The sequence below is a fragment of the Punica granatum genome, chromosome 5 (assembly GCF_007655135.1).
Source record: "Punica granatum isolate Tunisia-2019 chromosome 5, ASM765513v2, whole genome shotgun sequence".
In the NCBI taxonomy this organism is placed as follows: Eukaryota; Viridiplantae; Streptophyta; class Magnoliopsida; order Myrtales; family Lythraceae; genus Punica; species Punica granatum.
Genome location: NC_045131.1, coordinates 8138473 through 8277359, shown reverse-complemented (window position 1 = coordinate 8277359; position 138887 = coordinate 8138473). Strand labels below are relative to the sequence as shown.

Here is a 138887-nt window from a genome sequence, read left to right as displayed (position 1 = left end):
CAATAGCGTTCTATTGAAAAAAACACTTCCTCTAATTATTTACTTTGTGTTGAATTCTTGTTTTTGCTATTTGTGTAAGTAATTAGTCAGAATTCGGTTATTCAAAGTAATATTTAATGTAAAAAAATACATATTAAGATCAGAAAATAATGCAGGTAAAAAATAGTGACTACATCTAAATAAATTAACCAAGATAGGATGAAAAAATATATGAAAATATCGAAACAAAATTTATTAATTAGATTCTTGCATTTTCTGCTTTATGCCTACTATGATAGAAAATGATATTGAGAATTGAATAAGATGTATAGTAATACACAAATTATTAACAAATAAAATATATTTTAATCTGTGCATAATAAGACCAAAGACAATAATTAAAAAAATCATTTGTATTTATTAAAATTTTAATAAGATATATTATAACAAAATAAATCTTAAAATAAAATGAAATAACAAAAAATTTACGAGAGTATCAAAATATTACCTTCTCCCTCTAGATGCTCAAAACTCAACAGTTTTATGGTACGGATATGGATTGAGAGAGAGATTCTATAATATTCCTTACGGCGTTTGGATGATTAATTCTAATTAATTAATATTAATATTCTATAGCTAAGTTCAGTAGGTGAATAGTTAGTCTTTCCTAATTGTTCCATTCCACATCTCTCTTTCAATTCCCATATATATGTATGTGTGTGTGTTTGTGTGTTTTGCGCATGTCTATATATTAAAATTCATATCCATATTACGAATAGTCAATGATTTATGCCACTGATTAGTAAGACATTATAGTATATATTTCTCTTTAAGCACTCTTTATGTATGGATCGATCAATAAGTCAGAGTTGGACATTTGGGTCAGTTAAATCTGTGTCACACAATAACAACGTACATCCATGGAATAAGTTAGCTCTATGCACCACACTCACTTAAAATGTTAAGTGAATTTCGTATGAAAAATGAAACTGACGACATAAACTGATTGATGGAATCAAATTCGTCTATTGCTATGTATAAGTGGTTGTATATATTTCGATCAAGATGTATAATTGCATGCACGCAGAGTCGACTATTTCAGCTATCTTATGAATTAAAGGCTGATAATTGTGTAGTAGCTTTTGCCACATGTGAAAATTGTAGACTGTCTATATCTAATATAATCTATCTATCTAATATCTAATCTGATCTAATATTTTTGAAGTTACGGAATTCTGGAGTAGAAGGGAGAGAGTATGCGTCCTTTTCATATTATTGCAAATTATTTTTCTCTTCGATAATTTACCTTATTTTATATTATACTCAATTACACAAGGCAAAAAAAAAAAACCATTGATTATTTTGTCTTATTCGACGAAACATATACTCATATTATTTTCTCTTATTTGATAAGATCAAAATTATTGAAAAAAACTAACAAATGAAAAATACTTTCTCCCATTTTATGATTCAATAAATCTATAAGTAAGTAAATTTAAATAAATAAAGAAATAGGAAATGATGTAAAGGCATTGGTCATAACAGAAAAAGGAGTCAGCTTAGTGCGCAGAAAAGGCACTAATTATTCATATTTCCTTTTTTGCATTTTTTGTAGAATTTTTCCATACCATTTTTTGAATATTATTTTTTGATAAATTATTTTACTCTATATACATAAAGTTGAGGAGAAAGGGGAGACATAGAGTAGACTGTGAAATTATTTTCCGATTGCGTGGGCATTTTTGTTATTTAGTTATATTATATTAAAAATAATAGAAAAATAACAAATAAATAAATGAAATGGGTAAAAAGCAAATTTTTACCTTTTCTCCTCCCGAAACTGCCATTCACTTCCTATATTCAAAATTTTCTTATGACTATGGGCAAATTAAAAGTGAACATGCGATAGTTTTTGTCAAATTATTTGAGTTACTTCAATAATATAGATGAGTCAAGTTCTAATAGGTTACTTAATATCAAAGTTATTGAATATAAGTATCTTAATAAGTTTGACAAATTCTATGTATTGTAAATTCAAAAAAATATTTCATTTATATATTGAGCAATTGATAAATCTGTTGTCGGTACATATTCGCGCATAGCGTGGTTGTTGCACTGGTTATTCTATATATATATATATATATATATATATATATAGACACAAAACCCCCTGCTTCCTCTTCAACGGTCCACCCAGACACTGACCTCCCCTGCATTCTCGCGAGAGGCCCTCCCCAACCGACTTCAGATTAACATCCTTTTCGTAATAGATATTTGTATGTATTCAAAGGCATAGACTTTCAGTTGAATTCACACATGAGTTCATTATACATACACAAATCAAGATGCATAGTATATTATTTTTTTGTTCGGAATTTGACTAAGAGGACACTTTGCTCATTTTTCGGTAAGGTCGGGGAGTACTCTATAGAAATTTGAAGGTCATGGGGCAAAATCCAACTCACCTCGTAAGCCTGGGATTAACTACATTTAACTCAATTAATAATATAAATTTTCTTTCCTCGTTTACCGAAAAAAGTTGCTTTCCTCTGGAGGGGGTTAATATCTGATCTTAGATTGTTGTGCGTAATGAGTGAAGAATTATATATATATATATGAGAAGGTCAATTCAAACTTTTTTTTTGACAAATTAATTACCATTTATGTCATCTACAAAAAAAAAATCTAAATCTATATATCCATATGTATTAATTCGAACTATTCCAATAGAAGCCTTCTATTCAGCTCGCGGTGGATCACCATTTCGTGTTCCCTTGTTTATTAACAGATAATAAATTGTATAATTAATGATTTTACATTTTTTCCTAAATCTCTTCTAACCAATTAACATTCCTTGAAATCCAAATAGTTTTTTTTTGTTGATCAATGGAATGAACTTACCACAAGCCATCAATTTATTATATTTCTGAAACATATTGCACGAAATATTAATAAAAATATATAAATATAAAGTCCACACATAATGCAGGCAAGCGAACTAGTTTAATCGTATTTTAATCAACTCACAACTGGTCTACGAAATATTTAATAAATGCAGATGATTTTTTTTTGTTAGAAAATTTATGCAGATGAACTAGAAGATTGTAAATAATCATATATGCATATGTATATCTCTTAATATTTCATGACATCGAACACTACTAAAGTAATAAACACATTTAATTATCCTAAACATTTAGATCAAGAATCTGACATAGATCGCGAGCACAGTTAGAACAACCGGCATCCCCTGCTAGGAGAGGCAAAACGTGTCGAATTTGAATCTTAGTCTCTTACAGGCAAAGCTGCCAAGGAGTATTCTTGCAATATTATGCCACATGACATGGAGAAAGGCTTTGCATACTGAAGAGGTGAATTTGGTAAATAAATATTTCTTTTTTTTCATTATAAAAGAGGTGTATGCATATGTATATATGTAATTATCTTACTAGGCACAACCTTTTGTAATCTGTCCCAATAAACCTTGAAAAAGCTGTCTCGGAAATTATTTTTTTTAATAGATTTCTCGCAAAACATATCTCAGTGGCCATCATCAAATATAATTGATAAAATCCTGGTATTATTATCATCTTTTTAATATATTTTTGCTGACCATAATATTGGCTCAATTAGGGGTGTGCACGGGTACCGGATATATCCGGAACCGGTTGGAAACTACCTGTTAGGGTAGGGTCCGGGTAGCTCGTATTGAAAATAGGGTAGGGTCCGGGTATTAAAATAAAGAACCGGTGACATTCGGTTTCGGTTCCGGTTCCACCTTATAGGATATCCAGAACCGGAACCGGAACCGGAACCGGTATACGAAACCGGATGGTAACTAGAAAAAAAAAGAAAAGAGTAAAGTTAGTCTCAAGCAGGAATCGGGAAATTGGGAATGGTCGCCTGGCCTCTGTCACTCGCCTCTCCAATCCTCTGTTCTGTCCTGCCTCGGTGCCTCCTCTCCGTCGCTCCTGTTTCCGGCTCTCCGCTCCGGCTCCTCTCCATCGCTCTCATCACCGACTCTCCCGGTGAGATTCTTCTCCAGACTCTCCATCAAATAGCCTTTGTTAGTCTGTCTGTACTGTCAATTGCGAAAGCCCTAAATCGTGGCTTAGGCTTAGAGTTGATTCGGATCTATGGGGCATTAAGGCCTGGCTTAGAGTTGGCTTGAACACTAAGGACACGGGAAGATTGTGGCTTAAGTTTATTCGGATCTGTGCTGCCGCGTCTAGATTTTGGTAACTTTTGTTCGTGACTTCGGTTCGTGGACTTTTGGCTAAAGAGTGGCAGATTCAAGTTTCCCGTATGTATCATTGGGGTCATTGGGCTGGGAATTGATCTGCAATAGAACGGTGAAATCTCCTTCCTTCTGAAGGATCTGGATGATGTCATGCTTGCGGGTCTTGGACGGGGATGGAGGCAAGGGAGGTGGCGGTGAGGGTGGAAGAGCAACCTTTGCCGATGAAGGTGCTTGAGCTGGTGCCAGAGTTGCTGCTAATGTGAGGATAGTGATGGAGAGGACGGAGAGAAGTAGGAGTGGGAAATGGAGGTGGTCCAAACTCATTGTGACTTTCCTAATATTTGGTTTACTTTGGATTCTCTTATGATGATATATCACTCTGATTTAAGAAAGTTAATGTATCCTATGGTTAGGTTTATTTGTTCTGTAATTGGTTTGCACGAGAATTAAGTGTTGGTAATGGTATATTAGGTAACATGTTAGCATATTACTTGCATTCTGTATCGATGAACCCTCAGTCTTATCAAGATAAGGTTGAGACAACAGTAGTTGAAGGAATGACAAGGTCTCCTAGTATACTAAATAATGAAATTGATTTTCTTAGATAGATCAGTTGATGAACGATGCTGAGAATCATGTGCCTATCGCAATTAGTAAGTCCTTGTCAAGGCAATCGTCGATGGTGTTTTTGTCATACCTTTGATAGTAGTTGTTAGGAATTGATCAGTTATATCACATGTGAATGGAGTAGTTCCTATTCCATTGAAACTTGCGCTGTAAAGATTCTATGTCCATATTAGGGGGCAGATATTATATTTGCCGTGATTACTGATTATGGGTGAAATTTTCGGTTTTATTTAGCGAGATAAAAAAATTTACAGGTTCCAACAGGGTACCCGGAACCTGTGGTATAATACAGGTTCCGGGTAGGTTCCGGTTCCAGGATTCAACAGGGTAGGGTCTGGTTCCAAAATCTTGGAACCGGTCCCTTACAGGGTAGGGTCCGGGTATCATGAAAAAAACAGGGTATCCGGAACCGATCACCCCTAGGCTCAATCGATATAAATATAATCAAATATAATACAATAATATATATATATATATATAATATGGTATATAGCTATATTATATATGCCACATGACATGGAGAAAGGCTTTTGCATACTGAAGAGTTGAATTTGGTAAATAATTTTTTTTCATTATAAAAGAGGTGTATGTATATGTATATATTTAATTATCTTACTAGGCACAACCTTTTGTAATCTGTCCCAATAAACCTTGAAAAAGCTGTCTCGGAATTTTATTTTATTTTTTTATATAGATGTCTCGCAAAACATATCTCAGTGGCCATCATCAAATATAATTGATAAAATCCTGGTATTATTATTACTATCGTTTCAATATATTTTCTCTGACCATATCGATTGGCTCAATCGATATAAATATAATCAAATATAATACAATAATATATATAATATGGTATATAGCTGGCTAGCTAGCTTGCTCGATGTGAGATGAGATTGGACGTTGATATGATAACGAACTAAACTTGAAGCAGTTTATAAAGACGGCCTTCAGATATATATGATAATATTCGTTGGAAAATCAAATACATCAAAGATTTATATCTAATCCCTCCCTCGATTTGTGTGCACAACAAGGAAGAGATCTTCAACCCAAAATTCCATTAAATATACAACTCTGATATCTAATAATGCAATTGACAAATTACACAATCATAAGGGTAAATTTAAGTGATTGTTGATGAATTTTAGTTGTACAGCATTAGTTTAAAATTCACTTGGAGCACCTCATAGTCATAAGAGCTAATCTAATGCATCAACCTAACATCCTATGGAATAGACGAAGAATGCCTCGTGCAATCACCATGCAAATAAAGAAATCTAATAAAAATACATAAGCAAAGTATTCTCCTGGAGCAATTATATTATTTTCGAAAGAGACTTCCCCCCTAATAAGCTACTATATATATATATATATGAGGCTGGGACATGGCACTGAGATATCAAGAAGAAATCGCATACACACACCCATTCTTTTACCCAAGGCTCTTCCCTTCATGTCCTCTTCCTTCTGGCTCGTCGTTGGTTAATCTTTGTTGGAGAGGCTCGGTACTTCTTCCACGGCAATGGCAAGGCTCGAGTTCGCGATAGCGATAGCGTTCGCTTTAACGCTTCTTGCGCTTTCATCAACGGCTTCTGCAGCTATCGTCGAACACACCTTTCACGTAAAGTGCTCACCCTCAGCTCTAGCTCCTACTATATTTCTGACAGAATGCAAAAATATGCATGAATGTATATGTATGCATATATATATATATATATATATATGAGCGAGTTCTTGTATTTCGATCACATCGTTTCTTGCCAACACAATGTATTTGTCTCAGCCCTGATGATTCGCCTCAGGCTTCATTTTGTTTTTTTAACTAACCCAGGGTATTTAGGATTCGGTCGATTAATTCCCAAAACTGCATGAATTCCCGATGACGCTAGGAGCCTCGAGCTCCATGTATATATATATATATATATATATATATATGTGTGTGTGTGCAAGACAACGTCTAATGTTCTTTCTTGGAGATGTCTGACCCGTTCTCATTTTTCTTCTTTTCTTATTTTTGTGAATATAAGAAAATAATATGAACGCTGAATACATATATATATATATATGAATATAAATATTTTTGTACGTACACAAAGTGATAAATAACTGAATATAAGGTCAAATGCACTCTCTTTTTTGACCTCTTACTTAATGGTACTTAACCCCATTATTGATAAAAATCGCCACTCCACTCATTGATCATATTGGCCTAATAAGAAAATTCTTTTTTGGTCTCTAATTTCTAAATACTTTTCATTTTCATCTTAATTCTTGTTTTTTAATTATTCTTATTCTTAATATTACACGATTTACCCATTTTGTTTAGTTTTTATTTTTTTGATTGATCTACTAAACTTTTATATTTTTTTAAATAACTTCCGGACAATCACTAATTCTCATGTCTAGGGCTGTGCAAACTAAACCCGATAACTTAACCATTATGCAGAACTGTTTCTTATCGAACCAAAAAAAAAATCGAATTGATCAGCTCCAAAAAATATACTGTTCGGGATTTAAAAAGAAAACTTAGTTACAGGACGGTTACTAATTTCAAAATTAGAAAACTACCATCCTATCCTGAATGTATATATTTATAACATTATTAAAATATATGATATATTATATGATATTTTAATAAATAAAAAGTAAAAAAAAAGGTAAAAAGACTACGTACGTCCCTAATTCCAGTCTTGGACGGAATTTTTTTAATTTCACATCTTTGGATATATGAATGAATGCTATATAACTATGATTATATGAGACTTTTTTCGTGTTTGCAATATGTGGATTAATGAAATTCATACTTTTTATTTTAAAATTTTTGTCAATGTCGATTCGGTTAACCGAATTGGAAAACGAATTATTTTTCAGGATGATTTTATTCCTCTAATTCGTTTTTTTTATTACGGTTACGATTTGTAATATTTTTGTCTCAAAAAATTTAGACGATTACGAGTCATGCTAGAAACCATATCGAACTGTCCTGTACCCATCCCTGCTACTTCTCAAACTGCTACTTATGACATCCTGATTTTGATAGAAGTTTATAATCGACAATATTTTTTTGAATAAAAACTTTTAAAATAAACAAAAATACAATAAATGCAAAGGGTTTGCCCAAAGTCAACCATACAACTATTCACTGAGACCCTTGGTGATCTAGATTAGAGGCTAGCAGCGAGCGAGTGCCCATACCCCCTTCGGACTTCCTTTCCAAGTGATCACTACCAACTAGAGTTTCCTTGCTGCTTTGTCAAGATGATAGCCCGCACCATCCCTACTTCTACAACTTATTGCCGTTCTCTTATTTCATTTATTAATTTTTAAATTTATTCATTATTCAAGAACTTCCGTATTAGCAAATTACATAGAAAACTTGTGGTTCCCGACGGCTGCCACCTTAGGGAAGTCGCAAGCAACACTTTGGCAACTAATAACCTTCACTATAGCGAAACGGGCCTAGCCCGACTTTTCCTTCTTGACGCAAAGTAAAAAGTAGGTAGAAATTGCCGAAATTGGCCATTGTCGATGTTTTTCAAAACGTCGAGATTTCGCTGGTTTTAGTTGACGTTTTGAAAAGCGTCGGCTTTTGTTAATCCAATACCGACGCTTTTGGAGATTTAGCTAACGCAAAAAAAAAATCGCCTTTTGTTTATTTTATTCTGCAGCAAAAAAAAATGTCGCCGTAGAAGGGTCAAGGTCGATGCATTTTCATCAATACCGACGCTTTTCAAACGTCGGCCTTTGTTTATTCTAAGGGGAAAATTCATGGTCATTTCAAAATTTCAAAATTTTTGTCAACAAATGGTCACTTCGCCACTGGGTGTTGTCAAAGTGCAAAGGTATGAGGAGCAACACACTGTCACCTTATGACAATCTGTTGTCATCGATTTTTGTGACTTCTAATAAAAAGAGCAACGTGTAATCTCCTTATGAAAATCTGTTATCATGGAACGCAAGATATTATCGAGGACGATGTTGATGAAGTAAATCAAGATATAATTATTATGCAAACTCGTGGTAGTTCTTTGTCAAAAGACCTATTTACTTAATCTTGCTAAGAAACAAAATGTCGTATAATATTTTAGAAGATCATTCCAAAACAATGAATTTTCTAATATTGGTGATTATTTTCCCCACTTTTCATATGAAAATTTGGTGCATGTATATTCTAACTGAGATAATTCAAGACATGACTCAATATCATTGACTCTCTTTCATGTTTGAATGAAAGAAGAAAATTATTTCACATGAATTTGGAAAATATGAAACTAATTGAAACCCAATCGAAAGGATGGAATTAAAGTGGTAAGAGATTTGTTTCTTCCAAGCTTGACTTATCACACCTGCAGTTACCTCCTGCATCGGTTGTTTGATATGTATGTGCCCCTGAATGTACTTTCAGTATACACTATTAATGATTCAATTCGTGGGTCTTTATCATAGATAGCTTCCAATGCACATTCATCCACCTTCAATGGTTAATTATACAACTCTTATAGGAACCCCACAACATAGTATTTTCAAAGTTAAAACAAACCAAGGTAATAGCCAGCATTTTGATTATAGAAGACAACTTCTGGGAACATCGGCCTTGACATGGATTTTGGCCAACGTTTTCGAAATGTCGGCATAGGGTGGTTTTCACCAACATTTTCCTAAACGCATTGGGATGCTTCTGCCAAGGGGGTCAATGGTGCCGTTTTTCAAAACATCGAAGAAAACGTTGCTGGGGTTTCGGCGGAAATTTTTTGTGTCAGCAAATGCCAAAAAAAAGTTGGCCAAAACACTTTTTTGTAGTGCTTGGTGGTTTCATGGCTGCCAACGAGACCCCTATTCTCAAGAAATATCTTAGAGGTCTTAGTTTTGGAGATCGATGTTAAGGGAGGGGTATCTTTGACTGGTGTACCCCTACTAAATAACTAAAGGACTTAATAGTCATAACCGAACTCGTCTAGAGCGCTTGACTTAGCCACCAAAAAAAAAAGTGGCCAAATGACATGAAGTAAAATCTCATGGGAGGGTAGTGCAATTTATCTTATTTTATATATATTATGAAATTAAAATTTTATAATTTTGCACAGGTGAAAAACTTAAAGGTGAGTAAGCTATGCCACCGGTCAATGATAACAGCGGTAAACGAGAGCCTGCCGGGCCCAAACATCAACATAGAGGAAGGGGACACCCTCCACGTTCACGTCATCAACCAGTCCCCTTACAACCTCACCATCCACTGGTAATTAATTAATTAGAAACTTCTTCGAAGGAAATCTACTTATTACTCTTTGCATGCCATACACATATCTGGGCTATCTGATGGACGACAACGAGAACATACATCGGCATACGCATTACTCAATTGATAAAAGTCCGTCCTGAGCAGCTTGATCATGTGGAACACGGCATCAATTTGGTCGTCTTTATAAGATAGTCCGCATAGGCCATTGGTAATTTAATAAACTCTTCTTGTTCTTTAGGCATGGAGTGCTTCAACTGATGACTGGCTGGGCGGATGGACCCTCTTACGTGACCCAGTGCCCGATCCTTCCGGGATCAAGCTACACATACAGGTTCACGATCGCGAAGCAAGAAGGAACCCTCTGGTGGCACGCCCACGTCTCGTGGCTTCGAGCAACTGTGTATGGGGCACTGATCATTCGTCCTAGATCGGGCCACAACTACCCGTTCCCCAAGCCTCAAGGAGAAGTCCCCATTCTTCTTGGTACGTATAGGATATACTTTTCGTCCAACAGGACTGTGAACGTCCTTTTTATCGCTATATGTTTCTGTAATTGAGGAGATGGTGATTACGAGTGTTTGTGTCAACAGGTGAGTGGTGGAACGCCAATGTCATTGATGTCGAGAACGAAGCTCTGGCGACTGGCGCGGCGCCAAACAATTCTGATGCTTATACAATCAACGGAAGGCCCGGTGACCTTTACCCTTGCTCTCAGACCGATACCTATAAGTTGAAGGTGCAGCAGGGAAAGACCTACTTGCTGCGCATAATCAACGCTGCACTCAATAACCAGCTTTTCTTCAAGATAGCCGATCATAAGATGACCATCGTCGCAGTGGATGCAGTTTACACTAAACCTTATGTCACTGATGTCGTGCTCGTGACGCCGGGCCAAACAACTGACGTCCTTCTAACAGCCAACCAGGCCCCAGGAGCCTACTACATGGCGGCCCGTCCGTACAACAGCGTACCCATTAATGTGCCAATCAATAACAGCACAACCAGAGGGATCATGGTGTACGAGAACGCGCCATTGGCATCTACGACTCCCAAGATGCCCTCTCTCCCCCGCTTGAACGACACAGCCACAGCCCACAGGCTCAACAGTAACCTGACCAGCCTCGTTGGCGCCCCCCATTGGGTGCCAGTGCCACGTGATGTTGACGAGCACATGTATGTGACTGTCGGACTGGGGCTCGAGCTGTGTGAAAAGAATCGGACTTGCGGGGGAGTAAACGGGCAGAAGTTCTCGGCTAGCATGAACAACCATTCCTTCCAGTTCCCTACCAAACTATCCATGCTAGAGGCATTCTTTTTCAACGTGAAAGGGATCTACACCACCGACTTCCCGAGCAAGCCACCAGTGAAGTTCGACTATACGAACATGACCAACAGCAACAACGCGGCTCTCTTGTTCGCTCCCAAGAGGACCAGCGTGAAGAAGGTGAAGTTCAATGCGACAGTAGAGATGATACTGCAAGACACATCCCTGATTACGCTTGAGAACCACCCGATGCACCTCCATGGGTTCAATTTCCACGTGCTCGCACAAGGGTTTGGCAACTTCAACCCCAGAACGGATCGTAAGAAATTTAACCTCGTTGACCCGCAAATCCGCAACACCATTGGAGTGCCGGTCGGAGGATGGGCTGCCATCAGATTCACAGCCGATAATCCAGGTACATGCCTAGCTAGAACTAATATTCTAGTACTCTCTTAGATTAATTTCACTATAGTGAAATTTCTTGGTCCGACTTTCTCCTAATCGACTAATCTGTATAATCTTCTTTGGTATAGGCGTATGGATCATGCATTGTCATCTGGATGTCCACCTGCCGTTGGGTTTTGCCACCGCCTTCGTGGTGGAGAATGGGCCGACTGCGGCGACTACGCTGCCCCCTCCACCGAAAGATCTTCCCAAGTGTTAGGAGATGTTTTGGGAGAACCGCGCGCCCCTAAAATTAAGGAGCTGGTCTATTATTGATTTCTATTTGTTCGTCTTCATAAATCCATCTTTGTTCGTAGTTTGCGATTCGGCTTTGCTCCAGTTGATTAATTCGTTGCAATAATTACGTTGATGTGATTTTGTTTTTTTTGACTTGATGTGATGTATTTTCTCCATATCAGTACAATGCCAAAATTCTTCAATTCAGCCATTGAATCCCCAAATACTTAATGTTAAAATTTTATGCCCCGTTTGGATTCCCAAACACTTAATTTTAACTTTAACTTTAACTCTATCTCAACACACTACACAACAAAAACACACATTTCTCAAGTCAAAAATTTTAACATTAACTTTAATTCAACACACTACACAACAAAAACACACATTTCCTAAGTCAAATTTATAATCACATCTCATTTGTCATTTTCCACAATCAAAGTCAAAATCAAAATCAAAGTTACTTTAACTCTGAATCCAAACGCACTCTTATAAACTCTATTTGAAAACACACCTGTTAGCTAGGAATTTTGTTTTTCTTTATTTTCTAATAAATTGAATCGATAATTGACATGATGTCTATAAAATATTTTATATGAATTATTTACTTATACACTCTTTAATTAATATTATTTAGAGTGAATAAAATTTATGTAGCATAAGAATATTTTTCTATTTTCTATGTATTAATATAAACTATAGATCAATATCAATAATTATCTTATATCTAATTATCGTAATGAATTTTCATAATAAATTTTCTTTACAAAATCCATGCAAAGCATGGGTTCAGCCTAATGTTTAATATAATTGAAATATAAATTAATTGCAGAAAATACAGTCTTATTTCTAACCAATATATTCAATTGGAATGAAAAATTATATTAAATTCATTTTTCTATCTATCTATCTATCTATAAAACAAAGTAAAACCGTTGTTTTTTGCTTTTTCATAAATTAGGGCACGTGTCCTTCATCTTTTTCCATTTTAACCTTTTATTTTCTTCTTTTTTAATTTTACCCACAAATTATTATTATTATTTAATTTTTTCACTTCTTATTTCTTCATACATCCTCCAAAAGAATTTTAAAACTGACACGCCCTAATTATCTATACATTAATTAACTAAAACAAGCCACATCCTATAAAAGTGGAATAGAATATCATTTTAAGGCTGCTTCCTTGGTAGATATTTTTTTTATTTTTAATACCATATCTAACTGATTTGGGCCCTTAAATTCCCATCATCTAATCTGGATAATCTATTTTTATAAGTTTTAAAATTAAAAAATACCCCTGAAAACTCACGATTTGATCCTTTTATTATATAAAATGTGATATGGTCTTCGATAATGGAGTGTTCTGGAATGGGCGGTACATTGGATCAGCTCGTCAAGGTCCTCCCTTTACTTTGATGTCGACAAGGAACAACTCGGGGCAATGCCAAGAATTCTCATTTCATATAAGAAAATTAAGTAAAATGGACATTCTATATTAAATGATAAGAGGATCTAAGGGCTCATATTGATTTTGCAAAGTGTGAAAAAATCAAAATTATACACAGTAGAATTTGGGATCATTTTAATATTCACATTCTTTTTTTTTTCAAAATGATATAACATTCAACTTTTGTCTCTATAAATTTGTGGAGAAATAATGATGATGTGGGTGATATTAAAGTGTTAGAATATTTCTCAATTATGATATTTGGTTAAACCGAGCCCTCAATTCTTTCGTCTATCTTCTCTTTTTTATTTAAGGAAAAATTATTATTATTAAATCATTATATATACATAAAATAACTTGATAACACCATAACTAATAAATTTATAAGATCTTAACTAATTAATCTTAGATAATTAATATATATGAGTTAATTTTTAACCAACAGTGTCGAACTAAATTTTGTTCGTAAATTAAATTTGGTACTTTTCTATAACAATATGGTTATTTGCAAAATCATTATAATACAATATTGTAATTTAAGAAGTAATGACATAAATATATAAATGTTATAGTTAATGTAAGCATATAAATATTATACTTAATTTCAACAAATATATTTGCAACTAGAAGAACTATAAGATTGTAATAGCACTACTATATAATAATAAGGTTAAAAGAAATATTGAAACATAATTTCCCTTATTCTCTTTTTTCCCCTTTTTTTAGCTTGATTTCTCATTTTAATTTTTCTAGCTTTCTATTTCACCCTTGTAAACATGCTATACAATATAAAACATAACTAATAGATAAAAACTATTTAGATAGATTTTTAACAGTTTAATGCCTAAAAAATATAGCTTATCTTTTTTTTACTATACATTAATATCGGTTCATCTTAATGTCAAAGCTACATGACTTTGTGGACTTTTCCTTCAAATGTGTGCTTTATTACAATTTTCTTTTAATTTTTTTTAACTTACTATATTCTTTCATTTGTTGCATTTTTTTCCTTCTAATTTTGCACTTTTTATTTAAATACATCCCTATTTTTTTCTCTCCCTTTCATGTAAAAATTGTTTATTCATTTTTTAAAAATTTCATATAAGCTTTACATTTTCATACTTATCTTATAATATCATTCAATGAAGTTTTTCATTTATTTTTCTTCCACGTTCATATATGTTGACAAAATTGAAATAATTTTGAAATTATATCATTCAATCAGTTTTAAAATGAGTCATGTTAAAATGACAACATGGGGAATTGGGGGGAGAAAGAAGATTTCAACAAGATTTATTTATAACCTGTATGTAAATCTCAATTAACATATGGAAATTTTTACGATACGATTTAATAATTTTCAATCAATCAAAATATCAAAATAGATGAACATCTGTGCTCTGTATATTGTTAAATTATATTATTCTCCGTTTCCTTGATAACAATAATATCCGGGTAAATAATCGGTGAAAAATGAGATCCGCCTTCTCATTACATAGGAGCAGGAGCTGGAGCAGGAGCTAATGCTGCGCCCGAGCTCGAGAGCTCGATCATGGTGCGGTGAGGATTCTCGCGGTGGGAATTGCAAAAATCCGGCAGGTATGCTCCTGCAAATCATGTCCAACAACATTTTATTAGACTCGATGCGATCCATTGAATTCCAACCATTCTTTACGATAGTATCAGCAATCCCATCCCAAAAAGAGACCGACTGTTTGAATTTAGTACTCTGTCAGTTACCTTCACCGGCAGCCAGGTTGAAGTAGAGGTCCACAATGTTGGGGCAGTTGTCATAGCAATCGGGTGAACAAAGCCTGGCGATGAATGGTGGCTCGAGCATGGCATCGGAGGAAATCCCTACAGATCTTCGGTCCACGCCACAAGCAGCCACGCAGCGATCGCTCTCCACGTAGCCCACCACCGACACATTCTCCACGACCACCTCCGACGTCATGCACTGGTACTCCACCCCGCCGCCTTCCTGACCCACTGCAGTCTCCAGTGCACATCGTTTGCCCAACGAGGCCACGGCAAAGGCGCACATGTCTGTTGGTATTTCCTCGCAGGTTATACCACCAGCTGCGACAGAGACTAAATGGATCAGCAAGAAAATACTACCAGATGTGGGTTTGACTGTGGAGAAGCTGTCTGGAGACAGTTTTCCGGGAAAAATTTCCTTCTGTCATAATTTCCATCTTCTAGAAAATGTATTTGGTCCCTCCTTTTTCATGTTTGAGAATGCTTCTATTACGTTTATCTAGAGAAATACATTACGTCAAAATAATTAGAATTCGAATTAATTACCACCGAATACGATTTCCACAAATATATAAAAAAAATATCGTCACGACCAAAGACTGCGATCAATTAGAACTAAACAAATAAAGTCATACATGCCATCATCAACTAGAGAAATTGACATACCCATGGCTGAATGGAGACAAAGGGCAGAGAAGAAGAGAAGCAGCATTGAGGATTTGCTTGAGAAAGCCATTGATTTGATGACTTCTTTCTTTGATACGCAAAAGAGGGAAACGTTTTCCTTTTCTTTTGAAAAAGGAGAAGTGTTTTATGAGGGAAGGAAATCGGAGGTGATCGTGGATAATAGAGAGGAAAAAGCGGAGTGATAGATCTTCCATCAACTTGGCCTTATTTATAGAGATGGTGGCATCGACCGGCCTATTCCATGCATTGGGTTGGTGATATCTCCTTTTGAAGGAACAACTTTGATGTTTGTAAAATTCTCACTTGAACCTACATGGATTTGAGCTCATCTGCAATCCAAAAATTTAAGCTGATAGATTGCCGGACTCAAGCCTCATATATGCTCGTGATTTCTTTCTCAATTTTTCTGTGTGTGATAACAAATCTCAACAATGTTAGATTTTGGTTGATTAGGTCTTTAACCCTTACTCGGAAGTAGTATTATCGAATCGGGAAGTTCTCTGCGATATTTATACTGGACAAGAGTTCGATTCACTTGACAGCACACTCGAGAACTAAATGCCTTCTTAACCAAGCAGAATGGAAACATCAGGGAACCATATACTTGATTAACAATTAATTTCAGTCGGCAAGCTCTGAAGAAGTCGAATCAAGGAGTTCGATAGATTGCGCTCAACTCAGGGCTATTAAACTAGCGTAATTATATTATTATGAGAGTGGTAATATGATATTATCCTTGATTACATACGTTGAATCAAAAATTAGAAATTTGTTAAGTTTTTCCTTTAATAAGTTATTATTGGACGAACTTTCGCTTAATATGCTAAATTTGTTCATCCATTTATTAATTTGGGATCTGTAGACTTATAAACGTGCTGTCTAGTTTCTTCTTCTGGGTGATGCATGAGACGTGCTTGGATGTATAGCTCTATTTTTCGAAGTTTCCTGCATGCTCCAACACTCATACAAATCTGGCTGCCACTTATTTATATATCTAAAAAATAATGAAAATCCACAACGATGATACAGTGCAATGACAACCGGAAATGTACTTAAAATTTGGACCAACAGAGAATGAGGTCCTTGGGCAATTATGACGACAATAAATTTTATCAAAAATTGAAAAATAATATGTACATTTCATAAGAGTGCAAAAATTTTAGAAGGAATGACAATTCTTTCAATCCCTCTGGATCCATTGCTGGTGGCATATGTTTTTGTTTGAATCTAAACAAGTCTCAAGGCCGATTCTCACTAATAGAACTTCTCATGTCCCCTTTTTTTTCCTCATTTTCTGTCACTTCATAAGATCAGTGCGTATCCCTTATAATAAAAAAAAAATTATATAAAAAATAAAATCCACATATTCAGGCAAGGTATTGTCTTACTAAATGGGTAAAAGCCCATTGGAACATAAAGCCCATGGGCCCAGCCCAATAACTCTGATCGAGTCCAAGTGAAAATTGCGCAAACTTTTATCCGGGAAACTGAAAAATCTGTTCCCAAGAAGAATCACCGCCTATCCACAGAGGAGGAGGAAGAAGATATGAAGCAAGGACTTCTCCTATGGAGTCCTTGCCCCCACTCACTGAACCCACTCTTGCCCTCCCTCCGCTTCCCCTTACGCATTCCTAAGCGCCCCGTCGTCTCCGCCGCCCTCGAGTCAACCGCCGACGCGCAGCAGCCCCCGCCGGCGGAGGCTCAGCTGAGCGCCCGGGAGAGGCGGCAGCTGAGGAACCAGAGGAGGGAGAGCAGGGCGGCCTACAACTGGAGGGAGGAGGTCGAGGAGAGGCTCATCAAGAAGCCGAAGAAGCGGTACGCCTCGTGGACGGAGGAGCTCAACCTCGACAACCTCGCCCAGCTCGGACCTCAGTGGTGGATCGTCCGGGTCTCCCGCATCAGGGGTCAGGAGACCGCTGAACTCATCGCCCGCTCCCTCGTCAGGAAATACCCCGAGATCGAATTTAAGGTAGATACGGTCAATCTCTGTTAATGTAATGAAAGGTTTTAGAGCCATTGACTAGCTGTCAACTGAACTTTCTGTATGTCTTAAGCTTGCTCAGTTACTTGGTATGTCTTAGCTTGCCCAGTTGCTTGATTCTGGAAAACTGGAAAATGTTTTCCCGTTTTCCATTTTCCTTATGAAAAGAGAGTGTTGGAGTATAAGCCCGTGAAGGGGAGAAAAGATGGAAAACTGCGTTGTTTTTCAGTTCTTTGGGGCCAGTCCGAGGCGAAATTCAGATGATCATTTCAAAGCTGATTCGGGGTCTCTGCTTCCATTGGCACTTTCCCGGATGGAATTCATATTCAAATTGATTGTACATTTTTGTACTTGAATTGGCACAGCCTAGACTCATTCGCGTTGTTACGTAATCTCAGTGTTCGGTTTCAGGTCTATGCGCCTGCTGTCCAAGAGCGGAGAAGACTGAAGAATGGAACTTACTCTGTCAAGCCGAAGCCCCTGTTCCCGGGGTGTGTTTTCTTGAGATGCGTACTGAACAAAGAGTTGCACGACTTCATAAGAGAGTGTGATGGAGTCGGAGGTTTTGTGGGGTCTAAAGTTGGAAACACGTAAGCCTACCATTTTCCCCGTGACTTTTTTGCAGAGTCGAAATTGTTGCTTGTGTATAGCAACCTAAAAAATGAACTAACACCGGGATTAATCATTTTCTTATTTTTGCATCTTTCACTATGCTTTCATATACAGCAAACCATAAGGATGGAAAACATATCAAATCCATTATTCTGCACTAAACTGGATGCAAACAAATGGAACTCACCGGATCAATTTAATGGCCCATTTGATACAATGGGATTAATGCAGTTTCTTGACCTTATAAATCGATATGTTCTTCCATTCTCTTACCTTGCCATTTGCACCAAGTGACTTCAGAACAACTTCTGTATGTTTTCTGCGTTTGTAAGCATTGATTGAAGTTTGAACACATTCCATTCAGTTTCCTTGACCACATGAGAGAGTTGAATTCCATTTTGATTTTCTTGAATAGGAAATTTTGTCGCTGGCGCAATTTGTATATAGACTCCATCTGTGATGCTTTCGTCACTTGATTTGTTGATTTTCCTGATTTATTTTTTGTTTTTTTTGCTTGTGATTTTTGTTACCCAGAAAAAGACAAATCAACAAGCCTAGGCCAGTGTCTTTTGATGACATGGAAGCAATCTTCCGGAAGGCAAAAGAAGAGCAAGAGAAGACTGACCGAGCTTTCGAGGAAGAGCAGAAAGCAGCAGGCATCCTCAATCCTGAGAGTTTAGGTTCTGATGATTCTATAGAATCTGCTTCCGAGACACCGAAGCGATCCCGAAAATCTTCATCAACCAAAAGTGGTGGTAAAGAAAAGGCTAATCCTCTTGCCCCAGGTTCAACAGTCCAAGTTCTTTCTGGAACTTTTGCTGGATATGAAGGCAGCTTAAAAAAGTTGAACCGCAGATCTAAGAAGGTATTTAACTATAACGATTTGGTCTTCTAAAGAATTGTAGGTTTCCCATTATTTTTTCCCATGAAAAGGGAAAACGGAGATACAAATCCATGTTTCTCTCGTGGCCAATTGTTGGTTTTGATGAAGCTATATTGGGATATCAAAATGAATACATTGACTCTTTGCAGGCAACGGTCGGTTTCACCTTGTTTGGGAAAGAAACCTTGGTTGAACTTGATGTTGCTGAAATTGTAGCCGAGGCCAAGTAAATGTACAGCTCTTTTGAATGATCCTCCTCAACAGGTAAGTGTATTGATCCCATGAATTGACTATCATTCAATAGGATTTTTTTATAACCTTTCCATTTCCTTCATTCTTTACACGTGATTGCTGGACCTAGTGCCTGGGATATATGTAGATCTATCTATGGTAGCACTGCTCGAGAAATGTTTTCCAATATTTTCCTCTCTCACATTTTGAAAAAGAAATCGAGGGAAATGTGTTTCAACTGCACTATGTCTCCGGCATGTCTTCAGAGTGCAATCTAATACAAGCCTCTCGTTTATCTCTCTCTCTCTCTTTTTTTTCCTCTGGAGGAGATTGGAATATTGGAAAATCTTCTCCATCTTTCGTCCGCTGCTCTTGTAGCAACTAGCCAGTTAATCTGAAATCTTAATGTTGCGCAGGTTTCAGAATACTGACCAGAACAGCAGCAGGATTTGGCTGTACCTATTTTCCCTGACGGTACGACTATTCTTCAAATCATGGAAGCGGGCTCCCGGCAAGAAATTATGATTGACCTCCTGGCAAGAGCCTCAGCTGCCCTTTCGCTGGGGTAAGTCCCTTCATCCATTTTCGAGAGTATTTATATGTATCAATCAGAACGTTCTGCATCAGTCCTTCATTCTAGTTCTATTGATAGGGTCCCCTTGAGTTTGACGATGATCTTTTATCTAAGAGTGCTTGTGCTGTTAATAGTTGATGCGGACAGTTATTCTCAACAGCTAGGCGATTCATGTTGCACTTTTTATCACAAGAGCCTCATAGATATATTAAAACGTGACGTGGGCATAAGTCGAGATAATCAACTCGGCTCGAGTCGCTCCCTGTGAGACTGCAGTTCTGGAATTTGGAGTGGGGAAGTTTTCAATTTGAGAAAGCAGCAAAATAATTAAAAACGGGTCAAACGAAATCTGGTGCCATCTGTTTGTCTTTTGAGGAAAGTAGCTCTAAGTAAACAACAACCGAACATATTCGCATTGATTAGGAGGCGACGCAAGTCCACATTTAGGAAGCTCACGGATGTTAAGTGGGACAAAGGGACGAATTCTTAGGAAGGACAAATCTAATGTGTCACATTTAATGTGTCATGTGAACATCTTTCCGAACTATATTTGCCTTTTGCACCCTACACATTTCGCCTCCGACCCATTTTACCCTCTAAAGTTTGACACAAAACCGATCTATGCAAAAAGATGTTCATTATAGGCCAAGCCAACACGTTACCTATATGAACGAGTTCGGTCCACTGGTTTCGCCTCCAATCAAGATTCTGTTTCGGTTGTAGATTTGGTTTCCAGCTGTTTTGGCTTTATTTCATAGTCAAGTCGTGTTGTTCGTGAAAGCAAGATGTGATGTTGCCTAGGATCATAGTCGCAATGTTTTGCGTTGGTAGATGATATTTGTCGAGTTTTTGGTTGATCTTTTGCGTTGCCGTAAACTGCAATCCAAAATTGAGGCTCGCAAGCTAGATCAAGTTCAAAACTTCGAGGAGCAAACTGGGAAGATGTAAAGTTTGAGGAGCGAAGTGGATCAAATGTAAAAGTTGAGGACGGGGAAGGGGGAAAAAACGAATAATAGAAAACTGACTCACAGGCACAGCCCACTGCCACGAGGGAGTTATCGAAGGTTCGCTGTGGGCGGGACCACATCGGTGTTTGGTTCTTCCGCCAATGGCCATGGCCAAATTGTCTGTCTGTCTCATGCATTTAATTTGTTTTCCCTTTTGCATTAACCAACCAAAATGTAAATAAAGAAATGAATAATAGAAAAACGCATGCGCATGTCTTTTTTTTTTTTTTTACCTGAAAAGTTCTTGATAAAGTGGATACTTTTCTTGTTCTTCACGCTCATTTCTTGTCCACCTTAGACAATTTTGATCGACATAAATCACGATACACAACTTTGCATGACATATCCTACTTAATTTTGCAGGGAAAAAAATGTAGTTACAAACTTAATTTTCGATACCAATTGGTTACACTAAAAGTTGTGATGCGCATTTGACATGAGATTATTCAGTTCCGTCTCGTCACAATTTCTTTGTATCTTCAAAATCGTCAAATTTTTACTGACCTCGAATGCAGAGTTAGTGCATATCTAACGATTCTGAAATACTCATCGTTGGGAGAACAACCAGTTTTCCAAATTTGACGAGGAGAAGAGTCTTGTGAATTTTGGGAGGAATCTCTCGGTTGAATCAATCAAATAATAAGAATGAAAAATGCAGCGCACCCACAAGCAAAAAATAAAAAATAGAAAAGGGAAAATATATTCAAGAATTCTTCGAAACTCGTATCCAACTTTATCCACATGCATTGTTGCTTTTCATTTCCGGGGTATTTCTTTTCCGTAAGGATTCTCAATTATGGGAACATATATTATAGTTTTAATCACTCAAAAAAACGCAATTGCTATTTTTAATTGTCTTAATCTACTTTCTCTTTGTGCATGGGTACGAATTGTTTGTCAGTATTAAGGTTTGTTTCGTATTCGGATATAATCAATCACAGTTAAGAAGTTTAATCGAGAAAATAAGTGTTGCTTTCGGACGTCTCGCTTTGAGAAAGCGGGATTTGTCTTGAAATGCAAAGCTCGATTAATGTTTGTAACATGAAAAGAGTTCATCTCTTCTTCTGAAAGAACAATAAATGGGGATGGATGATTTGGTATTATGCGTCTTTCGAAGTGGGGACATAACCTAACATGCCCAATGACTTATGACCAACCCTCCCTTCCACATATTCTTTTCATCAGTTTCCATTCTTGCCCCCCACGCATATTGCATTGCTCCATTTCATAGCTTGCACCACATGTGCCAAAATATTATTTCAAAATAATAAGTAGTCATGTCTAGATCGACCGTCCGCACGTCTCAATCATTATTGAATGTCATTTGCCGTGTTTAATATGCTAGATTGTCGATGTATATACTTATAGTTTCGATATATATATTATAATATATCTTTTCAGTTTGTGTGACTAAATACTTTTTTATTAGCGATATTGTGGCACATGAGGGGGATTTTTCGACTTTGACATACCTATGAGATTCATATTTATGGATAACTCGCTCACTGCTTGTGTATGTGAACAATCATGGATCGATACTCAGTACTCGGATGAAGACGACATGAATGGCGGATCGACATTATGTTCCGATGACTTGCATGAAGTATTCAACTCAACCCAAAAAGAAGTCAAAAGTAGTTTTTTTGAAGGGTTCATCATCATGCACTTCTTTACATGTTTATGTTAAGGATTAATGTGGCATGATCAATAGTAAGGATTGAGAGATTATATAATCTCCTACGTATTCATTGTGCTAATCAACATAGGGTTAGGGTTAGGGTTAGATTATAATAAATATATATTAGTTTATAATTAACTATTTTGCACCATGAGGAAGCCCACCCGATCGAATAAAAAGGCAAGAAGTAAAAAGGGGGCAAAGTCATGATTGAAAAAGCTTCCAACTTTCAACAGGCTTTCAATTTTCCCCCAACATTTTAGGCCATGATGAAGGCGTCCTCTCTAAAGTCATCTAAAAGTGAAGAAATCATAATCTCATCTCGACCGAGTTCTAAATCGTTTGAGCTATCATCATATCTAAATGTTTTGCTAGCTCAATTGTTGGTTTCCAGAACATATCAGATGACGATGAATCATGCAGATCCCAACAATCGGGATTGTGTGCGGATGTCTCGAGCACGATGTTGTACACGTACATGTCGATATTCATATTTGCATATATATCATGTGCAAAGCTTGCGAGGTGGTTCAACTATGGCAGTGGGAATATAGGCAAATTAAATGCAATAAAAGAGGGGTATAATAATTGGGCATCGGCCCCCTCATTTACTCAAAAAAAAAAGAGGGGAATGATAAATTGAACAAGGTTAGCATTTGCTCTAATTAATTAATTGACTGTCGAGTGGAAAAGGGATTTCAATTCAATGCGGTGAGGAAATAGGAGGAAGAAGGCGAAGAAAATGTAGAATTCCGAGGGAGTCCCATTTGCTGTTGAAAAGGCGTGAATGCTCATTAATGCATGAGACCAACTTCAGTGAGTCGAAAGCTATTTTACTCCTTACCCGCAAATAGGAAAAAAAATAAAAAAAAAAACTATTCTATTCGCATATCAATGAAAATTTATTAAATATTGAAAATGTATTTTTAAAGAGGGACTCATCATTCATGAATTTATCTTAATGAAATATAAATTTTAATCTTAATAATTATTAACTATTAAAAGAGCACATATAGTCTAATTGTGAGAAGCAGACCTGCAACATCTTAATTGGTGAATTATCTTTCTCTATTAAATGTTAAATAATTACACCCCGATGAGTTATAATGTATGTGTATGCAAAAAAATTACTTTTATATTATTTATTTCATCAATAATTCACCGAGAAAAAACCAATAAAAATCTTATAATTTAAAAATAACTATGGCATCCTAAACATCCTAAACATCGAACAGTCATCCACTTTTAACTTCAGTAGTCAAATGAATATCTTATAAACTCTTTATTAATTCACACAATCAATCAGGTCATTCGCAGTTTCATTTTCAATTGAGTCTATATTTGAAATACAGACAAGACTCTGAAAAACGGGGTAAATAAAAAGAATCAACCCCCATGTGAATACCCTAACAGTGATTGCAAGGTAACCGATTCGGTCGTACAGTCTCCAGACGACAATTTCCTCGGCGAGGTGAACATCTAAGCCGGTGAGAAATGCTTGTTAACGTGCCTCCCTAAAGCTACAAAAGATAATGGAAGAAAGTGACAATTCATCTCCATTGCACATACAATGTCTTTCCTCCATTCTTGCAAATTTGGCAAACCTCAGGGGCATAAATGCAAGAGAGAGAGAGAGAGAGAGAGAGAGAGAGAGAGAGCTGCTCATGTTATATCCCTTCCCCTCCTCCAGCAAAGCCACTGAGCCAAAAGCGAGTGGTGAGTGAGAGAGAGAGAGAGAGAGAGACACACACACACACACACAGAGTTCTTTTGCAGAAACCAGTAATGGCCTAAATATATGCCTTTGGTATTTAATTCTCCCAACCTCTAGACCGGCTTCTCCTTCCCCCTCCTCGTCCTCCTCCTCCTCATTTTATTCTTTACTCTCCTCCACACTCAACCCCAGAAATATTATTTCCAATGGCATCTCCTCCTCCCCAACAAACCCTAGACTGACCCTCCTCTTCACCCGCCCCCATCCCCTCCGTCTTCTCTTCTCGTGGAGTTTGAAGTTTGAACCCCTCTTGACCCATGTCCAGCTCCACTCCCATGGCCGCCGCTTCAGTCTCCAGCACCCTCCTTGGTCTCCTCACCTTCCTCTTCCTGAGGGTCCTTTCCGCTGACCCAACAACCCCCTCCTTCTCATTCAGCAGATTCGACCGAGATCCGGCCACCATTTCCCTGCTCGGGGACTCCGAGCTTGTCAATGGCGGCTCTGCGATTGAGCTCTCAGGACAGGCTGTGTATGCGGAACCCATCAGGGTCGTCGGAGGTAACCCCCAGAGTTTGGCCTCTTTCTCCACTAATTTCACCTTCTCGCTCTCCCGTGGTAGTGGGGATGGCTTCGCTTTCGCCATGGCCCCGAGAGGGGTCAGCTCGAGTTTGTCTGGAAATGGGCGTTTCGGGCTGCCTGTGGGGAAAAACAGAAGTGTGGACGGGTTTCTCGTTGTCGAGTTCGATGCCGTGGAGAACCGTGTTGGTATCGATTCGGGTAGCCGTAAGGTGGGCAATGTGTCCTCTCTCAATTTGGTGCTGAATAGCGGGCACAAGTTGCAGTGCTGGATTGATTATGAGGCGGGCTCTAGGAGGTTAGAGGTTAGGCTGAGTAAGCTCGGCGGTTCGAAGCCACTGAACCCATTCCTAGCCCATCAGGTGGACCTATGGAAGATGTGGAAGGACCGGGATGTGTTCTTCGGGTTGAGCTCCTCCAGCGGGGCCTCAAACCACTCCTGCTTGATCCACTCGTGGAGTTTCGAGCTGAGACGACCCCCGCATTGGATCCATTCCCAGCCATTGGATCCTAACGCCATCTCCGAGGACAAAAATCCCCTGACAGGCCCCCGTGGGAAGAACGATTGCCTCCTGAAGGTGCTAGCAGCAATGATCTTCGGGACGGGGAGCGGGGCGCTCGGGGCATTCTGCATCCTGTACCTCTGGACAATCTTTGGAAGGCGGAGGCCAGTGGCGCCCGAGGAGTTTGTGGGGAAGGAGAAATCGTTGGACTGCGGTTATAAGAAAGTTGAGGTGGTAGTTGTAGATAAGGCCATCGAAGGTGGTCATTAGCTGGTGCTTCAGGATGAGGTGATGTTAGGGTCTCGGTTTTTTGTTTTGTTCATTTAAATTTTTGGTGCTGTAAATTGCTGTCTTTTTGTGTCATTGTATGATCACGCGTGTTCCCCTTGATGTTGTAATTCGATGACTAAATTGTCTAAAGTGTAGCTTATGCCGCATATTATCCAATCCAGTGACTGCTCCGACTGCAGGTGTTGATGTTCAGACGGTGAATGCTCTGCCAGATTCATTACGATTTGCTAGTTTTGAGCTTAAAATTCATTCTGGGGAAGCTATTTGCCCAAGTTTGATTAGCTTCTATGGCATCCTTTGCACCCAGTAAGGGCTGTTTCTAGAGTTGTTCAGATTGCTTTTGTTCTTCATTGTTATTTCTTCTGGGATGATCAGCTATTGCCCTTGATTCAGTCATTTAACCCAAACCTACCAGAAAATGCAGCATGTGTGAGGCAATATCAGAGACTATCCATAACTTCGACACATCGACAGGCTTGTTCTATGTAGATCCCTGATTCCGCGATCCACACTCATAAATCTTCATTATGCTTAGATTTTCTACTCCTTGTCCCAAATTCTGGTGTATGGATTCACTGCCACTAGAATCTTGTCTAGCGTTCGGTTTTGCTTATTGGGAAATTACATGCTCAAAACATGTTACAATGCAGCACCAAGAGTGCGAGTTAGACTTGTCTAAGTAATCTAGATGCTCATTTGAAATGTAGTGTTACAGGAATGTTAAGCTTACACTGACAATCAAAATCTCAACAAATCACTCAATGGGGGTAGCTAGGCATTGCTGCTCTTCTCATTGGCGGTTGCTTGCAGTCTCCTCAAACATTTGTGGCAACTTCCATACCAGGTCATGCTTCATGTTAACGTCTGGTCTGTTTCTTCATAGAAAATCTGGCTGGCTGCAACTGTACCGGAAATGCTCGCCGGGAAGCACAAGTAAAGATTCTTATACCCAGTGAACACGACTAAGCACACCGGAAGTGCGTGAGAAAGCAGCACATAACAGACTATCCAGTCTAAACATGAACACTTCTGAACAGCCAAGAAGAGCCAAAGCAAAGACAAATTCTTAAGTACGAAGGAAAACCGATATATCCACCAGCAGTTGCACGATCATTTAACAGCCAACGAGTGTGAAAGCACACTGCAAACGATAGAAATTTAGACACACTTTCAGTTCAATCCCATAGCTTCCAGATAGAAGAACTCGTGAACTCACTAGCATTAGGATGATCTCAGCATTTATGTTATCTTCAGTTCTTTTGTAGAAGTAGACTACAGATAGATAACGCAGAAATATATGACATCACTGATCCGATATTCGACCCATAAAGGAGAAGAACATCAAACATTCATAACATGAGCTAATCAGATGATTTACCAAAGCTAAACAAAAAATGGCCAAAAAAAAGATGAAGAACTAGTCAGAAGTTCTTAGAGAAGAGCATCTCAGAGAACAAATTTCCCCATGAGTTTCTTCACTGACAATCAAAGTGCAAGGATAACGAATTTGAGTACTCATCACCGATGCTCATCCCAAAAACTCAAGTGACAATGGCATGTTTGAACCAAGAAGATTGAGAAACTCTTTCATGAACCCTCGTCGATGGCGCTAAGAGCTACCAATCTCTAGCCTAAACAACATAACAATCAATCAGCAGAAGATATGGCTATGGGCGAAAGATCTCAGTATCGAATAGGTCATCTTCAGCTCACTTCCTTCATCGGCAGGAAGCTTCAGATAGATAACGCAGAGATTGATAACATCACCGATCCCCATAACAAAGAGGAAGAACGCCCTGACCTTACGAGCAGCAAATGCAAAACAGAGATCCACAAAACCCATATTAAGAATGAATCACAGGGATGAATCTATTCAAGTACTCATAGTCATCGATCAACGCTAATCAAGAAGCTCGTAGGTGAAAATCTGCAAGCAGATGCCATGGAGTTCGAATATAGAAGAACATCGAAGCGTCAGGCGAATGGCTTCTTCTCCACCGCCTCCTTCCCAACCTCCTTAATAAAAGCGGGAGCCGGCGGGCTAACCCTAAGAGGGGCATTTTCGGAAATCAGTATTCTTGGACCCAATGTTGGGCCGGAACCGGCCCGACCCAATATCTATCGGGTTCGGATACATCGGGCTAGCGAAGAAGAGAGGACATCTCAGAAATAGATAAACCCTCTGAGCTGAGCTTAAATCCGTCAATGGCGTCACTCATTCATCTCTTTCCGCATTCTCCCCTCGTACATTCCAGCTCCTTCCCTCACCCTCTCCTTCTTCCCGCTTCGAAGTCAAATCTCTCTGCCAAAGCCTCCATTAACGGGCTCGTCAGCGATGTCGAGTCGACAAAACCCGCTCGCCGCCGCAAGAAGCCGGCTGGCTCCTCGAAGAAGCCTAGCCGCTCGAGGAAAGCTCCCTCCGACGATGAGGCACCGGCGGACCTCGACACCGACGACGACGTTGAGTCCTTCGACGACGGGATGGACTTCCCCTACGACGACCCTCCCCTGATCTGCTGCTTCGGGGCGGCACAGAAGGAGTTCGTCCCGTCTGTCCGGGTCCACGACAACCAGATGCATCCGGACATCTACTCCCAGTGGAAGATGCTCCAGTGGGACCCGCCAGAGTTTGCCCGCTCCCCGGGCGGGCCGGTCTCCAACGTTGCCATCTCCCATGTCAGGCTCGGGGGCAGGGCGGCTTTCATGGGAAAGGTCGGGAGGGACATCTTCGGGGACGAGCTGGTGCTGATGATGAACAAAGAGCACGTCCAGACAAGGGCGGTGAAGTTCGATGAGAAGGCGAAGACGGGCTGCAGTTATATGAGGATCAAGTTCGATGAGAACGGGAGGATGGGGATGGAGGCTGTGAAGAACTCGGCGGAGGACAGCTTGCTCGGTTCCGATTTGAACCTTGCTGTGCTCAAAGAGGTAAAGTTTTTTTGCCCTGCACTCGCCTGCAGTTCGGCTTAGTTTCATATCGAATGCAGTGGACATATATACATGGGATTCTTAACCATTACCTAGGCTCATTTCATATATTGCAGGAGGGTCGGGCCACTGTAATGTAGGGCAGCCTTGTATCTAGTTTATTAATGCGATTCTCCGATCCTTAGGATGACAGTTGGTTTTCTGCGGTTGATTCGGGTGTGTTCTTTATTGAATGCAGTGCGTTAGTGATTCAAATCTGTAGGTGGTACTAGCCTACAAGGTTTCACAAGGCTCAATTGATTAGGTACGAGGATAGATTGTTACCAGTCTCGGGTCCTTCAAATCGTTGTGTCCTTAATGTTCTACTAACATGATGTTTCGATCTTTAGGACAAAGTTATCAATCTGCTTCTTGTATTTGATCGTTCCCTTCTGTCTTGACAAGAGTTGCTTCTCTCGTGTCTGATTTTCCTTTATAAGAGGTTTTATTCGAGTTGCGTTGACAGTTGTCTTTCCGTATTATTCTTGGGAGCCATTTTCTTTTCTTCAATTTACGTTGCTAGTTCGGTTTGGAGTTTCTTTCCTATAAAATAGGGTCGATGTTGTAGCAAAAAGCCCGTAGGAATGATATGCTCCTACAAATGAGCTGGTTGACTTGTGCTGGCCTTAAGATATATCTTAATCCACCCTACTGCAGGCTAGAGTCTTCCACTTCAACGCGGAAGTCCTCACATGCCCTTCCATGCACTCGGCCCTTTTTCGGGCGATCAAGATCTCAAAGAAGTTCGGGGGCCTCGTATTCTTTGATCTGAACTTACCCCTTCCCCTGTGGAAATCACGGGATGAGACACGGGAAGTCATCAAGAAGGCATGGGAAGAAGCCGATCTAATTGAGGTCTCAAGGCAGGAGCTGGAGTTCCTACTTGACGAAGACAACTATGAGAGAAAGAGAAACTACCAGCCCCAGTACTATGCTCAGAACTTCGAGCAGACTAAGAACCGCCGAGACTATTACCACTACACTCGTGAGGAGATCTCTCCCCTGTGGCACGATAAGCTCAAGCTCTTGTTCGTGACTGATGGGACTCTTCGGATCCATTACTATTCCCCCGAGTTCGATGGGGTGGTGGTTGGCACCGAAGATGTTCTGATCACTCCTTTCACCTGCGATCGTACAGGTTCTGGAGATGCCGTTGTCGCAGGGATCTTGAGGAAGCTCACGACTTGCCCCGAGATGTACACTAACCAAGATACCCTCGAGAGACAGCTGAGATTTGCAATTGCGGCTGGAATCATATCGCAATGGACGATTGGTGGGGTCAGGGGGTTTCCAACTGAAAGCGCCTCGCAAAACCTGAAAGAGCAGGTTTACGTGCCTTCCATGTGGTAGAGCCATCCTGGAGCTGCTTGAAATTTTGGGGTTCCTGCAATTCACACTTGCCACAAGACATGAGGAGGCTCTTTCGGTTCACAACTCTGTAGATGGTTTGTGTTGCTCGTAGATTCAATGACTCTTGAGCTGATTGCAGACGACTCAGTGAGCCTTTTGTGAAAGAAATGTACCATCGGTTGAGCCGGTCGGCAATGATCGAGCAAAGCTTCATTGTATGGCCTTGTGATTGTTTAAAGGGAAACAATGAGTTAATCGCGGAAGAAAGACCGACAGAGTGTTTCGTGAGTAATGCTATTCGGAAAGCAAATGCCGTTAATAAATATTGGACAATTTTTCGAGCAGATATACATAGATAATAAAATTAAAAGAGTTAATAATCAATAAAAGGATAAATTTTTTACATTTTAACAATTCTAATAAGAATTTTTTTTTTAATTTTAAAATATACAAACTTTCGATTTGATAACAATTCTAGCACGGCGTTAAATTTTTTATTAATTTAGACGGAATCGAGGCCTCGAGCGCCAACGACTCCAATCGAGTGGGGAGGGTGCTGGCAATCCCAATCAGGGGTGGCCAGAATCAAGGCCCCCACCCTCCCTCCGGAATCGGGAGACCTTCAAATTTTTTCTATTACCTCACTTCGCTACATAAATTTAAATTTCCATCAATTCGCTCCCCAATTTTGATTTTGTATAATAGATATGTCCGACCAACAACTCCTTCAACGAAATGTTAACGTGGAAGCTCATTTGACACTAACGGCATCAAATATATTATTGTTAATTGAAACTGAGCAAAATAATATATCATATTTTAACCAAAAAAAAATATTTAAAATCTTGTTTTTTTTTCTAATAATTGGATGGATATCGAGATGAAGAAGCAAATTGGTTTGGGGGCTTCCTGCCTCGCCATGGGAGCTCCCCGACGGCCCCCCTCCCTCTGATGCCCATAGCGACCTCGCTTGAGATTAGTGCTATTCGTAAAGGAAATTCCTATTAAGAAAGATTCGACAATATTTCAAGCATATAATATACATTAATAGTAAAACTACAAAACTATATGAATCATTTATGAGTATCATGGCATATAGTATCAAAATTTTCTCTCCGAGCACCAGTTATTAAGAAATTGGAAGTCAAAATTTTAGATTTATACTATTCTTTTGATCATTCTTCTAGTCCTAAAACCTCTTCTCCGGTTCATCTCGTCTCCTGAATCTTCAAGGTAAAGATGCTTTATTTCGACGTAGTGAGATACCAATAAGCAAAATAGGATTGTTTGTTGCTTGCTATAAAGTTTACACATTTCTTGGTGCTCTCGTCATGTTTCAAAGGTGATGAAGAAGACGGACGGGGAATAGGACGCCCTGCACATGGAGTTGCTTGACGGCCGGGAGAATGGATTTCGGGGTGTTTGTGCACAAAGTATAGAAAGCATCGCATGGGCCGTTGCCACTGCTCCTCCCTTTCCCGGGCAGCTGCCGCTCTGCGGCTCTTCCTCCACGAGCTGCTCGCTGCTCGCTGCTTTGCAGCCTCTATCTTGTTGTGGCTGCTTCCCCTTCACTGTGGTGGCGAGCTTGGCCGGCCTGCTCGAGGCTCCAGTCAAGGGAGACACTTGAGGCTCACGTGGTTCTTCCTGATATTGGCTCGGGAGAGAGGTATAACATCCCGAATTCGGTGACATGTTTGGGGCTCCGTTTCTCAGTTGATTTGACGATATTGTTGTTAAAATCCGTTTTAACATGTTTTTGAATTAAAAATTGGTTTTATGGTCTTGATTCTATTTTACAGTGAGCCCGGAATGCAATCCGCCCATAAGTGTTAGCTGCAGAATATTTAATTTCATTTGATCCCGTTTGATGTATTTTGATTGGCCTAGGTCGACTATTTGGAAAAAAACAAGTGCATTTTTTTTTATCAGGTCGGGTAGGCAATCGTGAGTTTAAGATCTCATTTCTTTGTATTGATTGATAGGCAATTGTAAATTCCAGCCCCAGTGCGTGTGAGGACGAGACGAAAATAGAGTCGATTGGATGGAGATGACCATGTGAGGTGGTCTATGAATAAACTGGATAATCGTAGGTTTCCACTCGATTCGTGAGAAAAATCGATAAAAAGACACATGTAATTTAGGATGCTTTATTAATCGGTTAGCATAGATCTCACAATCGATTACAAGATGCATGTTAATCGGAATTGCTCTTGAGCCTGAACTCCTATCACAACATTTTCCACTTGCATTGGAGAAGAGAACGGATTGGGACGTGATCGATGGCCTACGTCGGTTCCTAACAACCCTTCATCCATGCCATCATTGTAGTTTATATCTTCCATTTTCTTTTCAAATTTAGGTTTTTTTTAATATATAAAAGATATAAATTATTTATTTTAAGGGGTTCTGATCATTTACATTTCATGTCGAAATCATGATCCTATACGTAGTACTGATGAAAATTCTCAATACTTAAGATCCGCTCACAAATCTTGTTCTATCATGTGAATTTGACATCTTGATATTGTCATTCAACTACTTAGTTTGCAGTCGGTTCACAGAAATATTTGCACATAATGTGGAATCAACAATTACTAGGACGGACTCGGAAACTATGAAACTGGTGAGCCGACCGCAGATGCCCCGGGCGACCTCACCACGGGTCGTGATGGCTAGCAAAGGAGCATTGATTGCTTGAACTCCGAGGATAATTGAGTGTTTATCTGTCTTGACTAATATTTAATAATCGAATCAAACGCCTCTTTTGGTTATTCCTTGGAATTTAGCCGATTTATTAAGATCACTTTCAACTCGAAAGGAATAACAGTTAATTCTCAGTTATATTGCATTATTATGTTTTCAAGATCTATAAAAGAGTCGCCATTTTTTACAATTCCATTCTCCTTTCCAAATTAAATATGATATAATGGAAGATCAAATAAGAGGAGATCGCGGTTCATCAATCAAGTGTTGATCCGTCACAATCCAAACAAAACACAATGAATGAATCATGCAATTAGTACAAACAATTATGTACTCCAAAACTGTGACATATACGAGAGGTTGTTGGTAGTAATAACCATATGTTATTGGGTCGCCATCCGATCGTCTAATCACTACCTGGGTGTGGATTATCCTTCCAAAGATGTTGTTTGGATGTTGAGTGGCCTAGGTCAGGTATTTGGAAAAAGACCGTGTTTTTTTTTTTTTGGGTGTGTTGGATCGGGTAGGTAAGAGGGTGTTTCAGAGTTCATTTCTTGGTATTGATTGATAAACAATTGTAAATTCCAGCCCTAATGTGCGTGAGGACGAGAGATACGAGAATTGAGTCGATTGGATGGATTTGATCACGTGAGATGACTTATAAATAAACCAACTAGTCGTAGTCTAATTCACTCGACCTGTGAGAAAAATCGATAAAAAGATTCATATAGTCTATGGTACTTGTTTAATCGGTTAGTATAGATCTCACCATATGAAGAAAAAGAAAAAAAAGGATGCGTTATATCGGGCCTTATTAATGCATTTACATGGAGAAAATCATGCACGACAAGCCATAACAATGGTCGAATGCATTGCGGACCATCCCACATATAAGATCAAGAGTGAGAGTTCTAATTGAAAATTGGCCTGTAATTAGGTCATAAGGCGAAGCAACAGAATAGTCTACTAAGCCTCTATGAATAAATATTGAGTGAGTTGATACACAATTACTTGATTATATAAAACTTTACTCATGAATGATAAATGTTCCGTTACTGATAGAGATAATTATATAATGAAACATTTGTCATTCAAAAATGGAGTTTTACATGACCCAATAATTATGTATTACGTACTCAATATTTTCTCCCATAATACGTATATTTTGACTAACTTTCCTTGCATAAAATCTACCCATGCACCCTATATGTTTGTATTTGGTGGGCCGAATTTAGATCAGATAATTCACACTAAGAAGACCAGGGCCTAGATGGGCCAAAACAATCTTTTCTCCATCCTCTACAAAACTAGAAGTGTTGCTATGACCATCATGATGACTTTGCGATTTGGGCACTCAGAAGCGATATGCCTAAAACCATGACGCTTGAAGCACTTCGAGAGTTAGAAATTTGATGATTCAACTCATGATTTATAATGCAAAATTTTGATATGCAAAATAAATGTAAAATGCAGAAATTACTGTTAGAAACATGTGGGACTTGAGAGGTGTTTTTCTTATATAATTAAAATTTGGACATTAATTAAAATGAGAAACGAAAAAAAAGAATGAACCAAACCTATTTTCCCGGATCAGGATTTTACAAGTGTAGTTGGGAAGGGTTTTACTGCCGCAACTTTGATATTCTCGAATTACGACCGTGGATCTCACGTTTTATCTCTATAAAAATAAATCATATATTATATTATAACTCATATTCTTTATAATCCAATATATTTATATTTACATAACAACTTTCCTTTTCGACTTTTGACTCACGTAAAATAATTTCATAATTAAATTTTCCTTGTAATCTTTACCATTCCCCGTAATTTATCAATTGGCGAACCAATTGGCCGCTGTGAAGATTACCGGTGCCTATCCTAGTCCATCGATCACCGTATCTCCTTACTTTCGGCACATTCGGCATGATGCTTGTTTGGTTTCAAACTGTGATTTTAAAATCACACTTTAATTTAATTCTACCAACAATAAAATAAAATAACTCATACAAAGTCATAGAATGGACTCCATTTATAGTTCTTTTTTTCTATAATAAAACAAAATAATTCATATAAAGTCAAATAATGAGTTTTATACATAACCATTTATACCACTCTTTTTCAAAATTAAAATTTAATTTTAAAATCTTACACGAAAGGCGACGTTAATTTTCGGAAGATGGAGCGGTTTCTCTTCCGAAAACAGTTGTGTCTCTTTCCTGTCGGAGCTTCACAGCTCACTTTACCAACCGCCCTGCCCGCGATTCGTCATTTTAGCAGAACTCCGACACCAGCCCCGAAGCTTCTCACTCCCCCCCACCCACTCCGATCATCACTCTCGAATACGTGTCGTCTTCTCTATGGATGCCTAACCTGCAGAAGAATGGAAGATAGCAGCAGCTGAAGCAGCAAAAGAGACCAAAAGAATGAGTTGGGGGATAAGGTCTTTCCAGTGCTCCCATTCGAGCTCAACCACTGCTGTAATGGCGGGTGGGCCCCCAACACCCCAACTGAAATAAGTACTCAAGTTTCACTGTGGTCCGTCATGTCTTGTGTTTGCTGAGCTCAATTCCCTCGGTCTGTAGGATCCTCAATTTCCCAGAACTTGATTTCTTACATTTTTTGGGTTTTCCGGCAATGATGTCACCGTTCATGTTGAGGAATATTGCCTGCTGTTTGTTTGAAACTGCCAGTTTTCGTATTACTGTCCGATTATGTTACTTGCAACAGCTTTGCTGTTCTGTGCATAAGAAATGTTCCAGAGGCTCCAAAAAAAAATCCTGCTTTCGGTATTTGTGATGCCCAATGAATGTAGTAATTTCCCCTACCAATCAGGGCCAATGCCTTTATGCAGAATATATCGGAGAAAGTGCGTATATCGTTATTCGATACTCTCGAGTTAACATGTATCCTTGAGGTGATGTCTCCCTGTATAGATGGTGCTGTTCGATGGTTTTGGATCACTTTGGAAGCCGATAGATACACTCGTGAAATGCTCCATATAATGTTGCATCAGCTCTAGATTCCTAATATGAATTCAATGCTTAATGTTGACGGATCTCAGTGGCCCTTTTTGTGAAGGATGGAAAGGGTAGAGTGAGACCTGTTCGGCTCCCATCAACGGATATGGCACTCCCCAGTTATGCTTATTGCTCATGGATCCTCTTCCTAGTCTTGCTGCAAAATGTCGGAGGGTGCCTCTCGTCTTCGAATTATTTGATCGGCCTCGGAAGCCACGACATAACGGGGCCCGCAGCAGATGTTAATATGATGGGGTATGCAAATATGGAACAGATAACTTCTGGGGTACACTTCAGGTTGCATGCCCGAACATTTATTGTTGCGGAACCTCAGGGGAGTCGTGTGGTGTTTGTAAATCTCGATGCCTGCATGGCTTCGCAGATTGTGACCACTAAAGTACTTGAGAGGCTAAAAGCAAGGTATAGTCTTAAATCATCATTACTCTGTTGGCTCCTTTGAACTTTGGATTGTGCCTTGATAGGCACTTGCAATCTGTAGAGTAACTCTGAGTTAGTTGCATGAACCAGCATCCATGTGATCTTGTCAGTCATCTACACTGTGTTTCTGGACTTCATGTTTATAGAATGCAATCGGCTCCATCGAAATTTCTTAATGCTCAAAGCTTTTATCGATTGCAATCCTCTCATATAAATATGTCATTTATTTCTCTTTCAGATATGGAGATCTTTATACTGAGCAAAATGTTGCCATCAGTGGCACTCATACTCATGCTGGGCCTGGAGGCTATCTCCAATATGTTTTATACATTGTGACATCTCTCGGATTTGTTCGCCAGTCCTTTGATGCCATAGTGGATGGCATTGAGAAAAGCATTATACAAGCTCATGAAAATCTTCAGCCTGGATCAATTTTCATTAATAGAGGTGCAGATATGTACAAAAGTCCTATATCCAAATGCTCCATATTTATTTAAGGGGAAAAGCGCGTTTCTTTTATCTCTTCGTCTCACTTCATGAATTTCCAGAGGCTTCAAAATGTTGCTTTCTTTACATACGCAGGAGAAATTCTTGTTGCGGGAGTAAATCGAAGCCCTAGTGCTTACCTCAACAATCCTGCATCTGAGAGAAATAAGTACAAGTGCAATGTTGACAAAGAGATGACCCTCATAAAGTTTATGGACGATGAATGGGGGCCAGTTGGTGCCTTCAATTGGTTTGCAACCCATGGTACTTCTATGAGTCGGACAAACTCGTTGATAAGTGGGGACAATAAAGGAGCTGCAGCAAGATTCATGGAGGACTGGCAAAGGGATTCTCTGAAAGGTTTCAATGGTATATATTTGCATAATGACGTAATTCCAAGGAGGGTCTCGACCATATTGTCCGACTTCCGTGAAAACAGTAACGGATCTCCTTTTAGTTTACGTGTTCGTTACATCTGAAAAGCTTTCTTCTTGGTATTTGTTGACTCTAATTGGTTGTTTGGGTATGCGGGTTATGGATGGTTATGGAGGCATGAGTTATGGAATTTTGTACAGAAACTCTCATAACCCTCCATGACCCACCCCTCCATAACCCGCATACCCAAAGAAGCTATAACTACTATTTCCCTGAAGTCGAAGGGCCATTATTGTTGCTTCCAGCCCCGACTTATAGTGCCTCAAACATGTTACCATAGTTTTCGAAACTGCAGAGGTCTTCAAACCAGAAGTGGCATGGTCCGTGATTCCATGGGTTTAACCACTTGTACAAATCACATTTCTTATTTATAAACAAATACCGGAAAGTGATTGGTAGCAATGCCCTGGTGCACCCTTTAGGTACACTCAAATTATAAGTTCTAACTATTTTCAGCTCATATGTTATCATAAAAAGGGACAGTATCTAATAAGTGGGCAGTAATATAAGATATTTACTTCTTGCATTCTCAAGCGGATATGATTCCTTTATTGTAGATCCGATGTAACAAAAAACTGAGGCACTACATCTCATATGTCGCAATCCCATCAACGTCTTGCAAAATGATTACACTGTCATTGAGCATCCTATGAAATGCAGGTACTGAAACGATGCAACTCGCAGCTTCCTTCCCCTTTTCTCGAGGAAGACCTGTGACTAGATTATCAAGTGTGGCAAGACGGGTCAGGAATGCTTTTAGGCAGACCGATAGGCCACAGTTTGTCTCTGCATTCTGTCAAACCAATTGTGGTGATGTGAGCCCGAATGTCCTTGGTGCCTTCTGCATCGACTCTGGGAAGCCTTGTGATTTCAATCACAGCACCTGCAATGGAAAAAATGAGCTGTGTTACGGTCGTGGACCTGGGTATGTAGTTTTTTTTCTCCATCGTTCTTTGTGACCATAGTTATAAGAACTTTGGGCAGATCCGTATGCCAATCTGAATGAATTCTCTAAATGAACCCGTTGGATCAGTCAGCTCTGGGTTTATATCCCTTAGCTTTAAATTTATTACATTCATGTCTGTAAATGATTGTATACTTATATCCTTTTCATGATCACAGTTGACTAATTGAATTCGAGATGAATCGATGGATCTATACCTTAGCCACTTCAACATCCTGTTTCTGCATACTATGCTCGTGTTATAGAGAATCCTAAATTTGGTAATATCGATTCTGGAAGGTACCCCGATGAATTTGAGAGCACACGGATCATTGGAGAGAGACAGTTTAACAAGGCTGTTGAACTGTTCAACAAAGCATCTGAGCAGCTCAAGGGCAAGATTGGATTCCAGCATGCATATGTGGATTTCTTAAACCTTGAGGTCACCATTCCTAAACCTAACGGTGGAACTGAGGTTGTTAAAACATGCCCTGCTGCAGTAGGATTTGCCTTTGCCGCCGGGACCACTGATGGGCCGGGAGCTTTCGACTTCAAGCAAGGAGATGATAAGGCATGTGCAGGTTTCTCTTCTTGTATCAATGAGTCAGGCATGCATAGTTACCGTTTATGAAGGCTTCATAAATTTATTGGAACCATGGGCCTGTTTTACGTCAGTGGTCCAGGGATTGGCCTGGAAGGAGTTCCATGTCAGCACAGATAAGAGAGACAGAGTTGCAGGATGTGTAGAAAAAACCCCACTGATCCTGATTCTTGGATATTATTGTTTTTGGTGTTGCAGGGAAATGTCTTTTGGAAGCTGGTGAGGAATTTGCTGAAAACACCGAGTCAGGAGCAAGTCGACTGTCAGCATCCAAAACCTATTTTACTTGACACCGGTGAAATGAAGGAACCTTATGACTGGGCAGTAAGTCGAACCATTTATTCACTTCACAATCACCTTTGAGAAGACCAAGTCACTTTGAGTTTATGCAAGCACAATGAAAAGCTTCTATAAATAGATAATCTTTTCTTCTTCTTTTTTCCGGTGAGTTAGATAGATACTTATTTGATTCAAAGAGCAACTGCAATTCTTTGCAGAACTCGAAGATAAAGTTGACTGCTTAATAAAATTGCAGGAATGCTCATCTGATTGCTTGTTTCCCTGTCTGTTTATTTTGATGCTGCCAGTGGCACTATAATACTTTGCACTTCTTATATATTTCAATGAATAGCATGAGATGAATATTGAATAGTCTTCAACATATAATTAAGAAAGATATTTTTTCTTCCAAGATACCATAATGTGATATATGTGTATATATATGATTGCTTTGCTTTGCCTTAGACTTGTTCTATGCATTATACTTTGGCACTAACACATCATTCCAACCATCTCTAGCCTTCAATACTTCCCATCCAAATTCTACGAATCGGGCAACTTGTCATTCTCAGCGTGCCTTCAGGTACTAGTAGAACTCTGTCTTCCCTCCCTCAGATATTTCACAATGTGTTTCCGTTCTTAGGCAGCTTTGGAAAATTCCACGTAGCACCACATGATTTGATGCACTATACTTTCTCTATAGGGTGGTAGCCCTGGTGTTGCCCCCAAAAATTCCAAGTTTAAGCGCTATTTTCATCGCAGAATTCACAACAATGGCCGGCAGGCGTCTCCGCGATGCCGTGAGGATGGTGCTCTCATCACGAGGGAATGGACAGTTCGATAGCAACATCCACGTGGTTATTGCAGGGCTTACGAATTCATATTCTCAGTATGTGGCCACCTTCGAGGAGTATCAAGTGCAGCGATATGAGGTTGTACTGCAATCATGTTAAATCTAGAATGAGCTATAATTGTTTTGAAACTAAACCGCCCCAGCCAGTAGGAAGAAATGGACCCTGCCAATCCAATCATCCAGAAAAAACCGGATCTGCTATTTAAGCTTTCAAGCGTGCTCGAAAAGAAAATGAATCTTGCTTTCTTTTTTAATTTGGTACAAAAATTGATCTCAATAAACCCGTAGTTTGATCTGCTCTGTCTGGTTTGATTCTGGGAAGTGTGACCGCTCGAATTTTTATTTTCTTGTGAGTTTACATGTTCCTAATGCTTAAAATTTATACTTGGGGAAATTCTAGAAGTCCGATGTGGTTTCTTTTCTGTTTTCAAGTGAAGGTAAGCAGTAAGCTCAGTTTAATGGTTGGTTGAAATTGCAGGGAGCCTCTACTCTCTATGGCCCCCATACACTCAGTGCATACATTCAGGAGTTCAAGAAACTGGCCACGGCCCTAGTCAACGAGGACATCATCGAGAGTGGTCCACAACCTCCAGACCTACTCGACAGGCAGATAAGTTTGCTCCCTCCGGTGGTCATGGACTCAACTCCTCCTGGAGTAAACTTTGGGGACGTCAAGACCGATGTGCCCTTCAACTCCACTTTCAGGAGGGGTGATCTGATCAGCGTGACCTTCTGGTCCGCCTGTCCGAGGAATGACCTCATGACTGAGGGGACATTCGCATTGGTGGAGCATCTACAGGATGGAAAGACTTGGGTCCCGGCATTCGACGATGATGATTTCTGCCTGAGGTTCATCTGGTCCAGGCCCGGGAAACTGAGCCCCCAGAGCCATGCGACCCTAGAATGGAGGGTTCCGAGCTCTGCAGCCCCAGGGGTTTACAGGATGAGGCACTTTGGAGCCGCTAAGGCACTCTTCGGAACTGTTCGCCATTTCACGGGGTGTTCCAACGCGTTGGTGGTGGCATAGGGTGGTGAAGTATATGCATAAATTCAAGTAAGTCCTAGTATCCACTTCTTTTTTTCTTTCCATAGTGGAGTTACATGCATTGTCTTGATGTAAAGGCGTCGTGTCATAGATGGAAATGGGAAATGAGGCGCGAATATTACGTTACAGGAGACTGTTTACGAATGCTGCCTACTAGTGGGGACCAATGTAAAAGATAAATATAGAGACAACAGATTAGGATTCCTCAGTTGGCCCAGTCCCTATGCCGTTTGGGAACCTCCGTGGAAAAGTTTGTGCGTGCTGTGGATAGGAGAATTACTGAGGGACGGAATAAAGTGATGTTCCTCAATGATCTAATCGGCATTTCACTACTTCTCTCTTTTGGCACATAACTATTCTTTTTCGACAACGATTGATGCTTTGCAATCTTGTCCGGTATCTTTGATCCACCAACATCGGAGCATGTTGTCCTCCCCGGACGCATGAAGTGGTCTGGTAACAAAATACAGTTGCCCCATGCCCAGTTGATTTCATATTTAACTGCTAAAGGCTCACCCCGGAAGTTTCATCGGAAGTTCGCTATCGACTGTTAATAGTGATGACCTGGGGTTCGTGGGTCGGATCCATCTAGTCAAAATCGAGAATTGGCTTCAAAAGAGTGCCAAATCCCAAAGTGTTACACATGTCGGACTCCATTAACACATTTGTGCGTGTGATGTGTAGGATATAGAAAGAGGAGAGGAGTTGTGTCATTTTCGTGAGATTGGATTGGAGAAGAACCTTGGTTACGTCTCCGGCTAGTTGCTCAATTGGACTGTCCCACTCACTTCCACCTCCATGACCATGATCATGACCGGGAATGGTCTTGTGTTTATCGTGACGCTGAATCTATCGTTCGATATATAATGAATGACTGAATGATATGCCAATTACTCGTTCTAAAAATAGATACTCTAATCGCACGTATGTACCAACCTACTTTCAATACTTTCGGACTAAAGGGTAAACGCAATGAATTGCATGCAAGTTGCGGTCCAGGACTATCAGATCCACGCAAAAGATTATATCGTATGTCATAATTTAATTTAACATATGCGGCGGGTTGGAGTCAGTTGAGCAATTGGGTTTAAATTCCCACGTTAAAGACATGGAAACAATGCGTGTATATAAATATATTTAATATAAATTTTATAAAGGATTAATCCCGCATAATATACACGAGTCGATTTCGGTTTCAATTTCTCCGTTGACGGGCAACCGAGAAAATATTATGTTACTAACAAATAATAATAAAGTCAACAGAAGAGTTATTTTTTCTCTTTTCGCTATTTATTATATAGTATATAAATAAATATATATATATATATAAAAAGAAAAAAGGGAAGGGAAATGATGACATTGAAGGTTGGGGAGCAGCAGAAAGAGGAGGGAGAGAGAGAGAGATTAATATCTATTTGTAATGGAAAGATTAATTCTTAAAAATAGTCCTCCTTGTGAAAATATTTTCCAATTTAGAATTTTGAAAGTATTGTTTGTTTCATATTCCTCAACTTTTAAAAACTTTCAGAGTTACCCCCAAAAAAATAATATTCCGCTCAAGGGCCAGGGCAATCGGCGGCCTTGGCATTGGAACTGTGCAGTGACGGCCTAATAGCGGCCATTATCACTTCAATCGAGGCTGTTGGCGACCACAAAGGCCGCTGTCGGCCTCGATTGGAGGGGCTGATGACCGATGTTGGGATGGGAAAGACCCGTGCGGTGAATGTCTGATAATAACCACCCATCGAGCTCCAGTTATTGTTGACGGTGATCGCTGAGGCAGCCATTGACCTCGACTGGAGTGCTAATGATCTGAATTGGGCTCCCACCAAATCGATCCTCCCTTAAGCTCGGCTTGAGAGAGTGTCGGTCTACTACAACCATGGCCGAAGTCGCTGGCAAATTCACTCATCACGTAACAACGCGGATAGCGGGGACTAATTTGAAAATAAAATATATATTATCAAAAATCTAAATTTGAAAAATCTATTTTGGGGATTTAATTAAAGTCTGAAAATGGGCAAAAGACTTCCAAAGACCGCCAATGGTCGGAGAAGGCTTATTTAAAGCTTTCCCGGCTGTGCAGACAGAGGCGGGGGGAAGATCGGATTGATTGCTCCTTCAAGGGTTTGTTCATCCCAAGAAGAAAAGAGATTCCCCTGTCTTTCTGAATCTCTCCTCCGCTCTTGGGATTGATCGGAGCTCAGGGGCCGTATTAGCTCTTTTGCGTTGCTTCCCCGTGCTTTTCTTAGTCTTTGCTGCAGCCGGACCCTTCGCCGTGTGCGGAAAGATGGTGGCCGGCGGTAATACTGACATCTCCCTCCCCGGAACATTCGCCAGCAGTGCTTTCGCCGCCTGTTTCGCCGAGGTACTACTCTCCCTACTCTTATGATATCCCTCTCTCTCTCTCTGCCTTCGATCTGAAAAGCTGCCTGCATTTTCTGCTGTATATGAATTTTATACCGTGGATTCTGATTCGTTGCTGCCTATTTCTAAAGACCCGATTTTTGGTGATCGCATAATTTTATCAGCTCGATGAATGATCTTGCCCGTGTGTTCTAGAGATTACTTCTCTAAGATCACAAAAGTCCATTTGGATTTCAGTTGTCAGGCGCTCTGTGATTCGATTCCAGCCGACTGCTATATTATTGCCTTTCATCTGTTCGACGCATTGTCTGTCTGTTTGCTGTAATTGCCTTTCATAGCTGGATTTCCTGCTTTCCCTTGCTTGCTGCTCTTGACATAAACACTCTCTCAGTGTTTGAATAAGGCTTTTGAAATTACAAGTTCATGAGCTCAACTAGGATATTTGGCATTGCTTGTGCTGTGAGTTCTTTTTTTTTATTTCGGGTGCTTCAAAGTTGCTTTCTTTTTTTTTTTTTTTTGGTTGACGTTCACTTGAAATTCCGATTCAGATATGCACTATTCCATTGGACACTGCCAAAGTCCGACTTCAGCTCCAGAAGACGGTCGCTGCTGGGGATGCAGCGGCCCTGCCAAAGTACAGGGGTATGCTTGGCACAGTTGCCACCATTGCGAGGGAAGAAGGTGCAGCTGCCCTCTGGAAAGGCATTGTGCCTGGGTTGCATCGCCAGTGTGTGTTCGGAGGTCTTCGAATTGGGCTGTATGAGCCGGTGGGTCTTCATACTTGCACTAATAACTCTGCGCAATCTATCACCACCCGTTATTATACTTGCCGTCTATAATTTTGATATATTCTGACAATCTGCGTCTATAATTTTGATATATTCTTACAATCTGCGGAACATGCTTAACCCAACAGGTAAAAAACCTCTATGTGGGTGAGAACCATGTTGGTGATGTTCCACTAACCAAGAAAATACTTGCTGCCCTCACTACCGGTGAGTGTGTGTTGCAATCCATGTAAATCTGCTTGCATGCTTAAGTTCATGAATGACCCTTTTTGTTATTTTTATCTTCTGTTAAAAATTTGGTGGCTTTAATCCACTTTATGGTTGAGATGAACACATTATTAAGCCGCCCCAGAAGTCGACAAGACCTTACTGATTGGGATGCTTTCTTGCCTATGTAGCTTATATCTGTCTCAAGTCGGTGTTTATCTTGTGAAACAGGTGCTCTAGGTATTACAGTAGCAAATCCAACTGATCTTGTTAAAGTCAGGCTTCAAGCTGAAGGAAAATTGCCGCCTGGTGTACCAAGACGCTACACTGGTGCACTGAATGCTTATTCCACAATTGTTAGACAGGTCAGCACCTGACTTGGAATTGGACATATTTATCAAATTAATTAATATCCTTTCAACTTTATTTTCTCCCTAGTTTTTCTCATATTGTTTTAACAATCAGGAAGGAGTAACAGCTCTATGGACTGGTCTTGGACCCAATATAGCACGAAACGCTATCATTAATGCTGCTGAGCTGGCCAGCTATGATCAAGTGAAGCAGACAATTTTGAAAATTCCTGGTTTCACAGACAATGTTTTCACCCATCTACTTTCTGGTCTTGGGGCAGGTTTTGTCGCTGTTTGTATCGGCTCCCCTGTTGATGTGGTATGTTCATATTCCTGCCCGCTCCAATATAGTTTTCGCAGTTTTCTGGGGGTCTCGTTTGTTATAACTATTACGTTTATTGAGGATACAGTCCTATCTTTCAAACCAGCATTTTTTTACTAATTAGGATGAGATGAAGGATTTGGGATTTTTCTCGTGGTGCTTCTGTTTTTGCAGCACGGTGCCTGTTTTTTTCTTGTTTACTCGAGTTCTGCTTTTTGTTGCAAAAATTTGAATAGCTTTGATTCCATCACCTATTGTCATTATCAAGATTTGTGGATTGTCAATCATGAGATTTTCCTTAATTGAAAGTAGATTGATAGTAGAACAAGTACCATGAGTGGTCAAGTTCAGGGTGCGGGTATCATTTGCACCTGCTCAATCACTGTTGGATGAGAATTGAGTGCTTCTAATGGATTGGATGTTTTTCTCAGGTCAAATCGAGAATGATGGGAGATTCTGCTTACAAGAGCACCCTCGACTGTTTCGTGAAGACTTTGAAGAATGATGTATGATAATTCTCAAAGTTTGTCAGACCTGTCCATACTTTGATGATGATACACTCATAATCCTTTGTTTCCACAGGGCCCTCTTGCTTTCTATAAAGGCTTCATTCCGAATTTCGGAAGGCTGGGTTCTTGGAACGTGATCATGTTTCTGACCTTGGAACAGGTAAGGAGTCTCAAACGCACCTTCACCCCTGACTTTGCGCGCTATTTCTAAAGCATCCTATTCGGCGCCAAAAGTTATATGGTGCAGTTCTAGCGGAATTTCAAAAGCGTTGAAGTATTATGTGTGCTTCAGATCTGTTTCTGTTGGGAGAGAAAAAATATATATTCATTCGTGTTTTATTGTTTTTGGCAGGCTAAGAAGTTCGTCAAAAGTATAGAATCATCATGAGCTTCCGGAGAAGAAAACTTTTAAAAGCTCATAATAAGGCACCGAGAGTGCGGGACTCGATGCAGGCCCTTCAGGATTGATTACATATTAATAAATTCCTCCCTTGCAAGCTTACCCGAATGGCAAAGAACTGTCTTGCAAAGGAAACCCTTCTGGTTGATTGATTTACTAGCCTGAACAATTTTTTTTTTTTTTTTTTTTGGCTAAGAACAATTTTGCCATTTGTAACTTATGTTGTTGAGGAAATTAAACAAATTGCGAAACCATTTTTTTCCCGGGCTAATTGTTGAGATCTTCCCTTGGTACTTCATCCTTTTCCATATGGTAGAGTTAATTTATCTCTTTGATTTATTCAGCCAACCGTGGGCTGATGATGTTCGTATTAGATTTCGAAGCAACATAGGATACAAGAATTTATTCGTGCGAAATATAAAAAGGCCTAGGAGTTTGGGGAGTCATGCTTCCACGAACACCAGAAGCCACCAAACTAGCGAGACCTTTTTTTCTTCTGTCAGAAAGTGAAAGCCAAAAGACTGATAAGATTATCCGCTACGGACAAAAAACTGAGTATGAAGAATTTATATAAGACCATTGAAGAAGAAGCCTTACCTTCTCCGGAATTTATCAGTCACACTACTACTACTCTTTTGATCCTGTTTTGATCCTTCACGGGTTCACATGGTTGATTCAGTAAAATCAGATTTAGCACAGTAGGACTTCTAAAACGTACTGAATCAACAGTATATCTATTAGTTCAGGAACACTGCAGATGTTGAGTGTTGCATTAACCCTCAAAGAAGGGGTTAAGGAGAAGAACCCAATACTGAGCCAAAGCAAGCCACTTCTCTCTAAAGGATCCAAAAAGTACGAGATTAATTTTAAGTGACCTGCCACCAATCCCAAATTAATTTTAAGAAAATATATATGTATATGTATTATTAAAATGAATATGTGTATATAATGCAAATGATAAAAACACTACAAAAGAATCAACATAATCATATAAAAGAAAAAAAAAATTATGACATAGTGCTATGAATTTAAACTCATAAATAAAACTTAAAGAACAAAATAAATTTTCATCCTAATTACAAAACTTATTATATCTGAAAAATATATATTAGCAATTAACTTAAAAATACAAGACATGTTCACTGAAATAATTAGTTTCAAATAATAATAAACTTATTCCAATTTACAACAAAAAAATTATTGATTATTATTTGAGAATTAAAATTAATAATTAGAAATTATTATTATTATTATTTTCTATAAAAAAAATTGGAGTTTTCAGAATAAAAATAATTACAATAATAGATTATATAGAGATATATAAAAACGAACTCGTGCGATGCACGAGACTAAAAAGCTAGTGCGAAGTGTAATTCAACACTTATCAATCAACTCAAAACATAATCATTACTTTAAGAGCTGTTAGGTAAACTCAAATGATACGGTTACATGGCCCGACATCATTTTTTAATGAAATGGTGTCATGTGTCACCTTTAGTATTTTGATTCGATCATTCAATATTTTTTATCAAATTTTTCAATACTTTAGTTCACATGTTTAGTACCGAACTAAAATACTAAACACTTAAATTAAAATAATAAATATTATTAAAAAGTGTTGAATATTTAAACTAAAATATTAAACGGATACCATGTCATGCTAAAATTTTTCTTTTAATGTTTTCAAGTTAAATCCAGCAGCATTCCACCTGCAAATGACTGTCACTTTTAACACTTTGTTCAGAAATAAGGAAAAAATTTTGACTCCCAGGGAGAACATTATTATTTCAAATTTCTTTATTTTATTTCGATGTAGGGGAAAAAAGTCCTAATATAAATGAAGAAAATTAATAACCCCGATTTCAAGGGAAGCTTTTAGTTTTAGATGGGATTCGCACATAATAATTGAAGCAATTTGCAAGGAAGAAAAGATTCTTGCCTTACTTATCCAAAAAATGCTGCCTGATACTATCTCATTGGCAAGAATGGTTTCTGTTCTAGACATCCCAATACAAACATCGAATCATTCGACTACAACAACGAACACTACACAATGATAATAAAGATTACAGAATATGGTCCTTCCCCTATCGCCTGATCCACCAACAAGGCCACCAGTCAACTACATAATTAATCGTCCAATTGTAGAAACAAATCACGAATATACTGGAGATGCATCTCCAGCACCAGCTCACCTGTTGCAGCAGATCGAAACCGTTAAAACTCCATTTGAAATTCTAGACCGAAGATGCTACTCTGCTAGCACTCAACGAACAAGAAAGTTGAGAATGTTTGTTAAATAAATGCTGTTGGGAACGTGGAAGAAGGTCCATACCACAGTTAATGAAGTTGGAGATGATGAATCATATATACAGTCATGCCATGATCTTGACTTGCTGCATTGAATCAGAAGCAGATGGCTGATTTGCTCGAACTCTGTGTCTTTTTGCCCTACAACCCAAGAACCAAGCTGTAAAAATTAGCCAGAAAGAAACTATAATTATATATTTTTTTATTTTTTATTTTTTTCCTTTTAAGAATTCGCAAAATCAATGCAGCAGGGTATTGAAACGCCATACTCAAAACTCCATTAAATAACTACGTCTCAAATATGCAATCCATATAACGAATGCATGCTCTTCAATTAATAGCTACTAAAATAGAAAACACTACGAAATAGCTTGACAAGGAAAACTATCTCCAAGACTGCTATTCACAAATCTTGCCTGCCAACCCTGATTGAGAATGTTTTCCATCACAACTACTTACAAACCACTTGAACAATTCTAAAAGTGTCCATCAATCTCGAATGAAAAGGCACAGCAGTAAATGAGCTTACATTATGACAGAATAGATGTATGCATCAACTGCATCTTTCTTTTCAGGCTCGTAAATGAACCATTTTTCATCAGATCCAACTGAGTCGCCATTCCCCAGCTCTAAGCATAGCATCACGTAAAATGTTAGTATTCTAATGGAAAGTTCTTTATACAAGGATTGAAGTCAATGAATGGGACCAACCTTGAAGAAGTATATCTGAGTCACCATCAGAAGTCTTCAACTTCCAAAAAGCATGACCATTAGAATCCAAGAAGAGCGGCTCAGTTCTAACTGCATCGGATCTTTGTCGCTCTATATAATTACAGACTTTGGTTAGTCAACATTTCAAATGGTTCCTCAGATTTTTCTCAAACATTAAATTAAACAAAATGAGAAAAAAAATTCCTAGTAGCTTTTAACATTTTAGAATTTTGTCCCCAACTGACGGTCTAGAGCGGACAGATATTATTATGATTTTTTCCAAGAAATCATCTCCAACATTTTGTTTCTCCAAATGGCTAAATGCAAAAAATATTATGATTTACAAAGGTAACCACATTCTTTCACTGCAGAAGATTATGGACCATAATAGAGGGGGGGGGGGGGGGGGGGGGGGGAGACATACTGTTTGATGTCTTCCCATGAAGCACGTCTGCACGAGCTTGAGCTATTTCATCTTTCACTTGTGAGACAATAGCTTCGTGCTCAGATATTGAGAGGGGAACACCATTTTTTGCAATAATAGCTTCAGCCAGCTCATTCTGCAACTTCTGTTTCAAAGCTTTCTCCTATGCAATAGCACAAAGCAGTATAAGCAATCATTCCGATAAAAGATTTTACAATATGCATTTCAAAATTTATCATACCTTGGTCTTTGCTGCAAGAAGCTTTTCCTTTGCTTCCTTGCCATCTTCAATGAACTTTGTATTCTGCTCTTCTATCCAGGTCCTGAAAGGTCTGGAGAGACAAAAATAGCAACTCAGCAATCACATTGTCGAGGGACAAGATTGGACTCCAGAAAGGAAAAGTATCCGCAAACACTTACTCAGTATTAAGGACTTCATCACAAAGAAAATTCAACAGCCTAAGCTTTTTCGAGATGTCTAAATTGTCATAACCCTCAGCACCTCCTTCAAAGCAATTCAGAGGAAATCCTCTCAAGACACTTTGAGATTCAGTAGCAAATTCACCCAGAGCTTTCAGCCATGAACTCTGTTCATTTGTTGGACTTGAAGATGAAAGCCTATAGGGAAAAAAAGAAAAAAAAAAAGTTATAATCAAGTGATATTCATCAACATATAATAATTTATTAGTTTGGAATAAACTGTTTCTTAGTTGTGGAATCATACTCTTCTTCAATATCCTCTTGAAGAAAAGATAGCAGTTGCAAATGAAAGCGAACTATTAGAGATGCTGGCCCAGTGCGCCTTCTTCGAGTGGATACTAATTCTCGAAGCAGAGCTTCAGCTTGACCTTTCCGCAGATCAAGAACCTAAGAAGTATAAATAAAATATCATGAAATGCCAACACGTTGAGGTTATCAACTGCAGATTGTCATATAATTATGCTAATAACTACTTGCATAGATTAAACATGATAATTCAAACCCTCAAAGATTCTTTCAGATACTGCTAAATATTACTAGTGGGAAAAAAAAAAAAAAAAAAAAAAAGGGTACACAACCAGACCAACTTCAAAGCAATACTTGCCTTGCCAAAAGCAGCACAAAACTCCAGGAACTGCAGTACATCTCCAACCGCTTCAGCAGGTAAGTCAACACCAGCCACAGCGATTAAGAGGGTGCCTTTTGGCAATGGAACTTCAACAGGTGCTGCAGTAATATTTTTATCAGCCCTCACTTCTATAGCTTCTGATGACCCAGTTTCATTGCTGTCTCCATCATCCCTTACTGCAGTTGGTTCCTCTTCTTTAGTAGAATCACCCTCCAGAACATGCTTTTTTCTTTTTCTTTTAGTTGTGGCTTTATGGCCCGGTTCAGCCTTTTCCTTTCCCTTCACTTTTTTACGCAACCTCTTATCTTCCAGTTGGTCACTCTCCAGGTGTTTATCTTTCAGGGAAGCATCATCAGCCTTCCTACCATTGGAAATTTCCTTCAGCCCCTCAGATTTTCTTTTCTTAGAAGACTTTTCTGGGAACTTCACTGATGGACTTGTAAAATCAATGTCCTTGTCAAAAGAATTTTCCTTTCCCAGTTTACTTGGAGAGACAACTACCAGCTGCCATTGGATTCATAAGTCATATCATTATAAATGTGTTAGCCAGAAACCTCAATATGTCCATATTCTCAATATATAAATTAGCAAAAGGAGAAATGCATCATTTCCCAATACCTTATTAGAAACAGATGGCTTGTTTGGTGATTGATCTGAATCTTTCACAACATTGCTGGGGCTTCCAAGGTTTAACATCTCAGATACGGAAGAAAATCCAGTTTTCTTTGCTGTGTGTACTAGTATGCCAGTTGGCTGATGACCTCTTTTCTTCCTAAAATCACAAATAGTTCTACATCATCCCCTTGTTCGGTACTTGCAAGTGCAAACCATCTATATGTAGAGTCTAAAAGAAAGAAAATCAAAGAAGATGAAGCACAGTGGCAGAACACTTACATACAGAAACTGCAGTTGCAAATGCCTCTGCACTTGGGACAGTGCCAGTTATCGAATTTAGCAACCTCTGACGCTTTCTCCCCATATCTTATTTGAAATCATCAAAGGTAAAGCGGGTCAAAAGTACGTAGAATACGCAGCTGAGCATAATCATATGCTGAGAGGAGAAATTCATAGCCATTTCTAACCTGTTCTTGAGACACTTCTGACAGAATTTTATGGTGCATTGCTTAAGGCCTTTCATGTTCTTGCACTCTGCTGAAAAATCCAGCGTCTTCTGCCGACACTAAAATATCAATGCAAGACGCAAAAGTAACGTAAGCACCGACATAATCAGTAGAAAATGGATAGCACTAAAAGTCCATATGTCTAAAGATTTCAGCAGTTCTCATTAAACTTCCATAATTGTTAGGAAGGGACCAATACAGAAATCTTCACAGTTACGAATCACCATCGAGAACTCTAAAACTACCAAAAAAGGAAACGTAGATGAGGATTCAGGCCACTGCACGGGGAAATCTGACTCTTAATTAATCGCTCCTGTTAACCTCCTAATGACTAACGACTAAGCAACCGTAAACAACGAAAACAACTGTCAAGGAAACCGTATACTCAACAGTCGAGGAAAACAATGGTAAACTGTGTACTCAACAGGCAACGTTCAAACGTCCTTTCACATGCAAATTCGAATCAGAACTCCGATTGAAATCGCCAAAGAGTATAGCAAAATAAACACAATCAGAAAACAACGACCCTGTGCTCTAACATGGAATCTCATGGCCGTCTTTATCGAGTATCTGGCCATTTTTGTCCGATATAGATCAGAACGTGGACTAGGAATTGAATTCTAGCGGAGCAGAAGTCATAGAAATGCAGAGCATAACTCGGAATTCAATCCGGTAGTCTTCCAATTACTCATGACAAGCCTCAGACCTCGAAGACGCATCCTCTGATATTACATGACAAAGGAGCAAGCAGGAAATTAGGGCACGCAGAGAGCAACTCAACGTAACGGACGCTCACCTGATGGCAAGTCTTGCCGTTCAGCGAGCAATAGATCCGCCCTCCAATGACACGAACTCCGGGGTCCTTGGTCCGCTTCCGCTGGACCTCTCCATCACCGATGGCAACTTCCCCGTCCTTCACGACCTCCTCGTTCTTCGTGACCTGCTCCCCATCCACCGTCGCCACCGCGGCCTCCGCCTCCGAGGCGCTGCTCTTGGTCCTCAGAGGCGAGCTCGAAGGAACAGCCATCGACGTCAACGATCCCGGAGACCGACTGGTCCGATCTGACCTGCGTCCGAGTTGAGTCAGAGTTGCTCCAACCGGCGATGTATGGTGAATGTTCTCTGCTTTGCTTGCAGGAGTTCGTGCTTATATATGTACATGTGTATATATATATTGTATATCATCAACGTTAAAATGGGAAAATTAATAAATTGATTCAAATTTACATTTGGCGATGGTTTCCCTCTCCTCCGCGTGTGGCGGGAAGAGGGAAAATGGATCGAAAACTTTCGGCGGCGGAGAGAAGTAAATTGAAATCTGCTCCGCCGTGGGGAGCGGCGGCAGCGGTCGGGCTCTTTTTCCCTTTCAGGCCCCAAATTTCGCGTCCAGTCTGTTTTGATCCCCAGATATTTTGATTTATCCCAGCCGCGTAGCTTGCGTGGCCTTTGGCATGGGTAATTCAAATTCCTCTCTTTCCATTTTTTGTTGCTGTATATATTTGGTGGATTGTTTGGAGACACAAATAATTAAATTTGAATTTTGAATCCAAGTTTGGATTATGTCTAGTACTTATTACGGTGGACTTGTAATGGCAAGATGAAGCTAGATGGCATGTCTATAATTCTATGGACTTTTAAAGGTAAGATGAGTCGTAGCGAGTCATCTTATAATGAGCTTCGAAAGGATACTACATATGTTCGCAACAGATAACCGTCGACCGTTGATCGAAAACGTATCCTGAATGTAGTTAGACTTGTATCGAGAAGTATCCGTTGTTTAGTTATCTTTGATGGAAATTAATATAAATAATAAATAGTAAAATGCACTTTGCTCCCGACCTACGATGAAAGTTTAGGTTTACCTCATGACCTTTAAATTTTTGTAGAATACCTCTCGACCTTACCGAAAAATAGACAAGATGCCTCCTAAATCAATTTCCGATCAAAATTCCAACAAAAAAATAACACATGTCACTCACATGTCAAAATAAGGGGTAAAATTGTCTCCTAAAATAATAACCTGGAAAAAAGAAAAGAAATACTAGAATCTGAACAATTGGAATTAGGGTGTCGATCTCCTCCAACCTCGCGTCGATCACCTCCAACCTACGCCTTCTCCCCCAACGAGCAAAGAAGCCTGCACCATCTCCGGCCACGGCGACCCATCCTTCTCATCGACGAGTAAAGAAGCCTGCAAAGTCGACCATCTCCATGAACCCACCCCGTGCGACCCATCTCCCAATGGTGATAGTCTCTTACCAGGCTTTAGTGTAGATAGCGGCAACCCATCTCCTCAACCAGACTTCATTGCAGATAACGGCAGCCGTACCTCCTTGCACCATCTCCGACAATTGTCCCTGCAAACTAGACCGCAACAACCCATCCCGGACCAGAATCTGGTGCAAACCAGTCCCCCCGCTAGCTTCTTAAGCAGCCATGGTGACCCATCTCCCTGCAAGGCCATCTTTGATGGATGTCTACACTCAATTAATTTCTTACAAATTTTTAATTTAGTTTAAGTATGTAAGTTTTTCACTGCGAAGTGCATCACTTTATATTTGATAATCCAACAGGTCCAATTAATCTAAATTTGAGTGAGATCGGCTCACTAAACGATAAATTTCTCCTGATCATGGATTTTCTTCAAACACAATACTTGCATCCGACATCGTATTTAAGGCAAATAAACTCAGAGTCACATAAATCAACTCACGTTGGTCAAAAAATATATATCAATTTATAACTAATTTAAGTAGTATCTTTTTTATTTCTAACGTTAAAAATGTCCTAAACCCCAAGAGGTTCGGCTTAGTGATTAATGTGCACCCAAGTTTGCACCAAGACCCGGGTTTTAAAAAAAAAGTTAAAAATGTCCCTATTTTTTTGAGTGAAACGTAAGGTTATATCAGCCCATTAATTAAGACAAGTTCTCAATTGTATATTTTAATTTTATCGAACTCTTGTTGTAAGTAAGGTTGGTCCATGTATAATTAAGAGCCTACGGAAGGCATATTCTATTGCAATCATGGTTTTCTAATTAAGAATATTAAAAATTCAATGAAGATTAATGGGAGGAACATTAACTTTTATACCGTTTGAAATATAAATAATCAATATTCATAAAAATCTGAATCTTTTACTGTTAATCGAGAATTCATAGTTTTTACGCATAAGTAGTTTTAGATTTGTTTCGGTCTATATTGGCTATTTACACAAACATATGTGATAAACCACAAAAAATTGATGAAAAGTTTTCCAACCCACGACACTGCGCAGGTGTTGAATCCTAGTAAATAATCATATATGGATCCAAATGCGATACAACGCAGCTCCCAGATTTCAGGAATATTTCTGTCTCGATACCCATAATTGTTCTGTCTAATGCGGCCTCTACTAAAAATGATTACCAAATAAAATTAGATAATCGGAGCTGAGCCCAAGAGAGTGGACCACCGGACTCATCGACCCATTGAATCGAAACTCTTCTTATAATAATTTATTTCGTTTTTCTCTTGCAGTGGTTGAACGATGAGGCCACGGGTGATTCAAAGTCCAATGTACAGGTCATATATAGCCTATTATTTCGTCGACAACCTACAAATAAGAGAATGAGGAAGGATTTTTAAATTTTTTATGGAGTGCCATACGAGGTGCCGCGATGAAATTAAGAGACTTAGATTCAATTCTCACTAATATAATTTATTTTTTATATTTACGCTAAACTGACAGGCCTCTATCATTACCAAAAAAAAAAGTCTACAAATAAAAATAAATCAAGAGATGCCACGAGAGTGATGCAATTTGACTAGTGAGGGAAGGTCCATGAGGCTTAGCAGGCTTTCTAAGGATTTTTTAGGATTAAGCAATAAATCAATCGCATCTAGTAACTATGGTCAAGATAATGTTTAAATTGGAGATTCTAAACCGGTTGATAAGCAAAAGCAACCACCGTGGAACAACCATAATGGTTATTTTTGCTACCAACTGTGGTAGCACCACCCATGTTCAAATAGAATTAGACACAGTCAATTAGTCGAAAATGGTGGCGTTCTTACCGAAAAAGGTAATAGTATGATATGGTAATTGAAAATAGTAAAATTAAGTACCATATATGATATTCACCCAAAAGAAAAATTCACCAAAAAAAAACCCAAAAAAAGTGCCGTATATGATCGATTCCTGGCATTAATAACTTAATAAATGTAATAGGATTGCCAAACGATGTGTCAAACCCAGAATGTATAATGTTTGGAATAAAACTCGCGTAGAGATTCAATAAATACGAAGTAATCAGATGAAACTGGTTGATTTAATCTGTTTTAAATGATCTTAAAGTGGTCATATTTTCCACAGTGAGTGCTCCTATCGCAGTCGTGGTCTTTCCGATGAATGACTCGACTGCATAATATCTACATTGCATGGACAACTTCACACCATCGAGCCTTGGTCAATCCTATGTAATTGCAAGTTTTGCAACTCACTTGACAACTATCGAGTTAAATCTCCAACAATGATAAAGATAATGTCTGGTAAGCAACAGATGCCCTGACTAGCCACTATTTCATTAACGAGCCTAACTTCTTGAGTCAGCCGGTTTAATCCGTGATTTCATATGCATCGTACCAAAGATGTAAATTTTGCGGCCTCAACTTTGGTATCCGAAATCTTAAATGAACCCCCATTAATTCAGTTAAGCTGGGTCAACCCTCTAAGAGATAAAATTCTCCCAGCGTGAATTTTCTGTATTTACAAGAATTCGAACCCGAAACCTTGCTTAAGCAGTTCAGGAGCCGTTTGAATCGACCCATGTTGATACCCAAGATGTAAATTTGTACCCCGTTAATACTGATCTCTCAAATGAGCTTCTTCTCCATGTTAGGATAATCGGTCAGCATGACACACGGGACATGAATTACGACATATACAACACTTGAAAACTACAAATAGAACCTTGAGCTCAGGCCGGGCTCTTACCCGTAACGTACAAGCTTAATTTAATGAAGCCGATATATTTCTTGACATCTATATATGATATATAATTGCGAGACGGTAAGGGAGGATTAATGTGGTTGCTCAAATTTCCAAACCCTTACTATTACATGACTTCTCATTTGTTCCATCGGATTTTTTTTTTGTGAACCCTGGCATCCGGAAACCCAATTGAGCTCCAACTAATTCAGTCTAACTAGGTCGGCTCACTATAGGGTAAAACTCTCTTAGTGCAGATTTTTTGTATTCATAAGAACTCGAATCCAATACCTTATTTAAGTGAAACAAATGTCGAACCGCTTAAATCAACCCACGTTGGTTTATCGGATAATTCACCCACAACAAAAATCTACAGATATGTTATATATAGACGAGTAATTATTATATATACCTTAATAACTCCGCAAACTACAACGAGTTTCTCTCCTACTTTTTGTTTTGATAACTTCACACAAACTCTATCCTGGGATAATGAGTCCATGAGTTTCTTGACAAATTGGTGATTAAAAATGCAATGAGTATGTAGTTCCTTTTAGGTTCCTAATTATTATCAATATATGTAACGATTCAACCCAATATACAGGACTAGCCCAGCAAACTTGCCAAGAAGCCCGACCACTGGCCCGAAATGCTTAAATCCAAATTGCTAGTATTTCGGTCTTTATTAACCACTTTATTAACTCTTCTTCCATCAATATGAGATTTTGAGGTGTTACAATATCTCTCACTCAAAGACTTGACAACGTCAAGCTACTCAAATAAATCATATCCAAACATAAGACACTTCACCAGACAGGTGTGCACCGCTCTAATACTATTCCTAACCACCACGGTCTTGTCACTACATAGTGCCATATCCAAATACAAGACACTTCACCAGACAGGTGTGCACCGCTCTAATACCATTCGTAACCACCACGGTCTCGTCACTCTATAGTGTTAGCTAATAATAAAATTATTGTGCTTTACATATAAATCTTGGCTTGTTTGGTTTGCAAATGTGATTTTAAAATCACAACTTTAACATAATTCAACCCATAACAAAACAAAATAACTCATACAAAGTCAAAGAGTGGGCCCTATTTATACCACTCTTTTTCAAAATCAAAATTTGATTTTAAAATCCCACTTTGAAACCAAACGCAGCTTAAATCTCACTCTTACACAACCGATATGAAATTTATGGAGCATGATGAATTCCACCCCCTAGACGCTAGGCTTTTTGGGCAGATATCCATAACATAACTCCCACGGATTCGGACTCGTGAGTAACCCCCATTTTTTGGTAGGGATCCATAACATAACTCCCATGGATTCAGACTCGTGAGTAACCCCCATAACACCTACCCGCAATCTTGCATGGTTGTGGGTTAGGGTCGCTATGATATCATACATAACAACTATGGGTCCGTCACTCAAAAGTACTAGTTGCTAGTGAGGTCATTTGGCATTACATATAAATCCTGAATCTCTCTCTTGCACAACCGATGTGGGATTCGCGGAGCGTGACAAACTCTCTCATTTTAGCCCAGCTTCCTCGCTGGGCCTTTGGGGTAGGGTCCATAAAATAACTCCCACGGATTAGGGTTCCTAGTAGCCCAAGAATGCCTACCCGCGATTTCGCATGGTTATGGGCCAAGGTCAGCTTTGATATCATATGTGACAATCACGGACCCGTCATTCAAAAGTGCTAACTGTTAGTGAGGTCATTGGGCTTTACATATAAATCCAAGATCTCCCCCTTATACACTGATGTGGGATTCGCGGGGCGTGACAATATAAAACAAATGAGAATTTTCTTGACCAAAAACAGCCTTTTCTTGTTTTTTCTTTTCTTTTCTTTTTTGGCATAGGGAAGGATTGGATGAAGTTATATGTTGGTTTTATGGTATATGCAGGAGGTAATTTTTACAAGAATGATAGGACAAATGACCGTAAGCTAGCGTTTGAGAAGTTCTCCAAGATCACCTGAAGTATTAGTACAATTAATTTGCTGACTTATTGCAAACTCTCATTACGAGGGCGCCTCCATATCATCTTATGTAACACCTCATCTTCCGAATACTCAATTATGATTCTTAATTTTCACCCATCAATTTTTATTGATTCAATTGACAAAATATCGATAAAAAATCAGAAATGTAAACACATGCGTGATACAATATAACACAAGAAAAACTTAAGACAATATCCTGCCAAGTAAACCGATATTTGAAACCCTTTTAACTTCTTATTCAGCACCATTGGTTTTCTGAAATTTGTATTTTATTTCACAAATAATAAATTACCTTGGAAATAAAAGAAATATTTGAATAAATAACGTGAAAAAGTAGTTACTAGAACGAACTATAAAATTAAAAATTAAATGATATATCAAGTTTTTCATTTTCTCTAAGTTGATTATTCTTTAAATAATTGTTTAAATTGTAAGGGTGATTTCTTGTCTTTTAGGAAATACTAAAGATATTTTTAAAAAATAAAGTGTCTATAAGTTTTGTACTAAAAGTCAAAAGGTTCTTCTTAAAATTTTAAAAATAAATTACGATATTTTTCTGAAACAATTTTTACTTATATATGTTGCACTCTTTGTTGGGGTAATAATGCATTTGAAAAAAAAATGGTAAGGCTAACGCTGAATGATGAAATTAATTTCTTTTATCATGGCTTAGATAAAATGGTGCAAAAAAAAAGAGAGAGTTGGGATACTGTTTGAAGAGTAAATTTTAGAAACATAAACGAATAAATAATTTTAAAAATTAAGTTAACAAAAGATTAAAAGGAAAATGTGCACATTTAAACAGATCAATAAATTGATGGAACACTATTCCTTGTTGGATGATGAGTTACATTATCAATAATAAAATGAATAAAATCATTATATTTATGGCTTATATGTAGTATTATATATTAGTAGATGTAATAAACTTATTATTTTTATGTTGTTACTCTTTTTTTTAATTGAAAAATTTAAATTTATTTGTATAGATGGGTTTATTTATTTTTCATAAAAATTTATTCATAAATAGTATCCGGTATAATACTAAATCCAATACAACTTCCATATGAATAATTATATTAAATAATACATATTTCGTTTATTGATATTGGAAAAATAGGGTAATTCGTACATTTTCTGGTAACGGGAGTTACATTTACAACTCTGAGTCTTAATAGTTCAATATCGATATAATATATTGGACGTATGATATGTGTGTCACTTTGTAGGGTGCCCGGAAGGGGGAGTCCTTGATCCAGTCCCCTTATCGGTGACCGCCCAGCTCCTCGAGGCTGGTTGTTTTTCCTTTTACTTTTTAAATAATTTTAATTTGCAACCAGTAACAAATTATCACGTGGGGAAAATTAACGGCGTTGATTCCACTTCAGCAGCTCCGTAATACCCGTTCATGAAATGGATCAAATCTATCTAGTGGACCAAATATATTGGATTAATTATGCTTTTTTGAGATTTATATGAGTAAAAAAATTCACCGAAGACTAAAACTATATGACTAAAAATGTCTTTTTTTTCTAAAAAAAAGTATGAGAAAGAAAAGAATAATAAAAATAAGAAAAATTAATGTAGAGTTCTAAACGCAAAATAATATACATAATTAACCATGTTTCTACCATCACAATACTAATAAATTTATGCTCACCTCTCACAATTTTTAAAATTTTTAATTAATTACTTTCGGTAGGTTATTAAATTGAAGAAGGTAAAGGAAGAGGTACTCGACCAGGAGTAAATGAATTGTTGAAAAATCCTACATGAGAGACTCTTTATCGCACAAATTGAGATTCAAGCCTACTTTAAATACCTATAATTGATACATGGGAGGGCGTATATATTTTATATACGTGGGACCAGGTCGGCACGTGCCGTAACAAGCAGCTAAGCAGGAAGCTCCCTCTCTCTCTGCTCACGAGTTGATCCCTTCAACGGCCAAACCGGAAAAAGCCGTGCATGCCATTTGGCTGCTGGCTTGACCTTCACTTCGATCGGCTCATCATTCATTACGGAGAAGCTGAATGAATGTGAATGCGAGGGGAAACCAAGCCGAACCCTCTCTTTCCCATCCCATCCCCACACACTCTCACTCGGAGCATAAGAAGTATCGACGCACACTCTCTCACCAGAAAGAACAGCTCTCTCTCTCTCTCTACCTCATTTGACGATCTCCCCAATGCTCTTCAACCCTCTCTCTCTCCTCCCTTAAGAATCACCTCCCCTCCTCTCTCTCCCACCTCTTCCTCCCCCAAGGATCCTCCGCTCTCCTCAATCCATCCCGCCGGTAATCTCCTCTGCTCGTTTGCTTGCTCGTTTTGCTGGCCGGGAGGCGATCTCGGAGCTCGCCTCCGTGCATTTTGATTCCGCTGCTTCAATTTCATGCTTCTCTTTGGATATTGGCTGCTGGAGCTTCGGAATCTCAGCTGCTTAATCGTTCAGCTTGAGTGGCTGCGCAGTTCATCGATTGGTTGTCCTGCTGATATTCAATTGACTGTCGTGTTCTCTCGTGTTATCGCCTGCTAAAGCGGAGATTTGTTGTTTGTTGCTTGATCATCTCCTGGAACTTTGGAATCTCCGGCTTTGATTTTTCAGCTCGAGTTCCTTCGTGTCCGTCCTGCTGTCTAGCTTACTTGTTGATTGCAGTGATCTCGTTGATGAGAATCGTGGATTAAGTGCAATGTTCTCGACTTTGTTTTACGTGGTGGAGATCTTTAGTAGAGGTTGAGGAGGATCTGGACTTGACTCTGTGTTGTCCATGCCGCAGTTTGAGTCACTGTCTCCAGCTTTGTGTTCACTTTCCCATCATTTGCAGGAAAGTTTGGAATATCGTGCTAAAATTTTTATCATTAGTTGTACCTAGCTTGGTTGCCTGATGTTCATCGTGCTATTTTGTTAATGGAAATATAGGATTAGAATCCTCTGTTCGACTTTCCCTTTTCTCTTATGAAAACTCTATCAGCAATTGAACCGAGATTGATTCATTTATTAGCTGAGCCTTTTCGATAACGAGTGTGAGCTCTAGGAAGCTTCACTTCGAATCAATTTTCTGCGGTTGCATGTTTACTCCCATTTGCAACCAGGAACTAGGGAATTTTCTTGGTTGCCTTGCTGCTATTGGTTTACCACTGTAATCCGTCGTCTTCCTATAAATTTATTATTTCTTTTTCTGAAATTATTTTCTCAGCATTTAGGCAGTGATCGGTTGAGTATATTGAGGGTCGGTGTGGAGGATGGCTTCCATTACCCAGCCACCGGTAACGTTTACCGGCACCGCTGCATCTGATCTCCTGCGAAGCTCCAGCAACGGTGTCAGTGGGATTCCGCTGAAAGCCTTAGGTAGGGCTCGATTCAGTACCAGGAGAAGGGACCTAGCAGTTAGTGCGAAGCTTAGGAAGGTCAAGAAGCACGAGTACCCGTGGCCAGATGATGCAGATCCGAATGTTAAAGGAGGAGTTCTCAGCCATCTCTCATATTTTAAACCCATGAAGGAGAAGCCAAAACCTGTCACATTGGATTTTGAGAAGCCACTTGTTGATTTCGAAAAGAAAATAATTGATGTGAGTCATTTGTTTCCAGTAAAATCTGCATCTACTTTTGTAATGGAGACCCTCATGACTCTTTTCAGTGTTACCCTGTTTTGTCTGTTTATACTTCAGGTGCGCAAGATGGCAGATGAAACTGGCTTGGACTTCACCGATCAGATTATTTCCCTAGAGAATAAGTATCAACAGGTTTGAGCACAGATATTTCTTAATTTTCACAAATAATATTGCTAATCTGTTCTTGCATTGTTCATTTATCAATATGAATCCAAGGGTCAGTGAGGCCAAGAGTTTCCTGCTTAATCTGGTCTATCGAATTTCTGTTATTAACTCAGAGATGCATGAACCATGCAATAGCATGTCAAATCGATGATTGACCTTTTCCTATGAAGTTCATCCATTGAATCTGAAAATGGAAAAGTTTGATGCTTAAGTAGTTGGAAAATTATATTTATCAATTTTATCTGCTGTTATAGCACACTGTTATTGAAGAGATATTATGTCTCATTTTCTTATGTTAGTTTTCGGGTGCTTAGAATGGCTAGTCTTTTCATTACCTCAAGGGCTGAAATCCAAGAGCCCAATTTCTGAGCCAGCCATTTCAACTTAGGAACAGCACGAACAAATAACGGAAGTATTATCAATTCCGATACAATAACGTTTTCTATATGGATAAGTCATTTTGAGTTCATCTGAATTTCACAATTTGCCAGCCAAAAGGAGAAAATTTAACCTTTCTGGCAGGAAAGGAATAGCAGGATCCTTCATTTATTGAATCGAAAGAATAGAGAATGAGAGATTTATTACTTTCCTTTGTACTATAATGTGATTTCTGCTCTCACTCATGTTTTCTTTGTTAAAATTCAGGCCCTAAAGGATTTATATACTCATCTGACTCCTATTCAACGTGTGAATATTGCACGGCATCCTAACAGGCCAACCTTCCTTGATCATGTGTTTAGCATCACCGAAAAGGTGCGATGCTCTTTGACTCATTTAGTAGATTTAGATTCTTCACTTTTTGCACGATGATTCAATGACCAAAATGCAGATACTTTTGAAATTCTTTTTGAACTCTCTGCATTTCCTTTTGGTCAGTTTGTCGAGCTTCATGGAGATAGAGCAGGGTATGATGATCCAGCTATTGTCACCGGTATAGGAACTATTGATGGTGAGAGATATATGTTCATGGGTCACCAAAAGGGTAGAAATACAAAAGAGAACATACAGCGCAACTTTGGGATGCCTACTCCCCACGGGTATGTGAAACGATAAAAAGTTAACTTACCATTTCTAACTCATATTAATTATGTTTGTGAAAATGGCATCTTTCTGTACTGAATTTTTCATTTCTTGAGTAGTTACCGGAAAGCTCTGAGGATGATGTACTATGCTGATCACCATGGGTTCCCCATTATTACTTTCATTGATACACCTGGGGCTTTTGCAGATCTCAAATCAGAAGAACTAGGCCAAGTACGTGGCAGCTTTTTGTAGAGCTTTTCATTATCCAGCTTTTCTCTTTGAATGATTGAAATTGACCATCTGCTTTATGTGTAGGGTGAAGCCATTGCTCACAATTTGAGGACTATGTTTGGGCTTAAGGTCCCCATTGTCTCAATTGTTATTGGAGAGGGTGGTTCCGGTGGTGCTCTAGCTATTGGCTGTGCGAATAAATTGCTAATGCTTGAAAATGCTGTCTTCTACGTTGCAAGGTAAATTGAAGTACAGTACCATTATAAATCAATTCTAAAAAGTAAAAATATCTGTTGTATTTGACCATTCCAAAAAGAAAAGTCGCGCTGCATCTGTATATTCTTAGGATCATACTTTCTCGTGCATGTCAATCATAAAGTTTAGAGAATTCACTTGATTTTGGGCAGCTGAAAAAGGCAGAAACTTCTAATTGAGTCATGCCAGTGGTCTGTTAAGTGTGATTGGAATTGAGAGACGGCCGTAAATTCTGTATCATGTAAACACTATTTGGACTGATCCTGTATATGCTGTGTCTCTGTTTCATTTACTTGACTGATGTCTTTCTGCTTTTACCATTACTATGTTTGACTACTTTTCGGACTACATTCTCCTAGTGTCAATAAATGAAATCCATGGATTATTCAAGCATGGAATCATTACCTTGCTCTTATAATGAGATCTAGGACTAGAGAGTATTTGTATCTTTTGGACAACAGTCACTAGGAGCTGTGAAGAGGGTAAGAGCTCATCTTGACTGCAAGCATTTTGTACTCCTCGATATGTTATAGAAAACCATTAGGCAAAAGGTGGCTAATGTTTGCTGCCACTTGTCTCCCTGTACTAAAAAACATATTAATGAATGCATCTTTCGTTTACATATGCTGTTTCTTGAATATCTGGTCTTGAAGTCAATTTGTTCTATTGTCATGGTTAGTCCTGAAGCATGTGCGGCGATCTTGTGGAAGAGTGCCAAAGCATCTCCAAAGGTAAGTGATTTCTTCTTGACAGAATTTTTGTCCAGAGCTGAGATTTTTCTCTTTTTGCATTGCTGATAGTTTTCCTCTAATCAGGCCGCTGAGAAGCTGAGGATTACAGGTACAGAGTTGTGCAAGCTACAGATTGCCGATGGCATTATCCCAGTATGTACTTTCTTTGTTGTTTTTGTTGACTTGTGTTGCTTCTTATGTTGTGATTCTCATACCTTAGGTACTTTAGAAACTTGTAATAGCATCTTCTTTTATCAAATTGTGTCGCAGTCGTGACATGAAAATTTTTGGCACATCCTTATTGAGATGAAACACCTGAAACTATCTTTTGGGTTGCTATTTTACAGTGGTCCTCTTTCAAAACATAGTCTCCCATGTTTAGGTAGCATCATTAATGAATCTATCCTCTCTTTTGCAGGAACCACTTGGTGGTGCACATGTGGATCCATCGTGGACTTCACAACAGATAAAAGCTGCAATTGTTGAATCAATGAACGTAAGAATTTTGCAGCTCTTCTTCGCCCGAAGTATAGGAAATCACCTTCTTATTGCAGATTGTTGATTCTTGTAGGAGCTCAAGGAGATGAATACTGAGGACTTGCTTAAGCACCGTATGCTGAAGTTCAGGAAAATTGGTGGATTCCAAGAAGGAATACCTATTGATCCTAAGAGGAAAGTGAACATGAAAAAGAAGGAAGAGCCCATGGCAGGTCAGATATCGGACAAGGAGCTGGAGGGTGAAGTCGAAAAGCTGAAACAGCAAATCTTAAAAGCCAAGGAGTCGTCAACTGAGTTGTCTGAGTCAGGTCTTAATGAGATGATTGCAAAACTAAAGAGGGAGGTAGACCACGAATTTAATGAGGCAGTTAAAGCTATGGGCTTGAATGAAAGACTCGAGATGTTGCGGGAAGAGTTCTCCAAAGCAAATTCTGGGGATCAAATAATGCATCCTGGTCTGATGGACAAGATTGATAAACTCATAGATGAGTTCAACCAAGGCCTCTCAGAGGCACCCAATTATGCAAGTCTGAAGAATAAGCTTGGCATGTTGAAGGACTTGTGTAGAGCCAAAAACGAAGAGAAGGTTGCCTCACTGAAGCTTGAAATCAACAAGAAATTTAACGAGGTCTTGGACCGTCCCGAGATAAAGCAGAAGATGGAAGCTTTAAAGGCAGAGGTGGAGAGTTCTGGAGCTACTTCCAGTGAGGATATCGATGAAGAACTGAAGAAAAAGATCTTGCAGACGAGGAAAGAGATTGAGGCAGAATTGGTCCAAGTTCTTGAATCTATGGGCCTGGGAGTTGAGACTGTAAAGTCTGTATCAGTGGACCTAAGCCAGCAGATCCCTCTCCCTGACGTTAAAGGCAGAATAGAAAATCTGAATGAGAAAGTCAACCAGAAAATAGAGGAAGTAATGCACTCCCCTGATGTGAAGAACCTCGTGGAGACTCTCAAGATGGAGGTGGCAAAGGCAGGAAACATACCCGACTCCGCATCAAAGAGTAAGATCGAGGCTCTAGAGCAACAGATCAGGATGAAGGTTTCTGATGCCATAAATTCCTCTGAACTCAAGGAAGAGCTTGAAGAGCTAACTGGGGAGATCTTGAAAGTGAATGAGTCTTCACTACAGAATGGGAGTCTGAAGGGAGACTCTCCAGTAGAGGTTAACGTGCCTGCGAGCAACAGCTAGGCGTAGTGTGAGTTTGTCTTTTTCTCACAGTATCAGCATTTTAAGGTACCATTACAAGTTTGCATCCGTTACCCATTTTGTCAATTTATTTGTATCCTCAAATATAAAAGAAAGTGAGTAGTTGAACTAATAATTAATATACTTGATCAGCGATTGAACGATACGCATGCCTGATATGTTATAATTCCCAATGACTTGAGTACCTTAAGTAAGAGGCAGTAAATTCATCTCATTAAATGGTTGATGCCGTGATTGACATCAGTCGAGTGTATGCTTTGAGGCTCTCTTATACATAATGCATGACGCTGCTCTCCTTTTTGCAGCATCACCTCACTATGTATTCTGGCGGCGAAGTTGGAAGAGCTAATAGATGCGGTTTGGACGAGCAGCTGGAAGTGCATTTATTTCCGTTATGCATAGGATTATTTAAATCTTAGATTTCATCAATACCCTGTGAGCATTCCGTTTCTCTCGAGTGTTTCCTTTTTTTCCTCTGATTAGAAGATATTAATTCATCAGATAAATGTTTACGTTCTGCTCGAACATAGTTTTCTCATTTCTGTAGTTCCAAGCACATTGCATTGACTATGCAATAGCCGGGAAATGCTACAATGGCATGCTTCCATACATAAAAATAGCTCAGGTGGTTTCTCAGTTTTGTCTGTTCGGAAAATCTTTTGAGTTATAAGGTATTTGTTTTTCAACCTCCGGTTTTATGGACTGCTTTATTGGCTATTACTAGTTGTTATTTTTGGGTACAATGAAGGAGCGGAGTCTTGCTCAGGTTTGAGCCTCAACTTGACTCTCAAAACTTGGCTCAATCTTGATCAGACATAAATCTTTGAGCCCTGAATTCGGCTACAGGTCATGGCTATAGTTTCGGGAATCAGGATGACCATCCTTGAGCTCGGCAATACTTGACTTGACAGGCATCGGGATTATGGATGCCTGTTCTTCCAATTAGATTATAGATGTGGTACGATATCTTGTTATGCGAGGGTTTGGATCGTCGCATGGAAGTTACCCTCGAATCGGATGGATTGTCAGTGGCCCGAGGAATATATGAAACCTGGAACAGGACATGTACCGGGAAAAGCAAGAGGAGACTTGCTGGAACGGGGATACCTCGTTGTCATAAGACAAATAATAGACCTATCCAATTATGTGGCTGACAAGAAATAACAAAAGAGAAAAAAGTGTGGATGAAGTGATGGGGTTGGAGTTGAAAGTGATGGAGTTGGAGTTGGAGTTGAAATCCTCTCTTTTTGGACATTTGTGGCATATAATTCTTCCGAAGTGCTAAAGTGTCGAGGTTTCCCGGCAGCGTCCCCCTTTCGTCCTCCTCACAGCTTCGCACCAAAAGGATTCCATCGAGACAAAAGATGAATGAATACATCCATCACACGCACTCCCTATCTCCCTCTCGTTCACACTGCTTTCAACTTCGAATCGGCTCCATTATTAGAGATGTAATTTTTGTTCGGAATCGCTGCTAGTGTTTCCTTCCCCGCGCCAGATTTCAAGAGCCGGTAATAGAAGCAAGTCTCCCTCGAGAATTTTTTGTACTCTCATATTGACTGATCTCAAAATTTCACATACAAAAAAACGTTCCACTAGAATCCGCCACTTATATCGATACCAATGACTCCGGCTGCTTTGCCCGAATAGATTGGATATATAGACAGGATACGTCCCACGTCGCCGAGAGGACATGTTTGCTCTTCTAGAAGCGTTTTTTTCTTGAGAATTCGTGACATTTGAGAAATTTTATTGTTGATTAATAAAATCTCTAAATTTTAAATATGACCGGCGCGTAATTGGAAAAAAAAAAAGAAGAAGAAATGAAATGAAAAAAGGCAAGCCAAATGGTTTTTCTTTAGGAGAATTCTAGTATGATTCCGAGTCATGATGACAAGTGCGAGAGACATTGGATGCGGTGCTATATGTGAGCTTCACGTGCATCGCGTGGCTCTCGCGCGGAGTTACCATGACTTCGGGGCATGATAGAGTGACCCTTAGATGCTAGGCATTGCTAAAGGGAAGGTTAAAATGTCAAAAATTACTGCACGGGTTGTTTTAAGCCACATATCTCATTTTCACGTAAAACTTTTAGTTTGATTCACATGGTAAAGTTTTACATGACTAAGTTCGAACTTAAAATAAATGGTCTATTGGACTTTCGAGAAAAAAAAGGGCCGGTTACGATTGATCGTATTCATTCTAGTGAATAAATCGTGAAAACATTTGACGAACTCCGGATTAAAACCGCACTTTATGTAAATGCTTCTATATATGGCAATCTAATAGGAGCCCCCTCCTTATACACGGTAAACAAGGAAGAGATCATAGCTCCACGCACAATTTTTTTCTGCGCATCAAATATTGTTCGAGTCATCCGGAGTTAGCAACACCGTAAAATTCAAGTGGAAAACAATTCGATTCTTCTGGAACAAGTAATTGGAAGAGGTTGATTTTGAAGAAAGATTTACGATTTTAAATTTAACAAAATGAAAGGAAACTATGTTTTTTTTTTTTTAAAAATATTAGCTTTCATTTGTATAGCGGTATATAAACATGTAGATGCCAAATGAAAATAAAAAAACATATGCATTTATACATATATAAACATATATGTCATCATTATCTTATAATTCCTACCTAATGTTACCCATAATATAGCCAAAAAAAAAGGGAAAAGAAAGGAAATTAGCCAAAAAACCATAAAAAGGAAAATTCCTAGTCACTGATTCACTAATATTACCCTCAGTAGATCGATCCAATTCGAACTTTAGTCGGGATTTTCATTGGACTTCTGATCATTATTCATTTTCACTCACCACAAAACCTAAAAAATAAAGAAACTTTTTTAATCCAATTTATTTTATTATTTGTTATTTATATCAAACAAGTACAACAATAACAAATCCCCCCATCCCCTCCTCTTCGATTAATGAATCTTCTCCTAAAACCCTCTCTCTTTCTCTCTCTACCTTCCCTTCGTTCCCTCTCGCTTTCTCTCTCCTAACGTTTTCGAGGGGGCTCCTCCTTCCTCTGACAAGCTGCCGAGCTCTTGATTGCCGCTGTCAGGGTTTCGCACAGCCTCTTCAACTGAAGTCCATCTGCTGCTGCTCGCTGATCGCCGAGCATCGGTTTTCCGCCGTTTCCTCCTCCAATTGCTCCGACGCCCCGCTGCTCGGTTCAAGGAATCCGGGGTTGATCTGCTCAGGTGTGGACTGTTTCATCCTCTCTGTTTCTCTCTCGTAGCACCAATTCGGTTGGTTCAGAGCTGAGCGTTGTGGGAAATTTCCTTCCCCCAGTTTCGCTTCGGCTGATTCTGGGCTCCTAGGGTTTCGCTCGGATTGATTTCCGTGTCTGAACTTTTGGTTTCTCGGTGCTCAGAAGGCAACGAGCTGGAAGCTATCGTTTTCTTTTCGGGTGCTTCATTCTCGTAACAGGCTGAAGCTTTTCAAGCATCAGCAATGCACTATTCAGAGGGTGCTGCCACTTAGCACGGCTTTTTGTCTCAAGAATCTGTTAAAATATGGTTGATATGGCCTCCGCTCTTCCCTTAAACCCGTAAAAGCTTGAGTTCTTGACGGGTCTACCGACCTGGGAGCAGATAACTTCTATGTTCCTTACGAGTTTTACCGTGATTCTTCTCTCATTTGGTGTTATTCGCCTGTTCTAGCTGATAAGAAGCACAGTATCGCAACCCCATTTGCAATTTTTCTGTTTAAACTTTTCGGCATTCTTTTGCTTGCTCGGATGTCTAATTAGTCACTGCTTTTCAGATTGGGCGGCATTTCCGCAGTGGCAGAGAGTATTTGAGGCATTCGCGCTTTTTTATTTCTCTGGCAATGCTCTTCCTTGGACGTTAAATGATTGGTTGCAATGGACCTAAATGCATTGCCCGAGGAAGAGGAAGAAACTTATGATCGGCATGTTCAAGAATATGCTGCTCCAGGGGATCACATAGAGTCTGCTGTTGATATTGCTAATCGGGTGAGTTTCATTTTTACCATAAAATTTTGAATAAACCTGTTTTTTAATGTTTTATACAACCTGATTAGCTGCAGTAATTTCTTATGGAGTTCCGCACTTGTATCCTTCTCTTCGTTTCCTTTCTGTTCCTTACAATTTTCTGTTTTGGGGTTTAATTTTACCTGTCCATGCTTATAATATGTATACTGGAATGACTCCTGGCATTTGTCTACCCGCTTGTATTGTTACCTGTCTTAACCTCAAGATATGCTTTTTGATGACATCTCATTCTTTTGTCAGGAACGTGATGAAAGACGCAAAAGACTGAAGAAAGAACGTGCCGAGGAAAGACCAACTAATATGGTGCAGCGAGCTGATCAGTTTTATCAAACGAAACACTTTAGATCTTACGATAAATCGAAGCTTCCGTCTGGTATTTTATCTCTTTGGTTGAGTCATATGTAGAGCTTGTTTGGTTTTTGATAAACCTGAGAATCTGTTCGATCCTTTTCTTTTGCTGCTGAAGACACTTGCATTTGCATAAACGTTTCATTGAATCTGGCAGCTTTGGTGGTTCTTCTGTAGGAACTACATAGAAGAAATGAACTGCATACAACTAGCATGAATCTGCAAAGGGATCACGTGAAATTACTGCAATGTCTGGTTGCTTGGTGTGAAGCACACAAATGGGTTAACCAGACATGATTATGTTGCTTCTTGTCTGTCCAAAACTAGTTTACTATGGATGCATGTCATGTCAGAAATGGGGCATAATCCTCTTCTGAATAACTCAAATGTAGTTTTGCATCTTGTTTCACTGTGATTGTGCTGAACATCTTATTTTTCCCTCCTTTTTACATTTCTGATTTGAGTGATTAGTGGCTTTAGGGATTCCTTTTGATGCAGCTTACATTTCGTCTGTGGGTGCTTGCAGTTCCTTTCATGCCTGTGCTCTTTCTAGTTGACAAATTCCTCTTCTCCTGGGATCTCTGAAGAGTTGTTCTTTTACAGGTTGGTTAGATTGCCCAGCATTTGGTCAAGAGATAGACTGCTTCATTCCTTCTAAGGTTCCACTCGGTGAATCCTTTAATGACTGTATTCCTCCTGGGAAAAGATACTCGTTCAAGCAAGTGATTCATCAACAGAGAGTTATGGGAAGAAAAGTGAGCTTTTCTTTTGAACCCCTTTCTTTCATGGTACATATAGTGAAAATATATGAAAGTCTATTTTCCACGATGAAACTTTTGCTACTAATTGTGGTAATGCTTTATATTATTGGCTATTGAGTTCAAACATTTTTGAGATGCTAAGCCTTTTTCCAATTTCCAGCTTGGTCTGGTGATTGATTTGACCAATACCACTCGCTACTACTCAGCATTAGATCTAAAGAAAGAGGGTATTAAGCATGTTAAGGTGAGAGCTGCATTTCTGTTGTACAGTGATCTCACGATTTCTCCTCTCTCTGGACTTTAACGTTTAACCATCTTTAAATTTCAATTGTTTGTTAGATTGCATGCGTTGGCAGGGATGCTGTTCCAAGTAATGCTCAAGTAAATGAGTTTGTTTATGAGGTATGAGTTTTCAAATGGTATATTGCACTAGTCAAATTAGCATGTATCTTCTGCTCCTTTCCTTGCTGGAGGATACATGTTATTTGTCTCTGTTTCTGCTGGGAAAAATTGCTCTTCTGATTTCTCTGACTTGATGTTTTTCACCTTTTCATGAGGTGGAATTAGAAGACATTTGAGTTTTATTCAAGCTTTTTTGACTTTTCTGCTGGCTTTATCGTGTATCATCATAATTATGATTTCTACATATTAAGTATAGTTGCATTTCAACTTTTGCTTGTTGCTTAGAACAATAGAGGTGAAGTCAATAATATGAGGAAAGTATTGGTCCTCTTCGTAAAAGAATTGGAAAGTCTTGGATGTGGAAATTAGGCTGAAAAAGGTGTATGGTTATTCAAGCATGAAAGCACAGAATATTTTTTCTTGCAAACTAATGAATTGTGTTTGTAAGTATTACTGTAAACATCCATATCTTTACAAGTGTCATTTTTCGTTTCAGGTCTCTCAGTTTCTTTCTCGTCATAAACAAACCAAGAAACACATACTTGTTCACTGTACACATGGGCATAACCGTACAGGATATATGATCATTCATTATCTTATGCGTTCCACATCAATGTCTGTCACCCAGGTGGGGATTCGTGACTCACTCATTCTGCTTCTGGAAGTTGCTCTTTTCTGAAATGTCACTGCATTTCCTTTGTTTTTGCTTTTCCATTGTGCAGGCTATCAAAAAATTTGCGGATGCACGTCCTCCTGGAATCTACAAACCAGACTACATCGATGCATTATATACCTTTTATCATGAAAAGAAGCCTGAAATGATCTGTCCCTCTACTCCTGAGTGGAAGCGGTCATCCGATCTTGACCTCAACGGTGAAGCGATGCCTGATGAGGACGATGATGGAAATCTTACAGCTCCGATTCTTGTAAGTCTTTCGACACATTTTAGTATCTTACTTTGCAGTTGATTCTGACCAATATGCATGTCATATCTGGAAACCTGCTTCCAAATGAAATTAGCATGATCATGAGCCAGAATCGGAATCATTTGCATTATTCCACTAAGAGGTATTAGTTCATTTCATCTGTCACTTTTTGCGGTATATGGGCTTTGTTTACATGATTTGTTGGTATATTTGTGCAATGGAAGCCCTTCCCCAGTGATTCCATTACATCTTTAGTCAGCTTTCCAATTTTTAAGCAGTTTCCTCAGTTGTTGATCACTCTTTATGATACTTATTTTCTGTGGTTTTTTAGGTTCTATCTTGGCTTTGGCCTTAATCTGATGAACAATGAGTCATTCACAATTCAATAATTACTAGTGTCTCTAGTGATTGGGTTTCATCTATCTTCTTGCATATTCTTTGATTCTTTTAGTAGTTCTGCTTGAAGTCTTTTCCTTGTGTCATTCTGTGCGTGCTGATGACTCTAGGGCTATTGGTATGTTTTGAGAATGCAGTTCTTCAGAGAAGTCAGTGGGGGCAAGAAATAAATGAAAGAAAAAGCTGTGCACTAAGTTGGGACTTAAGGATCTAAATGCCTAAGTATAAGTTTCCTGATTAGATGTGTTCAATGCTGCCATTTCTTATAGGATAACCGCGAGACTGAGGCACGAATGACAAATGATGATGTCTTGGGAGATGACATACCAGTGGAACAGGCTGATGAATTTCGCAGATTCTGCTACCAAACCCTTAAGTTGAATGCTCGGGTAAGGATTTAGGCAGCCCATTCCGAGATTTATGGTTGCTTACTAGTTACTAGTGTGTAAAGTAAGAAGTGGAAGGAATTGGAATTGGCAAATTTATAGCATTTGAATTTGATAGTTGATATTGTTAAGTTGCAAAACATCACATATTAGTTTAGTGAGAACTTGGTTCCATGTGTAATTTCCTCCAGGGTATAATTGTTCTTGGTTGGCAATTATAAATATCAGATTGACCTTTTTTTTTTTTTTTTTTTTAATTTCAGCCAAGGGGAGGAATGCAATTTCCAGGGTCACACCCAGTTTCTCTTAGCAGGTATTCCGTTGTCCTGTAATATCTGTATGACTAATCTTCTTGTTCTGATTGCTTTTACCCAAAATAGGGGAGAAATCATTTGATTTGAGCAGCAAGGGATCCAAGGATACCCAATTTTCGCACAATCAAGGACGATGAACTTGCTTATCCTGTGGACTAATATGTAGTAACTAGACAATGAGACATGTCTCTGTGACAGTTGCAGCTTTAATACTGTGTAGATGCTGCTGCTGCTATCTGTGTTTTTCTTTTCGTTCTCTATTCATAATAGTGGCTTTTGCAATTGATATATATCTAAGCATAAGTTTGATGTTGATGCCATTTTAAATTCTAAAAAATGATATTGCCAGATTGTAGTTGGTGCATCATCCAGATTTTGGTTTTTGCTCTCCTTCCTTTTCCATTTTGGCATCAGAAATAAAGGAAGAAAGAACTGAAAATGATTAATCGTTTGCTACTCTTCCTATGCCTGTAAATTGATAAACGGGTTTATCTGTTGTTGCTTGCAGGGAAAATTTACAGCTGCTGAGGCAGCGGTATTATTATGCTACTTGGAAAGCTGATGGAACGCGATACATGATGCTAATAACTGTTGATGGGTGCTATCTGATTGATCGGAGTTTTAATTTCAGGAGGGTTCAGATGAGATTTCCTTGCAGAACAAGTGATGTACGGATTTTTCTCTGCTTCTTATAATGTTCGTATTCCCTGAAATTCTTTATAATGTAAGATACACCAATTTGACATTTCCTTGGCTGTGAAGGGTATAGGTGAGAAGACTCACCATTATACTTTACTTGATGGTGAGATGATAATCGATACAATGCCGGATTCACAGAAGCAGGAGAGAAGATACCTCATCTATGACCTCATAGCACTCAATCATGTCTCCCTCGTAGAGGTTGAATTGATCTCATTTGAAAATTCTATTAAATGCTTAATATTGTTGCATGTTCAGTTATCTTATGGTTATATGCCTTTGTTACTTTTTCATAACTTATGCAGCACCCTTTTCATGAACGATGGAAAATGATAGAGAAAGAAGTTGTTGAACCTCGAAATGCTGAGCGACATAACATTTATCAGAGCAGGAATCCTTATTACAGATACGACCTTGAACCTTTCAAGGTGAGAACTACAATCTGCCAAAACACTAAAATGATTTCCTAGGTGATGATAATCGTGTAATAATAACAGCATTCTGGCTGGTTGTGTTCTTATATACTTCCAGGTGAGGAGAAAGGATTTCTGGTTGCTCTCCACTGTGACCAAGGTGTTAAAGGAATTCATTCCAAAACTTTCACATGATGCTGATGGTCTCATCTTTCAGGTGGTTGAAGTGAAACGGCCTATGTAGTTCTGATTTATACAATAAATAAAATGCCTTTATCTCACGGTTTAGGTTGCATTATAATAAATCTCACCTTAGCTTGGAGTTCCTTAAGAAGAATCTTTCTTTAATAGAGCTTCTACTTTTGGATAAGCGAATTTATGTATTATGTAACAAGTATTGATCCTGCCAGGGCTGGGATGATCCATATGTTCCTCGGACACACGAGGGCCTTTTGAAATGGAAGTATCCCGAAATGAACTCGGTGGATTTTCTGTTTGAGGTTGTTTTCTTTCACCTAGCATTACTTTCAATCTCTTCTGGAGTCTGGATATCTCTTCAGCTGCTCACAGACTGCCTCCTTAAACAGGTTGATGATGATGGATATGAGAAGTTGTTTATTAATGAGCGTGGGAGGAAGAAAGAGATGGATGGACAGAGGGTTGTGTTTGCAGGTTTAAATGAAATCCTTGTCTTTGTCTTGCGTTCTTTTATGTTGGTTGGTGTTGATTCTTATGCATTTGCAACACATTAATTATACAAATATATTAATGCACTCACGGGGCACTTATAGGTATTCATAATTGGAAGAGTTCAGCAGTATAGATTTCCGCCTGATTCATGTTCTTATATGTGGGATGTACAATTGAAATTACTCGATATTGTAGTAATGCAGAAAGTACTGATTATTGGACATTTTATTTCTTCTATAATGCACCATTAACTGTCGGCGGAGTGTGTTTAAGCAGTTGTTCTGGCCCTCATAGGTTCTGTTTGTGCGCCTCATGATTTTACCTTCGCAGTGCTTGTTCTTTAGTTGCCAATCTTGTGATTATGACTTTTTTGTCCGTCCTATCCAAAAAATGCAGCTGGGTTGGATCCTTCTACATACTCTGGGAAGATTATAGAGTGCTCTTGGGACTCTGATGAACATGTATGGGTCTGCATGCGGACAAGGGTGGACAAAAATACTCCAAACGAAATAAACACTTACCGGAAGGTCCATTTTCCCTACATTCCCATCATTTAGTACCTTGTTCAAGAAAATGAAAATGTGAAGCTGTTTCCATGACCAAACAGATCCGGTTAATATGGTCAAATCCCTTACCACCACTATTTGCGATGCCCTGTTTATGTTCTCATTACCAGGTGATGCGGAGCATAAAGGACAACATCACGGAGGATGTGTTGCTGAGCGAGATCAATGAGATCATTTGCCTCCCGATGTACGCTGATAGGATAAAGAGTGAGATGAACTTAGCTCGGCGTCGGTAAAACTCTTGGCAGCGATAGGCGATGCACTTTCCGACTTGGGTTCTATAGGAGGAGGAAAGAGCTGGGATGGGATGGTGTCCTCAGATTGGGCAGTGGCAGATCAAAGTATATACTGATAGTAAGGTTAGATGGAAGGTTACTCTGCTAAAAGATTTGGGCTGCCTAAGCAGGCGAACATCGAGAAAGGGCTCCGCTTCTCTAGGCTTTTCATTGGCTTGCAGCCGTAATGTCCTGTTGTTGTCGTGGTCGGTGATAGTGAATCGTCTGATCGAGTTAAGTAGATGCCTGTATAATCAGGTGTGACTGAAGGGCTGGAATTAATCTTTTGGTTTTTCCCTCTTACAGCTGCTGTTAAGATAGATAGAGTCAGGATATTAGTAGGGTCACAACCGTTTGTATGTCAGTATCGATTTATTCTCTTTTATTTCTGTGTAGCAATTGTTAGTTTTGTTTTGAATGATTAGCCAATTTTAAGGACCAATATTAGATATTAGATTTGGTGAGCTTCCTTTCATTTTGTGAGTACAGTGTCCCCCCTCCCTCCCCCCCTCTCTCTGATCGTGTCTTCGAGGTGATCCCGATTGAACGATGTTTTGCACTCTTTGCCTCTTTCCATTTCCTGCAAATTTTTCGAAACCGGCCTTTTTTCCTCCCCGCTTGCTTTCCATCGATTTCTTTACTTGAATGAGACGATAAGCACACGGGAAGTGGACTGGTCTCAAAATAAACTGCTGGAGTACGTTCGCGTTTACTGTTTCAGATCGATATTGATAATCTTTGTTGAACAAGATTCTTTTGCATTGACGGATAATTTCTTGTCGGAAGAACCCGCTTTACTTGTTGCCGGCTAGACTTCATGGGGGCAAAAGTCACACTTGATCCGCTGAAAAAATTATAAATATAAAAATTCAAAAAAGAAAAGAAAAGTGAAGCAAACTGGTTCCGATCGAAGAAGACGGGCCTCCCCATTGACCACCACCCCCATAGTCAAGGTCGTTGGCTCCCTCAAAGGTAGCTAGCAATCTCACCAATGAGGGTGGTGGCTGGCGAGGAGGGTCCTCATGCACCAAATTGAGAGAGATGAACAATAAGTAATACACATAAACAAAGGAATGGGTCCTAGTGCAGTAACACAAAGCGTCGTTCTAGATCAAGATATCTCGAATTCAATTCTCATTAGTGGGACTCATCCGCCACTTTCACCTACATAGAAATAAGGGTGGTATGCGTCTATTTTAAAACTGGGAGCGTTGTCTTTTCCAAAATCTCGAGCTTATATATAAATATAAATATAAATATATATAAAAGAAAAGGATGAATAGAAGATTGGAGAAAGGGGTTGGGGCGCCCCGCTGGCTGTCCAACTCCTCCGATCTCAGCTTCTTTTATGGCCGGAAAAATAACTCGAGTGGGCAATGCTTATTTTTTTTTGTAAAATTGGGGCACTTCGTACTAATTTTTAAAGATTTAGGACCAATATTTCGTATCATTGACTACTTAATTTGGATCGAGGTTTTAGGAGGACTATGAAATGGTGTATTATAAAGAGTTATTATTGTAATCCTCCTCTATAATCCACTTCTTCTTCTTCTTCTTCTTCTTCGTAACCCTTCTAAGTCAGAAGCAGGGCAAAGTGCCTTTTGCTCTAAATTTTATTTTGTTTTCCCTGGAACTTTAAAAACCTTTTTAATAAAAAAAAATAAAATTGGTTATTACAGTTTTGTAATAAAGTGAAATGAAATTATGGAAATGTTCATCCGCTCCCTATTTAAGAAGAAACCCCCGGACTAGCGCCGAGAGAGGAAAAGGTCAGCAAAAGGCCCTGCTTTGCTCTCCTGTCCTGTCTCCGTCGCCGGCGAGTAACTTCGGCAACAATACAATGCTATGAAAGATGACGGAGGGAAGCTCCGAAACCGACTATGTCTCATCACTTCCCCAAGAACCTCTCTCCCAAACGACTCCTCGCCCTCCTCAAATCCCAGAAGAATCCTCACTCCGCCCTCGCCCTCTTCGACTCAGCCACCCGCCACCCCGGCTATGCCCATTCCGCCGCCGTGTTCCACCACATCCTCCGCCTCCTGGCAGCCGAGCCGCGGCTCACCGGCCACGTTGGCCGCGTCGTCGACCTCATCAGGTTGCAGCAGTGCAGGTGCTCCGAGGACGTGGCGCTGGCTGCTCTGAAAGTCTACGCCAAAAGCAGAAGCCCCGACAGAGCTCTAGATATGTTTAACAACATGGAGAGCATCTTTGGGTGCAAGCCTGGAGTGAGATCGTTCAACTCGCTGCTGAACGTGTTCACTGAGTCGAACCAGTGGGACAGGGCCGAGTCGTTCTTTGCCTACTTTGAGACGGCGGGTTTGTCCCCAAATTTACAGACTTACAATATCTTGATTAAGATTTCTTGTCGGAAGAAGCAGTACGAGAAGGCGAAGAGAGTTTTAGATTGGATGTGGGAGAATGGCTTGAACCCTGATGTGCACAGCTATGGAACTGTCTTGAGTGCACTCGCAAAAAGTGGTCACATGCTGGGTTCACTGAAGCTGTTCGACGAAATGTCTGAGAGAGGGGTGGCACCTGATGTTATGTGCTATAATATTTTGATTGACGGGTTTTTCAGGAAACAGGATCTCGAGAAAGCTACTGAGGTGTGGGAGAGGTTGGTGGAATCTCCCTCAGTTTATCCTAATGTTGTAACTTATAATGTTATGATTAATGGGTTGTGCAAGTGCGGTAAGCTTGATGATTGTTTGGAAATTTGGGATAGGATGAAGAAGAATGAAAGAGAGATGGATTTGTTTACTTACAGCAGCTTGATTCACGCTTTGTGTGAGGTCGGGAATGTGGAGGCAGCTGAGAGAGTTTGCAAAGAGATGGTCGAAAGTGGGGTTCCTGCAGATCCGGTCGTGTACAATTCAATGCTTAATGGGTATTGTAAAGCGGGGAAAGTGAAGGAGAGTTTCGAGCTGTGGAAGGTGATGGAGAAGGAGAGTTGTTGCAATGCTGCCAGTTATAACATTTTTATGAAAGGTTTACTCAAGAGTGGTGATGTTGATGGAGCAATTTCGATATGGGAACTCTTGAAATCAAACGGTGTCCCTGCTGATTCAACAACTCACGGAGTCATGATTCATGGGCTGTGTCGGAATGGATATGTGAATAAAGCTATACAGATATTGGGAGAGGCAGAAGGTGAGGGGCTCGATTTAGATGCTTATGCTTATACCTCTATGGTCAATGGATTATGCAAGGAGGGGAGAATGGACGAAGCATTTGGTATGCTGGGACACATGTTTAAGCTTGGGTTTAGACTGGATGCTCATGTTTACAACCCTCTGATTGATGGCCTTGTCCGGACTTCTAAGTTCAAGGATGCAATTTGTCTGGTGAACAAAATGGACAGTAGATATTGCTCCAGAACAATCGTCACTTACAACACTTTAATAAAAGGCTTATGCAAGGCGGAAAAATACGCCGAGGCATACCTATTTGTGAAGGAAATGTTAGAGAAAGGACTCAAACCTGACAAGATTACTTATAGCTCTTTGATGGATGGCCTCTGCAAGGGAAAGAAGGTCAATATGGCCCTTGAGTTGTGGGGGGTAATTCTTTCTATGGGTCTTAGACCTGATGTCACTATGTGTAATATAATACTCCATGGACTCTGTTCCGTGGGCAAAGCTGAAGATGCTTTCGAACTTTATTTCCAGATGGAAAAATGGAAATGTGTCCCTAATCTCGTGACACTCAACACCTTGATGGAGGGATTTTACAAGGTTAGAGACTGTGAAAAGGCCTCGGAGATTTGGTCTTGCATCTCAAAGAATGGGCTAAGGCCCGATATTATATCTTACAATATTGCTCTCAAAGGACTTTGTACTTGCAGTAGAATAGCGGAAGCAATTAGGTTCCTGGATAATGCTTTGGTACACGGAATTAATCCAACTGTTGTTACTTGGAATATACTGGTCCGAGCAGTCATAAATCGGGCGACTTAAGTTTGGCTGCCATGTGAAGTAAGTTTGTGATGTTTATTGCTTACTGCCTTTTCTTCTTGTGAAGTTTATGTTTATGAACATCAGGGGTATTGTCTGACTGGTTTTTTTAGCCTCTGTTAGGGAATTGCAAGGACTTTCTGATCTTTGTCATGAAAAGTCTAATGTTGCTGAATAGATGAACGATCCAAGTCCTTATTTCAGATTCGTTGGTGTTGTTTCAAATCCAGCGCGGTTGATATTAAATTCAAGTGTATGTATAACCGCCCAATGGAGAGAGGAAGCTGAGTTCAGGTATAAGTTAAATATTGTCTTTCCAACGTTGACTATACCCAACCCTTTTGGTATCAATATCACTTATTTCTCACAATAGCCAAATTTGTTTCCCTCAGCAAACTCACACTTCCCAATTCTCTCTGCTTACCTCAAATGGGTTTGTAATTCGGTGGTTGTTCCATAACAAAGTGATAAGCTCAGGTATATCTTCTGTTTAGTTATGTTATAAGATTCTAATTTCGCTTCTTGGTTTTCTGGAACTTACTTGATCCGTATAGTTGTTGGAGCCTTCCCGGGTTGTTGTGGGGGTGGGGGTGGTGGGGTTAGAGGGAAAAAAAAGAGGAATTGGAACTTCCTTATAGTTTACTTTGGTTAGATTGAGGATTTAGTCCCACACTGAATACCAATAACTTGAATGATGCCATGAAAGCCATCAGAATATTGCTAAAATAGTTCAGAGCTGAGGCTTTTTTCGGGGGCTGTTCATTAATCAGCTTGATAATTTATTCTGAAGATGCATCTTGAAGCAAGTATGAGCATCAAACGGGGTAGCTCAGCTACTAGCGTCTTGTTAATTACAGCTGTATTACTAAGACGAGAACCCTATGATGCGAAAGCAAAGTAGCTTGATGTATCAGACTCACGAGGTAATATTTCTCTTGGGCCTATGAACTCATGCTACATAGACCATAACAGCTACAATTACCTTCCGGCCCTGACTAGAAGAGGAATGGATTCTCCTTTATCTGTCGCTTGAGCCCTGTTCTCCCGTCTTTCTTTATTATTTCTGATGTCACTCTCTTTCACTTCATATACAAGGTGCAGCTGCCACACAAATGTGGCGACGAAGGGAATACTGAATCAGCAGATCAACCAAACTCATGTAGCAATCGGGGTATGGTAATTGATGTTCACAATCAACACCCCTTTCCATTTGAGATTATATCTTTCTTTTTCGCACCCGTGGATTACTGTGCTAACCTGGTTTTTAATGTTCTTGTCAGTCTCAGCTTTCAAGGATTCATAATTCTCTGTGGTCTTGAACACTCGGTGTTGCCGGATAGAGAAGCAAATTGGTATCACTTCTGAAAGTTCACAACAAGCAGAGGAACAGTTTTCTTTCCGGTTCTCTCCGGGCATTTTTCCGATTGCTTCTCGATGCTCTCGGGTCAAATAGGCCAATGTTTTGTCCAAACAACCAGGTGGAGAGAGAGGACTGCCTGAGCTCCGCCATTTAAATAGTCCTCGTTACAGCTCTGTTTCTTAGCAACGCACTTATCCATAGTGATTTGACAGTTTATCCGCTGGAATTTGTCACGGAGAAGTTTAATCCAACACTCTTCTAGATTAAAGTAGATAGATTTCCTGGTCTGGGACCCATATATTGATGAACCAAGCACCAAAAAAGATAATAAATAAAAAAAATGAAAAAGAAAAAAAAAAGAAAGAAAAAGCATATGTGATATGTTGGTGAAATAAATTATTCATCAAAAGGTAAAAATTCATTTTTACTTCTCGATCTTTGTGTTCTTTGGAGAGTTATTTACATATATTCTATTGAAAAGGTAAACAACCACCCATTGGTTTAATCGAAGTCGTGCTCTGTAATGTTTCATGATTACAGTTCTTCAATCATACTTTCGTATCATTTTTTAAATATTTTTTACTGGAAATTTTTTGGTGTGACATCTACTATTTGGAAGTCCAATGTATCCGTTAAATTTAGGATCAAGTCAAAGCGCTAATTAGGAGAATTTTTACAATTTAAAATTTTTTCATTTACAAGATTTAAATCGGTAATTTTATTTAAAGGAAACAAACGTTGAAACACTTTGACAAGTGTGATACGTATTAGAGGGAGAACTATGCGTAATTTTTTGCCTTACAAGATAATACTTACCTACCTGGACGTACACACCTGAGCTTGCAGTTGGCGTTGATTTGGTAGGGCCATTTCATTATCCAAAATTAAGAAAAGCAATTCCATGTCATACTTTTTGGTATTTCTTTAATTTATATTTGAGGTTTAAAAGGAAAAAAGAAGAAGAAGAAGAAAATATCACTCTGCTTGGAAGGACAAAAATAAAATTAATTTTAATGCTAACTAAATGATTATATATGTGACTATCAAGAACTCACTTAAAGATCACGTGCAAATCTTAAAATGTCTCGGTACCGGAAGTGTGGGGAGAATTCTATTTAAATCGATTCAAAAGAGGTGACAAATTATTGTTATTTAAATTTTAAACTGTCAAATAGGCAGAAAAAAAACTAAAAGGAAAGAAATTAATAGAGGGAGGAGAGAGAGGAGCGGTGGGTAGAATTTGGTGTAATTATTTTTTACATATTAAATCTTTTGAATCGAGTAAGTATTTAAACAAACTTAGTCAATTGATTTCAGGTTAAATTTCATAGTTGAAAAAATAATAATATATTTTTAGGCCACAAGAAAAAATCAACAGTACTAAAAATAAATTTAGAGCATAAAAGAATTCGGATTTCCCCACATGGCTAGATTTTACGCTACGTGACAAAAGCGCACCTGTTAGGTGTTTATTAGTTTAAGTTCTTGGTCAAGCACGTGCACATATGGATTTTGACTTATCAGTAAAGTTATATTTAATAACTCAAATTAATTGCTGATATTAAATTTTTAACATGTAATTGAGTTTAATTTGTTTGATAATATAAAAGAAAACTTATATTGACTTAACTAAATAATTCAGCCAAAAAAGTAATGATTAGTAAGTGAGGATCTACGTGTTTTTTTGGCTGACTCGTTCAGTTGGGGGACTCTTTATTTCATATTTTCATCAAAGCCCCAAAACCATTACAATGTTTGCAAATCAGTCCATCTGGGTCTTGGGACAAAGCAGAGGGGGGAGAGAGAGACAAGGAGAGAGGGGGAAGGGACCCGACATTGAGGAGGGCGATGGTGGCCCCTGATCCTAATCACCTCCACCCTAATTGAGATAGCCTGCGACCCAAGATCGGGGCCTATCACCACCCTCAATCGAGCTTTTTCTGTCTTCGATCGAAGAGAAAGAAAGGTCGATCGCGAGTGGTGGTGGCCCCTAATCTCGGCCACCACTACTCAGACAAGGTCTCCGATGACCTCTAATGTTGCTAGCGATCTCGCCTTGTCCGGTCCGAGATCAGGGGCCATCATCGCCCCTTCCCTCTCTGGATCGAAAACCTTAGATCCCTTTTTCTTTTGCAACTTTTTTTTAAAAAATTTCTGAATTTTGAAAAAATAAAATATTGTGAATAAAAATGAAAAGAAATTAAAGCATTGAGATCTATCTAAATATAATTCAAGTCATTATAATTTCCACCTAATCATAAACTTTTTCCCTTAATCAATGAAGCACTTATTCTATTTAGATCTTAAATTTTCAGTACTTAATTTTTTAATTTTTAAAATTAAATCCAAACAAACCCATACTAGAGATTAAAACCGATTAATCAAGGGGTGAAAAAAAGAGAGCAGTCAAAGTATATTCCAAATGCAGTCGTTTCACATGTCTATATGAGAGTATCATTAACCATAAAGTTGCGATACGCTCTTGAAGTATGATTAATCTTGTTGAAAATCAACACAAACACACACACACATGTATATATAGAACAAACAATATTTACGCATATTTTTGTACATTATATATCATGTCAAACATGTATGTGTGTGTATATATATATTTTTGAAACTCTCATTTTCTTTTTTCAAATGATCTCTCCTTTTTTCACTCTTTTTGAATTTTTCAATCAAAGCATTTTTTTTTATTTTGCATTTCTGCAAAGTGTTCTGTGAAATTATCGAACTCGACTAACCTGTTTTGAAGGTATACTCGAGTGTGAGCTTTTTGGAGAGATAGCTCATGCTGCAGCTTATGATTTTCAGCACAGAGTTCCTACTGCATGGATATCCTGCTGTTGCATAGTTCCTCCATGTGAAGGACCAATGCATTTATGGTTTCCTCACCCTTTTGAGGATTCTTTATGGATGACCATAAATTATCCAAGATGAGTTGTTGCCTAGGATCAGGCTTCCAAGCCGTTAGGCTGGGTTTTATCTGGAACTGCTTCTTTGGATGCAGAGGCAGATTCCTTCTTTTTTGACCCTCAGAAGAGGAGTCGCCAGAATCCTGGTCAAACCAGGGGAAATCCATGTTCCTGCAAAACATGAAAATATTATTGCAGATTTATGTTTAAATTTATTCTTTCAGGAGCCTGTAAGATCAGATGGCCTATGACAAGCTCATAGTCCTCTTTGGTTTTTAAAGTGGAGTTAATGTGCTGAAAACAGGGTTTTGTATCGCATGGAGGAAAGTCCTTGCAATGCCTGCCGAAGAAGGCACATAACACATGGGATACGGGATGATCGATGAGGGCACATATTTTGTGGATGTATGCAGTGAAGATACGATCCATGGAATCTGTTTCCCCGTCTTGTATATCATCAAACTTTACTCGACCTACGTGGGTTAGTTCAAACATAAACGGTTCGACGTTTTTTTCCCTTAAGCAAGGTCTCGAGTTCGCGTATTGTGAATGGAGAAAATTCAAGCTGAAAAAACTTAGTTGACTGACCCAGCTCGACTAGGAATTCTAAAAAGATGAAGTCTTGTTTGGATTGTAAGTTAAAATATTTTTAACTTTAACTCAACACACTACACAACAAAAATATACATTTCTCAAGTAAAATTTTTTATAACTTTAACTCAACACACTACACAACAAAAATACACGTTTCTCAAGTCAAATTTATACTCCCATCTCATTTTTCATTTTCCACAATCAAAATCAAAATTACTTTAACTCTGAATCCAAACGCACCAGAAGATTCTAAGGTTGTGTTTGGCAAATGAGTTTTGAAAACTCAACTCAACTCATTTACACTAGAGGATAAAATTTTGAGTTTTTTGTAACTCATGGTGGGCCCCATGTTGGGTTTTCCTTCCAATATCAATTTACCTTCAAGACACCATTTAATACAAATTTGACACTTTCAATGTCAAAACAGTACAATAATTATCACTAAATTCAAATACAAATTAAACAATGTCTATCGTCGCCCTCCTCTTTCTGCGAGCCATAAGCGATTAGCGATACGGTCACGCACAACATTCATTTCGTCACTACTCATATCCACTTGAGTTCTAATTCCTTGTTCTAGCGGTGGACTTCGAAATTCATTGTATTTCGCCCACGCATTGCTGTACTCCGTAAATAATATGTCGTGATAATTATTGCGTTGTATAAAATTATGCAAAACAAAACACGCAATGGCAAGTTGCCCTTGTCTTAACGGTATGAAGTTTGGCATTAATCTTAGTATGGCAAATCTCCTCTTCAAAATACCAAAGCAACGTTCGATGACGTTACGCACTGATGCGTGATAATGATTAAAAAGCTCCTTCTTTGTTGTCGGTGGATTGCGCCGATCGAAATCACTTCGGTGATATCGTTCCCCCTTGTATGGAGCCAAATATCCAGGAATGTTTGAAAATCCTGCATCGACAACATAATATTGGTCTGGAAAGAAGAAAAGGACAATTTTTCAGTTAAATATGTTAGGGTTGAAATTTTATCGAAAAGAGAAAAGTAATCAGCAAACACTAACCACCACATGGCGCTGGAAATTGCTCCAATGAAGCAGCTTCGGAAAATATTATTGAATCATGTGCCGAACCCTCCCAACCCGTCATGACATATGTGAACATCATGTCGTGGGAACAAGCGGTCAGTATATTTTGTGTTATCTCAGCGTTTTTATCGAGATATGGTACTCTATTCTCTCTGGGGATACATGCAGCCACATGGGTTCCATCAATTGCTCCAATGCAATCCTGAATGACAATACAAAATTATATATAATTTACATAATATTACGATATGAATTATTACAGTTTTGCATTATTAGAAAAATACCATAAAGAAACGCCACAGTGGTTCCCTTTCAATTTTTGGCTGCACAGCGACGTTCCTTGGTCGAATATACTCGGGTGATAAGGCTAGTATTCCTCGGAGAATTTTTATGACTGCTCGTGACACCGTTTCCTTTGAATGTTGATACTTTTCCGCCACAATTGCATAGCGTGAACTATGTGAAATAACCAATAAGAACATTCCTACCATCTCTTCCACGGTGATACTATTCCTACTGTCAGTGATACCACAACGCAGCCGAAGTGTGTTGCAGAGATTTCTAAACACATACGGTTCCATTCTAAACGACTCGAAACATCTAACGTCATTCCCCAAAACTTCAAGCGTGTATTGTCTTCCTTGGAGTGGCGAAGTTATGCACGGGATGTTCCTTTGAAACACTCGTTCGGCCTCCATAAGTCGTACCATCAATAAGAAGAACCACCGCTTCCTAATTACGATCTCGTCGTCGTTAGAGGAACTGTCATACCGTGCAAAATTGCTATTCCTTGGCATATTGTATTGCTATTGTACGCCTATAACTGTTGAAAGAATATCATGCACTGTACATTAACAGTAAAAAACGACACTTCATAACCACTCAAAACAGTCAAAGCACACATAAAATATATTCAACCGAAAATATTCCTAATACACGAAACAAACATATCAGGAATACAAATGTCATAACAAAGTAAAGTAAAAGCAATTAGCGAAATATGTTCAACTAAACGTAAACTCATATACTCTGCGCGCCGTTTCAGGAGTCAGCAAGGTCCTGTAGCCCTTCAATTCGCTCGTTCTCGTCTAAGAACATGAAAACCTTCCTTATTTCCTTATTTGCCAGCGCCATGGCGGCTTTCACATAAAAGCGACGCGGGACCTTCTCTTTCAATTTTTTCAACTCTAACATGGCTTCGTTGATGCTATTCTTTTCTGGCTTCTCAGGGCTTGAAACGGACTTGCTTCTCTTTGACGCCGATGGGGTTTCAGGAGCATTCTTGTTGAAGCTATACCTGAACAATTCCATGCACTCCTGCATCATGGACCTTTTTGATGAAGCTCTTTTAGGCACTCGACGTCGGGACTCTGATATAATTGGCTCTTGAACATTGAAGGGGTCGTCACTCTCGTCGGAGCCCTCCTCGATGTTGACATACTGTTTCTGCTTTCCCCTCGATGTTGATATGAATGCCGCATGCAACCGTCGTTCTTCAGATGAAGTTGTTGGTGGATTGGTCGAGGAGATGCGTAGAGCACCGCACACGAAGAACTGAAAAGCTCATTCAGTAGAATGTAGTGCTTGCAGTCTTTGGTTCGAAATGCCTTGAATGCGCTGTTCTTCTGCACGTTGAGATAAGGAATATGTTACGAGAACAGTTCAATAGATAGGAAGGAACTATAGATAGCGAACGTATGAACAAAGGACAGGCAAATATCTAGTAAATTGAAGTTATAGTTGGCATTTTACATAGAAGGAATTGTTAGCACTTCATAACTCATATTATTAGGAAATCGGCTTCATGCGCAAAAGACAATAACATATATAAAGCGTGTACCTTGATGAACATATCCCAGACATCGGGGGCTGGCCTTGATGGTGTTTGTGTCTGCATCCCATCCCACTCCAGTGTGGTTCCTTAGCTCAGTGAACTGCCTGTACGTCTCTTTCAACCTAGCACACTTGTCCCTTAGCTTCGTCCAGCAAAGTTGCGCTTCAGGAAATTGCTTTTCTATTTCCTTTATCATCTCTTCCCAATGAGGTCTCTTCCAGGAAGTTATCTGGGTCACTTTGAACTTCTCAAGCATGATATGGATGAAGACCAACTCCATCTCATCACTCCATTCGAGTACATGCTCACCCTTTGGAGCCATGATCGATGCACTTTTTGGACCATAACTTCCACACATAATAGGCAAAAATAATATTAACAGAACAGAAACAACTTGCAGCAGATCTAAATTCCAATTACTCACAAAACAACTTAATTCATACTCAGATAAACCCTGGGCTACTTAGATTAACCCAAACAATGCAACAAATTGCAGATTGAGAGAATAACAGCATGGAGAAAGCTACCACATAATTTGTGTAAAATATTCCAACATGTGCGAAATATCAGGCAAATGATGTATCGACTCCACAACTGCACAGTAACAGTAACCGACACAAGAAGAGAAGCATATCACTCAACCAAACTGAAAGAAGAACAAAAGCTTAGACCGTAGACATATTGAAACAATAACACAACAGCTTCAAATTCGTATTACACGGAATAAGAAAACAAGCTTCACACTGACATTCAGTGAAACAAGAACAAAAGATTGCCTCTCAGTGACCAAAGAAGCAAGACAAGCCATAAAATTATGCAACAGACATGGAGTAATGGCGAGAGGAAAACAGAAATTACCTCAAATGCAGATGGCGTTCCCAAGCAGAGGAGACGCGGTTCTTAAAGCCTCGCGTGCTGGTGAACAATGAAGTGCAAGGACCCTCGAAAAAGCCCAAAGGAGGGAATCTCTGTCCTTTTGTTGCAGACGTCGCAAATTCGGGGAATCTCTCCCAATAAAGGGGGGCCTTTGCCCTGTTCTTGCATGTCCTTTCTCCGGCTTCTTCTGCTCAATCAAGCAAGGGAAATTTGCAAGTTGGGAGTTTAGTTATCTGTCAAATTGACTATTGCTTCTTAGTAGTTGCGAAATTCCGACATCGATTACCTTCTTCGTGCGGCCGATTTCGATGAAATGTGGACCGATTACGACTCGCCAACGTCGATTAGGAGGTTGAAGTTGCCGATGTCGATGTCTTCTACGATGCGGCGAAGGAAAATGGAGTCGAAATTGGGGCAGATGCTGGAGCTTCAACAGCGTCGAAGGCAGGTTTCTTCTCTCGGCTAGCAAGAATGAGGACCCCAACCCAGAAAGCGCAGTCGACAGTTCTTTTTGTGAAAAAAAAAATTAGGGCAAGACAACACTTTGAATTTTTCAGTCTTTTGTGGGTCCCTCAATCTTACCGTTGGACTTCCCTTTTTTTGTCCGTTTGCGAGTTAAGTTAAAAATTTTTTGGTTGCCAAACAAAGCCTAAAAATTCTAGGAATTTGGTTAAGGGGACAAAATTTAAGAGAAGGTAATAAATAATAACATCATAAAGCCGAAGGGAATGAAAGGAGATAATATTATATTATTAGAATCATGATTCGAATCGTAAAATCGTAAGAGCTGTCACTGAGCTTCTATTATGCTTGCCGGGACTTCAGTTGACACGAGACGGCGACCCTTCTAGGTCCTTGAGATAGAATGGAAGTTCCAAGTAGGGAACTTTAAAATAACAGTTCCAATGGTTAATTAATCTAGTGTGTAATATATATACGGAGACAAATCTTTTCGGGTTTTCTGCTGGAATTCTTTCCTTTTGTTGCTTTTACTGATTCGGAGTGACTATGAGATAGCATAGCAACATGTTTCAAATGAATGAGGATTTAAGAAGTTTGGGTACTGATTGTTCGATACCATGAAGTAAAGGATGGAATGGACTTGGACGCATAATGCTAATAATTGGTGATTTTCTCAAATTAGGAAAGGAAGTATTTTTCCATTGTTTTGCCTTACTTGATGATTTTCTGCTCAGGAAAGTATGATACACACATATACATATATATATGGTTTAATTATAAGTAGAATTTTACGATTCATGATTTAATTATACGATTCATGATTCAACGATCCTTGATCGATTTTAGATAGAATTGTGATTTTGACAAACTATGTAGAAAATGACGAATTCGACATAATTCACTATAAAAAAAAATTGCCATCTACTAATGCCCGTTTTCTGTTAGAGTTCGCATAAATCCGACAGTACAATTTATAGCAAAAGTCGTGTAAGTATATATATTTTTATTTTTTTATAGTTAAAAAACTTTTAAGACCTCGAAAAAACAATGTTTTATCTCCACTAATCTGGAGCTCCAATCAAACATAAGAAGCTCAAATCTGTTAAAGAGAGACATCTGATTTAAGTCCATTAGCATTCAAATTTAGCAAAAAAAAAAGGATCTTTGCCAACGAAGAGAGAGTACTATTATTTCAAACTTGCATAGAATGAAATCTTTTCAGATCTTTTCATGCAAACGAAAGTCGCTTAGAAAGAGCGCGATAATAGTGAAATTAGCGATTTAACGGGGAAAAATCATAGTAAAAACATGAAAAGTACGGGAAAATCCTAGAAGGATGAGGAATTAAACTAGGAATGCTGATATTCTAGAAGTACATGTGTCGGGGGGTTTGGGTTCGGCCAGATGAAAGTGACCAAGAAAACTCGAGTTTGGACAAATCTCAAAATCAGAAGTCGATCGATCACAGAGTCTACCCATAAACCAGAAACAACTCCTACTCATCCATCCATCCCATTCATCTACTTTATGTAATATGTAAGGAATTGAACTTTAAATGACAAAAAAACAATTTATCCATCCATCCCATCCTCAGCTCCTATTTGTCTGTTTGTTTGTTCTGCATATAAATATTATTCCCTGTCCTGTCCGTATTTTATTAGTTTCTTTCATTTTTTTTTTGGTGAAGAATTCTTTGTTTCAAAGGTTAATTCAAAGACACAACTCCCAGTCCACCTAACTAAGCAAAAACGACATTGCAGCTATACTTAAAATCTATTTGCTACACCCTCCCCCCCCCTCCCTTCCCCCTATATAAGCGTGCGTTGGCAAGTCCGTCTGTATCATCGGTACCAAAAAACACACATTAAAAACATTCAAATTTCTCTCTTCATATCGATTTCTGCACAGGGATCGATAGGCAGAAGAGAGAAAAGCCGGGCAAAGAGAGAAAAATTTGATATATATATACATATATATATACACATATAAAGTGCAGTATATATTGAATCATGGGGAAACAGCATTCTTGCTGGTTTCGTGCTTTGTTCTTGCTCTCAGTTGCATGCATCAGTCTTCCTTCGCTAGTGGAATGCAGGGTCCGGCATTACAAGTTCAACGTAAGTGCATCGATAAATTTAGAATTCCTTTTTCTTTTGTGTTATCTGTATGCTCTTTTTATATGTGTGCTCGTCATTTTAAGTTTTACGTCGAGTGTACTTTGTTTCGAGAAATCTATTTATGCTTGCACATTTTTATGATATTCAAAAGAAATTTCAATATCATATCCCTCACGCAACAACCAGACCTTAAAACTTTTGTAGCCAACTTAGGGAAAGAGAAATATTATCATGGAATAATCCCCATGCAATAACATTATCAAGAAAAAGGTAACTTAGCATTCCCTCTTCTTTTTCATGTAATAATTTTGCTTTTCCCTTATTATTGCAAACCAGAATCCTCCTTTTGAAAACTTTCGCTAGTTCATGATTTCATGTACTTTGACTGGACGCATCATATCACTGTAAGTTTTTTTTGTTAAATATATAAATTATCTACTTGAAATAATAAAACTCCTCTCTCTCTTTTTTTCCCTTTTCATTTCAACACAGCCTCCCAACTCGATAACATAAGATTGAATTCCCAGTCTGACTTTTGCTTCGTCCAAAAGATATAAATGAAAGCAACCTCAGACACACCTAAATGTGGTTGGTCCAATAAATTCAAATGAGCAATTTTTCAGGTCAGGTATATATATGTGTGTGTCTCGGTGTATATACGCATATCTCTGAGAAATGAAATTGTGGGTAAATGGAAGGTACAATCTCACATCACCTTCCCTTACCAAATATGGGAGACTCAATTAACTAGATCTTCCGATCCAACTAATTGAATTTGCGCGAAAAAAATCAAATCTATGTTTTTCTTAAATATTTTACCTTTTTTTTTAAAAAAAATTACGTTGGCAATTAAATCTGTTAGTTAATCCTCATTAATTAATATTTTCAATCAAAATATGAAGTTTGATTTTGGAGATTTCTGTGGATCCGGCAAATGCAGGTGGTGATGAAGAATACAACCAGGCTGTGCTCGAGTAAGCCAATCGTCACAGTGAATGGCAAGTTTCCCGGACCCACACTGTATGCTCGGGAAGACGACACGGTGATCGTCAAGGTCGTTAACCATGTCAAATATAATGTTTCAATCCACTGGTGAGACACAATCCAACTATCGATCAGTTGATCAATTAACATTGATTCTATCTGACTTCATCTTTTACTCGAGAACATCAGTCCGAAATCAATGAGTGATGCATGTTTGCTTGGAGCAGGCACGGGGTTAGACAGATCCGAACCGGATGGGCTGATGGTCCCGCGTACATTACGCAGTGCCCGCTACAGACAGGGCAGACGTACTCATACAACTTCAACATCACGGGCCAGAGGGGCACTCTCCTTTGGCACGCCCACATTCTATGGCTAAGGGCAACTCTCCATGGAGCTATTGTCATCTTGCCTAAGCTCGGCGTCCCTTATCCATTCCCTAAACCCGACAAGGAACTTGTTGTCATCCTCGGTAAGCTAATATACCATGGACATGCACCAGAACCCCGAAAAGGCCCGGAAACAGGGCATTTAATTAGCTAGTTCGGTATTTAACAGTAAAGTGTTTTTAAATGGACAGCTGAATGGTGGAAATCGGATACTGAAGCAGTGATTAATGAAGCTCTTAAGTCGGGGTTGGCCCCCAATGTATCGGATGCTCACACCATCAATGGCCATCCTGGCCCTGTGCCGAATTGTTCTTCGCAAGGTATGTAACATACATCAAGAATGAGTTAACATATTACGTACATGAGAAGGCATCCGTTTACCGTCAAGTCTCTTAGGAATGAAAGAACCTGGCCTGATGTTATAATTCTCCTTGTGAAATTTTTGACAGGTTACACGTTGCCGGTTGAGGGCGGGAAGACTTACTTGCTGCGGATAATCAACGCTGCGCTCAATGAAGAGCTATTCTTCAAGATTGCCAAGCACAACCTGACTGTAGTTGAAGTGGATGCTACATATGTGAAGCCCTTAGAGACCGACACCATTGTCATTGCCCCGGGTCAGACCACCAATGCCTTGATCACTGCGGAGCGAAAGACTGGCAAGTACTTGATCACTGCATCCCCTTTTATGGACACACCAATAGTAGCTACTGATAACGTGACTGCGACTGCGACATTGCACTACTCGGGCACTCTCGCCAGTTCCTCCACAACTCTCACGATCCCACCCCCTCGGAATGCCACCTCTGTGTCTGACAAGTTTACGAACTCCCTCCGGAGCCTCAACTCGAAGAAGTACCCTGCCAAAGTCCCGAAGACTGTTGATCACAAACTTCTGTTTACAGCCGGGCTAGGAGTCAACCCCTGCCCTACTTGCAAGGCTGGCAATGGGAGCCGGGCGGTCGCCAGCATGAATAACATCACATTCGTGATGCCGACTATAGCACTTCTCCAGGCGCATTTCTTCAACATCAGCGGGGTCTTCACAACTGATTTCCCCAGCAACCCACCGACAGTTTTCAACTATACAGGAACCCCACCAGCGAATATGGCAACTAAAAATGGAACAAAGGTTTACAGGTTGCCTTACAATGCCACGGTCGAACTGGTACTGCAAGATACTGGGATGATCGCTCCAGAGAACCATCCCATTCATCTGCATGGATTCAACTTCTTTGTGGTAGGTCGGGGGTTAGGAAATTACAACGCGAGGAAGGACTCTAAGAGTTTCAATCTTGTTGATCCCGTTGAGAGGAACACTGTGGGAGTCCCTTCCGGTGGATGGACGGCGATAAGATTCAGAGCGGACAACCCAGGTACTGAGAAAAATACAGTTTTAAGCAATCCATTTTCAGAAATAGGCCAACATTAAAACATTAATTGCATTGGAAGATAGTTTTAAATTATAGTTCTAGGCTAAAATTATTACTTGGAAATTATCAAAACACTTATTGCTGAATTATGATAAAAATTATTTAATTGTTACATTTCCATTCTCAAAAGAAAAAAGATGAAAAGAAAGTTATTATTATTATTATTATTATTATTTTCTTTTCCATGGATTCTAACTAATATCGATTGAAAACAGGAGTATGGTTTCTGCACTGTCATTTGGAAGTTCATACGACATGGGGATTGAAAATGGCGTTCTTGGTGGACAACGGTAAAGGCCCGAACGAGTCGCTTCTTCCGCCTCCGAGCGATCTTCCAAAGTGCTGATTCGGCAAAAGATGGGATCATCGTTAAAATTATACGAAAATGGGGGCATACCCCTTTGAGCCAAGTAGAGTTGGAAGGAGAGGAAGTTGGCAAGTTAATTTGACAAAGAGAAGAAGAGGGAAGGGAGAGAGAGAGACAGAGAGACAGAGAAGAGTGGAATAAGAATAATAAAGCAAAGGGAAATCATCTAGTTTAAAATTGTTGCTTGAGTAAATAATTTGCTCAAGCCATGTCCGAATAAGATGGCGAGGTATTTCCTTTTTATTTTTTTCTTAAATGTATTTTTCATACATTTTTCAACAAATATATGTGCTTAATGAAAAGTACTATGCTCATACAACTTTCGTCATGCTGATTTTGTCATAGCATTTGTCGCATATATCCTGTTTTATTTCGCCCAAATTGCTTACTTGATTTGTTTATGGGTAACTGCTTCTTGCTAAATTAACATTCCTTTAACAACAAATTTATCTAACAATAGCAACATCTGATGCGAGAATATTAAGGTACAATTGATATCTATTCAAAAAAAAAAGAAAAAAAAAGAAGATGAAATAGGAAACCGAAGTGAAATGGGCCGATTGTGCCTGGCCCAAATTAGCCCGATGACCAAGTCTCGAAAAGAAAAGGGGATAAAAAAAAACAATTACTGGGAAGTCGGATTGTCGAAATAGTTCAAATTATTTGAGTGTGCTTAATCGAGGTTTAATTGGACTTTCGAATACAAAGTTCACACTGAAAAAATTATTTGAGAGTGATTTAAATGCAAATTCTTCTCTCTCTCTTGTTTTTATTTCTTTTTTTTTCCATTAACCAATATGATTGGAGAAAAAATAACAATAAGAAGAAAACTAAAAAAAGTACTGGAAAGCGGCGCCAATTAAATGCTTAGTGCTGATCCAATAACTATTGGTTTTTGTTTTTTTGGGCCAGATGGTTAATAGTTCAAGCTGATGATTATGCATCTTTTGCGTGAACTGAAGAGGTCCATATGAGAATATAATGATAATGATGAGATTAAAGTCTCTTTCTCACACACACAAACATGTACACACACTACATCATATAAATATCTATATATATATATATATATCATAACAATATCAAATTTCTAATATATAAATCTAAAAGATGATTGAAACCCTCAACCCCTTTTAGCCATGCCAAGTTCCATGTAATGAATCCGAGAGTCATCATACTTATACACATATATAAGATATGAAATTCTCATGCTTCAAGAATAGTCGGATTTGTACTTCAACGAGCCGAATATCAATAATCAAGAACGACGGTTTCTCGAGCCGAATATCGGGAAAGCACACTGGAATCTTGAACACTCAGGCATTTTAAAGAGGAGAGAAGACTTCTTTTCCTTGAGCATGTATGTACGGGAGAGGATGGATCGTTCAAACACTTCTATGGTCAAAAAATGAATCAGAACAAGAACTTTTTTTTTCCCCAACAGAATTATTCTCTGACAGAGACCAAAATTGGTAAAATTTACTCAAGTAAAAAAAAAAGAAAAAAGAAAAGAAAAGAAAAGAAAAGGTGTAATCCTATTGTGCACGCCAAGCCCCCACTCCCATGTCCTCTCTCCCTCTTTCTTGTGACCATTTTTCTCCCCTTTTTGTCACCAATTTCAGAAGTTGCCAATTGCTCTGCAATGCAATCTCTGACCATTCTTCTTCCCTTTATTTCACCAATTTGAGAAACTACCACTTAATTGGTCTACAAAATCACATATTCGGGATCGATTGATTCGGCGATACATTTGAGTAGCATCCATGTTTACGGGTATCTGTTATATGCTAATTATCTGAGTATTCGACACTCTAATCATTACTATGTGCATGGACTATATTGATTAAGTAGTCTTGAAGATGGGCCATTGTATGAATCTTGTACTTTGTTTTTCACAACTATTTGTCTTTAGTGTAGCTCGTGTGTACTCATAGAACCACATCAACATGCAAAAAAGAAACAATTACATCAACATGGAACTTATATAAGTTTAACAATTTTTAAAAATATCACTAATCAGTTGAGTTTAACGGACTAAAAAAAAAAAATCAGATTGTCACAAATTTCACGACGTAATTCTCTTAAAAATCTAGAACAACACCTTCATATTTGATATCTAAATAACACATAAATGGTAAAGTGACACACTCAATAATGGATAAGATGAATGTTGTAGATATATCGAAGAAATTAGAGCAAAGGGTGTATACAATACAAGGCTATACAATGGCAAGGGAGTGGGCCATGTAATGTTGGGTTGATTCCACAACAGAATCAATATGGGCGACAACAGAACGGGAAGAGGGAGAGGGGAGTGGGCCCTCCCAGGAAAGAGCAAGCATCCATCCTCAAAAGCAACGCCCCTGATTTCATCACGACCAACCAGACCCTCAACAGTTTCAAGTCACTCTTCATCCCTATCTAATCTAATCTAATCTAATTTTTTTGATTCTTTAAATTTCACTGATGGATTGGATGATGAAGAATCTGCATTGCATGTCATGCATCAATTTTCCCTTTTTCCAAAGTTTTATTTTGACTCTATATATTCGAAAAATCCCCCCATGTATATTGTCCTTCAAGAAGAACGTATATATATATATATATATATGTACAAATATGATTTTGCGCCCTTGGAGCATATTGAGGACACCCATATGAGAATGGCTTTTTGATTATTCATTGAGTTCTAACGTCATTCTTTGTGTTGACTCATTTTATGAAAATTTTCGTATTTCATTTCTTTTTTTTTTAAATAATGGCCTTTGAATTTTTTTTCTCAAGTTGCTTACACGCCTTTTTTTTTTTTACTAATTCGGGGTGTCCGAGCTTTGCCCGATTAATTCCCGAGACTCCTTAAACTCTTGGCGATGCACGGAACCGATAATCACCCCAAAGGCACTCCGGTGGTTCCAAAGAGTTTCGAGCTCGGGATCGAATGGATACTTAAACTCCTCATTATCTATAGGGCAAACTCCTTGGAGTTTGAGTTGCTTACACGCCTACTTCACAAGTGTTAAGAGCCAATCCCACAAATTGTGAACAGAATTGTTGGATTTAAGAACAATATATGTCTATGTGGTGAGAATGTGAGAAGCTCAAAATCCAAAACTTTTGGCTTAAAATAAACTCCATTGGCCGACTTACTTTAGATCATAAATGATGATTCATGCCCAACATCAATGGCCACTATACCAAAGTAAGGATAAATTAACAATAACTACCATTTTATGTGGGTACTATGGATGAGATCTGACAACGCATCTATCATCACTCGTATAAAAAACAATTACAAGTTCATAGGATTCGTTTTCGATTAAATGCAATGTTAAATTAGAGGTACACGACAAAGAGTGTACATGTCATAGAATTTAGGGTTCTAGTCATCTTTGGTAGCCTGATATATACACATCTTCAACTAATTACATGAATGAATATATATTTATATGACTATATACACGTCAAGGAGTGATTTTGAATGGAGATAGGCTTTTGATAGTCAACTCATGGTTTCTTTTGATAGAGCCTCTTCACTTATAATATATCCATATGTGTATATATTATATGATGATGATGATGAATTCATTATTTTCCACGAGAATCCTCTCTCTCTCTCTCTCTCTCTCTCTCTCTCTATCTCTGCTTGTGTTATCGTCTTCTAGTTCTTCCTTCCTTCTTTTCTCTTTTGATTCACACAAGTCCCCCCCCCCCCCCCCCCCCCCCCCCCCCTCTCTCTCTCTCTCTCTGTATATATATATATATATATGACGGTGATGATGATCACAGAACTCCATCTATATATTAACTCCCCTTCTCTTCTTCTCTTCAGAGTACAATATCTTCTCCTTCACAAAAAGCATCGTCCGATAAATGTCGAGGAAATCAAGCAACCGCGTTTGTTTCAGTCCTGACATGAACGATACTAACCCTACGATCTTCGTCAAGCATCACATGCATCCTTGCACTCTGAATAGGAAGCCAAGCAGCGGAGGGGCTTGGGCGTTCAGGTTGGTCTCAAGAGACTTGCATCTTTCACGATCACCCGTTCAGTTCTTCCGGCGGCTCGGGGACAAGACCGCGAAAGTCTTGAGGCTTGTTTACTCTCAGAGGTCGTCGAGGAAAGTGTCCTCATCCGCAGGTCATGCTACACTTGTGAGGTCGCGATCGCTCGTGGACCAGACTGAGTCCCATCGAGCCGAAGCCATCGAGGACTGCATCGAGTTTCTCAACTCCTACTCGTCTCTCCACAGGTCAAGCTCGGTCTCCCTGAGCACTTGTTGATCGACGACCATCATATCCGGGCTAGCTTGGCGATCAATTGATCAAACGCCTGATTTGATTTGATTTGATTTTGATCATGTATTATACTGGAGATTGTGTCCCAGAGATAGTAGGTGCAGTTGATGTTCGCCGTGGACGTCACTCGAGAATAGTAGTTCGGATGAGTTAGCGTAGTAAGTTGATGTGTGAACCTCAACAATCATACCTTGTAATCAAAGCAAAATCATTGTCAAAGTGAATACGATGCTTGTCCCTAAACACGAACACTCTCTCATTATTCATATCAAGCTGATTAAATGCGCATAACTGGAAACTGAAAAGCTCTGAATCGGCTCTGGACCCCTCTGGGGAATCCGAAATATCGATCGGGACAAAACCCGATACCGAAACTTGCCAAATCTGATGAACAAAGCCACTGCTGGCCAATGGGACTCTGATCAGAACAAGTTTCATCAGAGTGGGAATCAATTGAATGAATAGAGAGGGGTTGTGGGCCAATTTTGCATAGGCAATTATTCAAAAGAAAAGTGACTATCAGGACCACAATTTGAGAGCTTAGGCCTTCCCCACTGTCCCCACTTGGGAACAGCTTTGCTTCACTCTTTTTGACCAAATTTTAATCAATTTGTTCATTATTTTGTAATTTTTTTTCATACCCCCAGGACTTGAAAGTATTACTGAGAAAAGTTGAGAATTCGTCAGAAAAAAGTTTCCGGAGTTCTCCATTAAATTATGAAACAACTGCAGGACAACATGACCTGAACCCGGAAGAGACTCGAGCCCGAACTCAACATATTTTCGTAAGCTAAACGCTGATATTGATGTCAGAAAGCTATACACGAATGCATTGTGGAAGATTTAACCGAATCGAAATCAATTCGGGTGAAAGGAGGAGGCACACATGCGATTCCTAGAAGAACTATAGGCACAATGATTAATAGCTTTTACACAAAACAAAGAGCAGGACAAAAGCTTCCAACATTCACAGCAAACGTTGTCTACCATTATTTAATTTCTGACAGGTCCAACGATTCATTTCTTGGATTTTGCGAAGAAAAAGAAGCAAGAGAAAATGCTTGAGAAGAACAACAATCAATGATCAAGAAGAATCCAAGGAGAGGCCGTCGAGATCCTGGATGCCGTGGCACGAAGCTTTCTTCAGCTCGAGAGCTCTCTTGTAAGGAGGAGCGATTGGGGGCTGAACAGGATCCAAGCTCTTGTAGGTACCGTCGGGGAGTTTTGGTAGAGGATACGATCGATCTGAGTCGTACCCACTAAGATCACCACATGCTAGGAATGGTATATACACCTTGTTTGGGCCTTCCAGCCACCCGCTGCTGCAGTCTTAAAAAATCCAGCAGAAAACGAGTAATGATGTTACTCCAAATTGAAGAGAATTACACTCTAAAACAACTTGAAACAATCTACCACTATCGTAATTACCAGTATACAGCGGACGAAAAACAGACAGGTGAAAAGATAAGAGGCAGGTGGGACCAATTCACTCTTGTTCCAAGGTTAAACCTTTATATAAAGCTTACATTCTATAGATGGGACGATTAGTTTCGCCTAAGAATCAATAATTCACACTTCAAATGTATGGCATAAAATTATTAACTGCTACACAACTCTTAAGGACATTAAGCTCGAGTCAATTACCCGAGTAGGAAGCAATTTTGGTCGATATCATGCTAGACTTAAACATTCATATTTTTAAGGGAGAGTATTGTAATAAAAAAGATCTTATATTTAATAAACACAAACATATTTACCTAGATCATCCACTCCAGAGGGGCTCCCCACCTTTTCCAGAAGGCGATGCAAGTCCTTCGGGTTAAACCCTTCAGGAGGAGAATAATTTTCACACACAGCAAATGCCTCTATAAGTAAAGAGCAAAAAGAAAAAAATGGTTAGTAACTTCAGAGATAAACTTCTTTTTCAGCATTGACCATAATTGCCAAAAATTGCCATTACTTCCATTAATTCAATTACATGGAACAAAGTAAAACCGAAGCACTTTCCAAGGTTTCATATATATGGGCTTCAAAGTCATATGTTTTGTTAGTACTTTGTACAGTATTCTAGCTTAAGAAGTATTGATAAATTTTCAACTGGGCGATCTTTCTTTTGCATTCCCAGTTTCTTCATCTTTTGAATGAGGCCCCATTTCTTGTCTGTCATACTCTATTAGGTTTTGTCAGAAAGTACTAATATTCTCACAAGATAGATATTTAAATTCTTGATGACCATATCACGCAAAAAATGTGATCCTACAGTCAAATTGTGAAAATATTCTGGTTCAGATAAGACAGTTTACCTATACTAGAATTGCGACTGCTCTTCGGTTTTGCAAATGTGACAACAGGGAAAAATAACTTCAGCTGCGGGAGGGGGGGAGGAAGGAAACAAAGGCACTTCATGAGATAAACATATCAACAACCATGCATAAGTGGCAAATTATAACTCGTCTCAAAGAAGAGAAAATGATTTTGAAAAGACAGTTCCTGAGTATGTGGATAATTTAACCAGAAAAGGAAAAAGACATGGCATCCTTCGCCTTAGTGATATTGCAATAAGATACTAAAGAAAAGCAGAAGACTCTATATGTGAAGGCGAAATATAATCTCTTTCAGTGATTGTTTCCAAGTCACTGCTGGAATTTTGTAACAATATAAAGAATGGCAAAGAAAATTTACAACACGAGTCCAGGAACTTATCATACCTGGCAGTAGAGGAGACCTGTATCTTTCCCTCGAAATATTTTGGCAATAAATTTTCCCCCTTCTTTAAGTACATGAGTGACAATGGTCAATCCCTGAAACACAGCAAGGCAGAGAGACAACGAAAGAAACGGAGAGCTATACTGAGTTAAGTCGACCCAATCTGATTGGTTAAGTTAAACATAGAAATTGGGGATCTGCTACCTGGTGAAATTAGGATTTAGGATTAATGACAATCATACATTTAGACTAACAGACAAGTAAAAATATATCAAGAAGTAGACGAGGCTTAATTATCTCACAATTTAAAGTCTCCAGCAAAATAGCCCTTGAAGCTAATTTCTTTGAAAATTGTAACAGATTAGGGTTGGTAAATGGAACTGTCATGGTTCTACCACATGTACATCCTTCAACTTTCCCAGGAATAACTCTCTCAAGAACTCCCCTTTTGTAGGTAAAACTATAATTTTCTCTAACAGAAGAAATAAGTACCATATCAATTATTACAGATGGCTCAGCTTTAATCTAGCTTAACTGATCAAGCCGATCTTTTCTGTCAAATGTCCTAACCCAAGTTCTACATGTTACTTTAATTTTTTGGAGAGTGTCTTGGACATACTAAATTTGAGATTTATAAAACATTTTGATTCGGGTCAAACGAGATATAGGGATGCCACAACATTCATGGTAAGTAGATCCAAAAAAGTTCTGCAGGAGAATTTAACCAGAAATTGCTAAGAACAGTTTTAACTGAAAAGAAAATAATGTTTCTCTACGCAAGGACTCGAATACTTACTGCTAGTATTAGTTGTGACTGAACAAACTCATCCATGTCATGAAGACCAGTGACTGCAAATCAACAAAGGGAAAATCACCTTAAGAAAAATGAAAAATCTTTTACAGAGAAACTAGAAGAACCATGAAACTTGGCAGAGAGCCCACACTCATCATCGTACCATCAGGAGCACCGTCACATACAACTAAGTCAGCTTTGCAACCATCAAAATGTCTGATCACCTGACAAGAGAGGGCAGACAACAGGTGAAAATGGCGGTATTGGCAATTCTTCTATAATGAAAAAGAAAATTTTGATCACGCCAAACTTAATATAAAATGAAGGCTAATACATTCTTTATATTGTGAAAGGATTTCCTTCTCATACAAGAAATAGAAAAGTTCGTTATGCATATTGTTCATCATGAACAAATAAATGTAGGATCTAAACATAGATTTGACAAATTTGATATGAAAAAAAAGAAAAAGTTAAGAAGTTAGTTAAACTAACTTCCCAAGAACAACCAAAAAAGGAAAAAAAAAACAGATGATCAAATCCCTTATGTAAACATTTGGATTGTATAGGTAAATCTAGAATATTGCTTCTTACTTGAAGAGATTTAATCATAAAACATGAAGCATCTTCTAGACTCTAGTGACACAGTAATTAATAATTTACATCACAAGAGCTAATAGAACACAGATGCTACATAAAACTGCCCAAGAAACATCTTGGTCTCTGAAGTGATAGGTTTGAAAGATCATTTATGTGCTCTAAAAGCCCTACATCCATTTGAGGCAAAAGCAGGAAATTTCTTTTAGGACATACACACAATCTGCCATCATTTTTCATGGTTTAGCATATTTTGAACACTCCACTCACATGTTCCTATATTTTTAGCAGTATCTAAGCAAGTTGAATAGACGTCCCTTACCACTTCTGCTGTTCGGGCATTTGTTATGTCACCCTGAACTTGTATAACTCCCTCAATTGGAGCCATCGGCTGCAGGTCTATTGCCACAATAAGCGGAAGATCACTTTCTCTGCAACATTTACAGAAAAAGATAAGTGGAACTTATAAGCAAGGATGAAAACAGCAATCTTGGTGTTGGGAGAGTTCAAACAAGTAAAACCCCCATCAAGTATGTTACCTTGCATCCGGGGCAAGCTTTGCTGGAAGATACAGTTTTCGACTCAAAACCTACAAATAGGAAGCACAAGTCATAGGCTAGTCAATGTCTCTAGATTCTAGACGGCAACATACACATAACCATCACAAGAAGCTCGAAAGTTAAGATGGACAAAAAGGAAATATCATTGGAATCGAGCTTTCAGCATGGTAGAGCACTGTCAAAGGGTTCCAATCATTTTTTCATGAAGCTCTCCCGACATTGCTCTCTCTCTCTTTATCTCCCCAAATGGATGCTAATATTGACCTTTCATCAAAACAACCAGAATGAACTCCTGTCGCTCCATTCTCATAGATAGTACAATAAATTATATTCAGATGAACTTAAATGTTACCTCACTTGCAATGAAGAAATGATTAAGACCTAACTCAGATATACAGATTCAATAATAGACTCCATGACATAATGAAACCTGTTCACATGAATAGCACAATAACTTCTGAAATTGAGTTTACAGATACTTGAGCAGCAACTTTTTGTCCTCTGAGTTCAATAATTAAGTCAAACGACTACTTCTACTAAGAATATGCATTATGCAAGCTCCAGATAAGTGAAAGCACTTGAGCAATCAAATGGCAGCATAATCATCATACCACATGAATGGTACCTGACTCCAACTGCCTGGAGCAGCACATAAATCTACCACTCGCTTCACTCCTGCACATCCAATATTTTGCAAAAGAGCAAAGATCAATCCTCAAGGCATAATCACTTCACAGCATGCAAAATTATGGAGCTGCAGATAAAGTGCATAAATTAACACGTTTCTTCCAATAACATTTTAGTAAATAATAAGTACTTCTTCTTACCCCAATCCAATGTCATTTCCATCAAAGAATCTAACCTTTCTTTTGCTATTCAGACATTGAACAAAAGCCAAGTCTGTCTAAGCCGAGTTTTTGGACAATATTCTCTTCGACATCCTATAGAAGTATACCAAGCAGACTGACCACAAAATGAAACTCGCTACCTTTCTAATCATGGAAAAGATGTGTGAAGTATCTATTTTGAGATGCAGAGTCACCTTCAAAAATGTTGAACTCTTCATCTATCTGAAGGAGCTTGAAAGCACTTCGAGCACGCCAGCCTTCTTCTTTTGCTTTCCTATAGTATATATCCTGCAAAAGAGGCAACCAATCATTATGACACGAGTTGCTATAAGATATCATCAAATGGAGGTAAGATGTTTCGAACAAAAGCAAAAAAGGAGGTAAGATGCTCTAGCAGAATGAGACTCTTACCCTTTTATCTCTCGAAGCTCTTCCCATATTTCAAAAGATGCTGCAGTTTATCATACCAAAGGGATGCTTGAATCCACGAGCAAATTCAAGAAAATAAACTATAAATAATGATTAGAAAAAAATAAGAAACACAAAAATAATGTCCTCTGGATCAAAATATTTGCCCAGTTCAGTATAAGACCGCTCCTTGACATCCAATCTTTACTTTGGTTCTTTCCAAATCAATTAAAAGAAACTAAATCACCAATTCTCTCATTGAAAAATTTATCAAACCAATTATCTGCAGCTCCACCCGATGCTTGCTGTGGCAGAAACGCCAAGCATAAAGTGCTCTAAAGAGCAACTACCCTTTACAAATTACTTAATTAGCGAAAAGAAAACCTCGTTTCTCAGCAAAACAACCTCGTAGAACCATATCATCAAACAGGTGGGGCGCGTTCCTCATCAAGAGAAATGCTCATTCCATAACCACCGTGCAAAAAAGACAACTCGGGCAACACTTTTTAAGTTTCAAATATTCGTCTTTTGGCAACAGGAGAGCTGAGGAACAGCGTACCAAATGAAAGAGCAGCTCACTTCCGTAGAAGGGTCCGACTGTGTTCCGGCGAAGGGCGGACCAGTTGGCGGCGAAGCTGGACACGAGACTTCGGCCGATGTAGAAACGCCGGCGGGTTATTACGGATTTTAATTATTTATCATCATTTGTTCTCTTAAATAATTTTCAATCTTCAATGGGCCGTTCTTATTTCTTGGGCCTAAATCCCAAGAATGGAAAAAAATTGAATATCCTGGTCCATGGGCTTTCTCTCTCTATCTTATTCGAATCCTTTTATTTATTTATTTATTTTACGATCACGAAGAAGGTGTAATACAAAAACTCTTGATCTCCTTTTAACTCCTTATTAAAATTTTTATTTATTGCATATTTTACATATAATAATCCTGCTGTATTCCATGAATTTTCACATGATTTAACATAAAGAATTAAAAAAATAAATAAATAAGTTTTGAAGATGATTTAAAAAAATAAAAAAAATACGAATTTTTTTTTCCCCCGCATTCCAGTGGAATTTCACTAGTTCAGTAGTTCCTTCGTAGCTTTCCTTGATCAAGGAAAAGAATATTGTATGATCGGTATACAATATATGGTTGGCCAATAAATGAAAAGGACATCATCATTTAATAATTAGAGGGCATCAAATGCCAGAGGTGATTTGTCACTTTAGAGATTAATGTGAACTGGTCGCGGTTGGGGCGTTGGAGATGCATTTGTAATCACTATAATTGACACGGCTTGTCCAAATCGACGATACTTTCGATATTTATTAGCAGTCACACTAAAAGATAAAGACAAAAAAACATGTTATTATTTTCTTCGGTGAGAAAAAAATGTGATATTTGGGTCATCAATATTGGTACTTTTATAATCACTTAATTTTCATGAATTAAAACGGGTATACCGCGAGTTCTTTTATGCACTTATTAACATATATCTATATTATTATTGTAATTACAATTAATTTTCTTAATATTGGAGAGAGGAGCTGAAGAATTTGGACTGCCGAGAACTTATCAACATGCAAGGAAAAGGTGACCTGACGCAGGGATTATATTAGTTAGTCTTTGCTAAAATCCAAAAAACCCTGGCGATTGCGCCATTTTAGTCGTACCTTTTTCTATGTGCTTCATCTGAACACCTGAAATCTCTATTGATCCGAAAAATTCAATTATGAGTTTGATTAACTCACTAAGCAATATCTCTCCTATTTATGAAGTTTTCGTCATCCACAAGATTTGAATATAATAACTTATTTATAAAAAAAAAAACTGAATTGTCTAAATCAACCTAGGTTGATATTGTTAGTCTTAGTTTACTTACGAACTAACGCGTGCATGGTGTACTAGGATAATTGGCTAATTTCCTAGTAACGGAAGTTTTTTTTTTCCCCTTTTTTTCATGAATTTTTTTTTTTCATGAAGATTACGTGCACCTTTTCTTGCACTTTAATTTAGTACTTGTAGGATAGGACTTTTTTTTTAATTGGTTATTTTATTGTTTTAGAACATTTTATGCCAATTAAAGGGTCTATGATATTCGATACATCTCAGTATAATTTTTCGACTGTTTATGACTAGCTTCCACTCGTTGTATTATCCGAACAAATTAAAAAAGATAACACTATGACCGATGAAATTATAGATAACCTTAGTCCAATGAGACTAGCTATATAATTCCAATCGACGGTCAGTTTGCACTTAAGTATGAGATGCTTCCTTACCGGTACATTTATTAAACAAATTCCATGCATAACACAAATAAAGGTAGATATATCGTATGCACTCGAGACAATCTAATTAAGACTTTTGCTTCCTTGAAGTAACACGGCCGTCCGTCCCTGCAAGTGCATAATACTTTTCCCTACGGGTCAATGTAGTGCACTCGAAGCGTAGAACTGCAGCCACCGCTCTCTGCACATTGTTGGCTACTTCGATAGCGGACCTCCCGCCACTGATGCAGGTGAGATCTGGGGGCAGCTGGTCCAAGAACGTGACCTCGCAGCACGGCATCGGATTCATGAGCATGAAGTATGGGTCTAGCATCTTGTGCCCTCTGGCTGTCGTCCCATGGAACATGCTCAGCTTGGTGTTGATGGCAACGGGCACTATCCTGTCGCTGAGCTCGGCAAAGAGTGCACTGAACCTGAGGAGGAAGGGCTCGCGGCACGTCGTCCCCTCGGGAAAGACGACCACATCCCCTTCCTCGAGTAGCTTCTTCATTGTTACTGAATCGCGAGGAAAATATTATTATACCAACTGCATTTATATGACTTGTTCAATACAATATATATATATACACACATATATATAAGGTTGTTGAACCAACGCATTGCACTGTTTTTGTGAAAATTTTATAGTAAGAAGTTAAATATGAAAATAATAAAGAATATGAATTTATATTTTTTATTGATATATGCAAAATGTTTATTTTTTTATTCAATTCATAAATAAAAAATTTATGTAATAAATTTATATACATCATTTAAATTATCAATCTCATATTTATGAAAATAATTTTAACTCCTAAAAATTCAAAACTTTAGTTTCTATTTGATAAAAGAATGAGAATTAATACCAATGTGAGTTGGTTCAAGCGATTCAGCGCTTGTTCCGCTTAAGTAAGGTCTCGAGTTTGAGGTCTTGTGAATGCATAAAATTCACGCTAAAAGAGCTTTATATCTTAGTGGGCTTATCCGAATCGACTGGATTATCCGGTGTCCAATTAGGCTTCTGAATACTATGGTTTACTTGTACATAGTTTTAGTATTTCCTTGTACATTATTCTTCTAGCATTACATAAATTAAATTTTGTGGATTTGTATACTATTAGATGAAATGATCCTTTATCAATTGATGACGTTATATTGGAGGTAAAATTTAGATTATGACATTGATGGTAAAATAATATTATAAGCCTATCTAATGCAAATAATTAGTGGAGTTTAACGTATAACCAATTTATTATTATTGAGAGGTGAAGATTAATATTTTTTTAAATTTTACTATATTTTATTTGGTATTAAAATGATGGTATGTGATTTGAATTTTTCTTATTACTGCTTTCAATATTTTCTTCATTTTCAACCTATTACTAATTACTCTAATATGTCTTATTATTTAATTTTTATTTATATAATTATAAGTATTTTTAATATGCTATTACGAATTACAATAATATGTATTATTATTATAACTATTTATTTATATAACATTAATTTATGTATTCATAAGAGATTTACTATTATACCCCTATTCGTTATGGCGTTGTCAATTTTATATAATATAGATTATTATAATTATTTATTTATATAATTATAAATATTCGTAATTTTCGTGTAAAGTGATTTGAATTAGTATTTTTTATTTCATATTTGTTATTATTAATTAAAATAATATGTATTATTATTTGATTTTCATATAGCATATTAATCTATGTATTGATAATAGATTTACTATTATACCCCATTTATTATGGCATTGTCAAGTTTATATAATATATAATTTTCGTGTAAAGTGATTTTGAATTAGTAATTTTTTTCATTTCATATTTGTTATTATTAATTACAATAATATGTATTATTATTTAATTGTTATATAACATGTTAATCTATGTATTAGTAATAGATTTACTATTATACCCCAATTTACTATGGCGTTGTCAAGTTTACATAATATATAAATAGGGGTAATTTTGTGGATGGGTAAATTATTTCAAAAATCATCAACTTTCATGTTTTTCTTAAATATATTGCGAACTTTGTTTTTCTCATAAAAATACATGCACTATTGGACATTGTTCCAAATATAGCATCCGTTCATAAATCCGTCAATTTTGGTGACATGGCAAGTAATGACGAGTGACATGGCAAACCAAACCCAAGTGGCAAGTACGTAAAATTCGTTTTGTGTTTTTTAATTATTTTCTTTTTTCAGGAGGAAGACCAAATTGGGACCGAGGCAGACCGACTGGGAAGCCCCTTGCCGGTCGTTGACCCCTTAGGTGAGGTGGTCGGACTCGGGCAACTCGCCTGAGGGGTCGAGGGCTGGTGGGGAAGCCCCCGACTGGGTCGGCCCCCTCCTCTCCCTTTATTTTCCTTAAAAAAAAGAAACAAAGAGAGAGGATTGGGAGACAGATCGGTCGGGAAGTTCAGCCACCTTGCTTGATGGGTCGACGATCCACGGGGACGGCTGGCGGGGGAGCCTCTAGCCGAATCGGCCTGTTACATAAAACTATGTAACAAGTTTTATGTAATTGCCATGTGGGATGTCGTTTGTCACGTCACGTCGTTACTTGCCACGTCACCAAAATTAATGGATTTATGGATGAATGCTATATTTGGAACGACATCCAGTAGTTCGTGTATTTTTATGAGAAAAAACAAAGTTCTTGATATATTTGGAAAAACTGTGGAAGTTGATGATTTTTGGAGGAATTAAAACTCTTGTGAATTAATGAAGCACAATAACATGAACATACTAATGACAATTTATAACCTGCATCCTTGTCCCTCTCCCTCAGTAAGGAAACGGTCCTGATAGGCGAGATCAGCTCCGAGAACCGGCTTATACCATATGTTACAGCCGTCACCTTCCTCCCCAGCACGATCGACAGTGCAATGGGATCTTGGACAGTGCGATGGTTGCATACAAACAGGACACTGCGTCGGCCACCACTATGCAATGGTTGTTGATGAGCCTCCAGCCTACCTCTGCTCATGATTCTTATGCCAAGGAGCCTGCATCCGAGGAGGTGTATTCGATGGGGCAAGCAAATGATAAGGTAGATCCGTAGGATGGAGAGGAGCACTCCGATTGGCAACCATAGGAAGATCAGGACGGCAGTCGAAGGGGTTGGCCTTTGGACCAGCCGCCCGTCGTGGAATATCACCCTGCTATGGAACTTGTTTCTTGGCAATGGCTCCCAGTTAGTTGCCCTTGATATCATGTATGATTCCTTTAAAAATAAATTAATAAATAATCACCCAGCGTTCTTGATAGAAATTAGAAGCTCTATGATAAATACGACATAGTCGATCAACATTGGTCATCAAGAATTTATAGATGGGAACTATAGATCAATACAATCCAGGATGTACTTGACTAGATAACAATGACGTGAAAAGAAATTAAGGAGTGATGGGTGGAGAGCACAATTTCTTAATACTCAAATATTGCATTAGATTTGAGGTAATTTATTTTGAAACTACAGTAAAATAAATTTTTAAGGTAATTGTAATTTAGACCTTTTCATTAGACAGAAACGTCCTTTTTTTTTCGGTAGATAGACGGGACAAAAGCCCAAGCAAATTAAAAGTTAACGGAAACGTTCTTTTAACCGTTAGGATACTTCAAATGAGGAGTGATTAATTATTAATTGCAAGGATCTGAAATCTTTGGATAAATTGTACTAGTGGTCTAAAAAGTTTTACAAATATTTCAATATGGTACAATTTTTTTTTTGCTACTTGATAGTACAAAATATTTCAAAGTTGTTTCAGTGTAGTACAAATCGTCATCTCGCCATTAACTCCGTCAAGCCGTCATTTACAAGACTGTAAATTTTGCACCATCATATAATTTACGTAAAACATTTTGTACTATTAAGTTACAACTTCAAAACATTTTGCACCATCATGTAACGTCTCACAAAAAACAATTTTGTACCTTCAGCGTCGGCTTGACGGCGTTAATAGCGAGATGACGGTTTGTACTAAATTGAAACAACTTTGAAACATTTTGTATCATCAAGTAGCAAAAAAAACTTTCATACCATATTGAAATTTTTGTAAAATTTTTTGGATCATAAGTGTAATTTACCCGAAATTTTTAATCACCTAAACATATATGATCACTATGATTGGATTTGATTGTGAAACAAATGGATTGCGAAATAAATTACCTTACACATGGACATGAAATCACAACCATACTGATCATTATTTACCAACCCCAAGTCCAGTCCCTCCACTCCAAACTCCTCTTCTAGAGCTTCTCTTCTCCTCCATCCGACCAAAACCCCACCAGGTTTCTTAACAAACCCGGTGGCTCTCCTCGACCTCGAGACCTCCAGGTCAGTCACGATCACCTTGTCAGCCCCAAGAAACGCCTTGGCAAATGGCTCGAGCATGACCCTGGGACACACACTGATCACGTAACGCTTCTCGTACGAGCTGAAGACCCTCCATGTCTCCGGGTGCACATCATCAGCATAGAACTTGGGCAACACAGCCCTAGAGACGAGCTCGATGTCCCTGATCTTGAGCCCCGCGAAGGAAATGAAAATGTAAATTTTGATGGCCATTGACTCGCATGACTGAAACAAGTTAAGGACATGGATGACAGGGAATGCGAGCAAGAGGGCAAGTGCCCTTATAGGGCTCCCGGCTTCAAGGGCAACGAGGAAGAAGTAAGGGAAGGGACTTCTTGACAAAAGGAGGGTGCCCTCCAAGTCTGAGGCCACAGTCTGGCCGAGTCGATCACCCATGGTTCGGCTTAATCTGTTCGAGATGGGGTCGAACAGTAATCATCAATCAATCGTATAACTAACACACACACACATATATATATATAGAGAGAGAGAGAGAGAAAGGAAAAAGAAATTGTGGCCTTATGTTAGTATGATGGGCTAAGCATAATTCTAGCTAATTAATATCATCGGCCTTGTGTTTTTTTAGGATTAATGTGGTACGTACACACATTAATATTCAGCGAAAAAAAAAAGTGTGGCACGGACACACAAACACATATGTCCCAATCTTATAGTTAAGCTCCCTGTTTCATTGGTCGTGGAATTTATATACAGTATCATGATATAATATTTATATATATGTATGTATTCATATACGTATAAATGGAGAATCTGTCCATTAATAATAATCTCCACAAATTTTAGATTTTGAAATTCTGTTTCTTTTTAAAACAGCTATATTCTGGTAGAATCCAGTCAATCCACCCACTGGTTGCATGATCCAATGCCCATGATGAGTTGATATGTCCACGGGTTTTGCATGAACATTTATGGATCAAATTAATTCATCATCAAATCATCTATATTAGGGTACAACATCCAGGCAATGCCGCGACGCAGAAAAATTGGTCGTCGTGATTTTTATCATAATTATTTTTCTAATAACTAACTAATATAAAGTATAATTGAAACTAATAGTAAAACTACTTATATGTAAAATTATGAATTCTCGAATTGATGGTAAATGATCTAAATTTTTTAAAAGCTGTAAATTAATATCTTATGCAGTGTAGAAAATAACATTTCTTCCCACTAATCTTAATTTGACTTTTCAATAATTCTAATTAGAACACGATGATCATAATGTAATAGTGATTTGCTAGTTTCAATTGACTAATGTTACTTGCAATATGGGTTCAAAATTCATTAAAAGTATCTCGTGGTATGACCAAGTTCATGCGTAAGTGAGAATAGTTCTGGTTAACATGCTGAACATAACCTTGCATTTGCTGAAAAGATAATGACATCATTTTTTCCGGTTACATAATTTTTTTTCAGTTATAGGATAAGGACATTTCTAAAGTTGCAAATAAAAAGAGAATTAAATTTGATAATAAATTGAAATTGGTTTTTTCAACAACATGGGTTAATTTTTAAGTGATTCGGCGTTTTTTTTTTAATCTTAAATAATGTCTCACTTGCAAGTCTTGTGAATTTCTTTCATGAGAAAATGGGTGCAAGCGAAAATAAAATTTAAGTAGCTAATTTTTTTTCATGTGTACACTAGTATCCGGAAGTTCACTGGACCCCGATTAATCCAATTCGAGTCCAATTAATCCACTAAAGAATAAAATTCTCCTAGCATGAATTTTTTTCATTCACAAAATTCAAACTGGAAACCTTATTTAACGGGAATAAGTGCCAAATCATTTGAATCAACTCAAACTTGTTAATTGAAGTAGCTAACTAAACAATGGTATAGAGACACCCAAACGTTATTTTCTATCAACCAAATGACGTCCTTTGAGGAACAATTAATTTATTAGGGCATGGAAAGGGACCAGATATAGGTTCCCTTTTTGTTCTAAGGAAGGGGGCCGAAGCAGTTGAAAGTCCAAATCATACTCTTAATTTCCCGGCTAAGATAAGCCTGTCGTCTATCGTTCACAAAAATGAAGATTTTTATTTCTGTTTCCCCTATCTCCTTTTAGGCAACTGAACCTCTTTCGTAATTAAAAAAAAGAAAAAAAAGAAGATATATTTATTTTTTGATAGCTTAGTAGTAGTCACTAGACAGCAATAGAGTGAGTATACAACAAGAGGATCAAAGATCTTCAAAAAATACAAGAGAAAAGAGGAGCCCGAGGAAAAGGGAGGAGATGAAGTATAAAAACTAACGAAGAAAGACAGAGCGGGCGTGCAAGAAAGATAAAAGCCAAACAACAAAATCTTGACTTCTATGAGCACCCGACTTGGCAAGCCAATCTGTAATGGGAGCTTCTTTCCTGTGAGAATATTGATATTTGATGCAAAACTAAAATATATCACTGAAAATATGACGGAAAAAAACGTGAAAATTGGTTTTCTGTATCGATGTATAATCAATGAGTTAGTGTATCTTTGTATCTGCTAATTTATAACGATAATGTATTGAAATGGTATTATAACAATTATGTGTAATGCATTGTTCTAATTATATCTCCATGACGATTTGAAAGAACACAGATAAAAAAGAATGAATATAATCAAGCTCACTCTAGAAAAATTAAAGTATTGAAATATATATATATATATATATATATATATATATATATATATATATTGCGTGGGAGACGGCGCGTATTTTAATCTCTGGTAAATATTTTTTTCGGTTGCTAATCTCTTGTATATTGAATCACTTACCATGCATATAGATCTTCATGTATGGCAAGATGTCATGGTGAAATGAACAAAACCAACATGGCTTCACTCGAAACGCATACACTAATACGAAAACATATCTTGTCAATGGCCTGACATGCCAAAAGTTTTTGGGACAACTGCGCATTAATCCGACTAATATAGCTATATTGAATCATCGGCATGCCCATATGGTGCCCAATTAGGCCACGACACGAACTTTGCGTTTGCTTTTCCTACTTCTTATCTAATTTATGATCAGTCGATATCAGCAGCACGTATATCCCAATTATTCTCATGACTGCAGCTCAAATGATTTCCTATGTCATCATTTCAGATCCATATACCACATAGTTTAGTCCGCCTCTTATCTGCTTCGCTCATTTATCCAGATCTTGTTAATATATCTCATGTTTAACGGTACATGCATAACGTGACATGCGCGAGATTGAATCTTTGCAAGAAAAAGTTACTAAAGATAGGCTATTTAATCCAAACTTATTCAATGATGGCTAGCTTATGTATCTATGTGTGTGTATAGTACCATACAATTTACAAGAGGTTTGCCTTTCATTTCAGAAAATTTTCTGGGCACATGCATTGAATGGGACTAATAGCTGTGCTACTGCGTGCTCTTTCGATATCCAATGTGAACCAGCCAAGTGTTTTAGGTTCGCTTTCGTTGTATTTTTAAAATCGATTTTAGGGAATGATTAGAAACTTAATAAAAAGAAATGAAAAAATTAAATGAAGAAGTACGTCATACTGATAAGAATCAAATTAAAAAATACTTCTGGCAAGGATCCTTGCCACTGTACACGCAAACCATACCCTCCTTTGGCAATTGCCTTGGTATAAAACGATGTAAAAATAATTCACCCAAAAAAAATGTAAAAAAAATACATATATATCTCATGATTATATACTCGATGAGACATCACATACTTCGATGCAAATGTTTGATTTATTTAGCTCAGTATCCAGAGTTTGTTATTTGTTAATTTGTCTGTCATACTTGCATGCATAATATATGCGAAATGCGCTGTATGGATTTATCATTAAACAACCGATATAATTGATTAAAATGGATTTGTGCTCTCGCGTGTATACCTACATACATACATATATATATGATAACTGTTTTTTTTTTATGAATATATATGATAGCTGTTGATTGTGATCCCATACCTACACACAGCGTTAATCCGTTAACAAGGGACATAATATGTTTTAAGTTGTTCTCGTAATAAGAAAAATGATAGCGTACCATGTTCTCGTTTAATAGTTAAGATGATTCAAGTTCGATTTTCACTAGTGAAATACATGGGCCTTTCTATTAAAAGAAATCATCTAAGAAAATGTCAGTATCTAGTCCTTCTGGCACGCAATAGAACCAAAAATTGGAATGTATTTCCATTACAAGAAACAATTACAAGAGCTGAAATATATATATATAGACACGGTGGTCGAGTGTTAATGTGAAGAATTTACGTTGCAGCAAAAGCGAATAAAACAGAACTTTCAATGTTGGATGAGGTTAAATCATCCAACCGAATGTAATTCTCATGATCAGGACTCAAATGTTCCTTTATTTTCCCCTTGCAAATCCCCTTCTACATTTATCGGCCTCTTTTATAATGGACCAAAAAAAAAAAAGAAGGGAACCGATCTGCTGACTTAATTTCTTGCACGTACATCGGGCCGGGGGAACTATGGCAAGTTATTAAATTGGACCAACTTTCAGCTGGTTCAGCATGGGCTAATACAAGCCCAATATGAAAGGCTCAATAATAACATGCAGACTTAACAATTAAGCAGGTTTATTAAATTGGTGCTGAGGCCTCTAATTTTTATCCCTGAGTAGAACACATGTCCATTAATGTCATTGCTTTGTACTAGGAAAAAAAATATTATCCTTAAAAAGATTAAAAGATTGGACATGTAAATTCAGTTAAATCGGTCTCAATCGTTGTTACATTAGACCATCCCTTTCCATGATATGGTTGTTGACGGCTACCCATATATTTTCTGATTGTGTTTATTCACAAATAGAGATAAATGTTGTTTGCTGGGACGCTTTTAGATTTACTCCTATCTTTTAAAAATTGTGCACGATGGCTTGCAATCCAAGTGAAAAATAAACATGATATATACCCCTTTTCACCTGAAAAAGATAAATACTTTTCCAGCCGCATAAGGATGAAAAATTTAATTTGCCTCCGCGTCTTCTTTTTTCTATTCAAAAGACCAACTTCAAAACCAATAAAAGTGTTGATTGAGTGGTAAGCAACTCACATCCGTAAAAAGGAGAACACAAGTTCAAATTCCGGGAAGCACACTTGTTGGGAGGGAGAATAACTTTTAGGTTCTAAATATCAAGGTACACACCGAAAAAAAGAAGAAGACCAATTTCAAGAATATATCTTTTTTCTTGGGTCAGACTTTCGGTTCGAGAGAAATTGCATTTACCTCGTGCAAGTAATCTTGATGGAGTTGATTAAGTGGTAAGTGAACAGTCCTACACATAAGTCTTCAGATTGAACCATTATTTATTTATTTATTATTTATTTTTTAATATATTGCTGCTTGCAGGGTTTTTGGCTTCCCGCTCTAGGAAGCTGTCATATGCATTGGCTGGTGGGGAAAGCCATTTCACTTGCACTTGGGGAATATATTGATATTCTACATTCAGTTCTAAACGACTTAAGTCAGTTATTGTTAGATGATATTATTAGAATTTCCATGCCGGTTTCTATTTCATAATTTTCGGGATTTTTACTTAAAATGGCACATGATTTGTCCGTTTTGTCAAATCTATCACATGATTTACTTTTTGCATTAAATCTATCCCGGCGTTATCTTTTTCGTCAATATCTAACGGCCGTGCTGACGTGGCACGTGGAGAGATAGTGGGCCACACTTGCCACGTAGGCGCCACGTCAGCACGGCCGTTAGATGTCGACGGAAAAGATAAAGCCAGGATAGATTTGATGTAAAAAGTAAACTATGGGATAGATTTGACAAAAAAAAAGCATATGATAGATTTGATAAAACGGACAAATCATGAGACATTTTAGATAAATATCCCATAATTTTCTGTTCAGGCTTTAGCTCCCTTAGTTCGCAGAAAAGAAAAGAAATTAGCTAAGAAGTTTGTCTTCAATATTTTCTAAATCTCCACGTGACATACCTCCATCTATATCTATACCCATATATATATATATATATATATATATGAACCGCCGGATTCCGTTTAATATGGTCAACGCAGATTGATTGCGTTGATTGGTGTGAAAACCCCCTTCTTTCCGCCATACTAACTTTTTTAACTTTATCATTAAACATCGACCTGTCAATTTTATATTGGTCCATCTGCTTCACGCTTGGCTTGACTGTCATGAAAGATTGGAGTTAACTAATTTATTATGTACGCTAGAGAGAGAAGAATTTCCTGAAAAACTAAAGGATAAATTTCCTAGGCCATGTATATATATATATATATATACACACATACATACATATACGTACATAAAAAAAATTCACACATAATTGTGAAAAGCAGGTATAACGCAGCGGCGTACGGCTTCAATTGATTTAAGAGGTTTTGAATTCAATACTTGATTATTACTAAGATTTTTATTTTTTTATATTAAGTATATGTGTCTTCCTTATAACCGAAACAAAAAGAAAAATTTCATGGGTAATTAATCTTTTCTTTTTCATTTTTATAGCATGTTCTTTGCACAGCAAAAATCACATTCATAAATCCCATCCACAATGTTCCGACTTAATTCTAATTTAAGTTTTAACAGATTTTGCCAAAGATTAGTTAAAAGTACCAAAAATCCAGTGTACTTATGATCAAGGAGCGCTTGCAAGTAGTCAAATCATAAGATAAATCGATAATATATGATCTCGGTTGCTATATATTATATTGCAAGCTAGCTGGGTATATATCTTGCGGCAACAATATATATATCCAAACGGAGACCACGTTCCTTATGAAACGCAATTTGAAAAATCCTTCAATTTGTTTAATTATTTTTACAATTTCTTAATTTATCAGTTCAATCACATGGGGCTTACATTGCAACTTGTTGACTGAACAGCCAACTTGAAGCCAGGGAGTACCCGGTGAGGTCAAACTATTCTTGACTTTATCCTCCTAATTACATTATTTATAAGGGCAACCGAGTCAGATTTGATTAGTTTTGACTCATGCAAAATATACAATTCAATTAGGAACATCAAGTTGGTTTCCAGTTATAATTGATCTTCTTGATGTGATGGTATATCTTGACAACCCGTTTTCTCCTTTTTTTTTTTTTCCAAAGTTGACAACCCCTAATTGAATGGCTTTTAAAATTAAAATCCATCTTCTCTTTTAGTATAAGAAAATAAAAAATCTAATAAAAAGTCACGAGTAATCTAATTACAAGAAGTAAATTCGAAACCTTTATAGCTCTAGATTACCAAGTAATAAACCATGTGCTACTGTAGTACATTCTTTTCTCTCTCTCTTTTTAAAATAATTTTAGGTTACTCTTAATATTAATCTAATCTCGATGGCCAACTTACGAGGTCAATTACAAGTCGTTTTAATAATACAGGTCATCTTAAGAAAAGGACACCGCATGTCCTTGTGACAGATACTAGTCCACAAATGCTAGAAGAGTACGATAATTTAAGTTATACAGAATTTCTCCGATGTTTTGACCTAGCTATCCCTGATGGCGTTATCGTTCCATCGGGAGTGACCATGGTCCACGTAGGACCCAATCAATACCATTGGATTCTAACACTATTGACTTTTATTTGTGGGATTTACCGACTTACGTAGATATGACATATAATAATTGTATTTCAAGATGCTTTGATTGAACAAAGAGCACAGTGTTTGATTGCCCTACAATTTCCCTGATCAAGACAGTGTTGCATGCCAGACAGGACAAGAACTCCTGTAAATAAAAATTTCATTAGTCTGCTGAGGAAAACTGTATAAATAATTGATTTTTTTGCCACTTCATACAATCTTTCCACATGGGCAAGACAAATCAACTGACAAACTGAAATTTCCAAATCCGGTATGAACTGTTAATGTTAGTGATATGTTCTAGAACTTGATTTATGTATTTGGATAATTTCTTTTATGACAATAAAGTTTATTCTATTATTCGTATATTGTCTATGTTTATTAGAATAAAATCCTTAAAATATTTTGAATGCTTCATTCTTAAGAGTTAACAATATGAGTGACGAAGTAATTCGGTAAGACTATCTTTAAACTGTTCACGATCGTAGGAGACTTAACTGGACATTATTTCTCCAGATAGATCGTCTCCTCTGTCTGTTTCCATGATTAGTATACAGATACTAATGAAGATGGAGTAGTGAGTCTCATGTTATTTGATAACTGTTATCATGACAGATATGTGGATACTTATATGATAAGTAGTCGAACGTGACGTGCAGATAATATTCATACGGTAATTTACTAATGTCAATGAATGTTGTCTGGATCGTATTAGTGCATATAGTCCTTAGACCTGAGATGAAACGCTATCTCAAGTATAGGTAATTAGGATTTGCTACTGCTAATGTATTTGTGCTTAGTGTGAGTATTCGGCAGATAGTGGTCCTAGTTAGTTATACTTGGAGTTAGGTGTCTGATCAAGACGGGATTCACTAACCTGAGTAAACAGGGAAAATGTCCTATGGATATGATTTTTATTCTGGATCGAGAAATCCTCGGCCGGGGTAGATAGACTTGAATAGAAAAGAGTTTTTGTTCAAGTGCTACAGATCTAAGAATGAAATTAGAGAGTCCATATGATCGGCTTTAGAGTTTGGCATTTACCGTAACTCTGGCTAGATTGGGATCTTGTAGTGAAGGGATTCAATGCATGGTATATACGATCAGAGGTTCATCAGAATGTTTCAATTATACATTCGTCATCTTTTGGATTGTCATGATATGCTGCTAGGTGTCACTCGTGCACTTTGGGAACCAAGGGCATTTTGGGAATTATGCTTTCGATTACAGAAAAAGTTTCTCGTAGTATCAAATGAGTTGATACTATAATCCCATTGCCATTTGATGATGAACCTAGTTAGTCACACACATTGAGCATGTCTAAACCGAGAATAAAATTAATTATAATTAAGGAAGTTAATTAGAAATTAATTATCGAACGAGATTTGCAATGTTATTGCAAGGGTGCTAGCACATCCTGAAACCGAGTTCAATATCAAGGGTAAATCTAATTAAGGAAATACGATAGTTTTCTTATTTGAAGAGTTTCTGTAAATAGATCGTCTATTGATCGAAACTCGTGTCAAAGACTTGTTTGATCTTTCTTTCTTACAACAAGGACAAGTCATTGGATGACTTAAATTGTGAGGACTCATTTGTGATTTATTAATTAATTCGGATTAATTAATAATTGCATTTTAGTCCCTAGGGTAAGAATATATATAGATATGTTCTTACGGTTAACCCTAGAGGTTAATTAATTGAAAACCCTAATATTAGAAAGAGATGAAAGAGGAGAGACGGCTGAACAGTTGTTGCCGTGAACTCCCAAGGTTGATCGGAGTTCTTCTCGGATCCGATTTGGCGTTTCGGTGTTGTCCTTGGCGTCCTTGAAGAGATCCTTTCATTCCGTGACGATTCCGTTCAAGATCGGTGACCTAGATCGGAGTGTACGGGTCGAGAGGAGTCTAATCTCGGTGGAGACGTGCTTGTGTGGACGAGCTAGAGGTCGGACACTTGGACGGCTAATTTGGTCGACTCGAATCAATAAGGTTAGTGAAAAGTTCGTAACTTTTCTTATGGATTCATTGTGTGATGTTATCTATTCGTTTAGAAGGCGATTCTTATGTCAAGATGTGATCTTGAAGTTTTTGATTAAACGAGCACGCGATAAAAATTTGATTTTTACCGTAATTAAACTTTCCGCTGCGTACGTGCTCGATTTTCCAACAGTTAAGACCAAATCCAATTTGAAAATTTCTGATTAAATTATTAACATGCATATCTTCACTTATAATACTAAAACCTCTTAACACTCCACATGTCGTCGTGATATTAAAAATTGGTAACAATTTTCACTAGTCTCATTCAAATGAACATGCATATCACTTATAATAAACTCTTAATTTTTGTTTTCGGCATAAAAACTCTTAACAACTTAGATCAAATCATTAAATCTATCACACTACTAAAAAAAAAGAAAAAGAGAGAACCTCCTTCATGTGCTTTCAACTCGTGCATTTTCACATTACTTGTACCTTTTCGCTTTAAAATTTACATTTCTATCAAGCCCACTGCCTAACTGCCTTCGCCTCACGCTCGAACAGGAGGACTGCTTCCTTCCTCTTCTCTTCCCCCGTGCCTGCCACGTCGAACCTCTCCCAACGGTCACTTCTCCCGCTGCCTTCGCAATTCTCCATTGCGCGCTTCCTCGGGCACGAATCCTGCGGTTCAGTGCTGTGCTTTCCTTCTCGACGCAACCTCCGCCGCTACCCAATTTGCTCTGCCTCCGCTGTTGGTTCATCCTTTCATGCAGCGCGGGTGATGCTCAGATCGTTCCGTGCCCGATTGCTCTGCCACATCCTTGCCTCCTCCCTTCCGTCCGTGCCAGCTCCTGCCTCACATTCACAAACGATTGCATCCCGGCCTTATTTATATATATAAAAAAAATGTTGCAGGTCCGATTCCATTATTCTTTCACTTTGGGGGCGAGATTGCTATACATGAAGGGCAAATGCTAGAAGATCTAGCGGATATGCTGCCAATAGTTGCAGTTTCAATGGCAAAAGTTGCACTAGATTTTGAAGGTATACTTTTACACTCATTTTAAGAACTTATAAATTGTAAATTTTTTTCAGTAATTTTTTTCATTTAATTTATAGGAATTATTACTTTGTCCACCTTTTCATTTACAACGATTCAGATTGATCCGAAAATGGCTGAAGCAGATAACACGAGACAATGGTACCCTTACTTTTAGTTTTACCCTTGTTAAAATGCACATATATATCGACGTTCAGTGTGTTTTCTGCTATCACTATAACTTTTTCACTTGTCTAGGGCATTCACTTCTAATGGCATAAAAAACCCCAAGGAGTACCTAAGGCTAGCTGGCCAAAATAATTATGAGCGGCTAACTATTTCAAAGCTTATAGAGCGAAGTGCACCTGAATTTAAGGTTGCATCTACATTTCAATGACACTTTAGTCTCGTGCATTAGATACTTTGTCTGTCTTTACCAGTATAATGATATAATGATTTAAAATTGTTGAGAACAGAATCAATACTGCTCATTTAAGGGAAGCATTGTGGCAATCGATAATGAAGTCAATCCATGGTATGATGCATGCAAAACACCTGCAATAAAAGGGTCCAAATCAGTGATCTTGCCATGTGTTGCAACAAATGTGCGGCCACTGCTCAGTCTTATGCAAAGTGATAAATCCTTATTCCCAAAAAATTTCGATCATCTCTACTCTCATGCATATATCTTCTGATGTAAGTAACAATTTTCCTTATCTAACTGCTAGGTACACGCTGAAAATAGTCATGGATGATGGTGGGCGGTGGGCTCAGTTGACAATATTTGATGCTGTAGTAAAAATTATTGGGTGTTCTATTAATGACCTCATTCAAGCAACACAGCAGGCACTGACAAAAACTTTACCAATGAAGTTTATGTAGTTGTAATGAATTTATTGAAATCTCATTAATCAAGGCCAACGTCGAGATACCTTAAACAACTGCATGGAGAAAAAATCGGAGAAATTACACATTTCATACCAGAGTGGAAAATGGGTCAGATTCAAATCGCGTATCAGGAAGGATCGTTGTTGACAACGTGATTGAAGAAGCCTCATCCTCCTGTGCAAAATGAAGGCTCTGTTATGGAAGTTCTTATCCACAAATGCATATTGATGAAATAATGTCTATGTAAATATATACACTATATTTGTTGGTATTATTACTTCACATTCCGCTAACTTTGACATATTTCATACTATAATAATTCAATTTTGACATTCTCTTCGCTAATAAAATGCTTGCGCCTTGAAATTTCATTTTTCTTCACGTTAACTTTTTTACTTTATACCAGAAATTGACTTTGTACCCTAATACAATTTAATATTTTTTCTATCATGGGAGGCAATGCGAAATTGGCGTGAATATTACAACACAGTGTTCAATATCCTCCAACAAATTAAACTACGCTCAGCTTGATGAACCTTCCGATTGCAAACTGCAAAAGTCGCAAGTATCGTATAGAACTTGTTATAACGTATCCCAATTTCGTGACTTCTTATAACTGTGCACTCACAAAAAAAATAATGATAATATGGTAATATCATGAAAACGCAAAATCACGTGCAATGCTCGTGGCACTCCCACTAATACCAATAAAAAAGTCAATATAAAAATAAAATTTTAAAAATGTAAAAGAAATGTGAAATTTAGGATTATCAAAATAGAAATACTCCAATATTTCAGTGATATATCTATGTTATGTCATATACAAACAGAGATTTATATACGTACTCTTATATATTTATGTTATATCAGTCATGGTAATTTCTCCTATTCATCCAGATTGAACTCTCTCATCGCCGAGCCTTCAAATCGCGATTGTCAATTTTAGTCTTTAAATGCAAATTTGAGGGAGAGAAGTCGCATTCCATGGCCTAACTAAAGGGAGAGATTCTAAAGAGAATGAAACTAAAAAGAATGGAAAAAAAGGGGAAATAATTAATTAAAGAAGCAGTGTATGATCAAAACATCTCACCTCTTATCTTTAATCAAAACACATCATCTCATACGTTCTGTCTTTCTTTTTTTTCTTTTCTTTCCTTTTTTTTTTCCCTCTCTTTTGGCCCAACCGATAATGATAATAATGATAATATCGTCATGAGAATACAGCTTTTTTGAGCTTTGGAAACCCACAAATTTCACCTTTTCAATCCCACTTGAGCATGGTACTATATGATAATGTTCTGATTATAATGTCTCTACCTGCCTCGGCATACATTAATAACCTTTGTTCTTATCGACATTATATAAAGAGAGAGGCAACTTCTGTAGTCGTACTACATAGTTGATGATTAGTTCCTTTAATTTAATTTCTTCTTGCAATTGTCACGCTGATGATGAATGCTTTTATAAGAAGGGAAAATTCGGACTTTTTGTAATTCCTTTTAATTTTGATAAGTAATTTTGTGGTTTCTTGGCATTAATTAGAAACTACATGGACATGGGGTTGGGAATATATTTATCGATTGATGCTGTTCGATATTCGTGTTTTTTAAATATAAGGTGCGTCAAGACCTTATAGCCACGATTAAGACTCAAAGCTTACTGGGACTTGGAGCGAATCCATTAGTCACAGAATGCTTTCTTTTGTGTCATCAATGGAGAATGATGCCAAAACTATTATGCTCCGGATAAATATTTTTAGAGCTATAACTAAGTTAATGTTTTTTCGGCCCCGCTAATTCACCCAAGAAAAAAAAAGTTAATGTTTTTTCATGCTAAAATTTCGAGACGTTTTTATTCATTGTTAATCACTTTCTAAATAAGATGTCATAATGGAAAATTAGATTCCCGATTCTTGGAATCAAAACATCATTAGTGTTTCTATTTGTTTATGCTGTGGATGAAAGGACCATATATTCCTGTCGAGATAAACATGGGTTCAAATGCACCAATTATGCTATTTTTGAAAATTTTAAGTGGAAGGGGTATCTCGGGCAAGTAACCATTTCTGGACTTGATGCTTTATGAGTATAAGATGTATAATTATATGACTCCTCATCTGAGTAGGGACCATTTGACTTGGCATTTTGGTACCAAATAATATAATGTAGATACGCTCTTAGTTGGGACCCCATTTCATGAAGAACATCAATATCAATAAATAGTAGGGGTCCAAATAATTCCCTAGCACTTAACCCCGACTTCCTTTTCTTCCATGTATCTCGTCGAGTCATGTTTATCTATCATCAATCATTAAAGCCCAGTAAGTATTCGTCCTTAAGCTTTGGATCCCAATCACGTTACCACTATCATGTTCGCCAGGTGCCCCATGCCCACTGCTATTTCCGAATGTCTAGAATCGGATTCAAATGGCACGTCGTGTTATCTAAAATTGCTATACTGAAATACTATGATTGAATTTATAAAGCATTTAACCCGTCCAGGTAATCAAAGGCATTGATGGGCCCTTTGTTATCGTAATTTAAATTTCTTTTTCGAAATATTCCAACTTATAAAAATCTAAAAAGATTTGGTTTGAAAATGGGTTTTTTTTTTATGTCCCATTTTTCTACTCTTGTTAATGACAACACCGCTTATATTGTAATAAGTGGACAAAACGGCATATTATTTTAATGTTTCTTTTTCTTTTTCTTTTTTTTATGAAAAATATTTATAAACGTAGTGAAGAGATCTATTTAGTACTCTCTTTTTTTTTTCCTTGTTATAAAGGAGGTCCAAAATTTAATACAACGAAAAAGAAATTCTAAATAAATAATAAAGAGGTATGAGTAGTTCTACTAAATATCGAATCTATGACATTTAGATCAAACATGCGATGACGTGCGCCAGTACGCTACACTCTCTTTTGATTGTATTTAATACTTTTTAAATTAAAATAGTTTCAAACTGCACGCTATAAAATATGCTCTAAACATATTGTTAAGCTATAAAATGATTATATATGACATCCTAAGAAACATACCACAAAAATCAACGATGTACTGCATTATAATTGAAGTGATTTGAGAGGCATGTCGGCCTTCTATCAGAGTCTCTCAAAAATTTGACAAAAAAATAGTAGTAACACTTAGATAGATAAATGAGAAAATTGTTGCTATTACAACCTAGATCATTCATACCGTCTAATATAAATAGTATAAGATGGAAATAGTGGCTTGTGATACATATTGTATTCATCATGCAAAATTCTCGTCTATATATATATATATCTTGACAAATCCATTAGCAAGATTGATCAGTTTTCTTCATGTGCTATATAATTAAGAGGCATGTTTTAACGCACATGCCAAGCGGCAATAGTGATTTTATTCCATGGTCTTATTAAACTTGTATTAGTTTATTCAATATAAGATTTGCATTTCCATTATATAATAAAATTCGTAAGATTTGGATGCGTTCCAGCCATTAACGTTCCTCAAGGAAAAATAAAATGTTATTGAGACGGGGGGAAAATATGAAAGAATCTTCTGTCCAAAAAAAGAAAAAAGAAAAACCATTTCTTGCTTCTTTTTTTTTGCGGTGAAAAAAGAGTCTTGCTTTTTCAAGGCGTAAGATGTAGTCAACTATGCACTTCTAAAAGATTCTGATAATAAAAACTCTAGCTAATTAAATCAGTATGTCTTCATTTTTCTTTAATAACCACCTTAAAAATTCAATAATCATAAATAAATCTATTTAGTCCGATGAATCTCTATATTTATCTTGAATAAATACCTTTTCAGATGCCATTTCGCTCACAATCTTGATGAGAAGTTTGATAACTAAGAGACATGATAATTATAATAAAATTGAAGCTTGGCAAAAAAGAAGAAGAAAAAGAACCTAAAAATAAAACCAGTGTGTTGTTTTGAGAATCGACATGTTAGATAGACCTTTTATAGTGAACTTAAGTCACTGTGACTAAAAATTTTTCTTTTTCAATCAATATATATTTCAAATCGTAGTGACTTAAAATTATAATAGAAAATCCAAACGTGTCAAAATATGTAAGATGGGTGCTTGTCATGTAGTATGACATAATCGGAATCAAGATTTTAACATCTCTAAGATTGGGACGCAATGTTGGTGGGTGTTCAAAATCCTTTCACTTAATCATTACATCTCCCACTAAACCCACCCAATAAAAGCTAAAAAGAGAAATCTTCTTTAATTCAAATTGACCAAATATTTCCAAAAAGCCACTCTTTTCATATATTGGATCACACCCCATCACACGTACACTCACTATAATGGTCAAAATGTTTTGCATAGAAAGTGGAAAAACAAAAAACGGAAAGAAAAAAGATCTTTCTCTGTCTCCCTCTCTCTTAATGATATTTTGTTTTGTCCTTTTTGTTGTTTAATTATTTTTGGAATTGTATGAAGTAAGTGGCAAAAATTGGGAAGTGGGGGGCGTACGTATACTAAGCGGAAAGACCCTCACCGAGCCGACAAATCCCGTTTCGACGGGGCATATCGGAGTTGCTTGTAAGGAATCTCAGCAACATTTGTTCCATTTTACATGGATTCCCCCCTCCGCCGGAAACCACGGTGGCTCCACCACCCACCACCACTATCACCACCACCACATCTCCATCACCTTCCTATCCTCGGCCGGCCACCACCATCACTACATATTGTTGGGAGGCTGTAGGACCTTTGGCAATATCTTCGATCGTCTAATACGCATTTCCAATTCTTGATTAGCTAGGTTACTAATTGAGAACTGGTGAAGCTAGCTACACTGTGATCGTAGATCCAGCGGGTGATTAGAAAATATTTGAGCAATTAAGAAATCTAGGGTCTGAAGAGATTAACGTTGAGATATACGATGGTTGCAACTCAACAATATTAATCAAGCGAGGAAAAAATATTAGGATGGAAAATTCATATACATTGTTCGAAAAGACAAGTTTTTTTACATGGCACCAACCATAGATTTGACACAAGCCGATAAACCATGACAGTCAATCATGAAAATTAATACGCATCTATTCATATCAGAAACTCATTAATTACTAGCAGTAGAATAAAAATTCGCGCGATGCACATACAAATTATTAGAATTTAAAGATATAATTTTATGATAATATTGATCGAATTATAAAAGTACATTTTCTATGTTCAAATTAAATTTTCTTTGTTTTATTAATACTATATATGAACAAGATTCCAATTGAAAAAATAAATTATACATAAGTAAGCATTTTATTTGGATGGTGCAAAATCTAACGTAGAACAATTCTAATAGAAAAATTCACCAAATAATCTATGTTATTATATTTTATAAAGTCAAACCCCTCATTCATTTGGTCTCATTTTCACTTTTCTAAAATGCATGCATTAACTTCATTTTAAATGGACCATTGGGTTTGATGATATAATGATAATTAAGTAATAAATAACTAATGCCGACTCCTTTTTTTTGACGGCCACCATTTCCGAAACCATCATATTTTAATTCATTTTCATTGTTCTCTTTATTTGATGAACGTTATTGTTTTGTTTGTTTTTCTTTTTGATATAGATTTCTTATTGAATAATGACCTTTTTTAGTTAATTTATTATTTGTGCTATTAGTTATATTTTTATTTAAATAATGCAAAGTATTGAAAAATTTTGAAAAATAAGTCCCACACTGCGCGTAGCATAGCACGGTGAACTCTAGTAAAAATAAAAAAATCGTTCATTTTTTATAATAAAGGAAGTTTCTTATTTATAATGGAAAGAGATGTGGAGAATATTTTATTAGATTTTCTCAAAAAAATCCCCAATAATAAATCAATTTTATTCACTTTCACCTCTCTATCCCCTCTCCACCTTCTCTCTTAACAAATATTTAACATGTGGCAAGCTTAGGACAACCCCTTTAACTTAATGTATATTTATGTCCGGTCTATGTCTATGCAAGAGTGGCCTAGTAATGTGCGAGCTGGGTGCAGGATGAGATGCATCGTATGAATCGGTCGGGATATCACATTTACTGAACAGGATATAGATAAGATATATAACCCACTGTTGACCTCACCAGACTTCGCATAACGGGATAAGTCTCTCATAAGCTACAAGTCAAGAAGCTGACAACGTAATCCTTTTGTCATAATCATTTTTTTCGGTGATTAATTATTTAATAGTCGGGTTAATTTCGGTATAACAAACATTGTGGATATTCAGACATTTTCATTTTATTTTTCATGGTCAACAAAAACAATAAATTAATAATTTTGGTGGACCGACGCCCTGTGCCTATTACATATGATGAGCTTTCCCTTCTCCGGGAAGACCAACTCCTGCAATTAATGCACCAATGACACCCAATTTTTGTATCGCATAATTGCCAAGGATATAAATAAGATGAGGAATGGAACTGAGTGATGTGGTACTAAACGTCAATTCGGAATCATAATGTTTCTAGTTCGATCATTATCGGTGAGACTTTTATGATTCTCTATTTAGTTTTTTCTATTCTTGTATTAAATCATAAGCCATCCTCGTAACTCTAAGAGAAAATCATTAATAATAATAATAATAATAATAATAATAATAATAACAATAAGCAAAAAGGGGCTGATTCCTAAGACAAGGTGTCGATTTCAGTCCGTCCCTAAGATTTTTCCTTTATTTCCATCTTCAACCATAAATAATTTATTAATCCCAATTTAACCTCCATACTTACTAATCTTTCATGTCTCCTTTTGAATTAAGAACATCGAGTGAAGCTGGTACAAGAACATTTGCCAATTACCATCATAGAAGATAGTAACACTAACACCCTTTACTATAGCATGGACTATACTACTTGTAAAATTTGGACGGTTATTAATAGGACGAGATGACAATTTAAGTCACACAGTTTTACGTCTCACCCTTTCAGAATTGTTTTTCGATATTTAAGACAAACTTGAAAAATTTAAGGAGCAGATTGAAGATAATGGGGACCGGAAGGAGTGAATGTGGGGTCCAGTTATGGATAATGGGCCGACCCGAGCCGATAAGATGGGCCCGCCCAACTTTCAAGCCAGCATGGATTGGAGGGTGGCACTTTGATGAGTGAGTTTTATTACGCGCATGTTCGGCTTTTGAAGCGTGCGAGTGGCTCATTATTATGGCTCGGCTTGAGCCGACACTTTGAAAAGGTATCTCTACGAGGTGGCGCGCCGTCGGTTTACACTAACATTTCGTTTTATGCTTCAAATTTAACTGACTATTAATAGTTAATTGATGGATGGGTCCCACAGCTCTTCTCCATTTTTCCATGGTTGGTTGAGTTAGGCGGTCCCACGGTCAAGCCCGTCTTTCTCTCAGTCGGAAAAATGTTCATGTGTAGTAAGTATATGACGTGACATTTACACAATAATTTTTGGATTATAATCGCAATGCATATTATGTATCACACGCACTCGAGGAGGCAAGTGGTGTTGAACGGACCAATACAACAAATCAACTATATTGTATTTGATTGTTGTTTAATCACATAAAACGTAATTGATAACGAAAGCCTGGCGAGAGCAATGTCTATACGAGGTATGTTCTATTCATTTTGTATTGTTAATTACCAATGGCAATGTCACCGAGGCGTATTGAAGAAATCAATATGTTATTCTTTGAGTTATTGTCGGGCGAACTTGTAATATCCATATTTATAGGCTGATTTAACACCACTTACGTATTTTGTAATTAGGCGGAGAGCTACCGTAGTACTCATCTATCGACTCCATATAAGCAGTGAATTCAGGTTCTCTTAGTCGAAGATAGGACTCGAAGGTGAAGTTGGTCGGCAATCTTGGGGAGCCTTGGCAGGAAATGGTATAGGTAAAGAAACCAAACCACTTGCACTTGTGATAGTGTCACTCGAAAACGAATGTGGAAAAGCAATTTGGGGGCGGGAGGGAATCAATCAAAGGACTCATGCCACTAAAACTCATTCAGGTCCTCCTTTCTCTTTCAAACCGAGAAGGTATCGGATCGGAGCCTCGCGGCGTAATTTTTCTAGCAGATCTAACCTCAACTGTCAATCATACTGTTGACATGTATCCGACATGGTACGAATTACATCTTGCGCTATTAAGACTCTTACGGGATGTGACACGAACGCAGGAACAGTCGGGCTCCCCCGAAAATGAGAAGACAGAACAATTGATCTGTAGCGCGCACACAATCATGGAGGAGACCCCATTAATAATGCTCCACCCCGAAGTTCTATCTTCTCTCAGGAAAAACATTCACTTTCTTTTCTCTCCTTCCTTGATATATTCTTTCAGCCATTGAAGCATCTTTTCGTGCGGTAGGAGGTTTATAAAAGCAAAGTCTCACAGGTTTGGGATCAGTCCTTGCCGATTAGGCCTACGTCCCATTCATTCACATCCCCCCCCCCCCCCCCCCCCCCCCCCCCGCCTCTCTCTCTCTATCACTCACCAAGAAAGAATCGCAGCAGGGGATTGGCTTTCGAAACACACATAGCATAGAGCAGAGGAAGAGGGAAACTGGGGAATTTGGGTCCTCGTCTCTTTCAGACTCTTCTTTCTCCCACATACGCACACCCACACACGCTTTAATCCACTCCCATCATCACACACACAGTCGCCATCCTCCCTCTCTCTCTCTCTCTCTCTGCAATAAATAAAGGGATCCATCCATGGACAGAGTGGAAGAATAATTTCATTTCCAACTCCCAGCTCACTCAACAGCTCAAAGGGTCTTTATCTTTCTCTTCCCGGTTGAAGCCGGACACCTCCACTGAGGTGATACAGATTGTTTCTCTGTTTTGCTCTCTGTTGTGTTTGGATCTGTTTTTTTGTCTGATAGTGTTGTTCTTTTCCCCCCTGAAATGCGTGGAGTTCAGATTTGATCTGTTGGGAAGTGGGCAAGGAAAATGGTGCCGGAGAAGCAAGCAGAGGAGGCAATAGTGGCGTCGTCCACAAACTATGGGGAGGCAGAGCATGACGGAGGAGGGAAGCGAGAAGTAGGAGCACAGGAGGAAGAAGACGACCACTCCATATTCAGCGTCAAGAGCATCCTCTGGCATGGCGGCTCCGCCTGGGACGCCTGGTTCAGCTGCGCCTCCAATCAAGTAATCATCATTTCTTCTCCTTTTTCTTTGCTTTTTTTCCATCTTTTGTTTTTTCTTTCTAAATCAAGCGAAATGAAATTTACGCCAAATAAATCGAAGACACCCCGTAATCTCATCGAAAATTTCACATAAGAATCGGGAAAATGTTAGAATTAGAAGTTTGTTTGCTATCTGTACTGGTGGTACGACTTCCGGTATGGGAGTGTGGTTACATGGTCTCGGTCGATTGATGGCATGACCGACAAAATCAAGTACAACTTGGAACTTCCTGAATGTCGTATCTTATTGGCCTGTGTTTCCATACCGCATGAACTTATAAGCGCATAAACTGCCAGATAGAGTCTGCATCCTGAATAGGATAATCAAGGGGTTTATCGGTGGGCGGCGAACATAACCCAATGAGAGAGCTAAGGAATAGATGCGATAATAATGTTGCAGGTGGCGCAAGTGCTGTTGACACTACCGTACTCCTTCTCCCAACTGGGGATGCTGTCCGGCATCGTGTTCCAGATATTTTACGGACTCGTAGGGAGCTGGACGGCCTACCTCATCAGTGTCCTCTATATTGAGTACCGAGCCCGCAAGGAGAAGGAGAACGTCAGCTTCAAGAACCACGTCATTCAGGTCGGTCCGTGGAGGAACACGCGTCCATGAAATTTACTTAGCTTCACTATAGTGAATTACAGATCCTGATCCCACTACCCGGTTAATTGATTCCACAGTGGTTCGAAGTGCTGGACGGATTGTTGGGCCCTTACTGGAAGGCCATGGGGCTCGCCTTCAACTGCACGTTCCTGCTCTTTGGGTCAGTCATTCAGCTCATTGCTTGCGCAAGGTGAGTGCTCATCATTTTTCTCGCAAACCCGAAAAGGAAACCTCCGAATCACAACAAATCTGAATAATGAGTTCATGAACTTCTGTATTTCCTCGGCGCAGTAACATATACTACATAAACGACCGGCTGGACAAGAGGACGTGGACGTATATATTCGGGGCGTGCTGTGCGACCACAGTCTTCATACCCTCCTTCCACAACTACAGAATCTGGTCTTTCCTCGGGCTCGGGATGACCACTTACACAGCGTGGTACATGACCATCGCTGCTGTGGTCCACGGCCAGGTATTTACTTCCACTCACGACTATGCCAACGTAACTTCTTACCTCGATCCTTCGAAAAATATCAACCGAAAGAAAACGAAAGGTTCTATAAAAATCCGAACTATCTCTCCGTTTCTTTTTTTTTTTTTAAAAAAATATATATTTGCTTTCAATTATAAATAATAATAATTGAAGGAGGGCTGAATATATTAATATTATAGGTGGGAGGGGTGACCCACAGTGGGCCAAAGAAGCTGGTGCTGTACTTCACCGGAGCCACCAACATTCTTTACACTTTCGGAGGCCACGCCGTCACTGTGTGAGCCTGCTTTTCCATTAATTTTAATCCTCCTCTCGTCTTTTTTTATTTTTATTTTTATTTTATTTTTTGTAATTATTATTATTTAATAGATTGGCTGCATAATCACCATTTAAGAAGATTAATCATCTTGTCTTAGAAGTACTAATATATACTAATCTCTTTTGCTGCCATGCATACTTCCCTTTGCGTGTCCGTTTGGCTGTTTCCCTGAGCTTCCTAGCAGCTTTTGCCGGCGACTGACCGGCAGGACAAAATCATGGGCTGACAGTATCTGTTCTGTGTGTATTAACCAGAGAACAGCAGCAACAGTCTCTGTGTTTTTAACTGTCACAGAGCTGCCTAAGATATATATATATATATATATATGTACACAGATATATATATATTTTACCAAAAGCTAAAATTATTCAGCCGGACGGTCCATTTGTACTTTCGGGACAACGTGCATTACATTAATTGCTTCTGATACTTTCTTCCAATGCTCGATTGGCTTAATTAGTATGATTACGTGTGGTTCAGGGAAATCATGCACGCGATGTGGAAGCCGCAGAAGTTCAAGTACATATACCTTCTGGCGACGCTGTATGTCTTCACCTTGACGATTCCATCGGCAACCGCAGTCTACTGGGCTTTCGGCGATCTACTCCTTAATCGCTCCAATGCCTTGTCGTTGCTCCCCAAGTCTGGATTTCGTGATGCCGCGGTTATCTTGATGCTCATTCATCAGGTATATGGACGGTCAAACTCAGCTCGCATCAAACAATTTCAATCATCCGGATAGCTGGGAAATTGTAAATTTCTTCTCTACATCTTTGAGAATATCATGGCTGTGTATTGAATGATACAGTTCATCACATTCGGGTTCGCTTGCACGCCGTTGTACTTCGTGTGGGAGAAGGTGATAGGGATGCACGACACCAAGAGCATATGCCTAAGGGCACTGGCAAGGCTGCCGGTAGTGGTGCCGATATGGTTCCTGGCCATCATCTTTCCTTTCTTCGGGCCCATCAACTCCGCCGTCGGGGCTCTCCTGGTCAGCTTCACCGTCTACATCATCCCTGCCTTGGCTCACATGCTCACCTATCGAACCGCCTCGGCTCGCCAGGTAAGTTAATTAGTGATAAATTATCCCCGACAGACATTTCACAAAAGTCTCTTGGGTCGCCAGGTACATTAATTGATTCCCTTAATTGTGTATAAATTGCAGAATGCTGCGGAGAAGCCGCCTGTTTTTTTACCGAGCTGGACTGCCATGTACGTGGTCAATGCCTTCGTGGTGGGGTGGGTCCTAGTAGTGGGGTTCGGGTTCGGAGGATGGGCAAGCATGACCAACTTTGTCAGGCAGGTAGATACCTTCGGACTCTTCGCCAGGTGCTATCAATGCAAGTCCCCGACAGCGCCATCTCCGCCAGCGGCTCACCATCGATGATCTCACAAATTTGACAGCACCCGAGCCCGGAGCCTCTCTCTTTCTCACACACCCATGATATGTAATCTAAAGGATTGGGAGGCAGCAAATGCTTCCCTTGCAATTTACATGCAATGTTTGCTGGAGACTTTTTCCTTAATTTTCATTTCATTTTATTTTTGGGAAAGAAATTTGTTGATAGTATAGACTATAGTGTGCTGAATGATTAAGATTCCTTTACTATATATCTTAAAGCCAATATATAGTTCAGTTTGGATCATTATGAATATTATATATATAGTTAATTATTATTTTTCCCATTTATTTCTGTGAAACATGAAGTATTTTCAGTTTATTAACCAATATTAAGTCTGGTCGGTCCGGTATTAGCTTGGTTCTGATCGCGAGATAATGATGAAATTATTGCAGTCCTTTTCAATTGGGATATATTTTGAGATCTTATTGCTCTCAGGTTATAGTGTCATTATTCCTAGCATGTCCCCAAAGTGTATGTCCCATGAATTATTGGTTTCCACGAGGCAGTATGCCAGTGGTTGGATGTGGACATGTCTTGCTATTACTTTGACCTCAGATTCTCTTGAGACCGGTCACATGCTAACACAAGCATTTTTCTGTCCTTTGCCAATAAGCCTAAATAACTTAAATCATTGAAATTCGTTTTGACAATAATAATAGATCCGTTCTCTATCTGCATCTGATGTAATCTGAACCCCTTCATAATGCAAATGGAACTACCAGTTTCAGCCCAAAAAAAAGAAAGACGGAAATGCTTCACCTGTAGAAAGTGATGTCCTCGATTGCGAATATGTCCCCAACCCCGCTTTAAATGACATATTTAGGTGACAAATTGGTGTTTCGCCATCTACTTTTGGTGGTGATATAATAACATAGTTTTCTCGGGTGGAAAAAATGGGCTTGGGGCTCTGTATGAGTAATCCTTGTGAAAATTCAGGCCCACTACTGGCTCGGCCCATAGTCCGGCCCAGAAATTGGCCTCAATAACCTCAACTCAATGATTTGATATCTATATTTATCTCGTATGTGTAAGACAATTAAAAAGATTTTTGTAGATTAATTTTAGATCTCAATTGAGGGCGCCTGTGCTTGGACGACTCAACCCAAGTAGCATAATATGTTATCAGTACAAGAATTTTGATATATTCCTGACAAATTTCTTACCACAAATATAGTTTTGTCACAAAAATTTTACATATAGCGATTAAAAAATGATTTTATCATCACAACTACGATCTTGTGACAAACACTATTTTGTCACAAGTAATCTATCTATTATGATAAAATGTAATTTTTGTCAAATTTTTTTGGCACGAATACTTTAGTTGAATAGTCTAGAAAGAACGTATGTGGAATGCTCCATCAAATTTAATTGAATACATAGTTACGAGCTTTTAACTGCCGCTGTACTTAGTATATGGCCCGCGGGCCTACTCTGAGCTCGTGCATTTATTAAACATTAACCAACTCAATATAACATATTTTAAAATAATTATTTATAGAATTATAATATGTGGAAACATATTTACAAATATGTATATAAATATATGTGATACACATCACATTATTATGGTATTATACACACTATTATAGTATCATTATTAAATGATGATATACATATTTACTACTATTATCGTATTAACACACTATTAAAGTATTTCATTTAATATAGAATTATAGTATGTGGACACATAATTACAAATATGTATACATATTTTGTTACTATTAGAATAAATTTTTGTCAACGACTTTGTTTCTTAACTATTGCTATGAATGAAATTCCTATGTTAAGCAATGACATAGTGCATAGTCCGTTGTTTTTGGCCATTAAAAAGGGAAAATTGAGAATTATACAATTTTTTGGGTCGTAATTCGAGGATGTCATATAATCAACACTCGACTGTTTGTTTCAGTGGTAACTTGGATGCTTATTGCTAAAATGGCAATCTCCCTTGCAGGAAACTAACGTCATCATATTATTCCATCGATGGCCGATACTTCCTTTTTTTACTAAACTGGTAATCTCCATTGGATAGCCCAAACAGAAAAAGGTAAATTTAAGCTTCTGAGTGGATCAGGTTGAATGTTTTGAATGAATGTACTGTAGCGATGAAGAGGCTGCCGTGTGAGAGCGAGAGAGGGACCGATCACCTGTGGAAAAACTAAAGAGGGACGCACAGTGCGTGGAGAGAGATGAGGCAACCCATTTCGGTTTATGACTCATCCATTTTTCATAGTACTTATATATATACATACATATACATACATACATATATATATATATATAAAGAAGAAAAGTTACAATCAGTATATTGATTTCATGTAAAAAAATCACGTGCATGGGACGTGCAAATTAAATAATATTTGATACGCTACTTTAAATAATTTTTAAACAAATATTAGTCATAATTATGGTTAAGAGAAATGAGATAAATTTGTCAATTGACTAAATAATAATAGTAGTAGTAGTAGTAATAGTATCTATAGTAGATTGTGTTATGTGCGACTCTTATTGCTTTCTTGTCACATGTTTTAATGTAAGTGGAGAGATAATAGAATTATAAATTCTTAAAATTCTGAGGAAAAGTTAGACACTTAAAATATGAATATTGCGTAATGTTTTTACTTTTCTTACGGAACTTTTCATTTTAAAGTTTTACCCCATTTGTATTAATATTTTGTTTTCAAATTTCAATAAATGAAAAGGAAAAAAAAATATGAACCGGCCATAAGCAAAGCAAGGCCGCCACTGAAATCGTCGCCATTATGCATTGAATCCAGAGATTACGAATCTAGACCTGATGAATCTCATACTATAAGTAGTAGCATTTGATGAGTACACGTAATTAATTAAATATCATGCTTCCTGTTTTCAGTTAGCCTGCACCTCCCCCCAAATCTCTCACCACCTACGCACTTCGCTCGCACAAACCGCTGCTACGCTTCAGTTTTCTCTGACCGTTGTTCCCTTCAACTGGTATATTTCTCTCTCCTCTCCTCTCCTCTTCTCTCCTCTCTCAAAGCACAGATCTTCCACAATCCTCCTTTCTTATAAGAAAACATTTTCATGGGCCTGACCTCAGCTCTGCTTCTTGAAAGTTTGCCTTCTGCTCTTCGTTTATTATCACGATTTCTATTTTTTTTCTTTCCCCCCCCTCCATAATCACATAAATTATATATTATTGTCATAAAATTGATTGCTTTGGTTTGCGGATGATGTAGAAAGGCCGCGTCTTTTCCATCTTTTGATACATCTATACATTTAATGAACACGAGCAACCTTTAACTGCAAAAGCTAAATTCGTTTATGATGGCGATAAACTAATTTTGTTCTCGAGGCATAATTTTGATCCAAGAGATTCGGCTTTTATTCTGGTGATAGCTATAGATTAAACTGTTGACCTGATATGATATGATGGCCTTTGTTGCGTAATGTAATGTAATGTAATGTAATCGAATTTTATTGTCATGGACCTGACCTATGCTCCTCTCCTTGCCAGTTTTTTATTTTTCCTTCTTTCCTTCTTTTATTACCACGAATTCTGTTTTTGTTTTCCACCACAATCACATCACAGCTTATACATTG

At 38.2% G+C, this 138887-nt stretch overlaps 16 protein-coding genes, 2 long non-coding RNA genes and 3 other non-coding genes across 48 annotated transcripts; 14 read left to right on the top strand and 7 right to left on the bottom strand.

Annotated features, from left to right (window-relative positions):
- Positions 1 to 3827: 3827 nt before the first annotated feature.
- Positions 3828 to 4822, top strand: LOC116206580. Its single transcript, XR_004156746.1, has 2 exons — positions 3828 to 4007; positions 4262 to 4822. It is a non-coding gene; the product is annotated as an uncharacterized LOC116206580 (long non-coding RNA).
- A 1446-nt stretch (positions 4823 to 6268) lies between these two features.
- LOC116207137 (laccase-7-like) lies at positions 6269 to 12254 on the top strand. The gene is made up of 5 exons (XM_031540003.1): positions 6269 to 6467; positions 9931 to 10082; positions 10324 to 10568; positions 10676 to 11764; positions 11883 to 12254. The coding sequence occupies exons 1-5, from the start codon at positions 6369 to 6371 to the stop codon at positions 12011 to 12013; spliced, it is 1716 nt and encodes a 571-aa protein (XP_031395863.1). The 5' UTR covers positions 6269 to 6368; the 3' UTR covers positions 12014 to 12254.
- Positions 12255 to 14788: 2534 nt separating this feature from the next.
- LOC116208916 lies at positions 14789 to 16093 on the bottom strand. Its single transcript, XM_031542489.1, has 3 exons — positions 15902 to 16093; positions 15218 to 15556; positions 14789 to 15084 (listed from the first exon to the last, which is right to left on the bottom strand). Exons 1-3 carry the CDS (start codon positions 15969 to 15971, stop codon positions 14969 to 14971), a joined length of 525 nt encoding a protein of 174 aa, XP_031398349.1. The 5' UTR covers positions 15972 to 16093; the 3' UTR covers positions 14789 to 14968.
- Positions 16094 to 17417: 1324 nt separating this feature from the next.
- On the top strand, positions 17418 to 20389 carry LOC116209043. Its single transcript, XM_031542608.1, has 5 exons — positions 17418 to 17891; positions 18315 to 18493; positions 19050 to 19380; positions 19548 to 19662; positions 20046 to 20389. The coding sequence occupies exons 1-4, from the start codon at positions 17469 to 17471 to the stop codon at positions 19626 to 19628; spliced, it is 1014 nt and encodes a 337-aa protein (XP_031398468.1). The 5' UTR covers positions 17418 to 17468; the 3' UTR covers positions 19629 to 19662; positions 20046 to 20389.
- Positions 20390 to 24556: 4167 nt separating this feature from the next.
- On the top strand, positions 24557 to 26253 carry LOC116207078 (arcelin-1-like). The gene has a single exon (XM_031539938.1). It carries the CDS (start codon positions 24920 to 24922, stop codon positions 25949 to 25951), a length of 1032 nt encoding a protein of 343 aa, XP_031395798.1. The 5' UTR covers positions 24557 to 24919; the 3' UTR covers positions 25952 to 26253.
- A 945-nt stretch (positions 26254 to 27198) lies between these two features.
- LOC116209737 lies at positions 27199 to 27288 on the bottom strand. Its single transcript, XR_004157329.1, has one exon. It is a non-coding gene; the product is annotated as a small nucleolar RNA snoR27 (small nucleolar RNA).
- A 123-nt stretch (positions 27289 to 27411) lies between these two features.
- Positions 27412 to 27503, bottom strand: LOC116209735. Its single transcript, XR_004157327.1, has one exon. It is a non-coding gene; the product is annotated as a small nucleolar RNA snoR26 (small nucleolar RNA).
- Positions 27504 to 27647: 144 nt separating this feature from the next.
- On the bottom strand, positions 27648 to 27747 carry LOC116209738. Its single transcript, XR_004157330.1, has one exon. It is a non-coding gene; the product is annotated as a small nucleolar RNA snoR27 (small nucleolar RNA).
- A 404-nt stretch (positions 27748 to 28151) lies between these two features.
- LOC116207077 (fructokinase-like 1, chloroplastic) lies at positions 28152 to 30558 on the top strand. Its single transcript, XM_031539936.1, has 2 exons — positions 28152 to 28900; positions 29597 to 30558. Exons 1-2 carry the CDS (start codon positions 28178 to 28180, stop codon positions 30287 to 30289), a joined length of 1416 nt encoding a protein of 471 aa, XP_031395796.1. The 5' UTR covers positions 28152 to 28177; the 3' UTR covers positions 30290 to 30558.
- Positions 30559 to 31243: 685 nt separating this feature from the next.
- LOC116208750 lies at positions 31244 to 33146 on the top strand. The gene is made up of 3 exons (XR_004157117.1): positions 31244 to 31522; positions 31632 to 31955; positions 32833 to 33146. It is a non-coding gene; the product is annotated as an uncharacterized LOC116208750 (long non-coding RNA).
- Positions 33147 to 35192: 2046 nt separating this feature from the next.
- Positions 35193 to 41442, top strand: LOC116208027 (neutral ceramidase 2-like). Of its 7 annotated transcripts, XM_031541203.1 has the most exons (11): positions 35194 to 35482; positions 36057 to 36432; positions 36689 to 36897; positions 37033 to 37374; positions 38032 to 38296; positions 38615 to 38885; positions 39114 to 39239; positions 39714 to 39777; positions 39957 to 40126; positions 40526 to 41101; positions 41184 to 41442. In XM_031541203.1, exons 1-10 carry the CDS (start codon positions 35419 to 35421, stop codon positions 41072 to 41074), a joined length of 2436 nt encoding a protein of 811 aa, XP_031397063.1. In that variant the 5' UTR covers positions 35194 to 35418; the 3' UTR covers positions 41075 to 41101; positions 41184 to 41442. The 7 variants fall into 7 exon arrangements, with proteins under 7 accessions (XP_031397065.1, XP_031397062.1, XP_031397063.1 ...); XM_031541205.1 differs by having other exon boundaries at positions 35193 to 35482; positions 37033 to 37296; positions 40526 to 41442; XM_031541202.1 differs by having other exon boundaries at positions 35193 to 35482; positions 40526 to 41442.
- Positions 41443 to 43127: 1685 nt separating this feature from the next.
- LOC116209573 (mitochondrial uncoupling protein 1) lies at positions 43128 to 46306 on the top strand. The gene is made up of 8 exons (XM_031543245.1): positions 43128 to 43460; positions 44008 to 44226; positions 44376 to 44454; positions 44686 to 44819; positions 44920 to 45123; positions 45558 to 45632; positions 45709 to 45795; positions 45988 to 46306. Exons 1-8 carry the CDS (start codon positions 43383 to 43385, stop codon positions 46021 to 46023), a joined length of 912 nt encoding a protein of 303 aa, XP_031399105.1. The 5' UTR covers positions 43128 to 43382; the 3' UTR covers positions 46024 to 46306.
- Positions 46307 to 47940: 1634 nt separating this feature from the next.
- Positions 47941 to 53118, bottom strand: LOC116209177. Of its 3 annotated transcripts, XM_031542739.1 has the most exons (14): positions 52937 to 53116; positions 52506 to 52776; positions 51671 to 51768; positions 51483 to 51569; positions 51207 to 51360; positions 50565 to 51092; positions 50205 to 50347; positions 49901 to 50098; positions 49722 to 49812; positions 49481 to 49643; positions 49057 to 49167; positions 48875 to 48974; positions 48371 to 48486; positions 47941 to 48230 (listed from the first exon to the last, which is right to left on the bottom strand). In XM_031542739.1, coding segments are annotated over exons 1-13 (2022 nt in total). In that variant the 5' UTR covers positions 52939 to 53116; the 3' UTR covers positions 47941 to 48230; positions 48371 to 48410. The 3 variants fall into 3 exon arrangements, with proteins under 3 accessions (XP_031398599.1, XP_031398600.1, XP_031398601.1); XM_031542740.1 differs by having other exon boundaries at positions 51483 to 51581; positions 52506 to 53118; XM_031542741.1 differs by having other exon boundaries at positions 52506 to 53116.
- A 7627-nt stretch (positions 53119 to 60745) lies between these two features.
- Positions 60746 to 67104, top strand: LOC116207781 (acetyl-coenzyme A carboxylase carboxyl transferase subunit alpha, chloroplastic). 2 transcript variants are annotated; one of them, XM_031540877.1, is made up of 12 exons: positions 60746 to 60990; positions 61891 to 62263; positions 62363 to 62437; positions 63116 to 63223; positions 63347 to 63507; positions 63610 to 63724; positions 63809 to 63963; positions 64659 to 64710; positions 64795 to 64863; positions 65129 to 65206; positions 65282 to 66407; positions 66724 to 67104. In XM_031540877.1, the coding sequence occupies exons 2-11, from the start codon at positions 61937 to 61939 to the stop codon at positions 66398 to 66400; spliced, it is 2259 nt and encodes a 752-aa protein (XP_031396737.1). In that variant the 5' UTR covers positions 60746 to 60990; positions 61891 to 61936; the 3' UTR covers positions 66401 to 66407; positions 66724 to 67104. The 2 variants fall into 2 exon arrangements, with proteins under 2 accessions (XP_031396737.1, XP_031396736.1); XM_031540876.1 differs by having other exon boundaries at positions 60753 to 60990; positions 65282 to 66445.
- A 2213-nt stretch (positions 67105 to 69317) lies between these two features.
- Positions 69318 to 77092, top strand: LOC116208065 (mRNA-capping enzyme-like). Of its 2 annotated transcripts, XM_031541280.1 has the most exons (18): positions 69319 to 69626; positions 70192 to 70402; positions 70682 to 70814; positions 71393 to 71544; positions 71711 to 71794; positions 71890 to 71952; positions 72449 to 72580; positions 72675 to 72878; positions 73544 to 73663; positions 73924 to 73973; positions 74483 to 74642; positions 74737 to 74874; positions 74979 to 75101; positions 75205 to 75303; positions 75497 to 75586; positions 75674 to 75758; positions 76173 to 76303; positions 76453 to 77092. In XM_031541280.1, exons 2-18 carry the CDS (start codon positions 70292 to 70294, stop codon positions 76576 to 76578), a joined length of 2001 nt encoding a protein of 666 aa, XP_031397140.1. In that variant the 5' UTR covers positions 69319 to 69626; positions 70192 to 70291; the 3' UTR covers positions 76579 to 77092. The 2 variants fall into 2 exon arrangements, with proteins under 2 accessions (XP_031397139.1, XP_031397140.1); XM_031541279.1 differs by having other exon boundaries at positions 69318 to 69626; positions 75497 to 75758.
- Positions 77093 to 78323: 1231 nt separating this feature from the next.
- On the top strand, positions 78324 to 82203 carry LOC116208419 (pentatricopeptide repeat-containing protein At3g09060). Of its 15 annotated transcripts, none has more exons than XM_031541845.1 (6): positions 78324 to 80591; positions 80684 to 80864; positions 80963 to 81047; positions 81361 to 81493; positions 81666 to 81741; positions 81851 to 82203. In XM_031541845.1, exon 1 carries the CDS (start codon positions 78498 to 78500, stop codon positions 80571 to 80573), a length of 2076 nt encoding a protein of 691 aa, XP_031397705.1. In that variant the 5' UTR covers positions 78324 to 78497; the 3' UTR covers positions 80574 to 80591; positions 80684 to 80864; positions 80963 to 81047; positions 81361 to 81493; positions 81666 to 81741; positions 81851 to 82203. The 15 variants fall into 15 exon arrangements, with proteins under 15 accessions (XP_031397705.1, XP_031397715.1, XP_031397704.1 ...); XM_031541855.1 differs by having other exon boundaries at positions 81666 to 81746; XM_031541844.1 differs by having other exon boundaries at positions 80775 to 80864; positions 81361 to 81741.
- A 9290-nt stretch (positions 82204 to 91493) lies between these two features.
- Positions 91494 to 95297, top strand: LOC116209331 (laccase-4-like). Its single transcript, XM_031542933.1, has 6 exons — positions 91494 to 91782; positions 92723 to 92874; positions 92994 to 93238; positions 93347 to 93475; positions 93605 to 94531; positions 94804 to 95297. The coding sequence occupies exons 1-6, from the start codon at positions 91675 to 91677 to the stop codon at positions 94932 to 94934; spliced, it is 1692 nt and encodes a 563-aa protein (XP_031398793.1). The 5' UTR covers positions 91494 to 91674; the 3' UTR covers positions 94935 to 95297.
- A 3366-nt stretch (positions 95298 to 98663) lies between these two features.
- LOC116208149 lies at positions 98664 to 99496 on the top strand. The gene has a single exon (XM_031541415.1). It carries the CDS (start codon positions 98826 to 98828, stop codon positions 99234 to 99236), a length of 411 nt encoding a protein of 136 aa, XP_031397275.1. The 5' UTR covers positions 98664 to 98825; the 3' UTR covers positions 99237 to 99496.
- Positions 99497 to 100147: 651 nt separating this feature from the next.
- LOC116208148 (putative tRNA (cytidine(32)/guanosine(34)-2'-O)-methyltransferase) lies at positions 100148 to 105851 on the bottom strand. 4 transcript variants are annotated; one of them, XM_031541413.1, is made up of 12 exons: positions 105720 to 105851; positions 105164 to 105261; positions 104947 to 105040; positions 104530 to 104579; positions 103884 to 103933; positions 103667 to 103775; positions 102914 to 102974; positions 102754 to 102806; positions 101960 to 102052; positions 101555 to 101618; positions 101009 to 101116; positions 100148 to 100580 (listed from the first exon to the last, which is right to left on the bottom strand). In XM_031541413.1, the coding sequence occupies exons 2-12, from the start codon at positions 105188 to 105190 to the stop codon at positions 100336 to 100338; spliced, it is 954 nt and encodes a 317-aa protein (XP_031397273.1). In that variant the 5' UTR covers positions 105191 to 105261; positions 105720 to 105851; the 3' UTR covers positions 100148 to 100335. The 4 variants fall into 4 exon arrangements, with proteins under 4 accessions (XP_031397273.1, XP_031397272.1, XP_031397274.1 ...); XM_031541412.1 differs by having other exon boundaries at positions 105164 to 105229; XM_031541414.1 differs by having other exon boundaries at positions 104516 to 104579; positions 105164 to 105203.
- A 1423-nt stretch (positions 105852 to 107274) lies between these two features.
- LOC116208147 (glycerol-3-phosphate 2-O-acyltransferase 6-like) lies at positions 107275 to 112334 on the bottom strand. The gene is made up of 3 exons (XM_031541410.1): positions 111621 to 112334; positions 110216 to 110675; positions 107275 to 107946 (listed from the first exon to the last, which is right to left on the bottom strand). The coding sequence occupies exons 1-3, from the start codon at positions 112203 to 112205 to the stop codon at positions 107519 to 107521; spliced, it is 1473 nt and encodes a 490-aa protein (XP_031397270.1). The 5' UTR covers positions 112206 to 112334; the 3' UTR covers positions 107275 to 107518.
- Positions 112335 to 131755: 19421 nt separating this feature from the next.
- LOC116208821 (auxin transporter-like protein 4) lies at positions 131756 to 135545 on the top strand. The gene is made up of 9 exons (XM_031542383.1): positions 131756 to 132107; positions 132209 to 132436; positions 132875 to 133060; positions 133159 to 133271; positions 133373 to 133556; positions 133757 to 133854; positions 134377 to 134584; positions 134705 to 134962; positions 135065 to 135545. The coding sequence occupies exons 2-9, from the start codon at positions 132239 to 132241 to the stop codon at positions 135284 to 135286; spliced, it is 1467 nt and encodes a 488-aa protein (XP_031398243.1). The 5' UTR covers positions 131756 to 132107; positions 132209 to 132238; the 3' UTR covers positions 135287 to 135545.
- The last annotated feature ends 3342 nt before the right edge of the window (positions 135546 to 138887 follow it).

What these genes read in the sequence shown, in the direction of transcription:
- LOC116209177 (XM_031542739.1), bottom strand. An exon ending in TGCAACTGCAGTTTCTGTAT is followed by an intron (nt 51,361 to 51,482) that starts GTAAGTGTTCTG and finishes TTGTGATTTTAG; the next exon opens with GAAGAAAAGAGGTCATCAGC. An exon ending in GATGAAGTCCTTAATACTGA is followed by an intron (nt 49,813 to 49,900) that starts GTAAGTGTTTGC and finishes TTGTCTCTCCAG; the next exon opens with ACCTTTCAGGACCTGGATAG.
- LOC116207077 (XM_031539936.1), top strand. Translation starts at nt 28,178, where the DNA reads ATGGCGTCACTCATTCATCTCTTTCCGCATTCTCCCCTCGTACATTCC. An exon ending in ACCTTGCTGTGCTCAAAGAG is followed by an intron (nt 28,901 to 29,596) that starts GTAAAGTTTTTT and finishes ACCCTACTGCAG; the next exon opens with GCTAGAGTCTTCCACTTCAA.
- LOC116208149 (XM_031541415.1), top strand. Translation starts at nt 98,826, where the DNA reads ATGTCGAGGAAATCAAGCAACCGCGTTTGTTTCAGTCCTGACATGAAC.
- LOC116208821 (XM_031542383.1), top strand. Translation starts at nt 132,239, where the DNA reads ATGGTGCCGGAGAAGCAAGCAGAGGAGGCAATAGTGGCGTCGTCCACA. An exon ending in TCAGCTGCGCCTCCAATCAA is followed by an intron (nt 132,437 to 132,874) that starts GTAATCATCATT and finishes ATAATGTTGCAG; the next exon opens with GTGGCGCAAGTGCTGTTGAC. An exon ending in TCAAGAACCACGTCATTCAG is followed by an intron (nt 133,061 to 133,158) that starts GTCGGTCCGTGG and finishes TTGATTCCACAG; the next exon opens with TGGTTCGAAGTGCTGGACGG.
- LOC116207781 (XM_031540877.1), top strand. Translation starts at nt 61,937, where the DNA reads ATGGCTTCCATTACCCAGCCACCGGTAACGTTTACCGGCACCGCTGCA. An exon ending in TGTTTAGCATCACCGAAAAG is followed by an intron (nt 63,224 to 63,346) that starts GTGCGATGCTCT and finishes CCTTTTGGTCAG; the next exon opens with TTTGTCGAGCTTCATGGAGA. An exon ending in TTGCCGATGGCATTATCCCA is followed by an intron (nt 64,864 to 65,128) that starts GTATGTACTTTC and finishes TCTCTTTTGCAG; the next exon opens with GAACCACTTGGTGGTGCACA.
- LOC116208147 (XM_031541410.1), bottom strand. Translation starts at nt 112,205, where the DNA reads ATGGGTGATCGACTCGGCCAGACTGTGGCCTCAGACTTGGAGGGCACC. An exon ending in ATTTCATGTCCATGTGTAAG is followed by an intron (nt 110,676 to 111,620) that starts GTAATTTATTTC and finishes TTATTTTTAAAG; the next exon opens with GAATCATACATGATATCAAG. An exon ending in GGAGAGGGACAAGGATGCAG is followed by an intron (nt 107,947 to 110,215) that starts GTTATAAATTGT and finishes CTCGCGATTCAG; the next exon opens with TAACAATGAAGAAGCTACTC.
- LOC116208419 (XM_031541844.1), top strand. Translation starts at nt 78,498, where the DNA reads ATGTCTCATCACTTCCCCAAGAACCTCTCTCCCAAACGACTCCTCGCC.
- LOC116208916 (XM_031542489.1), bottom strand. Translation starts at nt 15,971, where the DNA reads ATGGCTTTCTCAAGCAAATCCTCAATGCTGCTTCTCTTCTTCTCTGCC. An exon ending in TTGTCTCCATTCAGCCATGG is followed by an intron (nt 15,557 to 15,901) that starts GTATGTCAATTT and finishes TCTCTGTCGCAG; the next exon opens with CTGGTGGTATAACCTGCGAG. An exon ending in CAACCTGGCTGCCGGTGAAG is followed by an intron (nt 15,085 to 15,217) that starts GTAACTGACAGA and finishes CATGATTTGCAG; the next exon opens with GAGCATACCTGCCGGATTTT.
- LOC116208148 (XM_031541413.1), bottom strand. Translation starts at nt 105,190, where the DNA reads ATGGGAAGAGCTTCGAGAGATAAAAGG. An exon ending in AAGCTTGCCCCGGATGCAAG is followed by an intron (nt 103,776 to 103,883) that starts GTAACATACTTG and finishes TAAATGTTGCAG; the next exon opens with AGAAAGTGATCTTCCGCTTA. An exon ending in ATGTGACGGTGCTCCTGATG is followed by an intron (nt 102,807 to 102,913) that starts GTACGATGATGA and finishes GTTGATTTGCAG; the next exon opens with TCACTGGTCTTCATGACATG.
- LOC116207078 (XM_031539938.1), top strand. Translation starts at nt 24,920, where the DNA reads ATGTCCAGCTCCACTCCCATGGCCGCCGCTTCAGTCTCCAGCACCCTC.
- LOC116209331 (XM_031542933.1), top strand. Translation starts at nt 91,675, where the DNA reads ATGGGGAAACAGCATTCTTGCTGGTTTCGTGCTTTGTTCTTGCTCTCA. An exon ending in TCCGGCATTACAAGTTCAAC is followed by an intron (nt 91,783 to 92,722) that starts GTAAGTGCATCG and finishes CGGCAAATGCAG; the next exon opens with GTGGTGATGAAGAATACAAC. An exon ending in TATAATGTTTCAATCCACTG is followed by an intron (nt 92,875 to 92,993) that starts GTGAGACACAAT and finishes TGCTTGGAGCAG; the next exon opens with GCACGGGGTTAGACAGATCC.
- LOC116208065 (XM_031541279.1), top strand. Translation starts at nt 70,292, where the DNA reads ATGGACCTAAATGCATTGCCCGAGGAAGAGGAAGAAACTTATGATCGG. An exon ending in AGAGAGTTATGGGAAGAAAA is followed by an intron (nt 71,545 to 71,710) that starts GTGAGCTTTTCT and finishes TCCAATTTCCAG; the next exon opens with CTTGGTCTGGTGATTGATTT. An exon ending in TAAATGAGTTTGTTTATGAG is followed by an intron (nt 71,953 to 72,448) that starts GTATGAGTTTTC and finishes TTTTCGTTTCAG; the next exon opens with GTCTCTCAGTTTCTTTCTCG.
- LOC116209043 (XM_031542608.1), top strand. Translation starts at nt 17,469, where the DNA reads ATGAAGCAAGGACTTCTCCTATGGAGTCCTTGCCCCCACTCACTGAAC. An exon ending in GGGTCTAAAGTTGGAAACAC is followed by an intron (nt 18,494 to 19,049) that starts GTAAGCCTACCA and finishes TTTGTTACCCAG; the next exon opens with AAAAAGACAAATCAACAAGC. An exon ending in TGAACCGCAGATCTAAGAAG is followed by an intron (nt 19,381 to 19,547) that starts GTATTTAACTAT and finishes GACTCTTTGCAG; the next exon opens with GCAACGGTCGGTTTCACCTT.
- LOC116207137 (XM_031540003.1), top strand. Translation starts at nt 6,369, where the DNA reads ATGGCAAGGCTCGAGTTCGCGATAGCGATAGCGTTCGCTTTAACGCTT. An exon ending in TACAACCTCACCATCCACTG is followed by an intron (nt 10,083 to 10,323) that starts GTAATTAATTAA and finishes CTTGTTCTTTAG; the next exon opens with GCATGGAGTGCTTCAACTGA. An exon ending in AGAAGTCCCCATTCTTCTTG is followed by an intron (nt 10,569 to 10,675) that starts GTACGTATAGGA and finishes TTGTGTCAACAG; the next exon opens with GTGAGTGGTGGAACGCCAAT.
- LOC116208027 (XM_031541202.1), top strand. Translation starts at nt 35,419, where the DNA reads ATGAGTTGGGGGATAAGGTCTTTCCAGTGCTCCCATTCGAGCTCAACC. An exon ending in AGGAACCTTATGACTGGGCA is followed by an intron (nt 39,240 to 39,713) that starts GTAAGTCGAACC and finishes AACCATCTCTAG; the next exon opens with CCTTCAATACTTCCCATCCA. An exon ending in ATCAAGTGCAGCGATATGAG is followed by an intron (nt 40,127 to 40,525) that starts GTTGTACTGCAA and finishes TTGAAATTGCAG; the next exon opens with GGAGCCTCTACTCTCTATGG.
- LOC116209573 (XM_031543245.1), top strand. Translation starts at nt 43,383, where the DNA reads ATGGTGGCCGGCGGTAATACTGACATCTCCCTCCCCGGAACATTCGCC. An exon ending in GAATTGGGCTGTATGAGCCG is followed by an intron (nt 44,227 to 44,375) that starts GTGGGTCTTCAT and finishes TTAACCCAACAG; the next exon opens with GTAAAAAACCTCTATGTGGG. An exon ending in ATTCCACAATTGTTAGACAG is followed by an intron (nt 44,820 to 44,919) that starts GTCAGCACCTGA and finishes TTTAACAATCAG; the next exon opens with GAAGGAGTAACAGCTCTATG.